Source organism: Xenopus tropicalis, chromosome 6 (genome assembly GCF_000004195.4).
Source record: "Xenopus tropicalis strain Nigerian chromosome 6, UCB_Xtro_10.0, whole genome shotgun sequence".
Lineage (NCBI taxonomy): Eukaryota > Metazoa > Chordata > Amphibia > Anura > Pipidae > Xenopus > Xenopus tropicalis.
In genome coordinates this window covers 3089913-3232199 of record NC_030682.2, presented here as the reverse complement: position 1 = coordinate 3232199, position 142287 = coordinate 3089913, and the positions used below count along the sequence as shown (strand labels likewise).

Below are 142287 nucleotides of genomic sequence, written 5' to 3'. Positions count from 1 at the left end.
CGGCCCCTACAGTCAGAGGATGGAATGACAACACTCCCCATGGGAAGAGGCCCGGGCAGGTTCTCCCCTGTAACACTTACTCCCTGCAGGCTCCAGGCCAATCAGTAACAGCGGCACTAACCTCCCTCCTTGTGCAGACACAGCGCCCCCAGCGGCCTCCGCTCCCCAAGCGCCTCTCCTACTGGCCTCAAGCGGGGATCTGAAGCCCCGCCCACCGCGCCGCCCAATCAGCTCGCTGCCCGCTCAGCCGGGAACTCCCTCAGGGAGATGAAAATGACTTGGGAGCGGCAGGTCTGTCCTATTACTGATATCTGGGTTAGAAAGGGGTGGGCCCAGTGGTTCCGCAGCGTTTGAAGCCCCGCCCCCAGCCCCGCCCCTGACAGGTGGGACATCTCATCATTTGCTTTTAGTGTTAGGTAGAAGTACAAGGGCACGCCCACTCCTTGGTGCCCCGCCCCCAGATTCTACACATGGTCTGTAAGGGTTCAGTTTATGGGCAGCTTAAAAAATTGCAGTTAGTCTTTATTTTTTTATTTGGATTTTTGGAATAATTTTACTTCATAATACGTCAGCCCTGTGATTGGGCGGATCGGCAGCCCTGTGATTGGGCAGATTGGCAGCTCTGTGGCCCCAGGATGTCAGTGCCCAGTCCCATGGTTTGTGCCATGTTGCCCCCCACTCTAGCCCCGCCCATCTGTTCCACTTCCTGCTGCCTCCTTTCCCAGGCTGTGCAGGGGGGCGGCGGCACTGTAGGATAGGAACCAATCAGCAGCTAGGCTGACCTGTGATTGGCTCTCCCCCTCCTACTGTGCTTCTGGCAGGGACCATTAGGACACGCCCACCCCTCATGTGAAACCCAGACAGGGACCTGAGAGGATCTATAGGGAGCTCCAATAAAGGGGCCATTGTTACAGATAGGGTTAATGTTTAGTATAAAGCCCATTCCCTTTATATTTAGATGAGTAAAATTCAGTAAAATTCATATTGTTTTTCACACAATACGTCCCCTGGATCCAACGTTATGTTACCGAGTGTGTTCTACCCGGATACAGAGGAGTTTATTATACAGCGGGGGATTATACAGGGGTCCCCCCCCATTATACAACGAGACTCACTGAGCCCCCAGTCTGAGCGCTGAGCTTGGGCGAGTAAGGGGGCAACTGGGCTGGAGAATTTCCTGCAGAAGCTTTTGCCCTTATTCCCAATGGCCTGACTAAGCACTTGTTTTCCTGATCTTCTTACTGATTAAATGATAGGGATAATGAGTCATGTGATCATTAGTTCCCTATTGGGGAGTGTTGGGTGCAGCAGCTGGAGCACTTTGTATATAGGAAAAGGGGCCCCTATTGTCTCTGCTGGGTGGAGGGTCCTGTTCAGACTACTTCTCCCTGTGGATCCTCAGCTTCTCTGGTTGCCCAGCGAGATGTCGGAATAGAACCCACAATGCACCAGGGGGAGAGAAAATCAACAGTATATAACAAACCCCTTGTAAGTCTTTCTGGCTGGCTGAGGGCCACCGGGGCCACAGGGTGGAGCTGCTGAGTGAGGCCTCTGAGAAGAAGAAAGAGAAACTGAGGAAAGTTCTGGAGAAACTGAGCCTAGAGAGAGAGGAGACTGAGAGAGGAGCCCAGAGGCTGCAGGAGCGCAGGAGAGAAGGGGCAGAAGCGGCAGCCGGTGAGACAGAGAGAGTCACTGCCCTGTTTAGGGGCATCAGGGAAGAGCTGGAAGCCCTAGAGAAGCGACTCCTGAGTGACATCTCCAGGCAGAAAGAGGAGCTCTCACTCACACTCACTGAGCTGATCCAACAGCTGGAAATAAAGAAGGACGAGCTGTCCAGGAAGATCCGGCACATTGAGGAGCTGTGCAACATGGCAGCTTTGAGGTTGCACTCCCCAAACGTGAATAACATAATCATGGGGTCACCCCGAACGAAACTGCAACATTTGTGGGAGGAGCCAACCACAGCCAATAACATTTCCCCTGTTCCTTATCCAGGAAATATTCTGTGTGTAGAGAGTGTGAGTATGTTTATTTACTGAAATGACTGAAACATAAGGATCTGAAACCATTCAGCAGATTTTTATATTTTACAAAACTCCAGTAATAACTCAATGGTCAGACTGAAACCACAGAATGTGTATTGTGCTCTATGGTACAAATCCTTTATAAAGTGACATAGGCCCCCAAAAGCAAGGGACCCCGAATCAGTGCAGCACCAAAGCATAGGAGAATACTTACCCCTGTAAGCTATAGGTGCTGCTATGCCATAATATCACTCTGTATGTACTTGGAAACAGATCTGCTGAAATAAACCCTTGTCACTGCTGCCACCGGCCCCCATGAGGGTCAAACCCAGATACCCCCTGCCCCCTCAGTATTTAGGCCACTGCATCTTCCTACACAACCTTTATATACAGGTGGTACAGGAATCACCAGCACCTTATGTGTTGAATGAAGCTTAGTATCGGGGGCCCTCCTGAAGACACTCCCATGATGCCCACCATATGCCCCCACTGGATGTGTCACTTATTCCGAGGCAATTACAGCTCTTTGCAGTCTGTTATAGGAGCCCCAAGAGCTGAGCCCTGGGGTGCATGAAAAGTGGACTCTAGTCTATTTGCCTATATCAATATATAGTCTAGATCCAAACTGCAGAGAGACGGAACATCATAATATGGAACCTTCCTGCCTCGGTCATCACTGAGCCTTTGTTATGTTTTGTAATATAGATGGGTTCCCTGCCTTATTATCTGCTAATGGGTCGGCCTTGTACAAAGGCTCTCTATTGGGGCACAAGGCAACACAAAGGGGCGACATTTATATAAAGTAGGGCTGTACCACAAGTCCCAGATACCCTTCAGCTTTCCAGAAGAAGACTATTCAGCACAACAAGCTTCCCAGCAGCGAACCCACCGGCCTCTTGCCCCACAATTCCCCGTATGATAAGATGCCTTTATTGCACTCTGTAGGGCAAGCGTGATAAATGGCTCTAATTGGGCTCGAAACGTCGCTGAATTGCGGTGCAAAATTGATATCCTTCAGCTTTTTGGACTCGGGACAGAACATTCTTATTTGTCCAACATTTGTCAAACTTTCCTCTCGCAGAGTAGAAAACGTAATTCTATCGTGTATGAGTGAGAGGATGAGTTTTGAGATCTTTCTTTCCAGCCGTTGCCCCACTCGGTACAAACAGACTTCCCTACTCTGATGTGAGTCTGAAGCCTTGAGCCTACGTGCCCCCTGGTACCTTTTCCCACACTCAGTACAGATAAATGGTTTCTCCCCTGTGTGGCCCCGAACATGTGCTCCAAGTTCACCACTAGACCTAAAGCCTTTCCCACACTCACTACACTCATACGGCCGCTCCCCGGTGTGACCTAACTGGTGATATTGAAGTGCTTGTTTCCATCTGAACTGTTGGCCGCACTCCAAACACACAAAAGGTTTCACCCCAGAATGAATGAGTCGATGTAACTCCATTTTTCTTTTTTCCCGGAAGCGTTTCCCGCACTCTGTGCACTCAAATGGTTTCTCCCCCGTGTGGATCATTTGGTGCCTTTTTAGGTTTATCTTTTGTCTAAAGGATTTATCACACTCCGTGCAAGGGAAAGTCTCACCTGTGTGATATCTAAGATGAATAGTGAGTGAAGACTTACAGCTAAGGATTTTCCCACACTCACTGCAGACATAAGGCTTCACTCGAGTGTGACTGCGACAATGGGCATTTAGTCCTCCTCTGTATTTGTATGTTTTCCCACACTCAGTACAGACATGGGGTCGCAGATCTTTGTGGGCCCCAAGGTGCTCTTCCAGGGTTGCCTTGTGTCTGAAGCCCCTCCCACACTCAGTACAGACAAAGGGTTTCTCCCCTGTATGAATGCGAGATGGACATTGAGTTTACCCCTATGGCTGAAGCTTTCCCCACACTCAGTACAGACAAAGGGTTTCTCCCCCGTATGAATGCGAGATGGACATTGAGTTTACCCCTATGGCTGAAGCTTTCCCCACACTCAGTACAGACAAAGGGTTTCTCCCCTGCATGAATGCGAAGATGGACACTGAGTTTACCCCTATGGCTGAAGCCCCTCCCACACTCAGTACAGACAAAGGGTTTCTCCCCCGTATGAATGCGAGATGGACATTGAGTTTACCCCTATGGCTGAAGCTTTCCCCACACTCAGTACAGACAAAGGGTTTCTCCCCTGCATGAATGCGAAGATGGACACTGAGTTTACCCCTATGGCTGAAGCTTTCCCCACACTCAGTGCAGACAAATGGTTTCTCCCCCGTATGAATTTGAAGATGGACACTGAGTTTACCCCTATGGCTGAAGCCCCTCCCACACTCAGTACAGACAAAGGGTTTCTCCCCCGTATGAATGCGAAGATGGACACTGAGTTTACCCCTATGGCTGAAGCTTTCCCCACACTCAGTGCAGACAAATGGTTTCTCCCCCGTATGAATGTGAAGATGGACACTGAGTTTACCCCTATGGCTGAAGCTTTCCCCACACTCAGTACAGACAAAGGGTTTCTCCCCCGTATGAATGCGAGATGGACATTGAGTTTACCCCTATGGCTGAAGCTTTCCCCACACTCAGTACAGACAAAGGGTTTCTCCCCTGCATGAATGCGAAGATGGACACTGAGTTTACCCCTATGGCTGAAGCCCCTCCCACACTCAGTACAGACAAAGGGTTTCTCCCCCGTATGAATGCGAGATGGACATTGAGTTTACCCCTATGGCTGAAGCTTTCCCCACACTCAGTACAGACAAAGGGTTTCTCCCCTGCATGAATGCGAAGATGGACACTGAGTTTACCCCTATGGCTGAAGCTTTCCCCACACTCAGTGCAGACAAATGGTTTCTCCCCCGTATGAATTTGAAGATGGACACTGAGTTTACCCCTATGGCTGAAGCCCCTCCCACACTCAGTACAGACAAAGGGTTTCTCCCCCGTATGAATGCGAAGATGGACACTGAGTTTACCCCTATGGCTGAAGCTTTCCCCACACTCAGTGCAGACAAATGGTTTCTCCCCCGTATGAATTTGAAGATGGACACTGAGTTTACCCCTATGGCTGAAGCCCCTCCCACACTCAGTACAGACAAAGGGTTTCTCCCCCGTATGAATGCGAGATGAACATTGAGTTTACCCCTATGGCTGAAGCTTTCCCCACACTCAGTACAGATAAAAGTTTTGTCTGAGTAGCTAAAGGGGCTAGTAGTCACACTGCAGGTCTGTAGGTGCCGGACTCACCTGCAGGGGGAGCCCATCTGAGTAGCTAAAGGGGCTAGTAGTCTCACTGCATGTCTGTAGGTGCCGGACTCGCCTGCAGGGGGAGCCCATCTGAGTAGCTAAAGGGGCTGGTAGTCGCACTGCATGTCTGTAGGTGCCGGACTCACCTGCAGGGGGAGCCCATCTGAGTAGCTAAAGGGGCTGGTAGTCGCACTGCATGTCTGTAGGTGCCGGACTCACCTGCAGGGGGAGCCCATCTGAGTAGCTAAAAGGGCTAGTAGTCTCACTGCATGTCTGTAGGTGCCGGACTCACCTGCAGGGGGAGCCCATCTGAGTAGCTAAAGGGGCTAGTAGTCTCACTGCATGTCTGTAGGTGCCGGACTCGCCTGCAGGGGGAGCCCATCTGAGTAGCTAAAGGGGCTGGTAGTCGCACTGCATGTCTGTAGGTGCCGGACTCACCTGCAGGGGGAGCCCATCTGAGTAGCTAAAGGGGCTAGTAGTCTCACTGCATGTCTGTAGGTGCCGGACTCACCTGCAGGGGGAGCCCATCTGAGTAGCTAAAGGGGCTGGTAGTCTCACTGCGTGTCTGTAGGTGCCGGACTCACCTGCAGGGGGAGCCCATCTGAGTAGCTAAAGGGGCTGGTAGTCACACTGCGTGTCTGTAGGTGCCGGACTCACCTGCAGGGGGAGCCCATCTGAGTAGCTAAAGGGGCTAGTAGTCGCACTGCATGTCTGTAGGTGCCGGACTCGCCTGCAGGGGGAGCCCATCTGAGTAGCTAAAGGGGCTAGTAGTCTCACTGCATGTCTGTAGGTGCCGGACTTGCCTGCAGGGGGAGCCCATCTGAGTAGCTAAAGGGGCTAGTAGTCTCACTGCATGTCTGTAGGTGCCGGACTCACCTGCAGGGAGAGCCCATCTGAGTAGCTAAAGGGGCTAGTAGTCGCACTGCGTGTCTGTAGGTGCTGGACTCACCTGCAGGGGGAGCCCATCTGAGTAGCTAAAGGGGCTAGTAGTTGCACTGCGTGTCTGTAGGTGCCGGACTCGCCTGCAGGGGGAGCCCATCTGAGTAGCTAAAGGGGCTAGTAGTCTCACTGCATGTCTGTAGGTGCCGGACTCGCCTGCAGGGGGAGCCCATCTGAGTAGCTAAAGGGGCTGGTAATCACACTGCATGTCTGTAGGTGCTGGACTCACCTGCAGGGGGAGCCCATCTGAGTAGCTAAAGGGGCTAGTAGTCTCACTGCATGTCTGTAGGTGCTGGACTCGCCTGAAGGTTCTGTGTGAATCACCCATAGAGATCCCTGGAGTGAGTATAATTAAAGTGACAGTAATAAAGGAGCGCTGGAAGAGTTACAGTATATAGACTGTTCCCTTTGGACTGAGCTAAAGGACGTTACACAGTGAGTGAGACAGCTTGCGCGGGCAGGGGCAGTTAGTAAGGCCCTTATTGCCACTCTGATAGGAGCGTTATGTGTATTAGTTTGCCCTTTATTTCAAGTACTGTGTGTGCATTATTATTGTTCCTAGTGGGGCCCCCGTAGGTGCACTCCCGGATCCCACTAGGTGGCGCTGCGCTAATAATTACCAGGTACCCAGTCTCTCTCAATACCACTGCCGAGTGATACAGGTTTGTCCCGTGCCCTCAGGTAAGCGCCACTCGGGGAGTGTAACACTGTCAGTGCCAGAAGCGGTGAGGATAGGGTTACACTAACTTTGAATCTTTTTCTTTATTTCCAGCCAAACGCAAACTTCTACGGAGAACTGCGCCCACAATTCTGCATGTAGGAAAGCAAGAATGGCGCTGCTGAATAGCTACAGGGGGGCACTTTCAGAAAACATATAGTTTGTGGGGGTATTTCACAGGTAAGGGGGTGTTTAGACTGAAAAACTGCAAGGTGTGCACTTAGAGCGCAGCCCCAAACTGTCCAGCTGAAATTGCCCTTATGTATTGCCCCTGTTTTGGGCTGTTTGGGGGCCGTGGCTTTAGGCGCACCCATGCATGTGGGGTATCGTTTTACTCGGGGTAACTTGTTCTTTCATATTCTGCCTTCATTTGAAAATTTTCATTGGTGTTTTATTCTCAAATTTACTTTGGACTTTGTGACTGTGATAGTGTTTCAGAAAAAAAAAAAAATTTAAAAATTTGGTATCTGTTTGTACAGTATCTGTATGACAGGAGCTACATTTATAGCAAAAACTACACCACAACTAAAAATCTAGAGGTGGGCAGTTTCTAAAAATGTGTGACTTATGGGGGTATTCCATTTCTGTCACAAGGTATGCCATGTTAAAATAGAGACGGCCTTTTCACTTTCGTTTCAATGTAAAATTGCACAAAATGCTGTTTTATTATTGGGGTGTCTTCTGGGCAAGAAAAGTGGGTTACCCATACATATTTGGTATTGTTGGATTCAGCAGAATCAGGGCTTTTACAGACAGTAAAATTTTTGAATGTTAATGTAATCATTCTTGGGAAAAAAACACAAAATAAAAATACTTTTTTCTTTATTTCACTTTTTTTTAAACATATTTCACTCAAAAAGTGTGTTAAATCTCCAGAAAAAGTACAACATGTTATTATAATGTTCAAGCCCAATTTGTTCCGGAAAAAAACAATATCTAACATGCTTTATTTCATGTAGGTTTTCTTGTAAAGAAACCGAAGCAAATGTACTGAGTGCAAAATGTCTAAAAACGGATTGGCAGTAGATGGTCACTTTTGGGACAAACCGGCTGGCTGTGAAAGGGTTAAATGACATGTAAATCCTACCTTGTATAATTAGGCACCTCTCCCCCACCCCAATGGCACCATATGTGCTGCATTTATACCCCCTCTTCGCCAGCTTGGTCATAAAAATACCCCTTTGTAATTCTCAAGTTTGACACTTGCCCCCCTGGAGCCCAAAGATGCCTCCTGACCCAACAGCCCCACTTGCCAATAAACCATCTAAAGACCAGGTCTTACGGCACAAATCCAACAAACCTTTATCCAAATAAGATAAAAGGATTTTGTTTAAGCACAGACAGACCCGGGGCAGAAGTTCTGTCTCTATGAGCACTAAAGGTCCCCATACACGGGCCGATTCTAGCTGCAGATATCATCATCATCATCAGCTAATTGGCTCATGTAGGGGCACTAACGACGTGCCTGCCTGACTGATATGTGGCCTGAAATTGGCCAGATATCAATCGGGCAGGGTAAAAAATGTAGTCGGATCAGGGACCGTATCGGCTCGTTGCTGCGGTCCCCGAACCGACTTCACCTATATCCGTCGTTGGCCCTAGGTCCAAATGACCGAATAAGCCTGGATTCGCCCGATGTCACCCACCCGTAGGTGGGGATATCGGGAGAAGATCCACTCGCTTGGCGACCTCGCCAAGTGAGCGCATCTGAACGTGTATGGCCCCCTAAAGGGGGGTGCTCTTGCACTTCTGTCGGGGTCTCAGTAAATTACCCCTATAGTGTGTTTGGCCCAACTTCCACAAATGGGCAAATCTCACTCTAACCTGTGGGACTAGAGACAATATTCCATGTCCCTCCTCAGGATGAAGCCCAGGCAGAGCGCTCTGCTCTAACATGTGGACTTTCTAAGGCTCTCCGTGCCTGTCTCACATTTGACAAGGGCCCCAGGGTTCCTTTTAGCCCCTCTCTCCCTAACCAATTTGGTTCTTTTGCTCTATTCTAGGAGAGACACGCTGCACCTTAGGCTTCAACATGCAGGATCATGTGCGAAGGATCATTTGCACCCGTTCATTAATAAAAGAGGCCTAAGATACATATTGCAATGCTTTGTTAGATTTTTGCTGAATTTACCAATCTGTCCCCTTGGCTTTTCACGGCAGTCGGTATTATGGGCAATGACCCCGAGTGCAGAGAGTGCCGCCGGCCCATGGATGGCAAATCCCAGGCAGAAATTCAAAGATGGAAAACCTGTCTTTATAAATCTTTCTTCCCTTGGTCATCGTGGCACTTTCTGTATATTTTGGCCTGTAGGTGGGGTTTCCCTGCCTTGTCATCTGCTAATGGGTAGGTCTCACTCCTGACTCAGAACTGAGTCCTCCAAAGGAACATGGGGCTCTTCCAGGTCTCTTCCTGATTCAGAGCTGCTTCTCCCAATCAGGTGACTGCCCCATCACCTCCTCCTCCTCTGAGCAGAGGGCGCCTGATAACAATACAACAGGGGAGCGCTCCACATTGAGTATTAAAGAAACAGTTCAATAGGAAATACACTCACAATGTATCCAAAGATCAAACACTCATAATAAAACCATATCCCCTTCAGCCCCAACATGTGTATAAAGTAGAACTGCCCAACTTACTCCCCTGTGTGAGTGAGAAGATGAGTATTTAAACCCTTCTTTGTATTGTAACATTTTCCACACATTTTGCACTCAAAACTCTTTCCTCTGATGTGAGTCTGAAGATGAGCCTTTAGCCTACGTGCCACCTGGTACCTTTTCCCACACTCGACACAAACAAATGGTTTCTCCCCTGTGTGACTGGGAAGGTGATAAATAAGGCCAGACTGTTCCCTAAAGCTTTTCCCACACTCATTACAGATAAATGGTTTCTCCCCTGTGTGACTCCGGACATGTACTTCAAGTTCACCACTAGACCTAAAGCCTTTCCCACACTCACTACACTCATACGGCCGCTCCCCGGTGTGACCTAACTGGTGATATTGAAGTGCTTGTTTCCATCTGAACTGTTGGCCGCACTCCAAACACACAAAAGGTTTCACCCCAGAATGAATGAGTCGATGTAACTCCATTTTTCTTTTTTCCCGGAAGCATTTCCCGCACTCTGTGCACTCAAATGGTTTCTCCCCCGTGTGGATCATTTGGTGCCTTTTTAGGTTTTTCTTTTGTCTAAAGGATTTATCACACTCCGTGCAAGGGAAAGTCTCACCTGTGTGATATCTAAGATGAATAGTGAGTGAAGACTTACAGCTAAGGATTTTCCCACACTCACTGCAGACATAAGGCTTCACTCCAGTGTGACTGTGACGATGGGCATTTAGTCCTCTTTTGTTCTTGTATGTTTTCCCACACTCAGTACAGAAATGGGGTCGCAGATCTTTGTGGGCCCCAAGGTGCTCTTCCAGGGTTGCCTTGTGTCTGAAGCCCCTCCCACACTCAGTACAGACAAAGGGTTTCTCCCCTGTATGAATGCGAAGATGAACATTGAGTTTACCCCTATGGCTGAAGCTTTCCCCACACTCAGTACAGACAAAGGGTTTCTCCCCCGTATGAATGCGAAGATGGACATTGAGTTTACCCCTATGGCTGAAGCTTTCCCCACACTCAGTACAGACAAAGGGTTTCTCCCCCGTATGAATGCGAAGATGAACATTGAGTTTACCCCTATGGCTGAAGCTTTCCCCACACTCAGTACAGACAAAGGGTTTCTCCCCCGTATGAATGCGAAGATGGACATTGAGTTTACCCCTATGGCTGAAGCTTTCCCCACACTCAGTACAGACAAAGGGTTTCTCCCCCGTATGAATGCGAAGATGGACATTGAGTTTACCCCTATGGCTGAAGCTTTCCCCACACTCAGTACAGACAAAGGGTTTCTCCCCCGTATGAATGCGAAGATGGACATTGAGTTTACCCCTATGGCTGAAGCTTTCCCCACACTCAGTACAGACAAAGGGTTTCTCCCCCGTATGAATGCGAAGATGGACCCTGAGTTTACCCCTATGGCTGAAGCTTTCCCCACACTCAGTACAGATATAAGTTTTGTCTTTTCTGCGAGTCTTAAACTGAGTTTTAGAGATGCTCCTATTTGGGCAGCTTGCCCTGTTCTCAGTGTAAACGTAAGGATTTCCTTCTGAGCGAGGCCCAGGATGACTGATGTCCATTTTCACCTTCTCATGCTGCTTCTTATGTCCCTGAAGGTCCCTGTTCCATAAGAAGCCCTTTTTACATTCAGTGCAGGTGAATGGTTTCCTCCCAGTATGAACCCATTTATGAGCAATGAGGATCTTCCTGTGAGAGAAACATTTCCCACATTTAGAGCAGACAAAGCTCCTCCCCGTGTGTATTCTCTGGTGGGTGAGAAGGTCCCTATTGCTATAAAATCTCCTCCCACATTTTGGGCAGATAAAAGGTTTCATAGTATTGCTCATTTTAGAGACCCTGTTTAGTTTTCTGCTGGGCGGAGTCATCTTACTAATGAGAGAGTTTAATCCTGAATTTATGATTTTAAGATTCTGTGAATTGTTTCTCTTCCCCAAAACGTTTAGACATTTCTTGTTAGTGCTGTGTTTTATGGTCTCATTGAGGAGAGCAGAAGACCTCTTGTCGTTGGAATATTTCTGGTTGGATGACCCACCGCATTCATTGTACAGCAGCCTGCCTGTTTGACTTTGGATTTGGCTGGGGTTTTCTGAAATATCTTGATTTGAATTAAACCCAGCTGTTCTGATTCTGTTCCTACTGGAGATCTCTGATCCGAATGGGACCAATCGATATCCCGCAGCAAGGAGGCTCTGGTTCTTCCCTCTATCAGGCCAGTTCTCTGAAAACAAAATAAAGACTTTAAATGATATTAAAGACCTTATTGGGTGAACTGATCATTGTGCACTAGGGAAGGTATTTATTAGACACAGGATCCTGGGAAACCTTGGGGAGAGTTGGGTGGATTTCATGGAGGAGAATATAGAAAGATAAAGAGACAAGACTAATCAATACAGATACCAATTCAAATACCCACTATGTGTTTTAACAAACACCAGACACACTATGACCACAGGGTCTTCTGTATAGTTTTATCTGGTACCCACTAGTCCTGCTCCTATTCCTGTGCTGTTTCCACCAAAAGTAGGCAGAGCTTACAAAACAGGGGGAGGGGCAGTGGCTTGCAGTTGTGACCAGGAGTGCAGATCATCATAGTTTTAGGAAAAGGATTCTGTGAGGGAATAGGTAGAGGGTGACAGAGGAGATGGGAAAAGTGAGTCTTTAAGGCAGGGGCAGATAACGCAAAGGGTGACAGGAACAGGGTGACAAGGGCAAAGATAGGAGTGCAGGGTGGAGAGAATGCAGACTGGAGACAATATGGAGGATGGAGCAGCTGAAGACTGGGATAGGATGGGATCGAGGGGAAAAAGAGTGACAGGACAGTATGGATCGGTTAAAGACCAGGACAGGATGGACGGGGGAAAGAGTGACAAGATAGGATGGAGCGGTTGAAGACCAGGATGGGACAGAGTGGGGAAAGAGTGACAGGATGGGATGGAGCGGTTGAAGACCAGGATGGGACAGAGTGGGGAAAGAGTGACAGGATGGGATGGAGCGGTTGAAGACCAGGATGGGATGGAGTGGGGAAAGAGTGACAGGACGGGATGGAGCGGTTGAAGACCAGGATGGGATGGAGTGGGGAAAGAGTGACAGGATGGGATGGAGCGGTTGAAGACCAGGATGGGATGGAGTGGGGAAAGAGTGACAGGACGGGATGGAGCGGTTGAAGACCAGGATGGGACAGAGTGGGGAAAGAGTGACAGGATGGGATGGAGCGGTTGAAGACCAGGATGGGACAGAGTGGGGAAAGAGTGACAGGATGGGATGGAGCGGTTGAAGACCAGGATGGGACGGAGTGGGGAAAGAGTGACAGGATGGGATGGAGCGGTTGAAGACCAGGATGGGATGGAGTGGGGAAAGAGTGACAGGACGGGATGGAGCGGTTGAAGACCAGGATGGGATGGAGTGGGGAAAGAGTGACAGGATGGGATGGAGCGGTTGAAGACCAGGATGGGACAGAGTGGGGAAAGAGTGACAGGATGGGATGGAGCGGTTGAAGACCAGGATGGGATGGAGTGGGGAAAGAGTGACAGGACGGGATGGAGCGGTTGAAGACCAGGATGGGATGGAGTGGGGAAAGAGTGACAGGATGGGATGGAGCGGTTGAAGACCAGGATGGGATGGAGTGGGGAAAGAGTGACAGGACGGGATGGAGCGGTTGAAGACCAGGATGGGATGGAGTGGGGAAAGAGTGACAGGATGGGATGGAGCGGTTGAAGACCAGGATGGGATGGAGTGGGGAAAGAGTGACAGGACGGGATGGAGCGGTTGAAGACCAGGATGGGATGGAGTGGGGAAAGAGTGACAGGATGGGATGGAGCGGTTGAAGACCAGGATGGGATGGAGCGGTTGAAGACCAGGATGGGATGGAGTGGGGAAAGAGTGACAGTACGGGATGGAGCGGTTGAAGACCAGGATGGGACAGAGTGGGGGAAGAGTGACAGGACAGGCCAGGACAGAGCAAAAGCCAGAACCAGAGCAGGCATAAGAATCAAGAACAGGAGCCAGAGCAGGGAACAAGAGCTACAGTGCTCAAAGTTTGGCCAATGCTCAGGCAAGGAATGTGAGGAGGGCAGAATCAGCCCTGATTGTCTGACCCCACCTAACCAATAAGGCTGCTGGGGTAATGTAACAATGCACATGAATAGAAGAATAAATGGGCAATGAGTCCCCGCCGGCTGCTCTCCTGGCTCAATGGTTAGAAAGAGCAACCAACGAGCAGGAGGTCCTGAGATCAAACCCCAGCAGAGGGGTTTCACAAAATGTAAAATACCAACGGTTCTGACATCACAACCTCTGTCACCGCCCCCTCTCCAAAATTAACTCATACTTATCCGATTAAAAACAATGTGACTTCTACTTTGTTTCTTTTAGTTAAATAGGCAGTTTCCATTACATTAAAATACTTATACAAACCTGCTTTTAAAGGAGACATATTGGATAAAGGAAACCCCTAACCCTGTAGGCAATTATGAATAATATCCGGTGCTGGTTTCCCTTTGGGCTAAACATTAACCCTATCTGTAACAATGGCCCCTTTATTGGAGCTCCCTATAGATCCTCTCAGGTCCCTGTCTGGGTTTCACATGAGGGGTGGGCGTGTCCTAACGGTCCCTGCCAGAAGCACAGTAGGAGGTGGAGAGCCAATCACAGCCCTGCACTCACACAAGCACAGACAGGCTTCAGTTCCCTATCAGGTCAGCCTAGCTGCTGATTGGTTCCTATCCTACTGTGCCGCCGCCCCCTGCACAGCCTGGGAAAGGAGGCAGCAGGAAGTGGAACAGATGGGCGGGGCTAGTGGGGATTTGGGGGAATTTCTCAATAAATCAGAAACACAACTTTAAGCACAATCCTTCTATATCTAGAGGAGTATAATTCCCTGGTACATTCATCATTTTTATAGGATATGTCTCCTTTAATCAAATTTCTCTATTACTTATTAAATTAATAGATATTTGAAAGCCTTAATTGCTTATTAATTCAATTTACTTAGTTAAATAGTTTCTAATTTATAATCATGTTTAGTAATTGAAACTTTTAGAGCCGATCATTTGTACATTTTAATATATCCTCAACCCAACTCATTAATCTAACATCAACCGTAGCTGTGTCCTGATCCCAACAGTATCTGCAACATCAAACCTGATAAATAATAACCCTTTGTTAGCCAACAGCCTTAGTGTAGTTGGGGTACAGATACTGCTTTCAATAATATACTGGGAGTGGCTTAGAATAAGACTAAGCTGCCCCTCTCTATCAGCCCCTGCAGCGGGATTAACCCCCAGTCCCACAGCCGCCCCTCTCTATCAGCCCCTGCAGCGGGATTAACCCCCAGTCCCACAGCCGCCCCTCTCTATCAGCCCCTGCAGCGGGATTAACCCCCAGTCCCACAGCCGCCCCTCTCTATCAGCCCCTGCAGCGGGATTAACCCCCAGTCCCACAGCCTCCCCTCTCTATCAGCCCCTGCAGCGGGATTAACCCCCAGTCCCACAGCCGCCCCTCTCTATCAGCCCCTGCGGCGGGATTAACCCCCAGTCCCACAGCCGCCCCTCTCTATCAGCCCCTGCGGCGGGATTAACCCCCAGTCCCACAGCCGCCCCTCTCTATCGGCCCCTGCAGCGGGATTAACCCCCAGTCCCACAGCCCCCCCTCTCGGCCCCTGCAGCGGGATTAACCCCCAGTCCCACAGCCGCCCCTCTCTATCAGCCCCTGCAGCGGGATTAACCCCCCAGTCCCACAGCCGCCCCTCTCTATCAGCCCCTGCAGCGGGATTAACCCCCAGTCCCACAGCCTCCCCTCTCTATCAGCCCCTGCAGCGGGATTAACCCCCAGTCCCACAGCCGCCCCTCTCTATCAGCCCCTGCGGCGGGATTAACCCCCAGTCCCACAGCCGCCCCTCTCTATCAGCCCCTGCAGCGGGATTAACCCCCAGTCCCACAGCTGCCCCTCTCTATCAGCCCCTGCAGCGGGATTAACCCCCAGTCCCACAGCCGCCCCTCTCTATCAGCCCCTGCAGCGGGATTAACCCCCAGTCCCACAGCCGCCCCTCTCTATCAGCCCCTGCAGCGGGATTAACCCCCAGTCCCACAGCCGCCCCTCTCTATCAGCCCCCTGCAGCGGGATTAACCCCCAGTCCCACAGCCGCCCCTCTCTATCATCAGCCCCTGCAGCGGGATTAACCCCCAGTCCCACAGCCGCCCCTCTCTATCAGCCCCTGCAGCGGGATTAACCCCCAGTCCCACAGCCGCCCCTCTCTATCAGCCCCTGCAGCGGGATTAACCCCCAGTCCCACAGCCGCCCCTCTCTATCAGCCCCTGCAGCGGGATTAACCCCCAGTCCCACAGCCGCCCTCTCTATCGCCCCTGCCAGCGGGATTAACCCCCAGTCCCACAGCCGCCCCTCTCTATCAGCCCCTGCAGCGGGATTAACCCCCAGTCCCACAGCCGCCCCTCTCCTATCAGCCCCTGCAGCGGGATTAACCCCCAGTCCCACAGCCGCCCCTCTCTATCATCAGCCCCTGCAGCAGGATTAACCCCCAGTCCCACAAGCCGCCCCTCTCTATCAGCCCTGCAGCGGGATTAACCCCCAGTCCCACAGCCGCCCCTCTCTATCAGCCCCTGCAGCGGGATTAACCCCCAGTCCCACAGCCGCCCCTCTCTATCAGCCCCCTGCAGCGGGATTAACCCCCAGTCCCACAGCCGCCCCTCTCTATCGGCCCCTGCAGCGGGATTAACCCCCAGTCCCACAGCCGCCCCTCTCTATCGGCCCCTGCAAGCGGGATTAACCCCCAGTCCCACAGCCGCCCCTCTCTATCAGCCCCTGCAGCGGGATTAACCCCCAGTCCCCACAGCCGCCCCTCTCTATCAGCCCCTGCAGCGGGATTAACCCCCAGTCCCACAGCCGCCCCTCTCTATCAGCCCCTGCAGCGGGATTAACCCCCAGTCCCACAGCCGCCCCTCTCTATCAGCCCCTGCAGCGGGATTAACCCCCAGTCCCACAGCCGCCCCTCTCTATCAGCCCCTGCAGCGGGATTAACCCCCAGTCCCACAGCCGCCCCTCTCTATCGGCCCCCTGCAGCGGGATTAACCCCCAGTCCCACAGCCGCCCCTCTCTATCGGCCCCTGCAGCGGGATTAACCCCCAGTCCCACAGCCGCCCCTCTCTATCAGCCCCTGCAGCGGGATTAACCCCCAGTCCCACAGCCGCCCCTCTCTATCGGCCCCTGCAGCGGGATTAACCCCCAGTCCCACAGCCGCCCCTCTCTATCAGCCCCTGCAGCGGGATTAACCCCCAGTCCCACAGCCGCCCCTCTCTATCAGCCCCTGCAGCGGGATTAACCCCCAGTCCCACAGCCGCCCCTCTCTATCAGCCCCTGCAGCGGGATTAACCCCCAGTCCCACAGCCGCCCCTCTCTATCAGCCCCTGCAGCGGGATTAACCCCCAGTCCCACAGCCGCCCCTCTCTATCAGCCCCTGCAGCGGGATTAACCCCCAGTCCCACAGCCGCCCCTCTCTATCAGCCCCTGCAGCGGGATTAACCCCCAGTCCCACAGCCGCCCCTCTCTATCATCAGCCACATCACAGGTGGTGCCAGATAAAGGCTTAATGGGGATAAAAACCCAACCATAACGCTGCCCCACTGTGCCCCCTAGTTTTGATATAGAAGTTGTTGAAAAACATAATTATAGATGGAAGAAAATAGACCAATGAGAATTCTACTGAGCAAAAATCTCATTATAGATGCAAGAGAAGTGACCAATGAGAATGCTGATTCCCTGTGTCAGGCCCCTTGCTGGTACCTTACATATAGAGATAATGATGGCATTTTCCCGTCATTATATGGCACAGGAATCAGACATGGGGATAAAGGGACAGACTTGTTCAGTGCTGGGAAACTGTGCTTATTGCTCCCAACTCCAATTGCAGGAACAGAGAACAGGGAGCCGGATTTACTCACATCAGCTGGGATTCTCATTGGGGGATTTCTTGCATTTTAATGCAGTTTTATTGGGCAATATTGCTTTAAGAATACAGCCCTGATGTTGCTGGACTACAGCTCCCAGCATGCCTCACCCTTCATTATATGTTACATTATTCTGGGATTTGTAGTCCGGCAACAGCTGAGTGACGTTCGGTTGAGCCGCGCTGTGCCGCAGGGTTTAGTTTCCCTTTATGACTAAACAACATTAGGCACCAGCAGACATTACTTTGGGGCATATTTTCTGCTGGTTTGGGGGTGACCAGACTACATACAGCACTGGGCACATTAGGGGCCCCTGGGTACTTACTGATATAGAGATCCATTCTTCCCACGTGGCTTGAGTCCTGCTTGCCGTGACCTTCCTCCTCCTCCTCCTCCTCCTCCTGTGGGACTATTATTAGCTGCCAGCTGGGTAACTAGATCCCCCCTTTCTCAGTGAGTGGGAATGGAGGGGGGTGTAACTGGATCTTCCATTTCTGTTCCATTTTGTTGAATGTAAAATACTTAGATAGTTGGGAATATTATTCATTACCCCCCTTGGGGTCACGGCGCATCCATTTCTATTATTGCCCAAACCCCCGGGTGCTGCTCGTGTCAGTTGGGTGCCTGGGTGCAATGGGGAGACATTCGGCCTGATAACCCCCAGCAAGGCAGCAGCTGCCGCCTTATTTCCCACTAAAAGCCTGAGGCTTCAGTTTGCAGGGGGCAAAATCATATAAACCCTCCCTTAAAGGGCAAGTCAACCCAAAACAACTATTCATAACAGCTGCTGAGTGGGGGTGCAGATATAAACTTACCCTCCCGATTGCGGGTTCTGCCCTCTGATACAGAGAGGGGCAATAATAATAATTATATGTTACATTACTCTGGGATTTGTAGTCCGGCTACGCTGAGTAACGTTTGGTTGAGCCGCGCTGTGCCGCAGGGTTTAGTTTCCCTTTAATAAGTACTAGGGTGTGAGTACAATGAAGCTCTAAAGGAATCAATGGAAGCCTATTGGTTACCAGCATTAGAAACACGGGCTCTGACATTGAGCTGCACAACAGACCCAGCATTCCCGGGAATCAGCTCGGTGGGTCTTTACTCTATTTCCCTCGGACTAACTGCCAACCTTCTCATGGCGACTGCAAAGTCCTCCCTCCATGCAGGTAACACTACAGCTCAGTCCCATCCAACATAACGATGGATATTTCCCAATATGGCAAAAGCCACGGTCTGGTTCTGAACATCTCAAACCCAAAGAGATGATTATAGACCTCGGGAGGAACCCAAGTCAACCTGAGACTTAGATGACTGAGTGTCTCGGCCGGCTGCCTCTTCTCCCAGCAGGAACTGTTTGTGCCAATGTGCAAGTTGGCCAACTACGTCCCAGTCACCCCTGGTCTGGGCACCATAGGGATCACCTGACAGAAGCAGGGAATAATGGGAGATACAAGAAGAAGCTGCTATAGAGATTGCACCCCTCAGGGTTCCCAAGAGCTGAGAATGATAGGAAGCAGGGCCACCGTCAGTAATCACGGGGCCCCGTACTATTGTTAACCTCCCCCCATGGGGCCCCAGGTCTAACCTCAATAAAAATGGCCATTATGCAAAAACAGAGCCCCCCCATCTGCCTATAATCCCCTCTAATGTACTTGTACTCACTGTTACTACCCCCATACTCACTGTTACTACCCCCCCATACTCACTGTCACGGCCCCCCTACTCACTGTCACGGCCCCCCCATACTCACTGTCACTGCCCCCCCATACTCACTGTCACTGCCCCCCCATACTCACTGTCACTGCCCCCCCCATACTCACTGTCACTGCCCCCCCCATACTCACTGTCACTGCCCCCCCATACTCACTGTCACTGCCCCCCCATACTCACTGTCACGGCCCCCTACTCACTGTCACGGCCCCCCCATACTCACTGTCACTGCCCCCCCATACTCACTGTCACTGCCCCCCCCATACTCACTGTCACTGCCCCCCCCCATACTCACTGTCACTGCCCCCCCATACTCACTGTCACTGCCCCCCCATACTCACTGTCACTGCCCCCCCATACTCACTGTCACTGCCCCCCTACTCACTGTCACTGCCCCCCCATACTCACTGTCACTGCCCCCCATATCTACACTGTCACTGCCCCCCATACTCACTGTCACTGCCCCCCATACTCACTGTTACTGCCCCCCCCATACTCACTGTTACTGCCCCCCCCCCATACTCACTGTTTACTTGCCCCCCCCATACTCACTGTTACTGCCCCCCCCATACTCACTGTTACTGCCCCCAATACTCACTGTTACTGCCCCCATACTCACTGTTACTGCCCCCCCATACTCACTGTCACTGCCCCCATACTCACTGTCACTGCCCCCCATACTCACTGTCACTGCCCCCCCATACTCACTGTCACTGCCCCCCATACTCACTGTCACGGCCCCCCATACTCACTGTTACTGCCCCCATACTCACTGTCACTGCCCCCCATACTCACTGTTACTAGCCCCCCATACTCACTGTTACTGGCCCCATACTCACTGTAACTGCCCCCCATACTCACTGTAACTGCCCCCCATACTCACTGTTACTGCCCCCCATACTCAGGGTGAGGCCTTACCAGGGACCTCAACATTTTATTGAGATTTTGCAATAAACACACAAAATGAATAATGACAAATTATTTAAATGTTGGTTATAGTTACAAAAATCACATTTGACAGTTTGTCCAACAAAAAGACAAGATAAGAAGAAAACAGAATTCTTACAGAGAAACAAAATAAGTGATTGAAAGTAGGGATGCACCGAATCCAGAATCTGAAAAATCACGTGACTTTTTGTCATGTAAACACGGAATGTAACCCTTCCCGTAACCTAATACGCATTTACCGCTTCCGTAATCGGATTAGCATATGGATTGGGTTCGGTATTGGGCGGAATAAATAAAGTGGATTCGGTGCATCACTAACTCAAAGTAACTGCCCCCCATACTCACTGTTACTGCCCCCCATACTCACTGTAACTGCCCCCCCATACTCCACTGTTACTGCCCCCCATACTCACTGTTACTGCCCACTCACTGTAACTGCCCCCCATACTCACTGTACTGCCCCCCATACTCACTGTCACTGCCCCCCATACTCACTGTACTGCCCCCCATACTCACTGTAACTGCCCCCCATACTCACTGTTACTGCCCCCCATACTCACTGTTACTGCCCGCATACTCACTGTAACTGCCCCCCATACTCACTGTTACTGCCCCCCATACTCACTGTAACTGCCCCCGCATACTCACTGTTACTGCCCCCCATACTCACTGTTACTGCCCGCATACTCACTGTAACTGCCCCCCATACTCACTGTTACTGCCCCCCATACTCACTGTAACTGCCCCCCATACTCACTGTTACTGCCCCCCATACTCACTGTAACTGTAAGCATATGGATTGGGTTCGGTATTGGGCGGAATAAATAAAGGGGATTCGGTGCATCACTAACTCAAAGTAACTGCCCCCCATACTCACTGTAACTGCCCCCCATACTCACTGTAACTGCCCCCCATACTCACTGTAACTGCCCCCCATACTCACTGTTACTGCCCGCATACTCACTGTAACTGCCCCCCATACTCACTGTAACTGCCCCCCATACTCACTGTAACTGTAAGCATATGGATTGGGTTCGGTATTGGGCGGAATAAATAAAGTGGATTCGGTGCATCACTAACTCAAAGTAACTGCCCCCCATACTCACTGTTACTGCCCCCCATACTCACTGTCACTGCCCCCCATACTCACTGTCACTGCCCCCCATACTCACTGTTACTGCCCCCCATACTCACTGTTACTGCCCCCCATACTCACTGTCACTGCCCCCCATACTCACTGTCACTGCCCCCCATACTCACTGTCACTGCCCCCCATACTCACTGTTACTGCCCCCCATACTCACTGTAACTGCCCCCCATACTCACTGTCACTGCCCCCATACTCACTGTAACTGCCCCCCATACTCACTGTCACTGCCCCCCATACTCACTGTAACTGCCCCCATACTCACTGTTACTGCCCGCATACTCACTGTAACTGCCCCCATACTCACTGTCACTGCCCCCCATACTCACTGTAACTGCCCCCCATACTCACTGTTACTGCCCGCATACTCACTGTAACTGCCCCCCATACTCACTGTAACTGTAAGCATATGGATTGGGTTCGGTATTGGGCGGAATAAATAAAGTGGATTCGGTGCATCACTAACTCAAAGTAACTGCCCAGTGGACAAACAATGGGAAGAAACGTTTCCCAGAGAGAATAATCAGGGTTCATTTTGCTTCAAAATGATTTGTTCATAGATTAGTGAAATCTATATTTGCAGCATTTTATAAATCTGATCCAAGGTTGGACTGGGGGTGCAGGGCCCACCGAGTCTGCTGCCCAAGGGCCCCACACCCCCCAAAGGTGCCCCCCAACATCTTCCTCGGGTCTGCGCCACTGGGGCCCACTGGGTTTTCCCTGGTATCCGGGCAGCCCAGTCCGACCCTGATCTGATCCTTATTTCTTGTATCTATAGCATTAAAGAATAATGCCCATAGGGGATCCTGGATTTAGTTTCACTTGTTTTGGCTCCGATGGCCCCTTGTCAGCTAAACTGATTAAGATAAGAAATAATTCCTGTTATAGGAGGGGTTTCCTCTTTTAACCAATAATAAAATAAAGCTTTTTAGAGGCCGCCATAAACAAAAATAATCATTTAGCAATTTTTTTGTGCTAAGGAGACCGGTAACAATGCTTGATAACCTCCTCTTTGTTACTGTGTAATAGAGCGAAACTAGGAGAGAGCTTTATATTCAACCTGTGGTTCAAGGATCTTTCCACCATGTTCCAGAAGTTCCCAATCAAGACAATAGGTAATGGAGTAAATCAACACCAGTTACATTTGGGGCAAAAAGAGTAGTAATATTAATAATGATGTCACGGGGCGTGACTCCGCAGGATGGGGACGAGGCAGTGCTGTGATGTAATGGGGGTGGGGATATGCCGCTGATTGCAGAGTCAATGTTAGCGAGTCCTGACCAGTTTTCCTAATTTGGGAGGAGGTTTTGACTAGGTTGTCGCCAAGCAAGCAGATCTTCTCCCCATATCCCCGCGATATCGGGAGAATCCAGGCTAATTCAATCATTTGGCCCTGGGGCCAAACGATTGAGTTATAATGATGGGCATAGGCAAAGTCGGTCCGGGGACCACATCAACGAGCCAATGCGGACCCCAATTTTCTAACCTGCCTGATCGAGATCTGGGCGATTTCAGGCCAGATATCGGTCGGGCAGTCCCGTCGGTAGTGCCCATACACGGCGGGCCAATTAGCCGCATCGGTCTATGAGACCCATGTCAGCAGCTAGATTCGGCCCGTGTATGGGGACCTTAAGGGTAAATTGATTAAAGAATAAATCAGCTTAGGAAAGATTAAAGTTTTGAAAAAGATCAACCTTCCTTTTAAATTGAATGAGCAGAAGATTGTGTTAAGGTCAGGTGCAATCTCTGTAATCGAGTGGGACACATGCATAGGAGATGCCCTGAGGCCTACCATAATATGGTTAAGCTCTTCCCAGAGATTGACAAGGAGATAAGGGAGGGAATGAGAACACCAGAAAGAGAGGCAGAAAGTCAGGAAAGTGAACCGGAGGTTAGGGACTCACAGAGCAGTGTTGTTCAAAGAAGCCCATGACCAAACCCATGAGAGAAAACAGAAAGAAGGATGAGAAACCAAGGAGAGAGTGGGACTGCAGTGAGAGACAAAGCTAGCAAGAAAGGTAAGAAGGATGAGAAAGGTTGGCAGACAATGCAAAGAAAAAACAGAAGCAGAAAGCAGGCCGACTTGTTAGACCCAGGGGAAGGTCCTTCTAGTCCCTTCTTACTCACCACCAAAAATAAATTTGAGGTTTTGGACGAGGAGTCTGAGACCTGGGGAGACAGGGCTGAGAGAGAGAAGAAGGAAGAACTAGGGAGAATTCCGAGTGAAGAAGAGAAAGAAAAGCTAGAGCAGGAGAACCCTGAGGAAATGGAGATCCAACTCCCTTTACAGAAGAGGGGAAGGGAAGGGAGTGACCAGCCTGTCAGGAAGAAAGGTGTAGGCGGAGTCATTAGGCTTTCCAGTGATCAGGAAGGAGAGGGTGTGTGTCTTGGGGATGGAACACCATCTGACTGTGGTCCTCAAGCCAAACGTTATGGGGGGGAAGCTGTAGGTCTGGCTAAGAAAAAAAATCCATCTAAACATTCATGATGGTGCAGCCTACAATCAATCAACCTCCAATGTTTGTAGCATAAGAACTCAGCGGGCGAGATTCTTGGCATTAGAGAGTTTAGCTAACTCAGATTCTGAGGTGTTTTTCCTTCAGGAGACCCGACTCACTACCCTGGCGGATCTGAGAAAGGCAAGGGCTGACTGGCGACATGGGCCTTCCTTCTGGTCCATAGCAGAGGAGCCATTTGGAGGAGTAGCAATACTATTAAGGGGTGGCCTCAATATTAGAGTGCATCGTCTCCTTGAGATCCAAGTAGGCCGATGTCTCTTGCTAGATGTTACAATAAGCGGAAGGCGATTACGACTTATCAACATCTATGGGCCACAGTCTATGGCAGGCAGGAGGGCTCTGCTAGTGGAAATTAGGCCTTTCCTGCACACATCCCTTCCGGTTATCCTGGCCGGTGATTTCAACCAGGTTCTTAGACCAGAAGATCGGTCTGGTAAAATAGGGAAATCTGAAAGTTATTACTTAAACATGCTTATTCAGCAAGCTGGTCTGGTTGATGTCGCAACCTGTGGTGGCCGGAGGGCATCACATACCTACAGATGTGCAGAAAGGAGCAGTCGCCTGGATATGGGCTTTGTTGGGGCAGGTGAGGAGTTTACTGATGTGAGGGAGGTTGGTGTAGAATACTCTGATCACCTGACTCTCTCTTTTATGGTGGGAGCTTCTTCTGTTCCAGAAAAGGGCAGGAGTCTGTGGCGGCTGAGTGTGGACTCCCTGGAGGGTGAGTTGGTTCAGCAGTCTTTTGAGGCTCTGCTTAGGCACTAGCTCAATAGAGTTGACTTTTACAATTCTGTACCATCATGGTGGGAGGATGCCAAATACTCTTTCCGGACTTTCTTCCGTAAGCTATCTGTATGTAGGGAGGGTAAGCGGTATAAGAAGTACCTGACTCTTTTAAAGAAGTTGGAGTCCTCATTTTCAGATGGGGGGGAGGGGTCAAACATCACCCAGCTGAAAGCCCAGATCAGAGAATGCCAGTACAGCCGCTACAAATCTCTTGTGCAGGAAAGGGATTATGGGAATTTTCACTCCCCGGATCCCTTTTTAAACTGCTGAGAGAATGTTGGGCGGAAGCTTATCACCGGTCTGATCGACCCCAAGGGTGAGTTACAGACATCCAGGGAGGGCATCCTTGGGGTTGTGAAAGACATATACACTTTTCTGTTCCGGGCCAAGGCTTTGGATAAGGGGAGGACTTCACCCTTCCTGGAGGCAACCCCAGGGCCTTATGTAACCAATTTGGACTTTGAGCCTTTGACACCTGAGATCACGGAGGATGAGGTCAAAGCTGCCATCTACTGCCTTGCTAAAAAGAAGGCTCCAGGACCGGACGGCCTTACAGCCGAATTTTATAAGAAATTTAAAGACCAGCTGGCTCCGGTTCTCGTAGAGGTCTTTAGAGACTGCCTGGAAGGGGGTATATTGCCCCCCTCTATGAGAGAATCGTCCTTGATCTTGCTGTCTAAAGGTAAGGATCCACAGCGGGTTGAGAACTGGAGGCCAATTGCCCTTCCTGATAGGAAGCTTCTCACATGGATACTTTTTACCAGACTGATTTTGTTTTCAGGCACTTTATTATCTCCTGTCCAGTCCTGCACGGTGAAAGGGCGGAGCATCTCCGGGGCGATCCTTACTATAAGGGAAGCCTTAGAACTAAGTCCAAAACATTGGGTGCTACTGTCTGTCTCTGGACCAGGCTAAGGCCATTAGCCAGGAGGATGTTACCCTTGGCCAAATAGTGAAGTCTGTGGTGGCTGATTTGGGTTTCCTGAAGGAAAGGGAGGTTAAGCAATGCTGCCAGAATGCATCTAAATGGAGGGGTGTGAGCCTGTGACCTACAGTTTGGGTGTATTTGTGTTGGGAATGATCCTGATGTCTGAACCTCTTTTCTTTTCACCCTTTAAGATGATTCAGGATAAAAGAGCACAGAGGGAGAAAGAGGCAGACAAAGCTACACCACCAGCCCATGCAGTTGGCGAGTCCTACAAGCTCTCATTCGTTTGGCAATATATATGTCCTTGGTTGGGGGAGTGGCGGGATGTGTGGGCGGGGAAAGGGAAGGGGGTGGGGTTATGGCCCACCAATACGAAGCCGGACTGTGGACTTTGTGGCCGGGTTTGTGGAGGTGAAGGTGTTGGGTGGGGAGGGAGGGAGGGAACCCCCTTTTCATGGACAAAGGAAGGACTTTGCTGAGATTGGGTTTTATTGGGAGGGAATTATGGACAGAGGAAGGACATGGTGGTGGGAAAAAGTTCTGAACAGAGCCAAAGACTATTGGTGGTAAATAGTCTGAATTGGTTTTATTTGTTTTGAACTGTTGAGTTTTATTGTAAATTGATAAGTTTTTACTGAATAAAAAGAAAAGAAATTCCTATCTGATCCTCATTGGTGCTTAGGGCGATGGGTATTTATTGCATATGCGCCAATGATTATGCCAAGAAGCCTATGGGATTATTCATAGGAAATGTCGTTTTAATCGGGAGACTGCTTTTGTTATTTTTTCTGTGATTCGGTATCACCTCTGGGCTATGAGATGCATGAAATCTCTGGGGAAGGAGAACGATCCAATAGACCAGATGACATGGAAAGTTTTAAGGGAGTTTATATTTATTAAAACAAATGACGCACGGAAGCAGAGTGAGAGTGAAAAGTACTGGGGGAATTTAGATTTTTCTTGGTCTTCAACTTTTTCGTGCTGAATAATTTATATATTTAATATATTTTTACTTTGATATGTTATGTTTTTGTTTTGCTTTGTAAATGTTTTTAATTTTAAATAAAAATCCCTATCTGATCCCCCTAGTGAGCAGACGTGTGGTGGATTTCTCCCCTTGTCCTGTTATTGGTCTGGGGGGCTGCTTTTTCCCTGTTTTGGGGGAGATTATATTTTCTTTGTATTTTTTGTAAAACGGAAAGAAGAGTTTCCACTTGTTCGAGTAGAGGAAAAAAGGCAATTGCTGTTGCAGAGAAATGTTTGAAACAGAAAATGGCGGAGGAGGAAGGTGCAAGCAAAGCCAAGTCTGGGAGGAGGAAGGTGGAAGCAAAGCCAAGTCTGGGAGGAGGAAGGTGGAAGCAAAGCCAAGTCTGGGAGGAGGAAGGTGCAAGCAAAGCCAAGTCTGGGAGGAGGAAGGTGCAAGCAAAGCCAAGTCTGGGAGGAGGAAGGTGCAAGCAAAGCCAAGTCTGGGAGGAGGAAGGTGGAAGCAAAGCCAAGTCTGGGAGGAGGAAGGTGGAAGCAAAGCCAAGTCTGGGAGGAGGAAGGTGCAAGCAAAGCCAAGTCTGGGAGGAGGAAGGTGGAAGCAAAGCCAAGTCTGGGAGGAGGAAGGTGCAAGCAAAGCCAAATTCCTTCTATATAGGGAAGGAAAGGGGTGTCTGTTTTTACCCAGGACAGCCCAAGCAGTGCTTCAAATGTGGCTCTAAACGGCATTTAGCCAATGACTGTACTATTATTGTACAGCGTTGCGGAATATGTTGGCGCTTTATAAATAAATGTTAATAATAATAATACTATTAAAGTATGTGCTTTGTGTGTGGTCCAGGGGCATGTCGGCAAAGAGTGCAATATAGTGCAATAAATGGCGGTGCAAGGGAGTGTCAGAAAGCCTGGCACAATATTCTCAAAAAATGTCCTAGGATTGAAAAGGAGTTTTTTCAGGAGGAGGTATCAAGGGTTGGGATGAGGTATCAAGGGTGGAGGGGGTGGTAGTATCAAGGGTGGAGGCGGAGGAGGTATCAAGGGTGGAGGTGGGTGTTTCAGGTGGGGAAGTACGGTCCTAGAATACTGAGAAGGAGGGCAGTGAGGGAAGGGGGAATGGGTGCAGACTGGGAAAGAAGAATGGAGGGTGGTTGGTAGTTAATTAGGAATGGAGGTAGAAAAATGGTTTCAAAAGAGCATATTAAAACATATTGAACTTCCTGATGGGAAATCATGGGGAGAACTGGCAGAGGAAGAAGAAGAGTTAAGGAGGTTGGAGGACGAAGGGCAGGATGAGGAGACTGGGAAGGAAGGAAGGAAAAAAGAAGTCTAAGGGTTCTCTGCCATCTGTGGTAAAGACAGTGGATGGTGGAGCTGAGGAACTGACTCCCAGTCAAGTAGAAAAGGAGAAAGTGGAGGATCAGGGGAAGAAAAGGGAGTGTTCGGATGGGAATGAATTCCTTAGGCAGGAAGAAGGGGGTATTTTAGGCGGAATGGGGAAGCCTCAGTTTAAGCGATTTGGGGAAGGAAAAGAGGCTTGCTAAACTCCCTAGATGCCAGAACAGGTAATCAGTTTTGGTACTATTAATGTTTGTAGTATCAAGAATAATAAAACAAGGGCTGTGGTATATTATTTTGTGGGGAAATCGGTGTTTGATATTCTTTTTCTGCAAGAGACAAGGCTAAACAATAAGACTGAAATCTTTAATGCTAAAAGGGAATGGCAGTTTGGGCCGTCTTTCTGGTCTATTGAGGAAGAATCTGCAGCACGTGCGGGAATTGTATTTAAGGGTCATTTTGATCTCAAAATTAAGCGGTTTTTGGAGATTGGGGCGGTGTTTGCTTTTGGAGATTTCTTCTCAGGGTGAGGATTTTAGGTTAATCAATATTTATGCACCACATACAACAGCAGAAAGGAAGGAACTGTTGGGTGAAATAAGACCTTTCTTGTGTATTTCTTGTCCCGTCATTCTGGCTGGGGATTTTATTGAGGCCCTGAAGCCGGGGGACAGGACGGGTAAATATAATAAGTATGAAGGGGCCTTTTTGACGGATGTTGTCACACAGGCGGGGCTGGTGAATGTGGCCACATGGAATAGGAGGAAGAGTGTTCACACCTACTTTTGTGCCAATCGCAGTAGTCGGATAGATTTAATTTTTGTCAAAGAGAGGGATGTCTTTTTGGAAATCAGAGAAACTCTGGTAGATTTCGCAGACCATTTAATGGTCTCTTTTAAGTTTGGGATGTCAGAACTCCCGAGAAGGGTAAGGGTTTGTGGAGACTTGGAATTGAGTCTTTAAAGGAAGCGGCGAACAATGGTTCCTTTAAGAGGTTTTTTGAGGCCCAGTGGTCAAAGCTGGACTTTTTTGATTCATTTCAATAGTGGTGGGAGGGTACGAAAAAAGAAATCCAAACCTTCTTCACAAAGCTATCTGTTAGAGGGTATAAGGTCTAGAACATAGCAGTCTCTGAGGAAGAAGTTGGGAACCTTAATTTTGACCGGGGTGGTGGGGGAGGAAATTGCCCAGTTGAAAACTCTGATGAAGCAGCATTAGTACAGTCACCAGGACTCTATGGTTCTGGAAAGGGATTTTGGGGCAAAGAACTCGCCAGACCCTTTCCAGAATAGGAGAGAGACAGAAACGCAGATGACTGGCCTTATTGACTCAGAGGGAAGTTTGCAGAAATCCAGAGGCATCCTTGGGGTTGTGAAAGACTTCTATGCTTCTCTGTTCCAGGCCAAGGCTTTGGATAAGGGGAGGACTTTACCCTTCCTGGAGGCAACCCCAGGGCCTGATGTAACCAATTTGGACTTTGAGCCTTTGACAGCTGAGATCACGGATGAGGTCAAAGCTGCTATCGACTGCCTTGCTAAAAAGAAGGCTCCAGGACCGGACAGCCTTACAGCCGAATTTTATAAGAAATTTAAAGACCAGCTGGCTCCGGTTCTTGTAGAGGTCTTTAGTGACCTGGAAGGGGGTATATTGCCCCCCTCTATGAGAGAATCCTCCTTGATCTTGCTGTCTAAAGGTAAGGATCCAAAGCGGGTTGAGAACTGGAGGCCAATTGCCCTTCTCAACACTGATAGGAAGCTTCTCGCATGGATACTTTTTACCACTTTATTATCTCCTGTCCAGTCCTGCATGGTGAAAGGGCGGAGCATATTCGAGGCAATCCTTACTATAAGGGAAGCCTTGGAACTATGCAAAGTCCAAAACATTGGTTGCTACTTTCTGTCTCTGGACCAGGCTAAGGCCTTTGATCGAGAGGACCATGAGTATCTGTGGGCCGTTTTGGCAAAGTTCGGCATCCCGGGAACATTCATTAGGTGGCTATCAGCTTTGTACAAAGGGGCCGTAAGCTTTCCACTTATCAGTGGGTGGCGAGGTGAGAACTTTGATGTTGGGGCCGGGGTGAGTCAGGGCCTTTAAGCCCTTTGCTGTATGTTTTTGCAATTGATCCTTTTTCAAGGCGTTTGCAGGCGGGTGGAATAAAGGGTCTTTTGAATGGGGGTCGAAACGCGTTGGGTTTTTTTGATATATAAAATAAAGTTGTAACTTTTTATCATTTGGATGTGCCCTGCTCCTCTCTTATGATTAAATGAGGAGCTGGCTTTTCCGCTCTGGGAATTTTCAGTTGCCCCAATCTTGGGAATCAAATTTGGGAAGGGAGATGACGGTAGGCAAAACTGGGAAGAGAAGTTGGATGCTGGGAATGCTAAAGTACAGCGATGGAAGCAGTGGAGGCTGTCCTACAGTGAAAGGGTAAAGCTTGTGAAGACTTATTACATGAAAAGGGGAATGGGGAAAGAAGAAATTCTCTTATCCAATAAATTTTCTCCGAAACTAGTGTTTTCTTGGGGGTATAAAATTTGAAGTATTAGTTGAAGAAGAAAAAGATTGCCCCTTAATTAGAAAACACTTATAACAATAACTTCCCACTGTTTGATTCAGCTCCACATACCAATCAGGGGTTCATTAATTGATTCAATAAAGTGATTTGTGGTAAGAAAAGTGCATTAGAAGGTGCTGGCTTTTGCAATACTATAAAAACAATTCAATTTAACAAAGTGCGAGTGCTATAGTTTAATATTCTCACAATTTCTCTCCAAACCCATCTGACTGAATAAATTAGATAAAAATGTGCAGGTTTTTTTAAAGTGCCAATTTTTTTATAATCTCACTTAAAAAGACCTTTAGAAATCATCCAATCAAATGCAAGTGCTATTCCTTCCAAACCATTCATTACAAAAGTGCTGGTGCCACAGATTCAGATATCACCAGATATATGTGTTGTTTTCTTATTAAAAAGTCAAAAATGAATAAAATACTATTGAATCAATGAATTAAACTACCAGCCCAATGATTGATTGGTAATTCACCTTATTAGGGTATTATAGAGAGAAAAGGAAGATTCAGGAGGGGCGGAGATATCCCAATTGTATGTATCTCAGTATTGGCTGACTGATTAAAGGGATACCACAAAGCAAAGATAAGGCCGTATTGATGAGCAAATTTTTTGGCCAGGCATGGATTCGCAATGAATTTCCGAGTTTTGCAAAACTTCCATGAAAATTTGCCGCGGAAAAATCTGTCAAGTTTTTTGTTGTGCGGAAGATTGGGTGCAGTTGCGTCAAAATGGGCGCGGCCACGTACAAAAAGCACGGGTGACAAAAAAAATAGCCGCGGCGACAAAAAAATCGCACGACAAATGCATTTTGCAAATTTTCTTGCTGTTTCGCGAATTTCATGGTGAAGCGAAACGGGACAGGTTCGCTCATTACTATAAGGCAGATACCGAGTGGCTGCGGTCTCAGTGTTTACCTTGCCTAGAAGTAGCACCTACACTTCTCTCCCATTAGTGCCTCAATGCAGCCGCGATTAGTCTCCCCACCCCTCTGCATTCTATCTTCAAGGCAAACGGGCAGCGTTTCTACGTAGGGATTGCCTAGCAACCACATAACTCCTACTCTCCTACTGCAAAGCAGGCTATTTTCTCAAAGCAATGGTCTAAAAGGACCATCACTGAGGGGACAAGGGAACAGGATTCTATCACTGCAGGAGGGATAACGAGAGGGAAAGTGGAGGGGGAGGGACTGGGGTTTGAGGGGATTACAGGAATGAAACCTAGAGACAGAGGAGCTCATTTATTTAACGCTTATTTATATAAATACTGTAAATAAATGGTTTTCATTAATCCCATATGGATACACTGTATTTGAATATCCAATAACGCTCCCTCCCTTTAATAGTTCTGTCTCTATATCACCTCTCCTGATTCCCGGGTCTATTTTCTCAGTTGCCCAGAATGGTAACACCGAGCGATGATACTAACATGTTGTGCTACTGTCGATAACTTCTTCCCCGTTTCCCTGTGAGTATCAGCCTTCCTGCCGGTGCTACAGAGCTGCTGTATGTGTTGTTTCAGCTTTTGCGCAGTGATACCCGACAAGGACATTCCAGACAAGAGATCACTCCCTGGGTTTTACACTTTATATCATTGCTGATTTTTCATACTTTGCCAAATCTGTCTGTATAAGAGGTTTTCCTGATCATTTGGTTGCGCACAGTACAATCCCCACATGGAAAGCGCCATTAAGCTCCTTTCTTTGGGGGCCATTAGAAAAATGGCTATGACATAAAGGGGTTGATTCACTAAAGGTCGATAACGCTTATCGCATGCCTTTTTTAGTTAAAAAGCATGCGATTATTAAGTCCCGATTCATCAAAGTCATTTTGCACGCATTAAGACGCATATCGCATGCGCAAAAAACGCAATGCGTTATTTACTTCGCATTTCGTTAATTCTCGCATAGATATAATACTAACACATGATTCACAAACACATATGAAGCATTAAAAGCGCTAAATATCGCATTGGTCTGTGCGAATATTAACCCCTACTTGGGGCAGGCAGTATGTAAAGTAAATTGGGGTTTGTGAGCTTTTGGCAACACAATACGGACTTTGCAGTGGGATTTATTCAAGTCTGTGTTGGCCCCAGAGTGATGCAGCCGCCAGTTTTCGGCGAAATGGTCATTTTCAGAAAAGTAGTTTTCCGAAAGTAATGGTTACGTGCGTAATATCATGCGCTAATATAGCACACGGCAAAATATATTGCGCGCAGCAGAAAATAACGCACACGGCAGGAATTAATGCAGGAAAAATGCTCAGCGTGAGTTAAATAACGCAGAGAACATCACGTCTTAATTATGACGCCTGTCCTTTTAGTGAATCGAGCGTTAAGTCGCAAAAAATACGCGATAACGTTTTTACCGCATGCTATAAATAGCACTCGTTTTATCGACCTTTAGTGAATCAACTCCAAAATGTCTTTCAAATGGGGACTTCTCCTGTAACGCACCCCGACTTGTTTTGGTAATTCTAAACGTAAACGTTCATCCCCCAGTAGGATGTTCCAATGTGCGTTGATAATGTTACGCACTTCCTCGCTATTGGTACTGCAGGTACTAATGAACCTTGGGCCACCTACATCATTATCTTTACTTTTCTTTTCCAAGAGGGTCTACCTGTTTGTGCAGAGAGCTCTGTTAGAACATCCTCGATCTCTTAATCTCAATTTAAGGTTTTGGGCATGTGCTTTAAAAATCTCAGGAGATGAACAGTTTCTTTTTAATCTTAAAAATTCCCCATATAGTAGGGCTTTTTTTTTTGACAGAGAATGGATGGAAACTTGAATATGTCAATAAGGAATTAGTGGCTGTTTCTTTTCAGTAATTTTCAGTGGAAAGATTCCCTATTATATCTCTTGTGATTGTGAGATCTGAAATATATGAACACTCATTCAACACAGTCTCCCATCTCTCTTTGAAGTTACAAAGTTCTTTATCCAAGAACAAATATTATGTTCTAGGCCAATATTCCTCAATTTGATCATTACTGTATCAAAGTCCAAGTAGATCCCATCCACTGCCATTCCAGCATCAAGGTTTCTGCTCACCTCCTCATAAAAGACAATTAAATTAGATAAAACCATGCTGGCACAAACTTATAGCATTGTGAACTGCAATGTATTCAAGTACCCTATCCCTTATTACCCCTTCCAAAAGCTTTCCTACTACTGATGTCAGACTAACAGGCCTATAGTTTTCAGGCTGAGAACGGGATCCCTTTTTGAATAACGGCACCACATTAGCAATCCGCCAGTCTCTCGGCACCATGCCAGACCTCAACGAATACTGAAAAATTAAGTGAAGAGGCTTGGCAATCACAGTGTTAACCTTGTTTAGTACCCTGGGATAAGTGACCCATGCATCAATAGTTATGTTACTAGGATCGGGTCTATTAAAATGGGAGCCTTCATTAGCTTCTCCTCATTTGTGTAGACAGATGAAAAATAAGGCTCTATATGCCCCATACTATGGGAAAAGAATGAAAAAAACCCTCTGTGTGCCAGGAACCTTCTGCCCTTAACCCCTCGGTTGCTGAAACAATAAAGTGAAAGAGAGAAAAGTGAAGAAACAGCTCAGTAGTTTTACACTCTGTCATTTTATAACATTTGTATCATTTGCATTTGAAAAAAAGTGAAGTTTGCAAAAAATGGTCACTAAAAAGGGGATATTATGGGATGAGAGAACCCCTTTAAATAATAGCAACTTCCATTACCACTGGTTGGTGTTTTCCATTGCATTCTAGGGAAGTGGAAAAACTATTTTTGGTTAAGACTTATACACCCCCAGTGGCCCTTATCCTAGGAGGCCCCAGTTATTATCCCATTTGTCACTTGGCTCCCTGGGCAGAGGGCTTGGCCAACAAATAGTACCTGTGTGCCCATGGCAACGCCCCTGAGTTACCCCAATCATGCTCCATTTTGCAAATAAACCTGCCCATGATTCCCATGGCATCTTCTCAAGGGGAAATGCTTCCCTTCTATTAAAAAACTTATGCCTTATATCAGTTACTCACCACCAATAAAACCATTATGTTACCCAAATTTACTAAGAAGTGGGAGAGGGAGCTGCAGATGCAACTTACAGGAGATCAATGGGGAAATTGCTTTTATCTTACGCACAAATTTTCTATAGCTTGCAAAGAGACAAATTATAAAATAATCTCAAGGTGGTATAAATGCCCCGAAATCTTACATAAAATTTACCCCACGGTCACGGAGCAGTGCTGGAGATGTGGAACTGAGATAGGGACCCCTTTGCACATCTGGTGGAAATGCCACTGATCCCATTCTGGGAACAAATATTCAAGGTTATTAACTCCTGCACAGGTCTAGATCTAAAACCAGATCCCTTGATAGGTATCCTCTCAATCCTCCCAGGCTCAGTCTTTAAATATAAAAGGTCTCTGTTAGGTTTCTGCCTGGGGGCAGCCAGGACAGTGATACCACGCCACTGGAAATCCATTACCCCCCCTACTATAAGTGAATGGGTTAAAGAGATGGGAAATGTTATGCGAATGGAGGAACTACTTAGCAACGTCCAAGGGACACCAGACAAGTTTGTCCTGACATGGTCCCCATGGGTTATGTTTTTAGAATCATATAGAGATGAATGAATGACACCGGACTAGGGGCACTACTAGAAAGCAGATATACACAAAAAGGTCAAATGTTACTTGTTGAAGATGACAGGTAGTTAATAACAGAGCGACTGAGCGACTGGGCACCTCCAAGTTCTGCTTCCCCATTATGGATACTCTCTTTTTCCCTTTTCTATCCTGGTTTAAAGAATTACTTTTACCTTTTTTGTTCTTCCTTGTTACTTTCCCCCCTCTCCTTTTCTCACCATGTTCTTCTCCCTCAGTACTATATCAGACAATAACATTGCAATAAGGGCAGCAATAGGAGACACCACCGCTACAGCTTAACTAAGCATAATAAATATCAAAGCTATCTTAGACAACTTTGTCAGAGCAGAATGTTACGAAAACTATCATTGCATTTTGCATGGCTGCAAAAAATCTATAAGTATACCTGTAAGTATCTATAAGTCTATAAGTATACCCGATACATGAAGCGTTCATTATGCCTACTGTATAAAGCTGTCTGGTTCTGATATGTACTGTACGCATATAAAACTGAAAATAAAGAATATACAAAAAAAAACAACTTATGCCTCATTCTACGCAAGTGAAAGTTTTTGGATCATCTGGTTTAGGCAAAGGGAGCTGTTACGAGAGAATGTGTTCACTTTTGGGCATGGGAAGATGTTCTCCTCGTGTGGATTATCTGATTCCATTGAAGGATGCCCTTGTTAGAGAAAGATTTGCCACATTCTGTACATGGGAACTATTCCCTTTTTATGTGAATTTTCTGGTGTTTCCGTAGGTATTCCTTTACAGAGAAGCCTTTGCCACATTCCGTACATGGGAACTATTCCGTTTTTATGTGAATTTTCTGGTGTTTCCGAAGGTATTCCTTTACAGAGAAGCCTTTGCCACATTCTGTACATGGGAAAGGTTTCTCTCCTGAGTGAATTTCCTGGTGTTTCCTAAGGTACTCCTTTACAAGGAAACATTTGCCACATTCTGTGCACGTGAAAGATTTCTCCCCTGAGTGAATCATGTAATGCCGCTGAAGGTAATACTTTGAAGAGAAATTTTTGCCACATTCTGTACAAGAGAAAGTTTCCCTTGGATGAATTTCCAGGTGTTCGGTCAGGTATTACTTTTCAAGGAAACATTTGCCACATTGTGTACATGGGAAAGTTTCCCTTTTTATGTGAATTTTCTGGTGTTTCCGAAGGTATTCCTTTACAGAGAAGCCTTTGCCACATTCCGTACATGGGAACTATTCCCTTTTTATGTGAATTTTCTGGTGTTTCTGAAGGTATTTCTTTACAGAGAAGCCTTTGCCACATTCCGTACATGGGAACTATTCCCTTTTTATGTGAATTTTCTGGTGTTTCCGTAGGTATTCCTTTACAGAGAAGCCTTTGCCACATTCCGTACATGGGAACTATTCCCTTTTTATGTGAATTTTCTGGTGTTTCCGTAGGTATTCCTTTACAGAGAAGCCTTTGCCATATTCTGTACATGGGAACTATTCCCTTTTTATGTGAGTTTTCTTGTGTTTCCGAAGATATTCCTTTACAGAGAAGGCTTTGCCACATTCTGTACATGGGAAAGGTTTCTCTCCTGAGTGAATTTCCTGGTGTTTCCTAAGGTACTCCTTTACAAGGAAACATTTGCCGCATTCTGCGCACGTGAAAGGTTTCTCCCCTGAGTGAATCATGTAATGCCGCTGAAGGTAACTCTTTGAAGAGAAATTTTTGCCACATTCTGTACAAGAGAAAGTTTCCCTTGGATGAATTTCCAGGTGTTCGGTCAGGTATTCCTTTTCAAGGAAACATTTTCCACATTGTGTACATGGGAAAGTTTCCCTTTTTATGTGAATTTTCTGGTGTTTCCGTAGGTATTCCTTTGCAGAGAAGCCTTTGCCATATTCCGTACATGGGAACTATTCCCTTTTTATGTGAGTTTTCTTGTGTTTCCGTAGGTATTCCTTTGCAGAGAAGCCTTTGCCATATTCCGTACATGGGAACTATTCCCTTTTTATGTGAATTTTCTGGTGTTTCTGAAGATATTCCTTTACAGAGAAACCTTTGCCATATTCCGTACATGGGAACTATTCCCTTTATATGTGAATTTTCTTGTGTTTCCGTAGGTATTCCTTTGCAGAGAAGGCTTTGCCATATTCCGTACATGGGAACTATTCCCTTTTTATGTGAGTTTTCTTGTGTTTCCGTAGGTATTCCTTTACAGAGAAGGCTTTGCCACATTCTGTACATGGGAAAGGTTTCTCTCCTGAGTGAATTTCCTGGTGTTTCCTAAGGTACTCCTTTACAAGGAAACATTTGCCGCATTCTGCGCACGTGAAAGGTTTCTCCCCTGAGTGAATCATGTAATGCCGCTGAAGGTAATACTTTGAAGAGAAATTTTTGCCACATTCTGTACAAGAGAAAGTTTCCCTTGGGTGAATTTCCTGGTGTTTGGTCAGGTATTCCTTTTCAAGGAAACATTTTCCACATTGTGTACATGGGAAAGTTTCCCTTTTTATGTGAATTTTCTGGTGTATGCTAAGGCTATCGTTTGTAGAGAAACATTTGCCGCATTCTGTGCATGGGAAAGGCTTCTCCTCCAAGTGAATCGCATAATGCCGCTGAAGGTGGCTCTTTGAAGAGAATCTTTCACCGCATTCTGCACATGGGAAATCTTTCCTTCTTGCGTGAATTGCCTGGTGTTTCCCAAGGTATTCCTTTTTAAGGAACTGTTTGCCACATTCTGTGCAAGAAAAGGAAATAACGGGGGTCATATTCTTACAATCTGTGCATATGAATGGTTTCTCCCCAGTGTGAGTTGTGCAGGGGTAGAGAAGGTTTCTCACACTGGGAAAGGTTTTCCCACATACAGTACATGTAAATATTCTCTCTGTGTGTACGTGTTGTAGGTGTCTGTCAAGGTTTGTCTTACGAGAGAATTGTTTTCCACATTCCGAACACATGAAAGGTTTCTCTCCTGTGTGAACAATTAAGTGAGAAGAAAGGATGGACTTTGCAGAGAAGCTTTTGCCACATTCTGTACAAGTAAAAGGTTTCTCCCCTGTGTGAGTCGCCTGATGACTGGTAAGGGAGCTTTTTACATAGAAACTTTTCCCACATTCCTCACAAGAAAATGGTTTAGTCTCTCTGTGAAGTTTAAGGTGGTTCTGAAGGTGGCAGTCATGGGAGAAACTTTTCCCACATTCTATACATGGAAACAGATCTATTCGTATGTGAATATTCTGGTGGCTGAGTAGTTGAGAGCGCCGCCTAAATGTTTTCCCACATTCGCTACATGCATACGGTTCTTCCTTTGTGTGAACTCTCTCGTGGTCTCTAAGAGCCACCTTGAACCTGAAACTGCGCCCACATTCTGTGCACACATATGGTTTCTCCCCCGTGTGAACTCTCTGGTGACCTTTAAGGATTGACTTTCGAGTGAAACTTTTCCCACATTCCATACACGTGAAAGGCCTCTCCCCCGTGTGAAGTCTTTGGTGAACTCTAAGGGTGCTGAGCGCATTAAAGCATTGTCCACATTCTGTGCACTTATATGGTTTCACTCCTGTGTGTATTTTCATGTGGTTTTTAAGGATATGATGTAGCCTAAAGCGTTTCCCACACTTTGTACACTTGAATGGTTTTTCTCCTGTGTGAATCCGCAAGTGAGTATTGAGGCAATTTTCTGTCGCAAATTTTTTCCCGCATTCTGTACATGTGAAAGGTTTCTCCCCTGTGTGAGTAAGAAGATCACCTTTGTTTGCAATTCTTTGCCCACATTCCTTCTGGGAGTTGGGAATGCTCATTGCACTAAAGCTTTTTCTCAGTCTGTGCAGATTTCCTGGTGTTGGAGAAGTTGCACAGTCGAATGGCCTCTTGTCTTTATGCAAAGAATCAGAGAATTGTTGGCTTCTGGGGCTTCTCTAAATCTTCTTTCCAAGATAATATGCTAACAGGAAGAAAAACAAAAATTAAAATCAAATCAATATTAAAATTTTTATCTAGAAAGCAGCAGTCCTGCCCTGCTTTATGGCTGAGATTCTAGCTATCTGTATAACAGAGCATTCTGTCACAGTGGCACAGATCCTATCTGATCCTCCCCATTGTAAGCAGCAGTCCTGCCCTGCTTTATGGCTGAGATTCTAGCTATCTGTATAACAGAGCATTCTGTCACAGTGGCACAGATCCTATCTGATCCCCCCATTGTAAGCAGCAGTCCTGCCCGGCTTTATGGCTGAGATTCTAGCTATCTGTATAACAGAGCATTCTGTCACAGTGGCACAGATCCTATCCCCCCCATTGTAAGCAGCAGTCCTGCCCTGCTTTATGGCTGAGATTCTAGCTATCTGTATAACAGAGCATTCTGTCACAGTGGCACAGATCCTATCCCCCCCATTGTAAGCAGCAGTCCTGCCCTGCTTTATGGCTGAGATTCTAGCTATCTGTATAACAGAGCATTCTGTCACAGTGGCACAGATCCTATCTGATCCCCCCCATTGTAAGCAGCAGTCCTGCCCTGCTTTATGGCTGAGATTCTAGCTATCTGTATAACAGAGCATTCTGTCACAGTGGCACAGATCCTATCCCCCCCATTGTAAGCAGCAGTCCTGCCCTGCTTTATGGCTGAGATTCTAGCTATCTGTATAACAGAGCATTCTGTCACAGTGGCACAGATCCTATCTGAAACCCCCCCATTGTAAGCAGCAGTCCTGCCCTGCTTTATGGCTGAGATTCTATCTATCTGGAGGCCCATTGAGGAACTAACCAATAAGTCATTAGGATGCCCTATAATGATTTTGCAGGGATGACATTGCACACACTGACACACAGAAGTAAACAGACAGCACATGCAGGTTAAACTCAGTTTCTGATAAATACCCCCATGGGGCAGATATTGACTAGTTATTAATAGTGATCAATAGGAGTACTGGGAACTCAGAGCTGGGATATAGAAACCCAATTGCAGATCCTTTTAATACAGATCCCTTAGCTACACCCTGCTCATTCACTACAACTCCCAGCATGCCCAGAGAGCACAAGCCTGTAGCTCAGGGGAGCCATTTTGGTGCAGTACGTCTCTGCCTAAACACTATGGCTGATTATTCCATCTAGATTGGATCAGTACCTCGGTACCATTGGGTCAGTACTCTGGGTCTGATCCCTGTCCCTCCAGCAAAGTAACAACTTCACATCCAATCACTTTCTCCTCACTTCCGGATCTGCAGGTTCTTCTCACAATCCTCAGATCAGCTTCCCAGGGTCCTAGTGCCCCTGCCCAGGGGAATCAGTTTGGAGCCAACTAATCAAGGGGTCAGTGTGTAGAGAATCTCCCAGGGCCACTGGGATTCACAAGGGGAGGCTTAAAGCAAACAAGTCAATTCACTGACTCCCACAAACAGCTGCCCTGGCCCCGCCCCCCAGGGAGACAGGAGCTGCAGGGTCCTAGTGCCGGGCTTTCCCAGGCATTTCACTGGCTTGCTATGGACCCAGGCAAACTATGGGTTAAAGTAGGTAAATACCCAATGGCTGTGGCGCTGGGGGCTTATTCCCTGCTGATATCATTCAGTGCCAGGAACCAGCTCTGCTCTGTCACATTCACCTAAATGGGAACCAAGTTCATGTCACTATTGCTCTCCTCCTCCTCTTATTAAGATATAGTTGGGGGGGGTTGTTACAAAGTGATTCATTTATAGGGACCTGCCCCGCCTGCTGCCCCCACTGTCTGACTCACAGAACCGCCAGATCCCTGATAGAGATCAACAAAGTATTTCTACTGCTTCTGTGTACAGTGTTCCCTTAGTGTCTGTCTCCTCTTAGGGCTCTGGTACACGGGGAGATTAGTCGCCCGCGGCAAAACTCCCTGCTCGCGGGCGACTAATCTCCCCGAGTTGCCTTCCCCCTGCCATCCCACCGGCGAACATGTAAGTCGCCGGTGGGATGGCACACGCGGCGGCGCGATTTCGCACAAATCGCCGAAAAAGACTCGCGAGGCTTTTTCGGCGATTTCCCGAAATCGCCCCGCCGCATCTGCCATCCCGCCGGCGACTTACATGTTCGCCGGTGGGATGGCAGGGGGAAGGCAACTCGGGGAGATTAGTCGCCCGCGAGCAGGGAGTTTTGCCGCGGGCGACTAATCTCCCCGTGTACCAGAGCCCTTATACCTTCCTCCCATCCCCATACTCCCGCCCTTATACCCCGTGTAACTACCCCCTCTCATCCCCATACTCCTGCTCTTTTACATTGTGTAACTACCCCCTCCCATCCCCATACTCCTGCCCTTATACCCCGTGTAACTACCCCCTCCCATCCCCATACTCCTGCTCTTATACACCGTGTAACTATCCCCTACCATCCCCATACTCCTGCCCTTATATACCGTGTAACTATCCCCTCCCAACCCCATACTCCTGCCCTTATACACTGTGTAACTATCCCCTCCCAACCCCATACTCCTGCTCTTATACACCGTGTAACTACCCCCTCCCATCCCCATACTCCTGCTCTTATACATTGTGTAACTACCCCCTCCCATCCCCATACTCCTGCTCTTATACACTGTGTAACTACCCCCTCCCATCCCCATACTCCTGCTCTTATACATTGTGTAACTACCCCCTCCCATCCCCATACTCCTGCCCTTATACATTGTGTAACTACCCCCTCCCATCCCCATACTCCTGCTCTTATACATTGTGTAACTACCCCCTCCCATCCCCATACTCCTGCTCTTATACACTGTGTAACTACCCCCTCCCATCCCCATACTCCTGCTCTTATACATTGTGTAACTACCCCCTCCCATCCCCATACTCCTGCCCTTATACATTGTGTAACTACCCCCTCCCATCCCCATACTCCTGCTCTTATACACTGTGTAACTACCCCCTCCCATCCCCATACTCCTGCTCTTATACATTGTGTAACTACCCCCTCCCATCCCCATACTCCTGCCCTTATACACCGTGTAACTATCCCCTCCCATCCCCATACTCCTGCTCTTATACACCGTGTAACTACCCCCTCCAAACCCCATACTCCTGCTCTTATACACTGTGTAACTACCCCCTCCCATCCCCATACTCCTGCTCCTATTGTCCTGTTAACTCTCCCTTGTCACAGGCTTAATAGGAGTATTACAGTACCAAACAGGAGTATTACAGTACCAAATAGGAGTATTACAATACCCTTATAAACAATAACAAATCCAACCCTCGACGCCTGTTTTCTATATCCAGCCCCATTCTGCCTCCCTCATTAACTCAATCACTCACCCCCATGCACTTTGCTGATTTATTCATCCGTCATTTATAAATCCATTTGCCTGACGCATTTCGTGCGCATGTGTAACGAATTATAGGGAATCACAGGCTGCGGATGAATAAAGTCAATCTAACGGTGTTTCCGGGGTGTGGTTGAAGCTGTATTTTTGCCAATTATAACTTGATCTAAAAAGTACCCAAAAAGTATAGTTAACAGTTTGTGTTCTGTAATCCAATAGAAAATGAAATAAAATCTCTGCACAGACTCGCCCCTTCACAGTATCCAGGGAAAAGGCTGCAGACGCGCTGCTCATTTACAGGCACCGCTGTTATGACACTATTAAACGGAAAAAAAACTGCACTCCTTGTGCTAAAAAAGTCCTTTATTGCATTAAATATAAACACATGTGGCTACTGTGAAACCAACAGCCTGACGCGTTTCTGCCTATGATTAAGGGTTCTTCCCGAAACGCGTCAGGCTGTTAGTTTCAGAGTAGCCACATGTGTTTATATTTAATGCCATAAAGGACTTTTTTACCACAAGGAGTGCAGTTTTTTTTCTGTTTAATAGTGTTCTGTAATCCAACGACCAATCATATCGCTGATGCCAATCTATGCTTATGTTGCAGAAACTGGTTATGAAACGTTTGGCTCTCTCACATATAAGTCAATAAACATCATATCCAACAAAATCATCAGCTGTTCACAACTCCGCCTACTTTTGGGCATCTAACAATCATCGTATTTTCATTCAGTCTGAGCCCATGACTGTGTGATTCAAGTTTGGGGGGTGTGGCCTCAAAGCTGTAAGACTGGCAGCAGTTTCAATTTCCCCATTAAAGTCAATGGGTGAAATTTCATTGGCTGTTGTTGGTCCCTCCCACTTTGGGATCTTTTTCCCATTAAAAAAGCACAAAGAACCAGAGCCCCCTTTAGACATGATGAAAAGAAGTTTCACTTCTGTCGATTAATTTGTCCATTAAATAAACCCAATAGGGCTGTTCTGCCCCCAATAAGGGGTAATTATATCTTAGTTGGGATCAAGTACAGGTACTGTTTTATTATTACAGAGAAAAGGGAATCATTTAACCATTAAATAAACCCAATAGGGCTGTTCTGCCCCAATAAGGGGTAATTATATCTTAGTTGGGATCAAGTACAGGTACTGTTTTATTATTACAGAGAAAAGGGAATCATTTAACCATGAAATAAACCCAATAGGGCTGTTCTGCCCCCAATAAGGGGTAATTATATCTTAGTTGGGATCAAGTACAGGTCCTGTTTTATTATTACAGAGAAAAGGGAATCATTTAACCATTAAATAAACCCAATAGGGCTGTTCTGCCCCCAATAAAGGGTAATTATATCTTAGTTGGGATCAATACAATAAATTGTTTTATTATTACAGAGAAAAAAGGAAAACATTTTTAAAAATTAGAATCATTTTGTTATAATGGAGTCTATGGGAGATGGCCTTTCCTTACTTCAGAGCTTTCTGGATAACAGGTTTCCGGATCCCATACCTGTAGTATTAGTAGATAATGTGATCAGTAAAGGTGGCCATACACGGGCCGATTCTAGCTGGCGACATGGGTCCCTTAGACCAATTCGGCAGCTAATCGGCCCGACCGATATCTGGCCTGAAATTGGGCAGATCTTGATCGGGCAGGTTAAAAAATGTACTCAGATCGGGGACCGCATTGGCTTGTTGATGCGGTCCCTGAACTGACTGCGCCCATTACCATTGTTATAATTCCATCGTTTGGCCCCAGGCCTAAATTCACCCGATATCACCCACCCGTAAGTGGGGATATCAGGAGAAGATCCACTCGCTTGAGGACCTCGCCAAGCGAGCGGATCTTAACGTGTATAGCCACCTTTACAGCCCAAGGCAGAGACAGCAATCTGACACCCTGAGAGACAGCTCCCTATCACCCGTTAAACAGACAGACAATCTACATTCACACTCTACTTTATTGTAATAATTGTTGCTAATTGGTAGAAAACAGGGAACGGATGGAAAAGCTTGTGACATGATATTTTTCTAAAAACAGTAAATAACTAAAGATCTACGAGATTCAGACACACAAGCCCCCATGTACGTTGGTAAGTGGTCAAACATCTCTCCCAGGGGAGGGGCAGGAAGGCTCGACTTTGCAGAGGAATGGTTGTCCCATTACAAAGGTTTCTCCCCTGTGCGAGTCATTTGATGCCTGGTAGGTTGCTCTTTGGACCAAAACGTTTCCCACATTCTGCTCATGTCGAACATCCCTCCCAGGGGAGGGGCAGGAAGGCTGTAGTTTGTACAGAAACGGTTGCCCCATTACAAAGGTTTCTCCCCTGTGCGAGTCATTTGATGCCTGGTAGGTTGCTCTTTGGACCAAAACGTTTCCCACATTCTGCTCATGTCGAACATCCCTCCCAGGGGAGGGGCAGGAAGGCTGTAGTTTGTAGAGGAACTGTTGCCCCATTACAAAGGTTTCTCCCCTGTGTGAGTCATGTGATGCCGGGTAGGGTTGATCTTTAGAGAAAATAGTTTCCCACATTCTGTTCATATCGAACATCTCTCCCAAGGGTGGGGCAGGAAGGCTGTAGTTTTTAGAGGAACTGCTGCCCAATTTCAAAGGTTTCTCCCTTGTGTGAATCACGTAGTGCCTGGTAAGGTTGGTCTTTAGACAGAAACGTTTCCCACACTCAGTGCAGGCAAATGGTTTCTCCCCTGTGTGAATCCTACTGTGCCCGATATAGTCGCTCCTTGAAATGAAACTCTTCCCACAAACTGTGCAAGGAAATGGTTTTTCCCCTGCGTGGATCAAGCGATGACTATTAAGGCCGGAGACATTCGGGAAACATTTCCCACACTCTGTGCAAGTGAAAGGTTTCTCCCCTGTGTGAGTCGTGTGGTGGTACTGCAGGCCTCCCTTACTGCTGAACCGCTTCCCACATTCTACACAAGAAAATGGTTTCTCCCCTGTGTGAACCCTTGAGTGCGCCTGAAGTTGGTCTTTCTCGGAGAAGGTTTTACCGCATTCCATACACATGAACGGTTTCGCTCCTGTGTGAGTTTTAAAGTGCTTGACTAGATGATACTTTACAGAGAAACTCTTCCCACATTCTGTGCAGGTGTGGGGTTTCTCCCCGGTGTGGATTCTCTGGTGAGTGTACAAGTTGCTTAATGACGATAACGTCTTCCCACATTCTGTGCATCCGTAACGTTTTGCCACGGAGGGAAGCTGGGAAGTTTGCCACTGAGGGAAGTTGGGAATGCTCATTGCACCAAAGCTTTTTCTCAGTCGGATACAGATTATTCTCTCCAATGTGTGGGTTTCCTGGTGTTGGACGGTCTAATGGGCAAAAACCAAACCAATGGATCGTTGGCTTCTGGGGCTTCTCTGCGTCTTCTTTCTTTCAAGCAAATATGTAAAAAAAAAAAAAAAAATGTGAATGTAATTAAGAGTAAAAACTCAATTAATGGGCTTGGTAGATAAGTGTTGCTCTTATATCTCATCTTTATTCCATGTCCAGCAATCATGTATATTCCTCAACTGCTATGACTTTTGGGCTATTAAAGGACATATAAACCCCAAAAAATCATGTTTTTGCCTAATAAAAGAAAACATAATTCCGAGCAGCTTTCCGTTGAGCAGTTTTATGCTTTAGAAGTTCTGTGTAAATGTAATTGTTATTGAAAGCAGCATTTTCTGAACTCCCGGTCGTTACTTTTTAAACCATGTCTCCTCCAGCGAGTCGGGTCTGTCAGGCTGCTGCCTTGTGTTACATTGTTTCAGCCAGAGCCCCCAGGGCAGGGAATAGAAACGGACCCCCCTAAAGGATCTGGTTAAACAAGTTACAAACAAACAACTATGGGCGGGGCCTTTGTTTGGGGGAAAAGGTTCCTCCCACAATATGGAAAGGAAGGCTGATGGGTTCCTGTACTCTAACGCCCTTCATTAGCATAGTCACATGTTTATCAAAGGCAGGTAATTAGCATGGGATAACGAGAGGGTGGAGCCTTAATTTGCCCCCTGGGGGGTAACTATGGAACATAAACAGGTGCCTGAGGGAGTAAAGTTGGCCATAATATTCGGTGCGTTTATGGCAAGTCGGCGAGGAGATATCACAGGAGGCTGCTGATATCGGACGACTTGCCGATCGGGCACGTTAGAAAATTTTGATCGGGCGCCATTGAAGGCGTCCGAGCAAAATCTATGTTCAGGGCTGAATCGGCAGGAGGAGGTAGAAATCTTATTGTTTCTACCTCCATATCTGACGATTCAGCCCTGAACGTCAGTGGGGGGCTGTGTTGCCACCTTAACGGAGACATATTGGATAAATGGAAAAACTCTAACCCTGTAGGCAATTATGAATAATATCCGGTGCTGGTTTCCCTTTGGGCTAAACATTAACCCTATCTGTAACAATGGCCCCTTTATTGGAGCTCCCTATAGATCCTCTCAGGTCCCTGTCTGGGTTTCACATGAGGGGTGGGCGTGTCCTAACGGTCCCTGCCAGAAGCACAGTAGGAGGGGGAGAGCCAATCACAGCCCTGGAGTCACACAAGCACAGACAGGCTTCAGTTCCCTATCAGGTCAGCCTAGCTGCTGATTGGTTCCTATCCTACAGTGCCGCCGCCCCCCCTGCACAGCCTGGGAAAGGAGGCAGCAGGAAGTGGCACAGATGGGCGGGGCTAGTGGGGTTTGGGGGAATTTCTCAATAAATCAGTCAGAAACACAACTTTAAGCCCAATCCTTCTATATCTAGAGGAGTATAATTCCCTGGTACATTCATCATGTTTATAGGATGTGTCTCCTTTAATATAGAGCATAAAGGAGAAACAAGAGTTACATCACATTTACACATGAAGGAGAAACATACGAGTTGCTCAATTAAAGGGGATATAAACCCAACTGTAAATGCAAAAGAACTGACCAATGAGTGTTATTCTACTTTAAGCATCCAACACTGATGTTGCTGGACTACAGCTCCCAGCATGCCTCACCCTTCATTATATGTTACATTATTGTGGGAGTTGTAGTCCGGCAACAGCGGAGTTTACATCCCCTTTAATACATTTTGCCGGAGTTCCCCTATAAAGGAGCAGGCACTGCAGCGGGCAAAGGGTTACAGTCCATTCCAACAGCAGGAATTACTGAGGGTTAATATGGAGCATGAAGGAGAAACAAGAGTTAAATCCCATTTGCACATAACCCTGAGGGACATGACACACAGAATTAACCCTGAATTGACCCTGCCCCCCCATGAGCATTTGCCCCCCCAGAGGTCACTTGCAGACTTTAGTTATAAAATAAAGCGGAAGTTGCTGTGTATAATAAGGCTGAGAGGGAGGGTCCCTTCCCTGTGAGTGACCCCTGAGCCCCTGACGCACCCCCACAGAACAACAAACCGGCTCGTTTCTCCCGCTAATCCCGTACCCTGTGTTGTTTGGCGTATTCGCTTGCCAGTCACCCTAAGGGGGTTGTTTATTTGTTGTATCACACGCCAATCAGTGTACTAGCCCCGCCCTTGATCTCCTATTTGCCAAAGCGATCCCTTGTCGCAGAGCTGGGCGGGGAAGATTCCGTCATACAGATACAGTGGGGGCGCACTGGCTGCTGGGTAATTGCGTTGTAGTTTCAGTCAGTTGTGCGGGCAGTGCTTATTGGTAAGCCGGGCGCTTGGGCAACGCTGATAGGCAGAGAGTTCTGTCTCAGCCAGTCCCCCAGCAGGTTTCCATGGTAGCATGAGAGGCCCACTATACTATATAGGGCAGGGGCCCCCAACCTTTCCTACTCGGGAGCCACAGACAAATGTAAAAAGACTTGGAGAGCAACACAAGCACCATAAAACTTTATGGAGGAGCCAAATAAGGGCTGTGATTGGCTATTAGGGGCCTCTATGCACCCTATCAGCTTACAGGGGCTTTATTTGGTAGTAAATCTTGTTTTTATTCAACCAAAACTTGCCCCCAAGTCAGGAATTCAAAAATAACTCCCTGGTTTGGGGGCACTGAGAGCAACACCCAAGGGGTTGGGGAGCAACATGTTGCCCCTGAGTCACTGGTTGGGGATCACTGATATATGGGAACCACTTAGCGATATTATACCTGTCCGGCAATGTGAGCACTTTCTACCCATGATGCACTGGGCTTCCCAGGAGTCTGTGCTGTGTTACTATAAGCGAGTCCATGTTGCACTGAGCTCTATCGCCTGTGGCCCTTTACTTGTCATTAAAGGAACAGTAACACCAAAAAATGAAAGTGTTTTAAAGTAATTAAAATATAATGTACAGTTGCCCTGCGCTGGTAAAACTGGTAAGTTTGCAACAGAAACGCTACTATAGTTTATATAAATGAGCTGCTATGTCAACACGGGGGCAGCCATTGAAGCTGGGAAAAAGGAGAAAAGGCACAGGCACATAGCAGATAACAGATAAGCTTTGTAGAATATAATGGGGGTTTATCTGTTATCTGCTAAGTAACCTGTGCCTTTTCTCCTGTAAATGGCTGCCCCCATGGCTACACAGAAGCTTTATTATATAAACTATAGTAGTCTTTCTAAGGAAAACACACCAGTTGTACCAGTACAGGGCAGCATTACATTATATTGTAATTACTTTTATACACTTTCATTTTTTAGTGTTACTGTCCCTTTAAACCATAACTCCCAGCACAGCACAAGCAGCTAACTGGGAGTTGTAGTTCAACTTTGAGCCGTGCTGGTATCATGGTTGCCAACATTTTCAAAATGGGACCCAGCAATGTTCTCTCCCCATGGCCCATATGTACTGGTACTGTCCAAACCTGCCCCGTATGTACGGTACTCAGCCTGCAGCCTTGTGCCTTTATATAGGGGGCACAGAACCCCTCAGTGACTGCTAATATCCTTATCATTTACAGTAGGGGGTACATTATCCCTTATAATACATGAGTGATACTCAGAGTTCCCTGTATAACTCAGCCTGCAGCCTTGTGCCTTTATATAGGGGGCACAGAACCCCTCAGTGACTGCTAATATCCTTATCATTTACAGTAGGGGGTACATTATCCCTTATAATACATGAGTGATACTCAGAGTTCCCTGTATAACTCAGCCTGCAGCCTTGTGCCTTTATATGGGGGGCACAGAACCCCTCAGTGACTGCTAATATCCTTATCATTTACAGTAGGGGGTACATTATCCCTTATAATACATGAGTGATACTCAGAGTTCCCTGTATAACTCAGCCTGCAGCCTTGTGCCTTTATGGGAATGGGATAGGGACCTTAGATTGTAAGCTCACTGGGCAGGGACTAATGTGAATGGGATAGGGACCTTAGATTGTAAGCTCACTGGGGCAGGGACTGATGGGAATGGGATAGGGGCCTTAGTTTGTAAGCTCACTGGGGCAGGGGCTGATGGGAATGGGATAGGGCCCTTAGAGTGTAAGCTCACTGGGGCAGGGACTGATGGGAATGGGATAGGGACCTTAGATTGTAAGCTCACTGGGGCAGGGACTGATGGGAATGGGATAGGGACCTTAGATTGTAAGCTCACTGGGGCAGGGGCTGATGGGAATGGGATAGGGACCTTAGATTGTAAGCTCACTGGGGCAGGGGCTGATGGGAATGGGATAGGGACCTTAGATTGTAAGCTCACTGGGGCAGGGGCTGATGGGAATGGGATAGGGACCTTAGATTGTAAGCTCACTGGGGCAGGGGCTGATGGGAATGGGATAGGGACCTTAGATTGTGAGCTCACTGGGGCAGGGGCTGATGGGAATGTGATAGGGCCCTTAGAGTGTAAGCTCACTGGTTTCCACAGCCGCCAGTTTAGCAGCACCGGCTCAGCCTCGGGAAACAATAATGTGTTTAAGTTTCACTTGAAACTCGGGGAAACCGAAAACAATGAGGGGATTAACTTCCCCTTTAGAAACAATGAGGGGATTAGCGTCTCTGTGAGTACGTGCCTGGCGCCGACTATTCTATCCCTGCTCTTCTACAGCTCCGCAGGGTACAATGGGACGCGACAGATCCAACCTGCAGTGTTTTTTTATAACAAAAAAGTTTAACTAAACCTGAATAAATCTCAAATCATGGGAGGAATTTCCGATTTTTTTGAAAAAACTTACTAAATATTGTGGGTTATTACAGAGCATGAGGGGAAACACAGAGTTAAAGGGGAAATAAACCCAACTGTAACAGAATTCACTTCTTTATAGATGCAAGAGAAGTGACCAATGAGAATGCTTGATCCCTGTATCAGGCCCCTTGCTGGTACCTTAGATATAACATCGCTTTATACAGCCCTGATGTGGCTGGACTACAACTCCCAGCATGCCTCAGCCTTCATTATACGTTACATTATTGTGGGAGTTGTAGTCCGGCAACATCAGGGCTGTTACATCCCCTTTACAGGAGCAGGCACTGCAGCAGGCAAAGGGTTACGGTCCATTCCAACAGCAGGTATTACTGAGGGTTAATATGGAGGATGAAACAAGAGTTAAATCACATTTACACATAAATCCCTGTACAGTCACTTACTTTGTTTTATTTCTTCTCCCTACAGAGCCCGCACATTGGATGCTGGGAGTTGTAGTCCGACAGCCCCTGACGCGCCCCACACGCCGCCACAGAACAACACGGAACCCGCTCTCCCACTAATCCCGCACCCTGGGCTGTTTCACTCATATACTTGCCAGTCACAAGCTCGGCCGGCCCTAAGGAGGGCGTTTATTTGTTGTATCACACGCCAATCAGTGTACTAGCCCCGCCCTTGATCTCCTATTTGTCGAAGCGCTCCCTTGTCGCAGAGCTGGGCGGGGAAGATTCCCTCACACAGATACAGTGGGGGCGCACTGGCTGCTGGGTAATTGCGCCGTAGATTCAACCAATTGTGCGGCAGTGCTTATTAATAAGTCAAGCCGCTTGGGCAACGCTGATAGGTTGAGAGGCTTGTTCTGTCTGAGCCAGTCCCCCCCGCAGGTTTCCATGGTAACGTGAGCGGCCCGCTATATTATTTATGTGCCCCACTTAGCGATATTATACCTGCCCGGCAATGTGAGCACTTTGTACCCATGATGCACTGGGCTTCCCAGGAGTCTGTGCGGTGTTAGTATAAGCGGAATGAGGCGAGTCCATGTTGCGCCGAGGCTGCCGGGGTTGGAGGTTTTCCCGCCAAATTGGGCCGCTAATTTAACCCCAGGTGGGTTTCCCAAGTACAAACCCGCCAAGGTACAGGTTTGGGCTATTTTTATTGAGCCTTGGCGGGTTTGTAGTTTGGAAACTAGTCGAAGTTCCCACACTAGTTTCCCTAGTGTGCCTGTCCCACTGCATGCTGGGTAATATAGTTTGTATCTAACAATTAGCCTACAGATAGGATTAATATAAAACTACAATACCCAGCATGCAATTGGGCAGTACAGACAGAGGCTCCCATTTCTATTCTATATAGGCTCAGCCTGTCTGCCCTACAACAGCCAATCAGAGGAGAGGCATGGGAATAAAGAGACAGGGAGCAGCCATGGGCAGTAGCTTTAGCAGCTCCCAATACCAGTGCATTAGCGGCCGGGGGAGCACAGGGATCGGTCTGGGTTTTTTCCCGGTGCCCCGGTTGCCCAGTCCGACCCTAGGGGTCCCCACTTACTCCTGCCCTGCAATGAAACGCTGTCTGCAGAGGTAGTTTTCTCTAAAACAAAAGACAAATTTGCCCCTCACTCTATATAATACCCTGGGGTCTCAGCCACAACTGCCCCTCACTCTATATAATACCCTGGGGTCCCAACTGCCCCTCACTCTATATAATACCCTGGGGTCCCAACTGCCCCTCACTCTATATAATACCCTGGGGTCCCAACTGCCCCTCACTCTATATAATACCCTGGGGTGCCAACTGCCCCTCACTCTATATAATACCCTGGGGTCCCAACTGCCCCTCACTCTATATAATACCCTGGGGTCCCAACTGCCCCTCACTCTATATAATACCCTGGGGTCCCAACTGCCACTCACTCTATATAATACCCCGGGGTGCCAGTCCCAACTGCCCCTCACTCTATATAATACCCTGGGTGCCAACTGCCCCTCACTCTATATAATACCCTGGGGTCCCAACTGCCCCTCACTCTATATAATACCCTGGGGTCCCAACTGCCCCTCACTCTATATAATACCCTGGGGTCCCAACTGCCACTCACTCTATATAATACCCCGGGGTGCCAGTCCCAACTGCCCCTCACTCTATATAATACCCTGGGGTGCCAACTGCCCCTCACTCTATATAATACCCTGGGGTCCCAACTGCCCCTCACTCTATATAATACCCTGGGGTCCCAACTGCCCCTCACTCTATATAATACCCTGGGGTCCCAACTGCCCCTCACTCTATATAATACCCTGGGGTCCCAACTGCCACTCACTCTATATAATACCCCGGGGTGCCAGTCCCAACTGCCACTCACTCTATATAATACCCCGGGGTGCCAGTCCCAACTGCCACTCACTCTATATAATACCCCGGGGTGCCAGTCCCAACTGCCCCTCACTCTATATTATACCCTGGGGTGCCAGTCCCAACTGCCCCTCACTCTATATAATACCCTGGGGTCCCAACTGCCACTCACTCTATTTAATACCCTGGGGTCCCAACTGCCCCTCACTCTATATAATACCCTGGGGTCCCAACTGCCCCTCACTCTATATAATACCCTGGGGTCCCAACTGCCCCTCACTCTATATAATACCCTGGGGTCCCAACTGCCCCTCACTCTATATAATACCCTGGGGTCCCAACTGCCCCTCACTCTATATAATACCCTGGGGTCCCAACTGCCCCTCACTCTATATAATACCCTGGGGTCCCAGTCCCAACTGCCACTCACTCTATTTAATACCCTGGGGTCCCAACTGCCCCTCACTCTATATAATACCCTGGGGTCCCAACTGCCCCTCACTCTATATAATACCCTGGGGTCCCAACTGCCCCTCACTCTATATAATACCCTGGGGTCCCAACTGCCCCTCACTCTATATAATACCCTGGGGTCCCAACTGCCCCTCACTCTATATAATACCCTGGGGTCCCAACTGCCCCTCACTCTATATAATACCCTGGGGTCCCAGTCCCAACTGCCACTCACTCTATATAATACCCTGGGGTGCCAGTCCCAGCTGCCACTCACTCTATATAATACCCTGGGGTGCCAGTCCCAGCTGCCACTCACTCTATATAATACCCTGGGGTGCCAGTCCCAGCTGCCACTCACTCTATATAATACCCTGGGGCCCCAGTCCCAGCTGCCACTCACTCTATATAATACCCTGGGGTGCCAGTCCCAGCTGCCCCTCACTCTATATAATACCCTGGGGTCCCAACTGCCCCTCACTCTATATAATACCCTGGGGTCCCAGCTGCCACTCACTCTATATAATACCCTGGGGTGCCAGTCCCTGGGGAGGTTGGGGCCCAAGGAGAATGTTTACCCCCCATCATTAGAGTGGGAAACCCCTCTGTGTGCAGTTGAATTCATAATTCAGTGTCTGTCCCTTCCTCACGTCTCCTTTGCGCCAGTAGCCCTGCTGCCCAGAGAGGGGGCAGTCTCCCCAGGGGTCCCACAGCCGCGTCTGTTTGGGGGGTGAGTCAGACATTCTTATTCGCTCTCCTCAGATACGTTCTCATAAATATATAGATATGTTTGTTTGTTATACTGTATATACATATAGTGCCGACACATCCCCCGGCGCTGTACAGTCATTGTACTTAATTCCCCCAGTGAGCTTACAGTCTAATGCCCCAGTACTAGAAGCTGGGAACTGGTTACTAGAACTAATCTTGGTACCTTCATTTCCTTGAATCTTTATCTTTCCCAAACAGGAAGTGCTCCAGCAGCCATTTTAGGTGCATCAGCGCTCGTCCTTGGGAGACAATAATGTGTTTGAATGTCACTTGAAACTGGGTGGAACAGAAAACAATGGGAGGATTAACTTTCCCTTTGAAACCAGATGAAACTGGAAACAATGAGGGGATTAATTTTGGCTGGAAACTGTGTGAAGCTGAAAACAACGGGGGATTAATTTTCTCTTTGAAATTTGGTGGAACAGAAAACAATGAGAGGATTAATTTTCCATTTGAAACTGGGTGAAACTGAAAACCATGAAGGGGTTGAATTCTGTTTGGAAATGTCACTGACTATTCTATACCTGCTATTCTAAGGCTCCGTAGGGTACAATGGGAAGCGACAGATCAAACCTGCCCTATTGTCTCATACTCACTTGGGGGGTGGCAGGAACCATTAACCCTACACAACCATTGCCTCCAGAGATGGCCGTTGAAGAGTTAACGTGCCCTGTTTGTATGATCTATCCCCCCCCCCATCCCCGTATAACAGAAGGCATTACTACCCAGTGCCAGGAAGCAGCTGGATTTGTAGCAGCAGACACCCCCCCCCCCCCTGGCTGCAGATGCAGCTGAGCGTTCCTAGCAGGGGGCACTGACGGAGGCAGAAATGAGTGTGAGCCCAGCAGCACCAGTCCCTGCCCCGTAGCCAAGCCGGGATCTCTGCATGGGGACAGGGTTGCTGGATTTCTTTTCCCAAACCAAGTCCGTTCAAACACCTGCCCAACACTAGCAACATCCGAATTGCTAAATACAAACTACATTACCCAGCATGCACTAGGAGAGGCGTATCAGGTACACTTTGCTCTGTTACTGAACTACAAACCCTCTACCCAATTGCCCCAGCACTGGAACTCACTGACCTGGGCTCACTGGTACCTCACACTGGCCAACCGGGCAATAACAATAAGTAACAATAAGGTTCTAATCTTTTTCTGGCTGAGTAAATAAGCATTTATTGTGGGGCACATTGGGAGGGGCCCCCTATTCCCCCCTAGCCCATAACAAGGTTACAGATATATAGAAACATTGGGGTAACAGTCACCCTGCTATAGTTCCAGGGGTACCCAGGGCACAAGCACTCACCCCAAATCCCCCCCTAACTGGCCTTCAGGCTGGGCCCCCTTAGCCCATAACAAGGTTACAGATATATAGAAACATTGGGGTAACAGTCACCCTGCTATAGTTCCAGGGGTACCCAGGGCACAAATAAGCACTCACCCCAAATCCCCCCCTAACTGGCCTTCAGGCTGGGCCCCCTTAGCCCATAACAAGGTTACAGATATATAGAAACATTGGGGTAACAGTCACCCCGCTATAGTTCCAGGGGTACCCAGGGCACAAATAAGCACTCACCCCAAATCCCCCCCTAACTGGCCTTCAGGCTGGGCCCCCTTAGCCCATAACAAGGTTACAGATATATAGAAACATTGGGGTAACAGTCACCCCGCTATAGTTCCAGGGGTACCCAGGGCACAAATAAGCACTCACCCCAAATCCCCCCCTAACTGGCCTTCAGGCTGGGCCCCCTTAGCCCATAACAAGGTTACAGATATATAGAAACATTGGGGTAACAGTCACCCTGCTATAGTTCCAGGGGTACCCAGGGCACAAATAAGCACTCACCCCAAATCCCCCCCTAACTGGCCTTCAGGCTGGGCCCCCTTAGCCCATAACAAGGTTACAGATATATAGAAACATTGGGGTAACAGTCACCCCGCTATAGTTCCAGGGGTACCCAGGGCACAAATAAGCACTCACCCCAAATCCCCCCTAACTGGCCTTCAGGCTGGGCCCCCTTAGCCCATAACAAGGTTACAGATATATAGAAACATTGGGGTAACAGTCACCCTGCTATAGTTCCAGGGGTACCCAGGGCACAAATAAGCACTCACCCCAAATCCCCCCCTAACTGGCCTTCAGGCTGGGCCCCCTTAGCCCATAACAAGGTTACAGATATATAGAAACATTGGGGTAACAGTCACCCCGCTATAGTTCCAGGGGTACCCAGGGCACAAATAAGCACTCACCCCAAATCCCCCCTAACTGGCCTTCAGGCTGGGCCCCCTTAGCCCATAACAAGGTTACAGATATATAGAAACATTGGGGTAACAGTCACCCTGCTATAGTTCCAGGGGTACCCAGGGCACAAATAAGCACTCACCCCAAATCCCCCCCTAACTGGCCTTCAGGCTGGGCCCCCTTAGCCCATAACAAGGTTACAGATATATAGAAACATTGGGGTAACAGTCACCCCGCTATATTTCCAGGGGTACCCAGGGCACAAATAAGCACTCACCCCAAATCCCCCCCTAACTGGCCTTCAGGCTGGGCCCCCTTAGCCCATAACAAGGTTACAGATATATAGAAACATTGGGGTAACAGTCACCCCGCTATAGTTCCAGGGGTACCCAGGGCACAAATAAGCACTCACCCCAAATCCCCCCCTAACTGGCCTTCAGGCTGGGCCCCCTTAGCCCATAACAAGGTTACAGATATATAGAAACATTGGGGTACAGTCACCCTATGATTAAGACCATACTGGTATGTATTTGCCATTTGATTATACAGGCCGGGGCATATATGGCTATATAAGTGCTAGTTAGTGTGCTGATGCAATATACAGGATATCAATAGGATAAACAGAGCTGCATTAACTATTAACTAGTACAGACAATAACAAATGTAACCCTTTCTTGGCAGAGGATCACACTCACTGTTCTTGGCTATTAGCAACCCAACAGACTCTGAAACCTCTTTGCTATGAAAGATACTGGGAGTTACAGCGCAGTGCCTCCATCTAGTGGACAGTAAGGAGTATACCTCAGCCCCCATGAGTGCATTAAATTACACACAAATTGCAGCAACAGAGATTAACTTTATATAAATAGTATTTATTATAAGCAGAAACCGTGCCCCGGGGAACCCGTGTGGTGTATCAGTCTCTCAGTGTGCCACAGGCCCACACTCCACTACACATGGCTGCTGCAGCAGGGGCCCCTTTATAGCCTCTCCTGGCCCACCCCACATTGTCTCTCTCTGGCTCCTCCTTCTTACCATAGAGGTACTGGGCCTTGCAGCCAATTGGGTTTCTCTCCAGTCTGTAACCGGGCTGGATGATGTCACAGACAGGGGAAAGGTACAATATGTGGATACAATTGGCCCAGAACTAAAGCCGTTTCCAGGCCTTCCACAAAAAGATCGTGAAACTATGGAAAAATTAGCGAAATGGTAAAAAATTGGCAAAATACCTTACATAGGCAAAACAAACAATTATAAAAAAAATAATAAATTGTCCTTTAGCAGCCAGAACTGGGGCCCCCCCCCCCACATGGAAAATACTGTATATGTGGCTCCAGTGCAAATGAATACAGCATCGCCGTTACCTTGGAGATGTATAAATGGAAGTTAGTCGTTGGGCAGGTAACGAGCCTCGTTACCGGGAATTAACTCTGTATTGTCGGGTGGTGATGATAGTGAGTGAATAATCAGTGATGAGTGGATTTCTCCCCAGGCACGGATTCGCTGTGAAATTTTACATTTCGCCATTGGCAATTTTTTTTTTTTGCAAAGTGGCCGCAAAAATTTGCTGCAAAAAAAAAACAAAAAATTCACAGAGTGAACAAAAAAAAGTAACGTTCGCATCCAATAAACTGTGGTTGCGTCCAAAAAAGTTGCAGTGACGTCCAAAAAAGATGCGAGAGTCGATCTACGCTGCGTTTAGCGAATTTCTCACCGTTTGACTCGTCACTACTAATAGTCACATGACTCCAAAGTTTTTCTCCGGTTTTTCCATTTTGCAATGTTACGTTAATAGGAGGGTTTGGATCCCGTCACAGATACAGTAGCACATAATTGCCCCACCCCCTCAGTGAATCACACACCCACTGTGACATCATAAGGGCAAAATGGCACCTTGTGGGGAGGCAATAACACGGAGATCACATGAGCATTAGGGGTAAGTAACAACACCCACCTGGTATTTATCTACGGCTGTCGCTGTGTAGTGGGAATTTATCCGTATTCTCTCAGCCCCAATTAAACCACTCCAAGCCCCTCCCATTGTGGCTCCGCCTTCCTCCCCACTCACACCCTCCCACAGAGGATTTGAAAAAGGATAGACTTTTAAAGGGGCAGTATCTGGTTACTAGGTCATTTTCTATAGCAACCACATCTACTCTATTTCAAGGGGCGGTTCATCATAAATTTGACATTTAGGGCCTGATTCACTAAAGGGCGATAAAAATTATCGCACGCTTTTTCGCGTTAAAAAATACAAAATAATTTGCGCACGATTCACCATAGTATTATCGCGTGCGAAAAATCGCCATTTTCGCATGGGTTATTTCTCGCACTAGTTTTACCGCATGCGTTAATTTCCGCGCTGAAAAGAATACGATCGCATGATTCACTATAACTTTTGCGCGCTAAATATCACATTCGGCTATGTGAAAATTAACCCCTACTACAGGCAGGCGAAAAATTATAGAAAAGTACAGTAAATGAGTTTTTGCAATAAAATATGGACTTACAGTGTTATTTATTCAGTCTGTGTTTCCCCCAGAGTGACGCAGCCGCCAGTTTGCAGCGAAATGTTCATTTTTAATACAGTAATTTTCCGCAAGTATTGGCGTGTATGGCTAACATGGCGTGCGTTCATTCGCGCGACTATTTCTATTTGGCTACAAGTGATGAAATGTTTCGCCAGGCATGGATTCGCAGCAAATTTTTGGACGTGCGTTGAATTTTTTTGCGGCGGATTTTTTCATACGTTTCGCAAAACAATCCGCCAATGGCAAAACGCATGAAAAAATTTGCCACGCAAAAATTCACCACACATCCAAAAATTTATACAAGCGTCAAAAAATAATAGTTACAGCAACAATTTTTTTGCCCGCACAACATTTTTGCCGTTTCGGGGATCTTTCGAAAGATTTGCTAATTTTTCACTAAAGAAACCAGAACACATTTGCTCATCACTAGCGGCTACTATTTATATGCTACTATTTATATGCTACTATTTATATGCTACTATTTATATACTACTATTTATATACTACTATTTATATACTACTATTTATATGCTACTATTTATATACTACTATTTATATACTACTATTTATATACTACTATTTATATGCTACTATTTATAAGCATCTACTATTTATATGCTACTATTTATATGCTACTATTTATATACTACTATTTATATACTACTATTTATATACTACTATTTATATGCTACTATTTATATACTACTATTTATATACTACTATTTATATACTACTATTTATATACTACTATTTATATGCTACTATTTATATACTACTATTTATATACTACTATTTATATACTACTATTTATATGCTACTATTTATAAGCATCTACTATTTATATGCTACTATTTATATGCTACTATTTATATACTACTATTTATATACTACTATTTATATACTACTATTTATATGCTACTATTTATAAGCATCTACTATTTATATGCTACTATTTATATACTACTATTTATATACTACTATTTATATGCTACTATTTATATACTACTATTTATATACTACTATTTATATACTACTATTTATATGCTACTATTTATAAGCATCTACTATTTATATGCTACTATTTATATGTGGCTAATATTCGTGTGCGTAATTTAGCACATGTACCAGCAAATACCGCATTGAAATAGTCTTCGCGAGTTAAATAACGCATGCAATATCGCGCGTAAAAAAGCGCAAGTATGCTTATAGTGAATCGTGCGAAAAATCGCCAAAATTAAGCCGCGGTAAAAATTTTAGCGCACAATAAAAATAGCGCACGTTTTATCGCCCTTTATTGAATCAGGCCCTTAGTACCTTATAGAAAGGCCAGTTCTAAGCAACTTTTCAATTCGTCTTCATTATTTATTTGTCATAGTTTTTAAATGTTTTTTTCTAAATCTTTGTAGCTTTCAGACAGGGGGGGTCACTGACCCCGGCAGCCATAAAACTATTGCTCTGTTAAGGGGGTGAATTATCAACGGACGCATTTGATTTTTGTTCGCGATTTGAGTTTTTTTGCGCGTAAAACCAGTTTTGGTTCGGAAACTCGAGTGTTTGGTCTTTATTAAGTGCAAAACAACAGAAAACTCGAATGTAAAAATTCGCCATCGAAAAGCCGATTCTATAGAAGAAAACGCTAATATTTTGAGATATAATATCTTTATTCGAACAGTTTTTCCTTATTAACAAATAAGTGACCGTTGGGTATGTGAGAAAAAAAAACCTCGAATTTACAAACTCGAAAATGAATAAATGAGCCCCCAATTGTTATTGTGGCTTTATTTTACTATTCAGGACCTCTCCTATTGAAAATATTGCAAAACTTCAAAAAAATAAAAAAAAATAAACTATTAACCCCATATTGGCCAATAGATCACAATCCTACTCCTAGGACGTTGCCGTTCTGCCCAATAAGGTAAATACGCACCTGAATATGTATAAATCATAATGTATAGGGGAGGCTGTTACTAAGGCGTCAGAGCAAATTGCTGGATTAGAGAAGGGATATGAAAAACTTCTAAAGGGGCAGTACCTAGTTACTATGTAATATCCATAGCAACCATGTCCATTTTGTGTTTGTGAATGCTATCAACAAATAGCCTTGTGTATTCACTTATTCCTATTATTATACATTGAAGCCACCATGACTGTTTCTTCCTTTGTTTATCTGAAACTCTTCATCCTGTGGATTATTTAGTGCCAATGAAGGCTCTCCATTGTCTGATTACAGGAGGCTGCTGAAGGTTGGCTGTTGTAGAGGAACATCTGCCACACTCTGTGCAAGTGAATGGTTTCCCCCCTGTGTATAATATAGGAGGTTGCTGAAGGCTGGCTGTTGTAGAGGAACATCTGCCACACTCTGTGCAAGTGAATGGTTTCCCCCCTGTGTATAATATAGGAGGTTGCTGAAGGCTGGCTGTTGTAGAGGAACATCTGCCACACTGTGCAAGTGAATGGTTTCCCCCCTGTGTATAATATAGGAGGTTGCTGAAGGCTGGCTGTTGTAGAGGAACATCTGCCACACTCTGTGCAAGTGAATGGTTTCCCCCCTGTGTATAATATAGGAGGTTGCTGAAGGCTGGCTGTTGCTGAAGGCTGGCTGTTGTAGAGGAACATCTGCCACACTGTGCAAGTGAATGGTTTCCCCCCTGTGTATAATATAGGAGGTTGCTGAAGGCTGGCTGTTGTAGAGGAACATCTGCCACACTCTGTACAAGTGAATGGTTTCCCCCCTGTGTATAATACAGGAGGCTGCTGAAGGTTGGCTGTTGTAGAGGAACATCTGCCACACTCTGTATATGGGAAAGCCTTGTCCTTGTGTGGATCATTTGATGCCGTTGAAGGCTGCACTTTTTATCTAAACATTTCTCACACTCAGTGCACGTGAATGGTTTCTCCCCTGTGTGAGTTGTGTGGTGGGAGTAAAGGGCTTCCTTACTGCAAAAGCTTTCCCCACATTCTGTACATGGGAAAGGATTTTCTTCTGTGCGACATCTTATGTGTTGTTCAAGCCTGTCCTTCCGATTGAATCGTTTCCCACATTCTGTACAAGCAAAAGGTTTTTCTTCTGTGTGACATCTTATGTGTTGTTCAAGCCTGTCCTTCCTATTGAATTTTTTCCCACACTCAGTGCACGTGAATCGTTTCTCCCCTGTGTGAGTTGCATGGTGGGAGTGAAGGCCTCCCTTACTGCGAAAGCTTTTCCCACATTCTGTACAAGCAAAAGGTTTTTCTTGTGTGTGACATCTTATATGTTCTTCAAGCCTGTCCTTCCGATAGAATTGTTTCCCACATTCTGTGCACGTGAATCGTTTCTCTCCTGTGTGGACTTTTAAGTGAGAAGAAAGTCTGTCCTTTGTAGGGAAATGTTTGCCACATTCTGCGCAGCAAAATGGTTTCTCCTCTGTGTGAATTTTATTGTGTATCTGAAGCTGAGCTTTATGGGAGAAGCTCTTTCCGCATTCTGTGCACACAAACGGTTTTATCCCTGTATGAATCTTCTGGTGCACGAGTAGCTGACTCTTCAAAGTGAAATGTTTCCCACATTCTGTACACGGATATGGTTTCTCCCCTGTGTGAATCCTCTGGTGTATTTTAAGTCCTTCCTTTACCCTGAAATTTTTCCCACATTCTGTACAGTTGTATGGCTTCTCCCCGGTGTGAATTCTCTGATGGTGTTTAAGAACTTGCTTTCGCTTGAAACTTTCCCCACATTCTGTACAGGTGTAAGGCTTCTCCCCGGTGTGAATTCTCTGGTGAATTTTAAAGTATTTTGCCAGTATGAAACCTTTCCCACATTCCGTGCACGTGAATGGTTTCTCCCCCGTGTGAATTAATTGGTGTTCTGTAAGGCATTGCTTTTGCCTGAATCTTTTCCCACATTCCGTGCACATGAATGGTTTCTCCCTAGTGTGGACTCTGAAATGAATAATAAGTTTGTTTTTTTCTGAGAATCTTTTCCCACATTCTGGGCATTCATGTTGTGCCACTGAGGGAAGTTCCATCTGGGAGTTGGGAATGCTCATTGCACTAAAGCTTTTTCTCAGTCGGATACAGATTTTTCTCTCCAATGTGTGGATTTCCTGGTGTTGGAGAAGTTGCACGGTCTAATGGCCTCTTGTCTTTATCCAAAGAATCAGAGAATTGTCAGCTTCTGGGGCTTCTGTGCCTTTTTTTCAATCAAATATGTAAAACACTGTAAGAATGTTATTGAGAGTTAAAATTTTATCCACATGAAAAGTAATTATTATTTATATTTTTTATATTTTATGTTTATTTCCTATATACCGTATATACTCGAGTATAAGCCGAGTTTTCCAGCACTCAAAATGTGCTAAAAAAGGAATCCTCAGCTTATACTCGAGTGCAAACGAACTGCATTACATCGCACCCCCTATCTGCACCTCCGTCGGCCCTAGGATGAACCATCCATGGTCGCGCGGTGCCCGCCCCCCTTCCGTGTGTGTGCAACAGTTTACTTGTCCTACCTGCACCGTATCCATACACATTTGCCTGAGCTAAGGTCGCGCTGCGCCTAGCTAACTGCAGATCCATACGAGGAATCCTCGTCCCCCGTGCTGTGCCCGGGTGCGGTACTTGTCCTACCTGCACATCCATACACATTCGCATAAGCCCCTCCCCGTGCGCGCAGCGTGACCTTCGCTCATGCGAATGTGTATGGATACGGTGCAGGTAGGACAAGTAAACTGTTGCACACACACGGAAGGGGGGCGGGCACCGCGCGACCATGGATGGTTCATCCTAGGGCCGACGGAGGTGCAGATAGGGGGTGCGATGTAATGCAGTTCGTTTGCACTCGAGTTTGGCTGACTCATATGGAAATTATGTGCTGTCTTTTTCTAGGCTTTTCTCTGTCCTTGAACTGCATTAATATATCAATTAAAGTATTTTGACTGGAAGCACTGGGGATTGCAAATGTTTCATGCAGCTGGGACAACTGCAACAACAGAAGCCTAACTTTAGACACACATCATTGGGCACCTTGGGTAAACAAATACATTCAGACATTTTAAAAAGCATCATAATGCTTCATATAGAAAATACATGTGAAAATGAATGCAGAATGATGTCCATTAATATTAATCCCATATTATTATTTAAATGTATTCATGCAGACTAAAATCCCCGGTAATATTTAATATGGTATATTATAAGGGGCCAATCATTTGCATGGGTGGCAAACAACCTATGTTTTTTTTTTCAATATGTTTCTTTCCCATTTTGTACAAAGAAACGTAGTGCAGACTTATCCTGCAAAATATTGCAGTGGAGACCAAAACATTGGTTATGTGCTGTTATGCATTCTGCAGCATTATTAATCCAGCGGGTATGGCATAACATACAGTTACGGCAACATATCCTAACAGGGCAAAACTGTGTAGGACTATCATTACCTAGGTCACTACAAAAATTAATTGAGATATTAACCTGTACAGCCTTGCATGTGGTTATCTTATGTTGGATGCGCCTCATTTTCCAGCCCATACCTTGTGTTTATTAATATGGTAGTCATGTAAGCACTTTTGAGTGTCCTTTTATTAAATAATTTGATTATTGAAACTTAGCAGTAGCGGCTGCATTTCCCACCCTGGGCTTATACTCGAGTCAATACGTTTTTCCAGTTTTCTTAGGTAAAATTAGGTACCTCGGCTTATATTCGGATCGGCTTATACTCGAGTATAAACGGTACTCCCGAATCACTGACATTCTAATCAATCCCGGGGCATTAACGTCAGCAAATATGTTAAAATCAATTATTCCCAATAAGAACTTTATCTTAAAGCTGCAGAGTGTGTGCCGTTAGTGTGTGTCAGTCTGTCTCCCACTTTATATATGTTGTATGTAAAATTGTATCAGCATTAATATAAGGGATCAATAATATTCTATCTATAAGAGGAGGTTTGGCAAAGTTATACAATATATATATAAAAGCATTATTCTACAGATTATAATTACTGAAATAATCACAGAAAAGGGCAAAACACCAGTTACAGAAACCACATAAATATCACAAAGACAAACCCACAATGACAAACGGAGAGCAGATCCCAGGGGCCCCAAGCCCCCCAGTAAGTGCAATACAGCATTAAACAAAGGGAGCCCGCGCCCCAATAAATCCCCCCAACATGAATAAATGAGCCATAAGCACAGTATGACATAAGGGCACAAAAGCAATAAGTGAGCAGTATGAGAGGCAAACAAATAGGCAAATCAGTAGCCACAAGCTGAGCCCAGTGGCACAGAATTCAGGGATCAGTGCCAAGGAAACACTGATATAGTTACCTGTCCTTGGGCAGAGTCTCCTCATTAGCCTGCAGAGCCCCTGTACCCTGTACCCACACGTCTCTTCCCCAAACTAACTCAGCTCTCATTCCCGCAGCTTTTTAGCCCATTTTGGATCCCACCCCCTATGGGCGGGGCCTTTGTTTGGGGGAAAAGGTTCCTCCCACAATATGGAAAGGAAGGCTGATGGGTTCCTGTACTCTAACGCCCTTCATTAGCATAGTCACATGTTTATCAAAGGCAGGTAATTAGCATGGGATAACGAGAGGGTGGAGCCTTAATTTGCCCCCAGGGGGGAAACTATGTAACACAATAAAGGTGCAGCCTCACTCCCTCAGGCACCTGTTTAACATGAATGTCCCACTGTCTGTGTGTGAGTTGGGCCTTTTCTCATTATTATTATTATCAGGTGAGAGTGCAAATGCAGTCTAATAATATTCTGGTAACTGTCTCGCCAAACATACGGCTGTGTAAGGCTGGGGGCACGTGGGGGATATTCGCCACCAATATCGGAGCTTATAGTGAGGGAGGCTTTATGGCTGCAGACAAAACAAAGCAAAGACAAAATGGAACCCGTTGGTTGTTGCTAACAGGCTTTGGGCAGCTGACCACATTGGTAAAGGCAGAACTGGAAACAGAGACGACTCTCAATACAATAAGTTTTTAATTTTTGGATGAGCTTTGCTTATTTAGGCAAAATGTGGGTGTTTAATAGCCCCCCAAACACAAGCTTATGGGGAGATTATTGTATTAATGCAACGGTGTTTCAGTGTTTTACAGAAACGTAAGCCTTTCAGATCAAGGAATGGAACTGGGAATTCCTTCCATGTAACCCCTTGTATCCCTGTTATAGACACAGAAAGGAGTCATTACAATGGCAATACCCACAGTAAGGTACCAAACAGAACCAGAGCCCAAAGCCAGGCCTGTAACAGGGATATGCAAACACAATCTCACTGTTATACCAAACATTGGCTTTTAAAGCCCTCGCCCTAGAAACTGCCCTAAAGACAGAGCACAGGAAACCCGTTCTGAGAGAAATCCAATTACAAAGCAAAATGAATTCTCTCAGAAATGGAATAAGTTCTTTACAGGCTCCAACTATTGCTTTGCAACAGGCCCCCAGCGCTCTACTATTGTCCCATATAGATGCAATTGGCAAATACAATACCTGCCATGCAGAAATGGTAACATGTATAAAGGAGTTAAACGATCTACGAGAAAAATATTTGTATTTTTCCATTAAAAGTAATGAAATCTACTGAAACTGAGCCCATTGGGGGAACAGTAACACAGTCTCTGCTTATTCTGATGTATTTGAAAAGCGGAAACACAGGAAAAATGAGAGACAAAATCCCGATACAGAAAGACATAGTTCTGCTGCACTAGATGAGCCAGATATATAGGGTTTAATAGCCTGTGTTACCGAGCCCATAATGCACAACTTACAGAAGGGAAAGATAATGGTTGGGCGCTGGGTACTTTGGGAAACAGGGAAAGTGTGAAGCACTATGGGAACTTTCCCACAATTAGTGACTGTGAAAATCACTGCACTTTTAATCCAGCTACTGTTAACCCTTTGGGTGCATAAATTTGTTTGAAAATCTCTAAAGAATTCCCTCTTTCCTGAAATTCAGGGTTTATTTCATGGTTAAATGATTCCCTTTTCTCTGTAATAATAAAACAGTACCTGTACTTGATCCCAACTAAGATATAATTACCCCTTATTGGGGGCAGAACAGTCCTATTGGGTTTATTTCATGGTTAAATGATTCCCTTTTCTCTGTAATAATAAAACAGTACCTGTACTTGATCCCAACTAAGATATAATTACCCCTTATTGGGGGCAGAACAGCCCTATTGGGTTTATTTCATGGTTAAATGATTCCCTTTTCTCTGTAATAATAAAACAGTACCTGTACTTGATCCCAACTAAGATATAATTACCCCTTATTGGGGCAGAACAGCCCTATTGGGTTTATTTAATGGTTAAATGATTCCCTTTTCTCTGTAATAATAAAACAGTACCTGTACTTGATCCCAACTAAGATATAATTACCCCTTATTGGGGCAGAACAGCCCTATTGGGTTTATTTAATGGTTAAATGATTCCCTTTTCTCTGTAATAATAAAACCGTACCTGTACTTGATCCCAACTAAGATATAATTACCCCTTATTGGGGCAGAACAGCCCTATTGGGTTTATTTAATGGTTAAATGATTCCCTTTTCTCTGTAATAATAAAACCGTACCTGTACTTGATCCCAACTAAGATATAATTACCCCTTATTGGGGCAGAACAGCCCTATTGGGTTTATTTAATGGTTAAATGATTCCCTTTTCTCTGTAATAATAAAACCGTACCTGTACTTGATCCCAACTAAGATATAATTACCCCTTATTGGGGCAGAACAGCCCTATTGGGTTTATTTAATGGTTAAATGATTCCCTTTTCTCTGTAATAATAAAACCGTACCTGTACTTGATCCCAACTAAGATATAATTACCCCTTATTGGGGCAGAACAGCCCTATTGGGTTTATTTAATGGTTAAATGATTCCCTTTTCTCTGTAATAATAAAACAGTACCTGTACTTGATCCCAACTAAGATATAATTACCCCTTATTGGGGCAGAACAGCCCTATTGGGTTTATTTCATGGTTAAATGATTCCCTTTTCTCTGTAATAATAAAACAGTACCTGTACTTGATCCCAACTAAGATACAGTGGAGGAAATAATTATTTGACCCCTCACTGATTTTGTAAGTTTGTCCAATGACAAAGAAATGAAAAGTCTCAGAATAGTATCATTTCAATGGTAGGTTTAACAGTGGCAGATAGCACATCAAAAGGAAAATCGAAAAAATAACTTGAAATAAAAGATAGCAACTGATTTGCATTTCATTGAGTGAAATAAGTTTTTGAACCCTCTAACAAAAAAAGACTTAATACTTAGTGGAAAAGCCCTTGTTTGCAAGCACAGAGGCCAAACGTTTCTTGTAATTGATGACCAAGTTTGCGCACATTTTAGGAGGAATGTTGGTCCACTCCTCTTTGCAGATCATCTCTAAATCCCTAAGGTTTCGAGGCTGTCTCTGTGCAACTCTGAGCTTGAGCTCCCTCCATAGGTTTTCTATTGGATTAAGGTCCGGAGACTGACTAGGCCACTCCATGACCTTAATGTGCTTCTTCTTGAGCCACTCCTTTGTTGCCTTTGCTGTATGTTTTGGGTCATTGTCGTGCTGGAACACCCATCCATGACCCATTTTCAGTTTCCTGGCAGAGGGAAGGAGGTTGTCGTTCAGGATTTCACGATACATGGCTCCGTCCATTTTCCCGTTAATGCGAATAAGTTGTCCTGTGCCCTTAGCAGAAAAACACCCCCAAAGCAAAATGTTTCCACCCCCATGCTTGACGGTGGGGACGGTGTTTTGGGGGTCATAGGCAGCATTTTTCTTCCTCCAAACACAGCGAGTTGAGTTAATGCCAAAGAGCTCTATTTTGGTCTCATCAGACCACAGCACCTTCTCCCAGTCACTCACAGAATCATTCAGGTGTTCATTGGCAAACTTCAGACGGGCCTGCACATGCGCCTTCTTGAGCAGGGGGGACCTTGCGAGCCCTGCAGGATTTTAATCCATTGCGGTGTAATGTGTTTCCAATGGTTTTGTTGGTGACTGTGGTCCCTGCTAATTTGAGGTCATTAACTAACTCCTCCCGTGTAGTTCTAGGATGCTTTTTCACCTTTCTCAGAATCATTGACACCCCACGAGGTGAGATCTTGCGTGGAGCCCCAGAGCGAGGTCGATTGATGGTCATTTTGTGCTCCTTCCATTTTCGAACAATCGCACCAACAGTTGTCACCTTCTCTCCCAGCTTCTTGCTAATGGTTTTGTAGCCCATTCCAGCCTTGTGCAGGTCTACAATTTTGTCTCTGACATCCTTGGACAGCTCTTTGGTCTTTCCCATGTTGGAGAGTTTGGAGTCTGCTTGATTGATTGATTCTGTGGACAGGTGTCTTTTATACAGGTGACTAGTTAAGACAGGTGTCCTTAATGAGGTTGACTAATTGAGTAGAAGTGTCTAACCACTCTGTGGGAGCCAGAACTCTTAATGGTTGGTAGGGGTTCAAAAACTTATTTCACTCAATGAAATGCAAATGAGTTGCTATCTTTTATTTAAAGTTATTTTTCGATTTTCCTTTTGATGTGCTATCTGCCACTGTTAAAATAAACCTACCATTGAAATGATACTGTTCTGAGACTTTTCATTTCTTTGTCATTGGACAAACTTACAAAATCAGTGAGGGGTCAAATAATTATTTCCTCCACTGTATAATTACCCCTTATTGGGGCAGAACAGCCCTATTGGGTTTATTTCATGGTTAAATGATTCCCTTTTCTCTGTAATAATAAAACAGTACCTGTACTTGATCCCAACTAAGATATAATTACCCCTTATTGGGGCAGAACAGCCCTATTGGGTTTATTTCATGGTTAAATGATTCCCTTTTCTCTGTAATAATAAAACAGTACCTGTACTTGATCCCAACTAAGATATAATTACCCCTTATTGGGGCAGAACAGCCCTATTGGGTTTGATTAATGTTTTATTCATTGTCTAGTAGACTTAGGGTATGGAGATACAAATTACGGAAAGACCCCTTATCTGGAATACCCTTGGCCCCGAGCATTCTGGATAACGGGTCCCATACCTTTATTATATTCTAAAGAAATCTCCACATGGTATTAGTGAGCTCACTATAAAACACGGGTTTGCAAACACATTTATATCTGTACATTTGTGCAGTATTATTGTATTATTGAATTATTATTGTTGTGTTTATTTTGCTTTATATGCCTGAGTGACTAAATCATTGTGTAGCCCAGCTGGTTTCCTTGACAGTAAGCCTATTTTCCTGCTTTATGTGGATTTTCACTGTTGATATAAGGACTGCAGCAGTATTTATAGTAATAGGAATGAAGGGACTACAGAGAATTTTAGGTGTTTATTTACTTTGTTGTTAGAACTTAACTGCTAGTGCGGTTTACATTACATTGCACTGTTATTGCTATTTCTGCCTGTTCATACTTTCTGCATTTAATTTTTCTAACTCATTTTCAGCCCAGTTCCTGTGTAATAAATCTGGGGTTACTTCCTGTTTGTGTTGGTATTTACTGGGAATCTTTGGGGTGTCACCACAGTCACAACTACAGTACATCAAGCCATACCCTAGGGTGGGCTACAATTGTTACACTTCTGGTTCCTATAAGGACACAAATGGCGCCACACAACAGATATTGCCAGACACGTTCCACTGATGGATGTGGGGCTCTTATTTTCCAGGAAATTTAAACATTTCACAGTTGAAACTTTAGGCTAAATGAATATGATAAGGATAGATTTTAGTAAAAGATATTTATTTTATGGGCCTAAAGAAATATTAGCTAAGAATCTGCCCTGAGACAGACCCCCCACTGTAGCACAGGGAGGGTAATTTAGTTCCCTTGTTGGTTCATTTGGCCCTGTCTGGCTCCTCCCACCTCCCAGCCCCCTAGCCAGACAGTCTGTCTTCAGTGTCCTTTAGGGGGTATTTGTGAATTACCCCCCTACTGTGAGGGGTTTCCCCCTAATGTGGATTCCAAACAGACTTTCTAAACTGAAAGCTTAACCCTTTCCTGCTCCAACATGAAAATATGTCTTTTGTCTGTCGTGTAACTATCGTGTATCTGTTTGGGTCTGGAACCCACAGAACTCTAATGTTTACTGAACCAGACCTATTCTAACTCCAAATCTACATGGAAAAGAAGAATAATTATAAAGACTGCAAATAACTGCCTCTACATGGTCCCTGTCTGTGTTTCACATGAGGGGTGGGCGTGTCCTAACGGTCCCTGCCAGAAGCACAGTAGGAGGGGGAGAGCCAATCACAGCCCTGCAGTCACACAAGCACAGACAGGCTTCAGTTCCCTATCAGGTCAGCCTAGCTGCTGATTGGCTCCTATCGTACAGTGCCGCTGCCCCCCTGCACAGCCTGGGAAGGGAGGCAGCAGGAAGTGGAACAGATGGGCGGGGCTAGTGGGGTTTTGCTGGAATTTATCAATAAATCAGTCTGAAACACAACATTTTTTAAGCACAATCCTTCCCTATTTAGATGAGTACAACTCATTGGCACAATATTGTTTTCCACATAATATTTCCCCTTTAAGTTGGCACTCAGCCCTAGATATTCCCAAGGCAATTTAGGAAATTTCCCATGGAAAAGGTGTAATTGCCCTTAAGCACATAGAGAATGCACCGAACTCTAAGAAGCACTAAAATAAACATAAAACGAGGAATAAACAAGTGAAATATTGCATTACATTTATTGAGGAATATATTTTACATACAAATAACCCCATAGTGTGTGGGTTGGTACCTACAGATATGATTGGCAGCTCCAATGGCCAATAGGCAATGTTGGAATGGGAGAATATGGAGGAGAAATCAGTGACTGTATCTCTTCCCCTGTATGAATGTTCTGGGGGAGTAGATGAAACCTTCTATTGGGGAAACCCCATTCTGTGCTAGTGAATGGCTTCTCCCCTGTGGGGATGATGGTGTTGCTGGTTGGACTTTGCAGTATAAGGTTTCCCGAATTCCCTACACATGAAAGTTGCTCTCGCACATGAGTTCTCTGGTGTTTGGTAAGGTTTCCCTTTAAAACGAAACTTCTCCCGCAAGCAAAGGGTTTCTCCCCTGTGTGAACAGTGTAATGGCTGCTAAGCTTGGCCTTTGTGGTAAAACGTTTCCCACATTCTGTGCAAGAAAATGGTTTCTCCCCTGTATGAAGTCTCTGGTGATCTGTTAGGATTTTCTTTACTCTAAAACTTTTCCCACATTCTGTGCACATGAATGGTTTTACCCCTGTATGAATCCTCTGGTGCTTGATAAGGTTACTCCTTATATTGAATTATCACATTCTGTACATGCATAGGGTTTCTCCCCTGTATGAAGTCTCTGGTGATCTGTTAGGAATTGCTTTAGTCTAAAACTTTTCCCACATTCCGTGCACATGAATGGTTTCTCCCCAGTGTGAACTCTCTGGTGAATAATAAGTTTGTTTTTTTCTGAGGGAAGTTCCATCTGGGAGTTGGGAATGCTCATTGCACTAAAGCTTTTTCTCAGTCGGATACAGATTTTTCTCTCCAATGTGTGGATTTCCTGGTGTTGGAGAAGTTGCACGGTCTAATGGCCTCTTGTCTTTATCCAAAGAATCAGAGAATTGTCAGCTTCTGGGGCTTCTGTGCTTCTTCTGTTTTTAAGTAAATAAGTGAAAGGGTGAGAAAAAAGAGAATTTTAGTCAATAATTACGTTTTATCAATTTGCATTTTAATCTCCTGCAGGCATTCAAAGCGCGCTTTGGAGAATTTTGTGAGCACACTCATCTTTTTAAGTTCATCACTTATCCACACGAGTGTGCAGTGGACAGCACCGACCTGAGTTACATCCCTGGTGTCTCCGTCAGAGATTTTGAGCTACAAGTTGCTGACCTGAAGGCCTCAGACATGTGGGTGAATAAGTTCAAGTCACTGAATGAAGATTTGGAAAGACTTGCACGACAGCAAGCAGAGTTGGCAAGCAAACACAAGTGGGGAGAAATGAAAAAAACTTCAACCCAGGGACCAGCTGATTGTCACAACTTGGAACACGCTTCCCGTCACATACCACACACTGCAGCGTGTGAGTATTGCTGTACTGACAATGTTTGGCTCTACATATGCATGGGAGCAGTCTTTCTCACATCTAACGAACATTAAGACCAACCTACGATCACGTTTAACGGATGGAAGTCTCAACACCTGCATGAAACTTAACCTCACCACGTATCAACCAGACTACAAAGCCATCAGCAGAACCATGCAACACCAGAGGTCTCATTAATGGTAAGTACTTTATTCATCCCTGGTTAGCAACAGCATAACAACATTATTAAAAAGAATTCAAAGGCTTATTGTACTTTAAAAGTGTTGGTCTTACATAAAATGCACACATTTACTTGTATTTAGTTTTAATAATATTGTATGTAATATTGTACGGAATTACATTTTAAATTATATGTCGTGTTTATGGCTCTCTCAGTCAAAAATGTTCCTGACCCCTGCTATAGATCCTCTCAGGACCCTGTCTGGGTTTCACATGAGGGGTGGGCGTGTCCTAACGGTCCCTGCCAGAAGCACAGTAGGAGGGGGAGAGCCAATCACAGCCCTGCACTCACACAAGCACAGACAGGCTTCAGTTCCCTATCAGGGCAGCCTAGCTGCTGATTGGTTCCTATCCTACAGTGCCGCCGCCCCCCTGCACCGCCTGGGAAAGGAGGCAGCAGGAAATGCAACAGATGGGCGGGGCTAGTGGGGTTTTGCTGGAATTTCTCAATAAATCGTCTGAAACAACATTTTTTAAGCACAATCCTTCTCTATTTAGATGAGTACAACTCATTGGCACAATATTGTTTTCCACATAATATTTCCCCTTTAAGTTGGCACTCAGCCCTAGATATTCCCACGGCATCAAAAACATTTTTCATTTAGGAAATTTCCCATGGAAAAGGTGTAATTGCCCTTAAGCACATAGAGAATGCACCGAACTCTAAGAAGCACTAAAATAAACATAAAACGAGGAATAAACAACTGAAATATTGCATTACATTTATTGAGGAATATATTTTACATACAAATAACCCCATAGTGTGTGGGTTGGTACCTACAGATATGATTGGCAGCTCCAATGGCCAATAGGCAATGTTGGAATGGGAGAATATGGAGGAGAAATCAGTGACTGTATCTCTTCCCCTGTATGAATGTTCTGGGGGAGGAGATGAAACCTTCTATTGGGGAAACCCCATTCTGTGCAAGTGAATGGTTTCTCCCCTGTGAGGATGACGGTGTTGCTATTTGGACTTTGCAGTATAAGGTTTCCCGAATTCCCTACACATAAAAGTTTCTCTCGCACATGAATTCCCTGGTGTCTGGTAAGGTTTCGCTTTAAAATGAAGCTTTTCTCACAATCTGCACAAGCAAAGGGTTTCTCCCTTGTGTGAATCTTGTAATGGCTGCTAAGCTGGCTCTTTGTAGTGAAACGTTTCCCACATTCTGTGCAAGAAAATGGTTTCTCCCCTGTGTGAACCTTGTAATAGCTGCTAAGCTGGCTCTTTGTGGTGAAATGTTTCCCACATTCTGTGTAAGAAAATGGTTTCTCCCCTGTGTGAATTCTCTTGTGCTTTTGAAAGGAGCTCTTGTCGGAGAAGCTTTTCCCACATTCCATGCAAACAAATGGTTTCACCCCTGTATGAATCCTCTGGTGCCTGAGAAGGTTACTCTTTATATTGAATTGTTTATCACATTCTGTACATGCATAGGGTTTCTCCCCTGTATGAAGTCTCTGGTGATCTGTTAGGATTTGCTTTTGCCTGAAAGTTTTCCCACATTCTATGCAGATGAATGGTTTCTCCCTCGTGTGAATAAATTGGTGTTCTGAAAGTTGTCGCTTTTTCCTGAAACTTTTCCCACATTCCATGCACATGAATGGTTTCTCTCCTGTGTGAATTAATTGGTGTTCTGTAAGGCATTGCTTTCGCCCAAAACATTTCCCACATTCTGTGCACATGAATGGTTTCTCCCCCGTGTGAATAGATTGGTGTTCTGTAAGGTGTTGCTTTTGCCTGAAACTTTTCCCACATTCTGTGCACATGAATGGTTTCTCCCCAGTGTGGACTCTGTAATGAATAATAAGTGTTTTTTCCCCGAGAATCTTTTCCCACATTCTGGGCATTCATGTTGTGCCACTGAGGGAAGTTCCATCTGGGAGTTGGGAATGCTCATTGCACTAAAGCTTTTTCTCAGTCGGATACAGATTTTTATTTCCAATGTGTGGATTTCCTGGTGTTGGAGAAGTTGCACGGTCTAATGGCCTCTTGTCTTTATCCAAAGAATCAGAGAATTGTCAGCTTCTGGGGCTTCTGTGCCTCTTCTGTTTTTAATTAAATAAGTAAAAAGAGAATTTTAGTCAATAATAATGTTTTATCATTTTGCATTTTAGCCACTCAAGTTTTTGTTACCCCAATGTTTCTATATATCTGTAACCTTGTTATGGGCTAAGGGGGCCCAGCCTGAAGGCCAGTTAGGGGGGGATTTGGGGTGAGTGCTTATTTGTGCCCTGGGTACCCCTGGAACTATAGCAGGGTGACTGTTACCCCAATGTTTCTATATATCTGTAACCTTGTTATGGGCTAAGGGGGCCCAGCCTGAAGGCCAGTTAGGGGGGGATTTGGGGTGAGTGCTTATTTGTGCCCTGGGTACCCCTGGAACTATAGCGGGGTGACTGTTACCCAATGTTTCTATATATCTGTAACCTTGTTATGGGCTAAGGGGGCCCAGCCTGAAGGCCAGTTAGGGGGGGATTTGGGGTGAGTGCTTATTTGTGCCCTGGGTACCCCTGGAACTATAGCGGGGTGACTGTTACCCCAATGTTTCTATATATCTGTAACCTTGTTATGGGCTAAGGGGGCCCAGCCTGAAGGCCAGTTAGGGGGGGATTTGGGGTGAGTGCTTATTTGTGCCCTGGGTACCCCTGGAACTATAGCAGGGTGACTGTTACCCCAATGTTTCTATATATCTGTAACCTTGTTATGGGCTAAGGGGGCCCAGCCTGAAGGCCAGTTAGGGGGGGATTTGGGGTGCTTATTTGTGCCCTGGGTACCCCTGGAACTATAGCAGGGTGACTGTTACCCCAATGTTTCTATATATCTGTTACCTTGTTATGGGCTAAGGGGGCCCAGCCTGAAGGCCAGTTAGGGGGGATTTGGGGTGAGTGCTTATTTGTGCCCTGGGTACCCCTGGAACTATAGCAGGGTGACTGTTACCCCAATGTTTCTATATATCTGTAACCTTGTTATGGGCTAAGGGGCCCAGCCTGAAGGCCAGTTAGGGGGGATTTGGGGTGAGTGCTTATTTGTGCCCTGGGTACCCCTGGAACTATAGCGGGGTGACTGTTACCCCAATGTTTCTATATATCTGTAACCTTGTTATGGGCTAAGGGGGCCCAGCCTGAAGGCCAGTTAGGGGGGGATTTGGGGTGAGTGCTTATTTGTGCCCTGGGTACCCCTGGAACTATAGCAGGGTGACTGTTACCCCAATGTTTCTATATATCTGTAACCTTGTTATGGGCTAAGGGGGCCCAGCCTGAAGGCCAGTTAGGGGGGGATTTGGGGTGCTTATTTGTGCCCTGGGTACCCCTGGAACTATAGCAGGGTGACTGTTACCCCAATGTTTCTATATATCTGTTACCTTGTTATGGGCTAAGGGGGCCCAGCCTGAAGGCCAGTTAGGGGGGATTTGGGGTGAGTGCTTATTTGTGCCCTGGGTACCCCTGGAACTATAGCGGGGTGACTGTTACCCCAATGTTTCTATATATCTGTAACCTTGTTATGGGCTAAGGGGGCCCAGCCTGAAGGCCAGTTAGGGGGGGATTTGGAGTGAGTGGGTATTTGTGCCCTGGGTACCCCTGAAACTATAACGGGGTGACTGTTACCCCAATGTTTCTACATATCTGTAACCTTGTTATGGGCTAAGGGGCCTGAAGGCCTGAAGGCCAGTTAGGGGGGGATTTGAGGAGAGTATTACAGATAATAATATACAATAAAATAATTACTGAAAGGGCAAAACAACAATTACAGTAACCATATACATATCATAAAGTCTAAGCTAAACCAACAAATAGCAGATCCCAGGGGCCCCAAGCCCCCCAGTAAGTGCAATACAGCATTAAACAAAGGGAGCCCGCGCCCCAATAAATCCCCCCAACATGAATAAATGAGCCATAAGCACAGTATGACATAAGGGCACAAAAGCAATAAGTGAGCAGTATGAGAGGCAAACAAATAGGCAAATCAGTAGCCACAAGCTGAGCCCAGTGGCACAGAATTCAGGGATCAGTGCCAAGGAAACACTGATATAGTTACCTGTCCTTGGGCAGAGTCTCCTCATTAGCCTGCAGAGCCCCTGTACCCTGTACCCACACGTCTCTTCCCCAAACTAACTCAGCTCTCATTCCCGCAGCTTTTTAGCCCATTTTGGATCCCACCCCCTATGGGCGGGGCCTTTGTTTGGGGGAAAAGGTTCCTCCCACAATATGGAAAGGAAGGCTGATGGGTTCCTGTACTCTAACGCCCTTCATTAGCATAGTCACATGTTTATCAAAGGCAGGTAATTAGCATGGGATAACGAGAGGGTGGAGCCTTAATTTGCCCCCTGGGGGAAACTATGTAACACAATAAAGGTGCAGCCTCACTCCCTCAGGCACCAGGGTGAAAGAACTGTGTGTGTTCAGCCACATAGACTCCTGTATGTTGGATTCACAGACACCTCTCTATGTCTCTCAGTCAGAGCTCCCCTGTAGGCTGACTGGCCAGGCTTTCAGGCTTCTTGATTGGCCAGCTGAGTCGAATCCCTCTGCTACAGCCAGTCCATGTTTTGTAACAAATATCCATATATTCTATTGATTCTGTTGCACATGTAGCCCACTTTAGAGAATGTGCTGCTACCTGCTGAGATCTTGTGGCGCTTACAGGGATCCTGAGCCCCGCTTACTTTGGGGAACAGATGTTGCTGTACTATTTGGCGTGCCTCCACCCAGGATAGGGATAGCTTGAACTATAACTCCCCTCCTGAGAACTTGATATTATACTTCTGCTTTGGGGACTCCCAGCACTCCTGGCACCTTGCCCCCTCCCTGGGGTAGTTGCTTACCCGGCAGTGTGGATCCTCCAGATAGTAAGACACTGCACTCTGGTATTATGCCGAACCAAGTGATTTCTTTATTTGCAGAATGGATGACAGATAGGCTTTGCAGGAGTTACAGAACATGTCAGGGAACACTCTTTTCCTTAGGGGACCCTCTCTCCTGGGATACCGTCAATACTCCAGCCAGATGACCCTCTTTTGGGATTCCCTCCGGTACTTCACGCCAAAAGCCCCTCTCTAGGGCACTTCCCGGTACTCCCGCCAAGCGGACACCCCCTTGAGACCTCACCCCGGAATATCACCCGGCTATCCCCCGGATTAGGCAAATCACCTATTACTACCACTTGGTTCCCTGACTCCAGCAATCAGTTCTGGTGGATCTTAATCTCATTAAATCTCCTGTAGGGGCCAAGCTGCCCAGCTAAATAGCCTATCTACCACTCCTAGAGCGGCCTATAACCTTTAGCTCACTAACTACTCCTGGCCTGTAGCTGGCCTCTTGCCAGAGGGTCCCAGGCAGGAAGACCTGGCTGCACAAGGCTGCAGAGCCTTATATACTGTGTGCACCACCCTGTGGCCATAACCCTGAACTGCAGGGATACTCCCTTTCTTAACACAAAAACAACTAGGACCACCCTTAGGTGTCCCATTCCCTAAGGCCACCCTCTAGTGCCTGTCAAAGAAGAACCCATCCTAGGGGCCCAGTTTTGGAGATCCCTACACACACATATAGAGAGGGAACGCAATGTTATTGCACAAACATTAACACAAGTTTATTTATAAGTTATACAAAAGGCAAATTGTAGCTTTATAGGAATAAAATGCCCTGAAGTTATTGTTTCACTACAACTCCCAGCATCCCCTGCAGCTCACTGGGCATGTATGTGTGTAATTGCTGGGCCTTTGTGCCAAATCACTCGGTCGCTGCTGCTCAGAAAGGCAACTGATATGCGGCTTCTGCCATGTTTTTCTCATAAATAACCAGGAAATAAAGTTCTAGGTGTTAGAGACTCGGGGAGAGGGAAAGCGCCAGACTTCTATCAGACAGTAAAGAGGGGCAGGTGGGGGTTGGACTTTAGCTGTCAGTCAAGAATGCTTGGCCCCTCCCACTCCTCTCTGCTCAGAACCCAAACTGCCCGTCAGTACTGAGCCAAGTTGGGCAGATTCCAAATCCTGATACTTCCCCTTTAACTTCTCAATTCCTGTTAACTCTTTATTTTTTTTATAGGTCTTAAATATTTGTATTCCTGTTCTACCACTTTCTAGCTGTTGGGAGGGGGTCACTGACCCCGGCAACCAATAACCATTGCTCTATGAAGCTACAATTTTTTCTTGTTGGTGTTACTTTTTATTCCTTATCTTTCTCTTCACACCATCTCCCATCCATCTTCCAGTCTCTCATATAAACCAGCGCTGAGTTGTTAGGGTGTACTGAGCCCTAGCAACCAGACAGCTGCCGACAATCAACTATATGGTATGGGAATCCCAGCAGAAATACATGCAGACCTGCCCAGCCTTAGCTACAATAATATAATCATCTTTTATCTAAGAGAATGTGACATGGTCAGAGCCAAGTTGGTATATTCCAAGGATGAGCCCACTTGGCAGGAAGTAACAACTCTTTGACTGCTGATATTAGAGACTATAAACTACTGGCCAACTACCACAGCATCCTAGGGCTCCAGCCCTGAGTTTTAAAGGGGAACTAAACTCTAAAAAACTTTCAGCATCTCAATAGCAGCAACGATCCTGGTATTTACAGTTGGTGCTGGTTTCCCTTTGGGCTAAACATTAACCCTATCTGTAACAATGGCCCCTTTATTGGAGCTCCCTATAGATCCTCTCAGGTCCCTGTCTGGGTTCCACATGAGGGGTGGGCGTGTCCTAACGGTCCCTGCCAGAAGCACAGTAGGAGGGGGAGAGCCAATCACAGTCCTGCACTCACACAAGCACAGACAGGCTTCAGTTCCCTATCAGGTCAGCCTAGCTGCTGATTGGTTCCTATCCTACAGTGCCGCCGGCCCCCTGCACAGCCTGGGAAGGGAGGCAGCAGGAAGTGGAACAGATGGGCGGAGCTAGTGGGGTTTGGGGGGAATTTCTCAATAAATCAGTCTGAAACACAACATTTTTTAAGCACAATCCTTCTCTATTTAGATGAGTACAACTCATTGGCACAATATTGTTTTCCACATAATATTTCCCCTTTAAGTTGGCACTCAGCCCTAGATATTCCCACGGCATCAAAAACATTTTTCATTTAGGAAATTTCCCATGGAAAAGGTGTAATTGCCCTTAAGCACATAGAGAATGCACCGAACTCTAAGAAGCACTAAAATAAACATAAAACGAGGAATAAACAACTGAAATATTGCATTACATTTATTGAGGAATATATTTTACATACAAATAACCCCATAGTGTGTGGGTTGGTACCTACAGATATGATTGGCAGCTCCAATGGCCAATAGGCAATGTTGGAATGGGAGAATATGGAGGAGAAATCAGTGACTGTATCTCTTCCCCTGTATGAATGTTCTGGGGGAGGCGATGAAACCTTCTATTGGGGAAACCCCATTCTGTGCAAGTGAATGGTTTCTCCCCTGTGGGGATGATGGTGTTGCTGGTTGGACTTTGCAGTATAAGGTTTCCCAAATTCTCTACACATGAAAGTTGCTCTCGCACATGAATTCCCTGGTGTCTGGTAAGGGTTCCCTTTAAAGCAAAACTTTTCCCACAATCTGCACAAGCAAAGGGTTTCTCCCCTGTGTGAACCTTGTAATGGCTGCTAAGCTGGCTCTTTGTGGTAAAACGTTTCCCACATTCTGTGCAAGCAAAGGGTTTCTCCCCTGTGTGAACCTTGTAATGACTGCTAAGCTTGGTCTTTGTGGTGAAACATTTCCCACATTCTGTGCAAGAAAATGGTTTCTCCCCTGTGTGAACCATGTAATGACTGCTAAGCTGGCTCTTTCTGGTGAAACATTTCCCACATTCTGTGCAAGAATATGGTTTCTCCCCTGTGTGAATTCTCTGGTGTCTCTGAAAGGTGCTCTTGTCGGAGAAGCTTTTCCCACATTCCATGCACACAAATGGTTTTACCCCTGTATGAACCCTCTGGTGGCTGAGAAGGTTACACCTTTTATTGAATTGTTTATCACATTCTGTACATGCATAGGGTTTCTCCCCTGTATGAAGTCTCTGGTGATCTGTAAGGTTTTGCTTTTGCCTGAAACTTTTCCCACATTCCGTGCATATGAGTGGTTTCTCCCCTGTGTGAATTAATTGGTGTTCTGTAAGGTGTTGCTTTCGCCAGAAACTTTTCCCACATTCCGTGCACATGAATGGTTTCTCCCCCGTGTGAATTAATTGGTGTTCTGTAAGGCTTTGCTTTTGCCTGAAACTTTTCCCACATTCCGTGCACATGAATGGTTTCTCCCCCGTGTGAATTAATTGGTGTTTTGTAAGGTGTTGCTTTCGCCTGAAACTTTTCCCACATTCCGTGCACATGAATGGTTTCTCCCCAGTGTGGACTCTGAAATGAATAATAAGTTTGTTTTTTTCTGAGAATCTTTTCCCACATTCTGGGCATTCATGTTGTGCCACTGAGGGAAGTTCCATCTGGGAGTTGGGAATGCTCATTGCACTAAAGCTTTTTCTCAGTCGGATACAGATTTTTCTCTCCAATGTGTGGATTTCCTGGTGTTGGAGAAGTTGCACGGTCTAATGGCCTCTTGTCTTTATCCAAAGAATCAGAGAAGTGGAGCTTCTTTTTTTCAAGCAAATATGTTAAAGAGAAGAAGTAATGACATTCAGATTGGAATCAACAGTAAAAACAAACTGTCAATAATAAAACAAGAACTTTTATATTGTTTTTGTACTTTTGTCAATTGAGTTTCTGCTCGTATTTGCTTTGTTGTTAATTGGCACTTTCACTAAAACAACTGTAATTATGATTAAAGCAGCAGCCCTGCCCTGCTTTATGGCATCAACTATTAACTTACCTAGAACTATAGCCAAGTGACCGCAGCCAAGTGATCTATAAACCTGCTAAGGGCTAAAGTGTCCCATCCTGATAGTCAGGCAACTTGAGGGCACGACAGAGCGTCCCAATCGATCTCCATTTTTTATTTTCAAAATCAACTAAATTTGTTTTCCCGAACGTCTAATATCTACTAGAAAAAAGTCCGAAGAAAAAGTCTTTTTTGAGTTGTCACCATGAAAATCTAGACTTTATCAGTCGCTGCGAGAATTTTAGAGGTTGAGTTTTCAGACAAAGCCCAGTGACATCTCTAAAGTCTTGAAGAAAGAACTTCAAGGGAAGGGAAAGGACCTTCCCCACTGACTTCTACACTTGGTAAGTTTAAACTGGCAAATTTGGATGTTTAGACACATAGTAAATCTCGCAAAGGTTGCAGTGTTTTTTTTCTCTGCAACTTCTAAATAAAAATCTGATTTGACTTTAAAATTAAAAATTGGTGGTTAGTAAATGAGCCCCTAAGTCATGTAATAAACAAAGCATTATTCTTGGAAATAATATATACTGAAATAAGCACTGAAAAGAGCAAAGCAATCACATAAGGGCACAAAAGCAATAAGTGAGCAGTATGAGAGGCAAACAAATAGGCAAATCAGTAGCCACAAGCTGAGCCCAGTGGCACAGAATTCAGGGATCAGTGCCAAGGAAACACTGATATAGTTACCTGTCCTTGGGCAGAGTCTCCTCATTAGCCTGCAGAGCCCCTGTACCCTGTACCCACACGTCTCTTCCCCAAACTAACTCAGCTCTCATTCCCGCAGCTTTTTAGCCCATTTTGGATCCCACCCCCTATGGGCGGGGCCTTTGTTTGGGGGAAAAGGTTCCTCCCACAATATGGAAAGGAAGGCTGATGGGTTCCTGTACTCTAACGCCCTTCATTAGCATAGTCACATGTTTATCAAAGGCAGGTAATTAGCATGGGATAACGAGAGGGTGGAGCCTTAATTTGCCCCCTGGGGGGAAACTATGTAACACAATAAAGGTGCAGCCTCACTCCCTCAGGCACCTGTTTAACATGAATGTCCCACTGTCTGTGTGTGAGTTGGGCCTTTTCTCATTATTATTATTATTATTATCAGGTGAGAGTGCAAGTGCAGTCTAATAATATTCTGGTAACTGTCTCGCCAAAGAGATCAAGAAATGGAACTGGGAATTCCTTCCATGTAACCCCTTGTATCCCTGTTATAAATACAGAATACAGGAGTCATTACAATGGCAATACCCACAGTAAGGTACCAAACAGAACCAGAGCCCAAAGCCAGGCCTGTAACAGGGATATGCAAACACAATCTCACTGTTATACCAAACATTGGCTTTTAAAGCCCTCGCCCTAGTAACTGCCCTAAAGACAGAGCACAGGAAACCCGTTCTGAGAGAAATCCAATTACAAAGCAAAATGAATTCTCTCAGAAATGGAATAAGTTCTTTACTGGCTCCAACTATTGCTTTGCAACAGGCCCCCAGCGCTCTACTATTGTCCCATATAGATGCAATTGGCAAATACAATACCTGCCATGCAGAAATGGTAACATGTATAAGGGAGTTAAACGATCTACGAGAAAAATATTTGTATCTTTCTAACATTCCATTAAAAGTAATGAAATCTACTGAAACTGAGCCCATTGGGGGAACAGTAACACAGTCTCTGCTTATTCTGATGTATTTGAAAAGCATAAACACAGGAAAAATGAGAGACAAAATCCCGATACAGAAAGACATAGTTCTGCTGCACTAGATGAGCCAGATATATAGGGTTTAATAGCCTGTGTTACCGAGCCCATAATGCACAACTTACAGAAGGGAAAGATAATGGTTGGGCGCTGGGTACTTTGGGAAACAGGGAAAGTGTGAAGCACTATGGGAACTTTCCCACAATTAGTGGCTGTGAAAATCACTGCACTTTAAAATTCAGGAATTGTTAAAAAACTCAGTGGAAAACTCCGACTTACAGAAAAACTGTCTCCCATAGACTCCATTTTAATGAAATAATTCAGGTCACGAACCCTATAATAATAAAACAATACCTGTACTTGATCCCAACTAAGATATAATTACCCCTTATTGGGGCAGAACAGTCCTATTGGGTTTATTTCATGGTTAAATGATTCCCTTTTCTCTGTAATAATAAAACAGTACCTGTACTTGATCCCAACTAAGATATAATTACCCCTTATTGGGGCAGAACAGCCCTATTGGGTTTATTTCATGGTTAAATGATTCCCTTTTCTCTGTAATAATAAAACAGTACCTGTACTTGATCCCAACTAAGATATAATTACCCCTTATTGGGGCAGAACAGCCCTATTGGGTTTATTTAATGGTTAAATGATTCCCTTTTCTCTGTAATAATAAAACAGTACCTGTACTTGATCCCAACTAAGATATAATTGGGGGCAGAACAATCCTATTGGGTTTGATTAATGTTTTATTCATTGTCTAGTAGACTTAGGGTATGGAGATACAAATTACGGAAAGACCCCTTATCTGGAATTCACTTGGTCCCGAGCATTCTGGATAACGGGTCCCATACCTTTATTATATTCTAAAGAAATCTCCACATGGTATTAGTGAGCTCACTATAAAACACGGGTTTGCAAACACATTTATATCTGTACATTTGTGCACAAGTGACAATCGTCAAAGTATTATTTAATTATTATTATTGTGTTTATTTTGCTTTATATGCCTGAGTGACTAAATCATTGTGTAGCCCAGCTGGTTTCCTTGACAGTAAGCCTATTTTCCTGCTTTATGTGGATTTTCACTGTTGATATCAGGACTGCAGCAGTATTTATAGTAATAGGAATGAAGGGACTACAGAGAATTTTAGGTGTTTATTTACTTTGTTGTTAGAACTTAACTGCTAGTGCGGTTTACATTACATTGCACTGTTATTGCTATTTCTGCCTGTTCATACTTTCTGCATTTAATTTTTCTAACTCATTTTCAGCCCAGTTCCTGTGTAATAAATCTGGGGTTACTTCCTGTTTGTGTTGGTATTTACTGGGAATCTTTGGGGTGTCACCACAGTCACAACTACAGTACATCAAGCCATACCCTAGGGTGGGCTACAATTGTTACAGTTACACTTCTGGTTCCTATAAGGACACAAATGGCGCCACACAACAGATATTGCCAGACACGTTCCACTGATGGATGTGGGGCTCTTATTTTCCAGGAAATTTAAACATTTCACAGTTGAAACTTTAGGCTAAATGAATATGATAAGGATAGATTTTAGTAAAAGATATTTATTTTATGGGCCTAAAGAAATATTAGCTAAGAATCTGCCCTGAGACAGACCCCCCACTGTAGCACAGGGAGGGTAATTTAGTTCCCTTGTTGGTTCATTTGGCCCTGTCTGGCTCCTCCCACCTCCCAGCCCCCTAGCCAGACAGTCTGTCTTCAGTGTCCTTTAGGGGGTATTTGTGAATTACCCCCCTACTGTGAGGGGTTTCCCTCAAATGTGGATTCCAAACAGACTTTCTAAACTGAAAGCTTAACCCTTTCCTGCTCCAACATGACAATATGTCTTTTGTCTGTCGTGTAACTTATTATTATAGGATTTTAACACATAACTCTAATGTTTACTGAGCCAGACCTATTCTAACTCCAAATCTACACGGAAAAGAAGAATAATTATAAAGACTGCAAATAACTGCCTCTACATGGTCCCTGTCTGTGTTTCAAATGAGGGGTGGGCGTGTCCTAACGGTCCCTGCCAGAAGCACAGTAGGAGAGGGAGAGCCAATCACAGCCCTGCAGTCACACAAGCACAGACAGGCTTCAGTTCCCTATCAGGTCAGCCTAGCTGCTGATTGGCTCCTATCGTACAGTGCCGCTGCCCCCCTGCACAGCCTGGGAAGGGAGGCAGCAGGAAGTGGAACAGATGGGCGGGGCTAGTGGGGTTTTGCTGGAATTTATCAATAAATCAGTCTGAAACACAACATTTTTTAAGCACAATCCTTCCCTATTTAGATGAGTACAACTCATTGGCACAATATTGTTTTCCACATAATATTTCCCCTTTAAGTTGGCACTCAGCCCTAGATATTCCCAAGGCAATTTAGGAAATTTCCCATGGGAAAGGTGTAATTGCCCTTAAGCACATAGAGAATGCACCGAACTCTAAGAAGCACTAAAATAAACATAAAACGAGGAATAAACAACTGAAATATTGCATTACATTTATTGAGGAATATATTTTACATACAAATAACCCCATAGTGTGTGGGTTGGTACCTACAGATATGATTGGCAGCTCCAATGGCCAATAGGCAATGTTGGAATGGGAGAATATGGAGGAGAAATCAGTGACTGTATCTCTTCCCCTGTATGAATGTTCTGGGGGAGGAGATGAAACCTTCTATTGGGGAAACCCCATTCTGTGCGAGTGAATGGCTTCTCCCCTGTGGGGATGACGGTGTTGCTGGTTGGACTTTGCAGTATAAGGTTTCCCGAATTCCCTACACATGAAAGTTACTCTCGCACATGAGTTCTCTGGTGTTTGGTAAGGTTTCCCTTTAAAACGAAACTTCTCCCGCAAGCAAAGGGTTTCTCCCCTGTGTGAACAGTGTAATGGCTGCTAAGCTTATCCTTTGTGGTAAAACGTTTCCCACATTCTGTGCAAGAAAATGGTTTCTCCCCTGTATGAAGTCTCTGGTGATCTGTTAGGATTTTCTTTACTCTAAAACTTTTCCCACATTCTGTGCACATGAATGGTTTTACCCCTGTATGAATCCTCTGGTGCTTGATAAGGTTACTCCTTATATTGAATTATCACATTCTGTACATGCATAGGGTTTCTCCCCTGTATGAAGTCTCTGGTGATCTGTTAGGAATTGCTTTAGTCTAAAACTTTTCCCACATTCCGTGCACATGAATGGTTTCTCCCCAGTGTGAACTCTCTGGTGAATAATAAGTTTGTTTTTTTCTGAGGGAAGTTCCATCTGGGAGTTGGGAATGCTCATTGCACTAAAGCTTTTTCTCAGTCGGATACAGATTTTTCTCTCCAATGTGTGGATTTCCTGGTGTTGGAGAAGTTGCACGGTCTAATGGCCTCTTGTCTTTATCCAAATAATCAGAGAATTGTCAGCTTCTGGGGCTTCTGTGCTTCTTCTGTTTTTAAGTAAATAAGTGAAAGGGTGAGAAAAAAGAGAATTTTAGTCAATAATTACGTTTTATCAATTTGCATTTTAATCTCCTGCAGGCATTCAAAGCGCGCTTTGGAGAATTTTGTGAGCACACTCATCTTTTTAAGTTCATCACTTATCCACACGAGTGTGCAGTGGACAGCACCGACCTGAGTTACATCCCTGGTGTCTCCGTCAGAGATTTTGAGCTACAAGTTGCTGACCTGAAGGCCTCAGACATGTGGGTGAATAAGTTCAAGTCACTGAATGAAGATTTGGAAAGACTTGCACGACAGCAAGCAGAGTTGGCAAGCAAACACAAGTGGGGAGAAATGAAAAAACTTCAACCCAGGGACCAGCTGATTGTCACAACTTGGAACACGCTTCCCGTCACATACCACACACTGCAGCGTGTGAGTATTGCTGTACTGACAATGTTTGGCTCTACATATGCATGGGAGCAGTCTTTCTCACATCTAACGAACATTAAGACCAACCTACGATCACGTTTAACGGATGGAAGTCTCAACACCTGCATGAAACTTAACCTCACCACGTATCAACCAGACTACAAAGCCATCAGCAGAACCATGCAACACCAGAGGTCTCATTAATGGTAAGTACTTTATTCATCCCTGGTTAGCAACAGCATAACAACATTATTAAAAAGAATTCAAAGGCTTATTGTACTTTAAAAGTGTTGGTCTTACATAAAATGCACACATTTACTTGTATTTAGTTTTAATAATATTGTATGTAATATTGTACGGAATTACATTTTAAATTATATGTCGTGTTTATGGCTCTCTCAGTCAAAAATGTTCCTGACCCCTGCTATAGATCCTCTCAGGACCCTGTCTGGGTTTCACATGAGGGGTGGGCGTGTACTAACGGTCCCTGCCAGAAGCACAGTAGGAGGGGGAGAGCCAATCACAGCCCTGCACTCACACAAGCACAGACAGGCTTCAGTTCCCTATCAGGGCAGCCTAGCTGCTGATTGGTTCCTATCCTACAGTGCCGCTGCCCCCCTGCACCGCCTGGGAAAGGAGGCAGCAGGAAGTGCAACAGATGGGCGGGGCTAGTGGGGTTTTGCTGGAATTTCTCAATAAATCGTCTGAAACAACATTTTTTAAGCACAATCCTTCTCTATTTAGATGAGTACAACTCATTGGCACAATATTGTTTTCCACATAATATTTCCCCTTTAAGTTGGCACTCAGCCCTAGATATTCCCACGGCATCAAAAACATTTTTCATTTAGGAAATTTCCCATGGAAAAGGTGTAATTGCCCTTAAGCACATAGAGAATGCACCGAACTCTAAGAAGCACTAAAATAAACATAAAACGAGGAATAAACAACTGAAATATTGCATTACATTTATTGAGGAATATATTTTACATACAAATAACCCCATAGTGTGTGGGTTGGTACCTACAGATATGATTGGCAGCTCCAATGGCCAATAGGCAATGTTGGAATGGGAGAATATGGAGGAGAAATCAGTGACTGTATCTCTTCCCCTGTATGAATGTTCTGGGGGAGGAGATGAAACCTTCTATTGGGGAAACCCCATTCTGTGCAAGTGAATGGTTTCTCCCCTGTGAGGATGACGGTGTTGCTATTTGGACTTTGCAGTATAAGGTTTCCCGAATTCCCTACACATAAAAGTTTCTCTCGCACATGAATTCCCTGGTGTCTGGTAAGGTTTCGCTTTAAAATGAAGCTTTTCTCACAATCTGCACAAGCAAAGGGTTTCTCCCTTGTGTGAATCTTGTAATGGCTGCTAAGCTTGCTCTTTGTAGTGAAACATTTCCCACATTCTGTGCAAGAAAATGGTTTCTCCCCTGTGTGAACCTTGTAATAGCTGCTAAGCTGGCTCTTTGTGGTGAAATGTTTCCCACATTCTGTGTAAGAAAATGGTTTCTCCCCTGTGTGAATTCTCTTGTGCTTTTGAAAGGAGCTCTTGTCGGAGAAGCTTTTCCCACATTCCATGCAAACAAATGGTTTCACCCCAGTATGAATCCTCTGGTGCCTGAGAAGGTTACTCTTTATATTGAATTGTTTATCACATTCTGTACATGCATAGGGTTTCTCCCCTGTATGAAGTCTCTGGTGATCTGTTAGGATTTGCTTTTGCCTGAAAGTTTTCCCACATTCTATGCAGATGAATGGTTTCTCCCTCGTGTGAATAAATTGGTGTTCTGAAAGTTGTCGCTTTTTCCTGAAACTTTTCCCACATTCCATGCACATGAATGGTTTCTCTCCTGTGTGAATTAATTGGTGTTCTGTAAGGCATTGCTTTCGCCCAAAACATTTCCCACATTCTGTGCACATGAATGGTTTCTCCCCCGTGTGAATAGATTGGTGTTCTGTAAGGTGTTGCTTTTGCCTGAAACTTTTCCCACATTCTGTGCACATGAATGGTTTCTCCCCAGTGTGGACTCTGAAATGAATAATAAGTGTTTTTTCCCCGAGAATCTTTTCCCACATTCTGGGCATTCATGTTGTGCCACTGAGGGAAGTTCCATCTGGGAGTTGGGAATGCTCATTGCACTAAAGCTTTTTCTCAGTCGGATACAGATTATTCTCCCCAATGTGTGGATTTCCTGGTGTTGGAGAAGTTGCACGGTCTAATGGCCTCTTGTCTTTATCCAAAGAATCAGAGAATTGTCAGCTTCTGGGGCTTCTGTGCCTCTTCTGTTTTTAATTAAATAAGTAAAAAGAGAATTTTAGTCAATAATAATGTTTTATCATTTTGCATTTTAGCCACTCAAGTTTTTGTTACCCCAATGTTTCTATATATCTGTAACCTTGTTATGGGCTAAGGGGCCCAGCCTGAAGGCCAGTTAGGGGGGGATTTGGGGTGAGTGCTTATTTGTGCCCTGGGTACCCCTGGAACTATAGCAGGGTGACTGTTACCCCAATGTTTCTATATATCTGTAACCTTGTTATGGGCTAAGGGGGCCCAGCCTGAAGGCCAGTTAGGGGAGGATTTGGGGTGAGTGCTTATTTGTGCCCTGGGTACCCCTGGAACTATAGCAGGGTGACTGTTACCCCAATGTTTCTATATATCTGTAACCTTGTTATGGGCTAAGGGGGCCCAGCCTGAAGGCCAGTTAGGGGGGGATTTGGAGTGAGTGGGTATTTGTGCCCTGGGTACCCCTGAAACTATAACGGGGTGACTGTTACCCCAATGTTTCTACATATCTGTAACCTTGTTATGGGCTAAGGGGCCTGAAGGCCTGAAGGCCAGTTAGGGGGGGATTTGAGGAGAGTATTACAGATAATAATATACAATAAAATAATTACTGAAAGGGCAAAACAACAATTACAGTAACCATATACATATCATAAAGTCTAAGCTAAACCAACAAATAGCAGATCCCAGGGGCCCCAAGCCCCCCAGTAAGTGCAATACAGCATTAAACAAAGGGAGCCCGCGCCCCAATAAATCCCCCCAACATGAATAAATGAGCCATAAGCACAGTATGACATAAGAGCACAAAAGCAATAAGTGAGCAGTATGAGAGGCAAACAAATAGGCAAATCAGTAGCCACAAGCTGAGCCCAGTGGCACAGAATTCAGGGATCAGTGCCAAGGAAACACTGATATAGTTACCTGTCCTTGGGCAGAGTCTCCTCATTAGCCTGCAGAGCCCCTGTACCCTGTACCCACACGTCTCTTCCCCAAACTAACTCAGCTCTCATTCCCGCAGCTTTTTAGCCCATTTTGGATCCCACCCCCTATGGGCGGGGCCTTTGTTTGGGGGAAATGGTTCCTCCCACAATATGGAAAGGAAGGCTGATGGGTTCCTGTACTCTAACGCCCTTCATTAGCATAGTCACATGTTTATCAAAGGCAGGTAATTAGCATGGGATAACGAGAGGGTGGAGCCTTAATTTGCCCCCTGGGGGGAAACTATGTAACACAATAAAGGTGCAGCCTCACTCCCTCAGGCACCAGGGTGAAAGGGCTGCTTCACCTTCACCTTCATATTTAGTATGAGTGTATAACTCTGTACAACTGTGTGTGTTCAGCCACATAGACTCCTGTATGTTGGATTCACAGACACCTCTCTATGTCTCTCAGTCAGAGCTCCCCTGTAGGCTGACTGGCCAGGCTTTCAGGCTTCTTGATTGGCCAGCTCAGTCGAATCCCTCTGCTTCAGCCAGTCCATGTTTTGTAACAAATATCCATATATTCTATTGATTCTGTTGCACATGTAGCCCACTTTAGAGAATGTGCTGCTACCTGCTGAGATCTTGTGGCGCTTACAGGGATCCTGAGCCCCGCTTACTTTGGGGAACAGATGTTGCTGTACTATTTGGCGTGCCTCCACCCAGGATAGGGATAGCTTGAACTATAACTCCCCTCCTGAGAACTTGATATTATACTTCTGCTTTGGGGACTCCCAGCACTCCTGGCACCTTGCCCCCTCCCTGGGGTAGTTGCTTACCCGGCAGTGTGGATCCTCCAGATAGTAAGACACTGCACTCTGGTATTATGCCGAACCAAGTGATTTCTTTATTTGCAGAATGGATGACAGATAGGCTTTGCAGGAGTTACAGAACACGTCAGGGAACACTCTTTTCCTTAGGAGACCCTCTCTCCTGGGATACCGTCAATACTCCAGCCAGATGACCCTCTTTTGGGATTCCCTCCGGTACTTCACGCCAGAAGCCCCTCTCTAGGGCACTTCCCGGTACTCCCGCCAAGCGGACACCCCCTTGAGACCTCACCCCGGAATATCACCCGGCTATCCCCCGGATTAGGCAAATCACCTATTACTACCACTCAGTTCCCTGACTCCAGCAATCAGTGCTGGGAGATCTTAATCTCATTAAATCTCCTGTAGGGGCCAAGCTGCCCAGCTAAATAGCCTATCTACCACTCCTAGAGCGGCCTATAACCTTTAGCTCACTAACTACTCCTGGCCTGTAGCTGGCCTCTTGCCAGAGGGTCCCAGGCAGGAAGACCTGGCTGCACAAGGCTGCACAGCCTTATATACTGTGTGCACCACCCTGTGGCCATAACCCTGAACTGCAGGGATACTCCCTTTCTTAACACAAAAACAACTAGGACCACCCTTAGGTGTCCCATTCCCTAAGGCCACCCTCTAGTGCCTGTCAAAGAAGAACCCATCCTAGGGGCCCAGTTTTGGAGATCCCTACACACACATATAGAGAGGGAACGCAATGTTATTGCACAAACATTAACGCAAGTTTATTTATAAGTTATACAAAAGGCAAATTGTAGCTTTATAGGAATAAAATGCCCTGAAGTTATTGTTTCACTACAACTCCCAGCATCCCCTGCAGCTCACTGGGTATGTATGTGTGTAATTGCTGGGCCTTTGTGCCAAATCACTCGGTCGCTGCTGCTCAGAAAGGCAACTGATATGCGGCTTCTGCCATGTTTTTCTCATAAATAACCAGGAAATAAAGTTCTAGGTGTTAGAGACTCGGGGAGAGGGAAAGCGCCAGACTTCTATCAGACAGTAAAGAGGGGCAGGTGGGGGTTGGACTTTAGCTGTCAGTCAAGAATGCTTGGCCCCTCCCACTCCTCTCTGCTCAGAACCCAAACTGCCCGTCAGTACTGAGCCAAGTTGGGCAGATTCCAAATCCTGATACTTCCCCTTTAACTTCTCAATTCCTCTTAACTCTTTATTTTTTTTATAGGTCTTAAATATTTGTATTCCTGTTCTACCACTTTCTAGCTGTTGGGAGGGGGTCACTGACCCCGGCAACCAATAACCATTGCTCTATGAAGCTACAATCTTTTCTTGTTGTTGTTACTTTTTATTCCTTATCTTTCTCTTCACACCATCTCCCATCCATCTTCCAGTCTCTCATATAAACCAGCGCTGAGTTGTTAGGGTGTACTGAGCCCTAGCAACCAGACAGCTGCCGACAATCAACTATATGGTATGGGCATCCCAGCAGAAATACATGCAGACCTGCCCAGCCTTAGCTACAATAATATAATCCTCTTTTATCTAAGAGAATGTGACATGGTCAGAGCCAAGTTGGTATATTCCAAGGATGAGCCCACTTGGCAGGAAGTAACAACTCTTTGACTGCTGATATTAGAGACTATAAACTACTGGCCAACTACTACAGGATCCTAGGGCTCCAGCCCTGAGTTTTAAAGGGGAACTAAACTCTAAAAAACTTTCAGCATCTCAATAGCAGCAACGATCCTGGTATTTACAGTTGGTGCTGGTTTCCCTTTGGGCTAAACATTAACCCTATCTGTAACAATGGCCCCTTTATTGGAGCTCCCTATAGATCCTCTCAGGTCCCTGTCTGGGTTTCACATGAGGGGTGGGCGTGTCCTAACGGTCCCTGCCAGAAGCACAGTAGGAGGGGGAGAGCCAATCACAGTCCTGCACTCACACAAGCACAGACAGGCTTCTGTTCCCTATCAGGTCAGCCTAGCTGCTGATTGGTTCCTATCCTACAGTGCCGCCGGCCCCCTGCACAGCCTGGGAAGGGAGGCAGCAGGAAGTGGAACAGATGGGCGGAGCTAGTGGGGTTTGGGGGGAATTTCTCAATAAATCAGTCTGAAACACAACATTTTTTAAGCACAATCCTTCTCTATTTAGATGAGTACAACTCATTGGCACAATATTGTTTTCCACATAATATTTCCCCTTTAAGTTGGCACTCAGCCCTAGATATTCCCACGGCATCAAAAACATTTTTCATTTAGGAAATTTCCCATGGAAAAGGTGTAATTGCCCTTAAGCACATAGAGAATGCACCGAACTCTAAGAAGCACTAAAATAAACATAAAACAAGGAATAAACAACTGAAATATTGCATTACATTTATTGAGGAATATATTTTACATACAAATAACCCCATAGTGTGTGGGTTGGTACCTACAGATATGATTGGCAGCTCCAATGGCCAATAGGCAATGTTGGAATGGGAGAATATGGAGGAGAAATCAGTGACTGTATCTCTTCCCCTGTATGAATGTTCTGGGGGAGGAGATGAAACCTTCTATTGGGGAAACCCCATTCTGTGCAAGTGAATGGTTTCTCCCCTGTGGGGATGATGGTGTTGCTGGTTGGACTTTGCAGTATAAGGTTTCCCAAATTCTCTACACATGAAAGTTGCTCTCGCACATGAATTCCCTGGTGTCTAGTAAGGGTTCCCTTTAAAGCAAAACTTTTCCCACAATCTGCACAAGCAAAGGGTTTCTCCCCTGTGTGAACCTTGTAATGGCTGCTAAGCTGGCTCTTTGTGGTAAAATGTTTCCCACATTCTGTGCAAGCAAAGGGTTTCTCCCCTGTGTGAACCTTGTAATGACTGCTAAGCTTGGTCTTTGTGGTGAAACATTTCCCACATTCTGTGCAAGAAAATGGTTTCTCCCCTGTGTGAACCATGTAATGACTGCTAAGCTGGCTCTTTCTGGTGAAACATTTCCCACATTCTGTGCAGGAAAATGGTTTCTCCCCTGTGTGAATTCTCTGGTGTCTCTGAAAGGAGCTCTTGTCGGAGAAGCTTTTCCCACATTCCATGCACACAAATGGTTTTACCCCTGTATGAACCCTCTGGTGGCTGAGAAGGCTACTCCTTTTATTGAATTGTTTATCACATTCTGTACATGCATAGGGTTTCTCCCCTGTATGAAGTCTCTGGTGATCTGTAAGGTTTTGCTTTTGCCTGAAACTTTTCCCACATTCCGTGCATATGAGTGGTTTCTCCCCTGTGTGAATTAATTGGTGTTCTGTAAGGTGTTGCTTTCGCCAGAAACTTTTCCCACATTCCGTGCACATGAATGGTTTCTCCCCCGTGTGAATTAATTGGTGTTTTGTAAGGTGTTGCTTTCGCCTGAAACTTTTCCCACATTCCGTGCACATGAATGGTTTCTCCCCAGTGTGGACTCTGAAATGAATAATAAGTTTGTTTTTTTCTGAGAATCTTTTCCCACATTCTGGGCATTCATGTTGTGCCACTGAGGGAAGTTCCATCTGGGAGTTGGGAATGCTCATTGCACTAAAGCTTTTTCTCAGTCGGATACAGATTTTTCTCTCCAATGTGTGGATTTCCTGGTGTTGGAGAAGTTGCACGGTCTAATGGCCTCTTGTCTTTATCCAAAGAATCAGAGAAGTGGAGCTTCTTTTTTTCAAGCAAATATGTTAAAGAGAAGAAGTAATGACATTCAGATTGGAATCAACAGTAAAAACAAACTGTCAATAATAAACCAAGAACTTTTATATTGTTTTTGTACTTTTGTCAATTGAGTTTCTGCTCGTATTTGCTTTGTTGTTAATCGGCACTTTCACTAAAACAACTGTAATTATGATTAAAGAGGAAAGTGTAATAAATTAAAGCAGCAGCCCTGCCCTGCTTTATGGCATCAACTATTAACTTACCTAGAACTATAGCCAAGTGACCGCAGCCAAGTGATCTATAAACCTGCTAAGGGCTAAAGTGTCCCATCCTGATAGTCAGGCAACTTGAGGGCACGACAGAGCGTCCCAATCGATCTCCATTTTTTATTTTCAAAATCAACTAAATTTGTTTTCCCGAACGTCTAATATCTACTAGAAAAAAAGTCCGAAGAAAAAGTCACTGTAAGAAAAGTCGCAAAAAACTTGACTTTTTTGAGTTGTCACCATGAAAATCGAGACTTTATCAGTCGCTGCGAGAATTTTAGAGGTTGAGTTTTCAGACAAAGCCCAGTGACATCTCTAAAGTCTTGAAGAAAGAACTTCAAGGGAAGGGAAAGGACCTTCCCCACTGACTTCTACACTTGGTAAGTTTAAACTGGCAAATTTGGATGTTTAGACACATAGTAAATCTCGCAAAGGTTGCAGTGTTTTTTTTCTCTGCAACTTCTAAATAAAAATCTGATTCGACTTTAAAATTAAAAATTGGTGGTTAGTAAATGAGCCCCTAAGTCATGTAATAAACAAAGCATTATTCTTGGAAATAATATATACTGAAATAAGCACTGAAAAGAGCAAAGCAATCACATAAGGGCACAAAAGCAATAAGTGAGCAGTATGAGAGGCAAACAAATAGGCAAATCAGTAGCCACAAGCTGAGCCCAGTGGCACAGAATTCAGGGATCAGTGCCAAGGAAACACTGATATAGTTACCTGTCCTTGGGCAGAGTCTCCTCATTAGCCTGCAGAGCCCCTGTACCCTGTACCCACACGTCTCTTCCCCAAACTAACTCAGCTCTCATTCCCGCAGCTTTTTAGCCCATTTTGGATCCCACCCCCTATGGGCGGGGCCTTTGTTTGGGGGAAAAGGTTCCTCCCACAATATGGAAAGGAAGGCTGATGGGTTCCTGTACTCTAACGCCCTTCATTAGCATAGTCACATGTTTATCAAAGGCAGGTAATTAGCATGGGATAACGAGAGGGTGGAGCCTTAATTTGCCCCCTGGGGGGAAACTATGTAACACAATAAAGGTGCAGCCTCACTCCCTCAGGCACCTGTTTAACATGAATGTCCCACTGTCTGTGTGTGAGTTGGGCCTTTTCTCATTATTATTATTATTATTATTATTATTATCATTATTATTATTATCAGGTGAGAGTGCAAGTGCAGTCTAATAATATTCCATGGTTTATAAAGATATTCTAAAATACTTACCTTTTTATCGAGGCAAAACCCAATTGTTAGATTTGTAAATGTATTTGTACCAGTCGGCCAATCAGAAATACCTGAAAGAGCTGCCAGATTAAATAATCTAGGATCAGGAATGTTAAGGCCACCAAAACATTTAAGTTGCTTTAGTTTGTCCAATAACAGTTTTGCTTTTCTCCCTTTCCAGAAATGTGTTGGAAATAAGAGTCTGGTTCTTTAACATCTTTGTGTTTAAGTAATAACGGTAAGTGGAGAAGGCGAGAAATTATTTTGGGAAAAATGAGCTTTTTACAAAAGGCAAAGTCTTTATTATTATAGTAAAAGCATCAAAGAAACATAATGGGCTCAACCCCACAACATGCCCAGCTCGGCTTTATGCATTTCGTGGCCCTTAGCCACTTCCTCAGAAGCCGAGTAACCCTCCCACCCTAACCTGTTTGAATAGTCATACAAAATCCTCCCATAAAAACAATTAACCCTTGCCACCCAACAGTCATGTGTCTTATTCCAAGCAAGATCGCAAAACAGGAGGGAAAGGGGGGGGGAAAAAAACATTTTCTTTTTTTCCCCTCTCCCCATTCTTTCTTTTATTATTCCAGGTACTAAAATATATCAGATTCAATGATAGAAAGTTCTTTCACATCCCATTCATGATTCATCCCACCCTGTTTATTCATTGCCTTAAGGTGATAAACCCAAAACGCCTCTCTTCCCATTCGCTTCCTATCATAGTCGCCCCTCCTCACATTACATAGTAACATAGTAACATAGTAACATAGTAAGTTGGGTTGAAAAAAGACATACGTCCATCAAGTTCAACCATAATGCCTATATATAACCTGCCTAACTACTATTTGTCAATAATTCAGAAAGAGACGTCACTTGCAGACTTATGTACATCTTGCATACGTTTAGCTATTGCTGATTTAGTACCTCCCCTTTCTATTGCCGACAAATGTTCCGACATACGGGCACTGGCACTAACTGTTTTACCCACATATTGGGCACCCCAACCACAAGTTGCTAAGTACACGACTGCCTCAGATGTATGTAGTAATATGTTTGGGGACTGTGCATACTTACCTGCAAGTGTATGAAATTAGTATCATTTAATTATATGAATGTACATAGTGCACAAGATATCTGTACAGATTTAAACAATGAGTCAGTCAGATGGTAATTAAGTTGCTTAAGTTGGGAAGCTTTGAAGTGCCTGTGTGTTGGTTACCTTGGGATTTATTATAGGGGGGTGATCAACACCAAGATATCCCAGGAAGCCAACTGGAGGGTCTTTTGCATTTCAAAGTTGAATTGTGTGTACTGTTGTTTATGGTGAGACGGGCTCCTTATGGGAACTGCCCGACTGACTAACACAATAAGATTCTGATACCTGATTATCTTGTCAGCCAATCAGAACACATCCCTACTTTGGTCAGTGAGATTCTAAGAGTATAACTAAGGAAACTCTGATAGTCACATAGATGGACAGTAACGTAGAAACACACACAAAGATAGAGGAGTTAGGTTAGGGAGAAGTCCTGAAGGCTGATCCCTATAGAACAGATCCTGTGGGCATATTTAAAAGGAACTCTGTATCACTTGCTGTCTCTGGGCTGGATAATCAAAATAAATTAGCTTCATCTCTGGAAAAGAACCGTGGTTGTTTCCTTTTACCTGGTTGTGGTAAATATTGGAATATCCAGTATATTTGTAATATACTACATCTACACTATACACAACATTTTGGTGCCGTGACCCGGATTGATTTAATATATCGCAACATTTTGGTGCCGTGACTAGTGACCAGAAGAAGCGTGGAAGATTTGTGACCCAAGAGTCTGCAGTGAAGCCCTGGAAGGAAGTGTGGAACCCTAGGACGGTGGTCTGGAAATCTGTGACTGTGAACCTAAAAGGGTTGGTAAGAATATTGTTTTTTTTTTAATTATATATATAATTTATTTTAAGTTAGCACTCTTTTATATATACAATGGCTTTAGTCAGTGGTAATAGCACTAAGGGAGAAATGGTCAGCACCTGGTTGGTTAGTTATATTAAAAATCATGGGGGACCATATGAAATCCCTCAAGTATGTAAACATTCCTGGGATTTAATGAAAGATTTTATAGCTGACAGTGTTTTTGATAAAAAAAACTAAGGAAGCAAAACGCAAAGGACTTATCATACAGGGATTGGTCTCCTGCTGTTTAAAAATGGCAGAAATTATTAAACAAAAGGAGACTGATATTACAGAACAGGCAGATAAGTATACGACTTTACTGAGAGAGTCAAATGAAAAGATCTCAGAGTTAAGGTTACCTGCCATAACCACTGGGGGGCAGTGCTTGAGAGGCCAATCTATGTGACCACTTAACTGGGGTAAATGATGGTCAGTGAAAATACAGGATGTAGAAAAGGAGCTGGAGGAGCATAAACATGCAATAAATATTGCTTTTGATAAGGTTGGGAATAATTCTGACCAATCTTGTGAAAACAATATTTCTAAATTTAACACAGAAATTAAAGGACATAAACAACTGTACCCTTGGAATGAATTAGATCAAGCATGTAGTTTCCCAGCAGCCCCTGTTGTCACTACAACTGTATTAAATACTGACAATACAGGGGAGGTACAGCTCATCTCAAAACAATTAAAGCCCCAAGAGATGGATGCAATAGTTAGAGAGATTGGGCAGGTACCGAGATATGATATCAACAGATTCATGAAGTGGTTCTGTGAGTTACAAAGGGTCAGAGAGACGTATAATGTGAATCCTGAGGATGTAGATAGAGTGTTGCCGAGAGTAGTTGGAAATGGTTTATGGGTAAGGATTGTACAGAACTGTGGGCAGCAGCGCAGGGCAAGGGAAGGGTTAAAGGAAATACTTAGAGCTCTGTATGGTATCACATCAAATGTGTCTTTGTCCGGTAAATTAAAGCAAATGAAGCAGGAATGTCCTTATGAATTATCCCATAGAATAGCCACAGTAATGGAACAAATTCTAATTGATAATCCAGGATTTGAACATGGCGGTTTAATTCATAGGGTTATGTTACTAGAAGCTTTAGAGGAGGCTGTCAGGGAAGGAATATTATCTATCACTCCTGATCCTACGGATCTAAAAGACATTCTGTTGAGGGCAGATAATTTGTGGCGAAAGAGGAATAAGGAGGAAAGTTTTGTAGTGGATGCTGCTAGAATTTTTAGAATAGAGGGTCAACAAAGGAAAAAGTATGTTGGTTTTAAATGGCCTCAAAGAGGAAAGGGGGTTTACAATTCAGTCCGCCAGAAAGGAAAATATGAATCTAGATGGCAGAATAGAGAAAACAATCAAAATGATCGTAAATCTAGAACTTGGATACCCTTCCCCCAACTAAAAAGGGAACATGAAAAACTTAAATTTGAATATGATAAGATCAGGGCTGAAAGGGATCTTTTAAAACAACAAGTTTCTTTACTGGAAACAGAACTTTCCAAATTAAGGCGTGCCCCTCTTACACATTCTGGTGTTAAGGACCATGGGGGAGGAACTTTAATAGAATTCTAAACCCATACATGCCACTTAAATGTTCAATTGCACTTTCCTTTCATTTATCTCGAGACAATGTAATTTATGTAGAATATATAAATTAATATTTTTCTCTAAGTTTTATCTTCCAGGAAAAGATCTTCAAGCAGAAGGATAAATGTGTCTGAATTTTTTTTTTGGTCATGTTAAACTTTTTTTTTTTTTCATCTCACACTTAAGCAGCTTTTCAAATTTTTTTAATGACAGTAGAGCATTGATAGATGAGACCTAAAGTTTCCAAGTGGGGGTGTGAAGGAATTTGCATGACACAGAGGGAGAGGTGTTGGGTGGTGACACCACAGAAGTTTATTGACTGGATGCAGTCGTGCAATGGCCTGGATACTGTTTGATGTCAAAATATATTCTTCAGACTTCTTCTATAGCTAATGTTCTCCCACAAATATAATAGGTCAATGGGATTTTTAAAGGAAAAATTGAATGAACTGTTGTGATGTTTGTCAGTGTCTAAATCAGTCTTAAGTGGGAAGATGGAAATGCAATGAAAAGAACTCATTAACATACACACAGGACATTATTTACAAAGTTTCAGGACTTGAATGTCTACTTTTAACTAAAGGTGGCCATACACGAGGCGATTTCGCTCGTTGTGCGATGAACGATTATATCGACAAACAATCGTATGGCGATCGAGTTCCCATACGATATGCCATCCACGGGCAACGATAATTCGGGAAAGATTTTGTCGCATCATTATCGTAAAATACCTACGATCGTACATCTACGTACAATCGATGTCGTTGCTGGCAATCGTAACATGCGCAGAGAACAATCGTTGAAAGACAAATGTCTGACACTCTGGCAGATTTTATCGTTAAACGACCAAAATTTTTAAACCTGGCCGATCGATTTTGGCGACGATAATGTCGGCTCGTTTAGTGGGCCGACGATCGTTCGTACACCACCAACTATACGATAACTTAACGATAGCATCGGATCGTTCGGGAATCGGTCGTTTGTAAGTAAAAAATCGGTCCGTGTATGGCCACCTTAAGTAACATCCACCTTGGTTTTATTCAGTGTTTTGTTTTATTCAGTGTCTTTCTGTATATGTTTATACTTTACAATGTAAAAGAAAAAAATCCAGAGAAAGTGCAAATATTTTAGTGTTGCTATACATATCTGTCTAGAGATGCTAAACAAGGGCTCATATTTAGCATATAGTCTATGAAGGGTGTTGGAAGCTAAATGTGCAGACATGGGTGGATTTATAAAGAACACATATACTCAGAATATTGATGTTTTGGCTGCATGTTTGCATGGATATATCCGTTAATATTCTGACTAGATCAGGTAAGGGGTGATATTGTGTCCAAAGCTAGAGTTTGTGGCTAAATGTGGGTTTTCTGAGAAAGAAAAAAAAAAGATCTGACTGTAAGAAGACCACGAGCTACAGATCCACCCAACACCAGCACCAATACCAGATCCTGTGTATCAGTCACTGCTACATGGAACTAAAGAAAACCAAACGCTTGGAGGAAAAACCCCAGATGCTGCAAGAACTTAATGTGTTGTGTACTGGGTAGGGAAGTGGGGGAGTGATGGGAGTGGCAAGGAATCCTGCCTGGGTCACAAAGACCCCAACCCTGGAAAGAATGGAGTTTGTGGACAGAAATGTTTCACAGTCTGTTTAATGACTGGATTTAATTCTCTGCAAAGACTAAGTACAACTTAGTAAGTACAACTAAGTAAGCAGGTGAATATTTCTGACTGGTGACTAAAAATATCTACTGATGACTGGAAAGGAAATGATCGACTCATTCAGTGTTGCAACTAATCCTGTATATACCCACCAAAACCTGCCACTTGCAATAGATTTGGATACTTATTCATCCTAAATGGGAAAAAAGAGCTGGAGAAGTGATATGTAACCAGTTCTATTAGCATTTCTAGAAAATTCAAGAGCCTTGGTTTAGCATTCTCTATAACACAATTACAAACTATCATGTTATACAGTTATATAAAAAAAAAAAGAATGTTTTAATGTGTTGTGGATCAATTCTGAGCAGAACTGATCCAAGTGGGGGAGTGTAGTAATATGTTTGGGGACTGTGCATACTTACCTGCAAGTGTATGAAATTAGTATCATTTAATTATATGAATGTACATAGTGCACAAGATATCTGTATAGATTTAAACAATGAGTCAGTCAGATGGTAATTAAGTTGCTTAAGTTGGGATTGCTTTGAAGTGCCTGTGTGTTGGTTACCTTGGGATTTATTATAGGGGGGTGATCAACACCAAGATATCCCAGGAAGCCAACTGGAGGGTCTTTTGCATTTCAAAGTTGAATTGTGTGTACTGTTGTTTATGGTGAGACGGGCTCCTTATGGGAACTGCCCGACTGACTAACACAATAAGATTCTGATACCTGATTATCTTGTCAGCCAATCAGAACACATCCCTACTTTGGTCAGTGAGATTCTAAGAGTATAACTAAGGAAACTCTGATAGTCACATAGATGGACAGTAACGTAGAAACACACACAAAGATAGATGAGTTAGGTTAGGGAGAAGTCCTGAAGGCTGATCCCTATAGAACAGACCCTGTGGGCATTTTTAAAAGGAACTCTGTATCACTTGCTGTCTCTGGGCTGGATAATCGAAATAAATTAGCTTCATCTCTGGAAAAGAACCGTGGTTGTTTCCTTTTACCTGGTTGTGGTAAATCTTGGAATCTCCAGTATATTTGTAATATACTACATCTCCACTATACACAACATTTTGGTGCCGTGACCCGGATTGATTTAATATACACAACAATGTACAGTTATAATGTTGCTTAATACCATACTCCTCGCCTGTATTGGAACTTACAATTGCTTTAGAAATGTTAATAACAGAACATGTTTTACAACGATTTTTTCCGCAGCGGTAAGTACGTTTATACCTCAGCCAAGCGGAATTCATATCAATAGTAAAGGAATCATAAAGACTTTTTGATACCCAAGATGCTATATCTCTCCCCTTACGAAATACGACAGAGGGTTTATTTCTCAGGAGCCCCCCTAAAGTTGGATCCTGCAACAATATCTCCCAATGTCTACTTACTTCTCGTTCAATAAAGTGCACATTCCTACTATATGTAGTGCTTAAGCAATGGGAATCCTATCAATCCATACCTGTATTTATTATTATTCTACTAGTAGATCTATTTGCCCCCAACAAATCAGAGTGATTACATGCTACTGCTCTTTCATATGCCGTTCTCACATCCTGTTTGATGTCAAAATATATTCTTCAGGCTTCTTCTATAGCTAATGTTCTCCCACAAATATATTAGGTCAATGGGATTAAAAGAAAAAAGTATGAACTGTTCTGATGTTTAGTCCAGATGTTCTGATGTTTGGCCCAGAGAAAGTGCAAATATATTGGTGTTCATATACATATCTGTCTAGGGAAGCTAAACAAGGGCTCATAGTTAGTATATAGTCCATAGAGGGTGTTGGGCGCAAAACGTACAGACATGGGTGGATTTATAAAGAACATTCTGCAAAAGGAAATGGTTTCTCCCCTGTATGAGTTCGGTGATGCCTGGTAAGGTGGCCCTTTGTAATGAAACTTTTCCCACATTCTGCACAAGGAAATAGTTTCTCCCCTGTGTGAGTTCGGTGATGCCTGGAAAGGTCACTATTTGAAATGAAACTTTTTCCACATTCTGCACAAGGAAATGGTTTCTCTCCTGTATGAGTTCGGTGATGCCTGGTAAGGTGGCCCTTTGAAAAGAAACTTTTCTCACATTCTCCACAAGGAAATGGTTTCTCCCCTGTGTGAGTTTGGTGATGCCTGGTAAGGTCACTCTTTGAAATGAAACTTTTTCCACATTCTGCACAAGGAAATGGTTTCTCCCCTGTGTGAGTTTGTTGATGACTGGTAAGTTGGAACTTTGAAATGAAACTTTTTCCACATTCTGCACAAGGAAATGGTTTCTCCCCTGTGTGGGTTTGGTGATGCCTATTAAGGTTGCCCTTTGAAAAGAAACATTTGCCACATTCTACACAAGGAAATGGTTTCTCCCCTGTGTGAGTTTGGTGATGCCTTGTAAGGTCACCCTTTAAAAAGAAACATTTGCCACATTCTACACAAGGAAATGGTTTCTCCCCTGTGTGAGTTTGGTGATGCCTGGTAAGGTCACTCTTTGAAAAGAAACGTTTCCCACATTCTGCACAAGGAAACAGTTTCTCTCCTGTGTGAGTTTGTTGATGACTGGTAAGGTCACTCTTGTAAAAGAAACGTTTCCCACATTCTGCACAAGGAAACGGTTTCACCCCTGTGTGAGTTCGGTGATGCCTGGTAAGGTGGCTCTTTGAAAAGAAACTTTTCCCACATTCTGAACAAGGAAATAGCCTTTCCCCTGTGTGAAATCTGAAATGTTCCTGCAGGCTGCTTTTACGGGAGAAGCTTTTCCCACATTCTATACACACGAGTGGTTTTATCCCTGTATGAATCCTCTGGTGTCTGCGTAGATTACTCATTTGAGAGAAGTGTTTCCCACATTCTGTGCATGCATAGGGGTTTTCCCCTGTGTGAATTTTCTGGTGAATAATAAGTATCTTCTGTTTTGAAAATCTTTTCCCACATTCTGGGCATTCATGTTGTGCCACTGAGGGAAGTTCCATCTGGGAGTTGGGAATGCTCATTGCACTAAAGCTTTTTCTCAGTCGGATACAGGTTTTTCTCTCCAATGTGTGGATTTCCTGGTGTTGGAGAAGTTGCACGGTCTAATGGCCTCTTGTCTTTATCCAAAGAATCAGAGAAGTGGAGCTTCTTTTTTTCAAGCAAATATGTTAAAGAGAAGAAGTAATGACATTCAGATTGGAATCAACAGTAAAAACAAACTGTCAATAATAAACCAAGAACTTTTATATTGTTTTTGTACTTTTGTCAATTGAGTTTCTGCTCGTATTTGCTTTGTTGTTAATCGGCACTTTCACTAAAACAACTGTAATTATGATTAAAGCAGCAGCCCTGCCCTGCTTTATGGCATCAACTATTAACTTACCTAGAACTATAGCCAAGTGACCGCAGCCAAGTGATCTATAAACCTGCTAAGGGCTAAAGTGTCCCATCCTGATAGTCAGGCAACTTGAGGGCACGACAGAGCGTCCCAATCGATCTCCATTTTTTATTTTCAAAATCAACTAAATTTGTTTTCCCGAACGTCTAATATCTACTAAAAAAAAGTCCGAAGAAAAAGTCACTGTAAGAAAAGTCGCAAAAAACGTGACTTTTTTGAGTTGTCACCATGAAAATCTAGACTTTATCAGTCGCTGCGAGAATTTTAGAGGTTGAGTTTTCAGACAAAGCCCAGTGACGGATTGCACCTCAATGGAAGGGGGTCTGCTGTGCTAGGGGAGAGAATGGTTAAGAGGTTGGAGGAGTGTTTAAACTAGACATGGGGGGGGGTGGGTGAGCTAGAATTCCATGGGAAATTCCATAATAAATGTTTTGCAGTTAATCTGCTGGAGCTTTTTTTTTTTTTTCCTATTTTTGGATTTTTGCAATTCCATGGGAAAATCAGTGTAGACGGGGTAGGGGGACTAGCAAAGGGTTGTGGGGGAGGAGTGAGGGGGGCATATAGTTTATCAGATAAGGAGCTTCCGTTACAAGGAAAGCAGTCTCATATTTGCCTTAGCTCTAATTCTCCCTTAGCTAATGTAACATCAGAGGGAGAAGTAGTAATCTCTGCTGCATGCTGGGTAATGCGTGTAGCTTGTCGGGTAAATTAGGGGAGCTGCAAGCTATTGCATGTATTGGAAATTATGATTTAATAGGTATCACTGAGACCTGGTGGGATGATAAATGCGACTGGGCTGTGAATTTAAATGGTTATACACTTTTTAGGAGGGACAGAGAGATTAAAAAGGGTGGAGGGGTTTGTCTTTACGTAAAGTCAGACTTAAAGCCATGTAATAAAGACATTACCAATGAAAACATTGAATCTCTTTGGGTAGAAATGTCAGTAGGGCTGAAGGTCACAAAGAAAATGATCATTGGTGTATGCTATAAACCCCCCCGTATAGATGAGGGGGATGAGTCCCAGCTATTGTTGCAAATGGAGGAGGCTTCAAAACTGGGTCAAGTTGTTATTATGGGGGACTTTAATTATCCGGCACTGACTGGAGTAATGGGGTGGCTAAGTCAGAAAAAGCTAGTAGGTTTGTAAATATGCTAAATGACAACTTTTTATTTCAGGCAGTTCAAGAACCCACTAGGAATGACGCTATTTTGGACCTGGTGATTTCTAATAATAATGAACTCATCTCTAACATTTGTGTGGGGGGGGCATTTGGGGAACAGTGATCCCAACATGGTCTCCTTTGAGATAATGCTGCAGAGACAGCGCTATAAGGGAGTAACTAATACGCTTAATTTTAGATGTGCAGACTTTGCCAGTATAAGGGCATCTCTGCAATGTGTCAGCTGGGAAAGGCTTTTCATGGGGTTAGGCACAGAAGGAAAATCTTTAAAACATTGCTTTGTAGGTATACACAACAGTATATCCCCCTTGTAAGCAAGGAGAGGCATCACAAAGCAAAACCTTTATGGCTGAATAAAAGTGTTAGTGTCGAGGTTGGTAAGAAAAAACATGCTTTTAGGGCATTCAAGTTAGCTGGGGCAGCTGGGGCTTTCATCAGGTACAGGGGGGCAAATAAAGCATGCAAAAAAGCTATCAGGCAAGCTAAAATAGAAATGGAAAGGGATATTGCTGCTAGGAGTAAAAAGAATCCTAAATTATTTTTTAATTATGTGAATAGTAAAAAAAAGAAGCAAGAAGGGGTGGGAACTTTATTATCACGGGGGGGTAAGTTGGTTGATGAGAACGGGGAAAAAGCTGAAATTTTGAACTCTTATTTTTCATCTGTCTATACATCTGAGGAGCCAGATAATGAAGGCTTCCCTTGTAATATGCCCAGTTCTAGTAATTTAGCTACTGGCGCGTGGGTCACTCGGGAGGAAATTCAAAAGAGACTTGAACATGTAAAGGTAAACAAAGGTCCAGGGCCGGATGGGATTCATCCCAGGGTATTAAATGAGCTGAGCGCTGTGATTGCCAAACCTCTTCACTTAATTTTTCAGGATTCATTGAGGTCTGGCATGGTGCCAAGAGACTGGCGGATTGCTAATGTGGTGCCGTTATTTAAAAAGGGATCCCGTTCTCAGCCTGAAAACTATAGGCCTGTTAGTCTGACATCAGTAGTAGGAAAGCTTCTGGAAGGGGTAATAAGGGATAGGGTACTTGAATACATTGCAGTTCACAATACTATTAGTTTGTGCCAGCATGGTTTTATGCGTAACAGATCTTGCCAGACTAATTTAGTCGCCTTTTATGAGGAGGTGAGCAGGAACCTTGATGCTGGAATGGCAGTTGATGTCATCTACTTGGACTTTGCTAAAGCGTTTGATACAGTACCTCACAGAAGGTTAATGATCAAATTAAGGAATATTGGCCTAGAACATAATATTTGTAATTGGATAGAGAACTGGCTGAAGGATAGAGTACAAAGAGTGGTTGTAAATGGAACATTTTCTAATTGGACCAGTGTGGTTAGTGGAGTACTGCAGGGGTCAGTCCTTGGGCCTTTGCTTTTTAACTTGTTTATTAATGCCCTGGAGGGGGGCATAGACAGTACTGTTTCTATTTTTGCTGATGACACTAAATTGTGCAAAACTATAAGTTCCATGCAGGATGCTGCCGCTTTGCAGAGCGATTTGACAAAATTAGATAACTGGGCAGCAAACTGGAAAATGAGGTTCAATGTTGATAAGTGCAAAGTTATGCACTTTGGTAGAAATAATATAAACGCAAACTATCTACTGAATGGGAGTGAGTTGGGGGTATCCTTAATGGAGAAGGATCTGGGGGTTTTTGTTGATAACAAGTTGTCTAATGCCAGGCAGTGTCATTCTGTGGCTACTAAAGCAAATAAAGTGCTGTCTTGTATAAAAAAGGGCATTGACTCAAGGGATGAGAACATAATTTTGCCCCTTTATAGGTCCCTGGTAAGGCCTCACCTTGAGTATGGGGGCAGTAACAGTGAGTATGGGGGGCAGTTACAGTGAGTATGCGGTGCAGTTTTGGGCTCCAGTCCTTAAGAAGGATATTAATGAGCTGGAGAAAGTGCAAAGACGTGCAACTAAACTGGTTAAGGGGATGGAAGGGTTAAACTATGAGGTGAGACTGTCGAGGTTGGGGTTGTTTTCTCTGGAAAAGAGGCGCTTGCGAGGGGACATGATTACTCTGTACAAGTACATTAGAGGGGATTATAGGCAGTTGGGGGATGTTCTTTTTTCCCATAAAAACAATCAGCGCACCAGAGGTCACCCCTTTAGATTAGAGGAAAGGAGCTTCCATTTGAAGCAGCGTAGGGGGTTTTTCACGGGGAGGGCAGTGAGGGGGTTGGGGAATGCCCCTAGTGATGGGGTAATGGCAGATTCTGTTAATGCCTATAAGAGGGGCCTGGATGAGTTCTTGATCAATCAGAATACCCAAGGCTATTGTGATACTAATATCTACAGTTAGTACTAGTGGTTGTATTTATAGTTTATGTATGTGAGTGTATAGATTGGTTAGTATAGGTTGTGTGCTGGGTTTACTTGGATGGGTTGAACTTGATGGACTCTGGTCTTTTTTCAACCCTATGTAACTATGTAACTATGTAACTATGTAAAGTTTTGAAGAAAGAACTTCAAGGGAAGGGAAAGGACCTTCCCCACTGACTTCTACACTTGGTAAATTTAAACTGGCAAATTTGGATGTTTAGACACATAGTAAATCTCGCAAAAGTTGCAGTGTTTTTTTTCTCTGCAACTTCTAAATAAAAATCTGATTCGACTTTAAAATTAAAAATTGGTGGTTAGTAAATGAGCCCTCAGTCATGTAATAAACAAAGCATTATTCTTGGAAATAATATATACTGAAATAAGCACTGAAAAGAGCAAAGCAATCACATAAGGGCACAAAAGCAATACGTGAGCAGTATGAGAGGCAAACAAATAGGCAAATCAGTAGCCACAAGCTGAGCCCAGTGGCACAGAATTCAGGGATCAGTGCCAAGGAAACACTGATATAGTTACCTGTCCTTGGGCAGAGTCTCCTCATTAGCCTGCAGAGCCCCTGTACCCTGTACCCACACGTCTCTTCCCCAAACTAACTCAGCTCTCATTCCCGCAGCTTTTTAGCCCATTTTGGATCCCACCCCCTATGGGCGGGGCCTTTGTTTGGGGGAAAAGGTTCCTCCCACAATATGGAAAGGAAGGCTGATGGGTTCCTGTACTCTAACGCCCTTCATTAGCATAGTCACATGTTTATCAAAGGCAGGTAATTAGCATGGGATAACGAGAGGGTGGAGCCTTAATTTGCCCCCTGGGGGGAAACTATGTAACACAATAAAGGTGCAGCCTCACTCCCTCAGGCACCTGTTTAACATGAATGTCCCACTGTCTGTGTGTGAGTTGGGCCTTTTCTCATTATTATTATTATCAGGTGAGAGTGCAAGTGCAGTCTAAGTGCAGTCTAAGTGCAATGTCACACTGAGAATTACCTTGATAAAACACTCCAATTGCCTTTATCTTCTTTCTGTATTCCTGTAGCTGAGATTTGAGGGTGTATGTTTGAGGGTACAGTCCCACTCCGGTACAGATGAGTCTCTTTCTCCTCTTGCTTTATGAGTGTGAGTAGATGTTCTGGGATGTCTCCGTAGTGCCGCACTATTATTTAATTAATATTGAACATTTTATGATACAGCAGTTCTCCATAGTTGTCCCAAGTATTAGCAAAACTCTCATTTTCTTTGTTGAAGTGGAATTGGTTTTTTTTACAGAAATGTAGGTAATTTCCCCTCTCTCTGCAGCAGCAGCAGCAGATCCCCTGACTGACAGCACCTCAGCTCCTCCCACATCCCCACACAAACGCTCACCCCTACGCAAACGCTCACCCCCACGCAAACGCTCACCCCCACTCAAACGCTCACCCCTACGCAAACACGCTCACTCCCACGCAAACGCTCACCCCCACGCAAACGCTCACCCCCACGCAAACGCTCACCCCCACGCAAACGCTCACCCCCACGCAAACGCTCACCCCCACGCAAACGCTCACCCCCACGCAAACGCTCACCCCCACGCAAACGCTCACCCCCACGCAAACGCTCACCCCCACTCAAACGCTCACCCCCACGCAAACGCTCACCCCTACGCAAACGCTCACCCCCACGCAAACGCTCACCCCTACGCAAACGCTCACCCCCACGCAAACGCTCACCCCCACGCAAACGCTCACCCCCACGCAAACGCTCACCCCCACGCAAACGTTCACCCCTACGCAAACGCTCACCCCTACGCAAACGCTCACCCCTACGCAAACGCTCACCCCCACGCAAACGCTCACCCCCACGCAAACGCTCACCCCCACGCAAACGCTCACCCCCACGCAAACGCTCACCCCTACGCAAACACGCTCGCTCCCGAGCTTTCACATGTACCCGCTCCCAGCTCTCCTCTGTATGTCTCTCAGTGGGTTTCATATCTTTATTAGTACAACAATGCTTAATGTATACATGGGATCCTATGTGGTACCCACAACTATTCATTATTAGTTATTATGTTTTACTGGTTATTAGGCTGTAATTAAGGGACACAGAGTTTCTGACAGACCAGCTCACTTCTGTGTATAAATCACAGCCAAACACTGAGCAGAACCTTTGCCTTCAGCCCTTAATGGACTTTCCCAAACCCCCCTGTATGTATCACTTGGTCTGGCCCCCTCAGTGCATCAGCCCCACAGAAGAGCTAAGATGGCTGCCACTGCTCTAATCCCCTCACAAGTTCTATAGTTGCTTCTAAAGGTTATTTCTTTCCTGCAGCAGCCTGTTTGCCTTTAGCTGTAGCAATTCCCTGCTTCTAGCAGTTCCTGCAGTGTGTGTAACATATACCCAAACGTCTGTAATGGGGAGACAGGCAGAGCCCTTGTATCTAAAATGGCTGCTGTGGGGAAACTGATTTCATCCTCACACTGTCACCTGATTGTTGTGCCTCCCTATTGTACTGTGCTGGGATTGTTATATGGGAACGTGCCGTGTATTAGAGTATTAATATTAGCAGCCACTGAGGGGCTCTGTGCCCCCCATATACAGGCACAAGGCTGCAGGCTGAGTTATACAGGGAACTCTGAGTATCACTCATGTATTATAAGGGATAATGTACCCCCTACTGTAAATGATAAGGATATTAGCAGTCACTGAGGGGTTCTGTGCCCCCCATATAAAGGCACAAGGCTGCAGGCTGAGTTATACAGGGAACTCTGAGTATCACTCATGTATTATAAGGGATAATGTACCCCCTACTGTAAATGATAAGGATATTAGCAGTCACTGAGGGGTTCTGTGCCCCCCATATAAAGGCACAAGGCTGCAGGCTGAGTTATACAGGGAACTCTGAGTATCACTCATGTATTATAAGGGATAATGTACCCCCTACTGTAAATGATAAGGATATTAGCAGTCACTGAGGGGTTCTGTGCCCCCCATATAAAGGCACAAGGCTGCAGGCTGAGTTATACAGGGAACTCTGAGTATCACTCATGTATTATAAGGGATAATGTACCCCCTACTGTAAATGATAAGGATATTAGCAGTCACTGAGGGGTTCTGTGCCCCCCATATAAAGGCACAAGGCTGCAGGCTGAGTTATACAGGGAACTCTGAGTATAACTCATGTATTATAAGGGATAATGTACCCCCTACTGTAAATGATAAGGATATTAGCAGCCACTGAGGGGCTCTGTGCCCCCCATATACAGGCACAAGGCTGCAGGCTGAGTTATACAGGGAACTCTGAGTATCACTCATGTATTATAAGGGATAATGTACCCCCTACTGTAAATGATAAGGATATTAGCAGTCACTGAGGGGCTCTGTGCCCCCCATATAAAGGCACAAGGCTGCAGGCTGAGTTATACAGGGAACTCTGAGTATCACTCATGTATTATAAGGGATAATGTACCCCCTACTGTAAATGATAAGGATATTAGCAGTCACTGAGGGGCTCTGTGCCCCCCATATACACAGAAACCAGCACAGGAGCCAGACTAACACTGCACTCCCTCTCACAGGCTGCTTTACTGCCATTTATAGCTTACTGGTCCCAGTACCATATTAGACTAAAGGAGAACTAAACCCTGGATAAAAGCAATATGGCTAGAAATGCCACAGACATTTGCAATTGGTCTTAATTTTTGATTATTTCAGTTATTATTCGGCAGCCAATTGGTTGCTAGGATACAAATTACCTAAGCTTTTTAGCCCAAGGGATCTGGTTAAACAAGAACTATGGGCGGGGGGTCCCCAAACTGCAGCCCATGGGCCGGATACAGCCCCCCAAGGTCATTACCCCGCCCATGCCCGCTGGGGCCGAGGGTCTCACTGAGAGAGACAGGTAGCAGCCAGGGGGGAGATGCAGCGGGGGCCGGGGGGAGGGACTAAGAATAGTCGGACCCCCAAAAAGTTTGAGGAGCCCCAATATAAAAAGTCCTATTCCTATTAAAGGGGAACAATCAGGAAATATGTTTTCATAGTATTCAATATATAAAGTCCATACAAACACTTTGAGAATTTATAGTTATGGCTAATTATTAATGCAGCCCCCCATCCCCCTGACTCTCCGGCTCCCGGGGGGGGGCGTTAGTGACGCAGAAAAGTGTGAGTGACAGAGCAGAGGGAAAGCTGATTGGCTGCTGCGTCATCAGGCCACACCCCTCAACAGCAAACATGGGTAAAGGGGAAGTAAAGGAATGGAGCCGGGCTGGGGGCTGATGGAGCTGCATTTGTACATATAACAGTAACGCAACTTGTTGTTTATATCCTTTATATCCACATATATAGATATATATATATACACAGCACTTCAGGCCCAGCAGGCTTACACATGCAGATACAAATCTTACTTTAGCATCCAGATACAGGGGTAACAAACGAGTGTATAACTCTGTACAACTGTGTGTTCAGCCACATAGACTCCTGTATGTTGGATTCACAGACACCTCTCTATGCATGGGCGTCCACAGAAGGGGGCAAGAGGGGGCACTTGCCCCCCCCTGGAAAAGTAACAAAAAAAACAAAAAAAAAAACCTTACTCCGTTTCTGCACTGTCCCCTCAAGCCCGTTTTGCTGTGCTCCGATTGGATCTTTCTTCTTGTGGATTCTCCAATCAGAGCACAACTTCCTTGACAGACAGTAAAATTGACCAATCAGAGCACAGATGCACACAGGGATCGGGAGATTTTGCAAACTGGAAACAGAAATGAAGACTGAAAAGAAGAATCTGCAGCTGTAACTTTACCTAAGAACCAACTCTCAACTTTTGCTGCAGATTTCATCCCACAGGCACTATACACAGGCACTATACCCAGGCACTATACCCAGGCACTATACCCAGGCACTATACCCAGGCACTATACCCAGGCACTATACCCAGGCACTATACACAGGCACTATACACAGGCACTATACCCAGGCACTATACCCAGGCACTATACCCAGGCACTATACCCAGGCACTATACCCAGGCACTATACACAGGCACTATACCCAGGTACTATACCCAGGCACTATACCCAGGTACTATACCCAGGTACTATACCCAGGTACTATACACAGGTACTATACCCAGGTACTATACACAGGCACTATACCCAGGCACTATACACAGGCACTATACCCAGGCACTATACACAGGCACTATACCCAGGTACTATACCCAGGTACTATACCCAGGTACTATACCCAGGTACTATACCCAGGTACTATACACAGGTACTATACCCAGGCACTATACCCAGGTACTATACCCAGGCACTATACCCAGGTACTATACCCAGGCACTATACCCAGGTACTATACACAGGTACTATACACAGGTACTATACAGTTCTAAAGAATCACTAGCTGACATTAAATTGTTTTTTGCCTGACCTGACATCTATAATAATTTATAATCTATCCCCTACCCTAACAGATGGAGGGTAAGTTAACTCTTTCCCTCTGAAAAAGATCATTGTGTGTTTATATATTCGTTGTTGTTTTTTGCACTTACTATTTTTTTTTTTGTCATTGTTTTGTTCATTTATAGTAAGTTACAGTGGGGCCAATGCTGTGTATCAGTGCCAGTGTTATAGTGCCAGGGCCTGAATATCTGCCATCTGTACCCACTGTGTTTCACTGTATATAATGTGCTGGGTTTGTAAATACAGACTGCGTCTCACTGTATATAATGTGCTGGGTTTGTAAATACAGACTGCGTCTCACTGTATATAATGTGCTGGGTTTGTATATACGGACTGCTTCTCACTGTATATAATGTGCTGGGTTTGTAAATACGGACTGTGTCTCACTGTATATAATGTGCTGGGTTTGTAAATACGGACTGCGTCTCACTGTATATAATGTGCTGGGTTTGTAAATACGGACTGTGTCTCACTGTATATAATGGGGAGTCAGTACCCACTGCCTTTCTTGCTATAAAACTAACATTAACACATCTAAAGGGGTGGTTTACTTTTAAGTTAACCTTTAGTATGTTATAAAATGGCCTATTCCTAGCAACTTTGCAATTGGTCTTCCTAATTAATTTTTTTTGAATAATTTGCCTTTCTCTTCTGCCTCTATACAGATTTCAAATGGGGGCCAAAAATATTGCTCTGTGAGGCTACAATTTTATTATTATTATAATTTTGTATTACTTATTTTTCCAAGTAGGCCCCTTAACTATTCATATTCCCATCTCTTGTTTAAACCACTACCTGGTTGCTAGGGTAAATAAGACCCTAGCAACCAAATAGCTGCTGAAATACCAAATGGAGAGCTGCTGAACAAAAAGCTAAATAACTGAAAAACCATTAAAAATAAAAGTGAATTTGAATGCGAACTACCCCTTTAAGCTAACTGATCCCAAACACAAATGTTTGCAGATCCCCTAACAGAAGTGCGCGTATAAATACTTTTACATCCTAAACATTTTAGGGTAAAAAAAAAAAGCCCCCCCCCCGCACTTTTGTACAGTATCCCTGGGAGTCAGTGGGAACGGCAAGAGGTAGTTGGGAGGTTAATTTTTTACGCCAGCAGCGAATCCACTAAGTGTCACATTAGCTGTAGGTCAGTCTGTGTATGGGCCATCTTTACCCTCCCCTAGTATCATCCTGCAAAAAAAAAAATATATATATATATTTATATTTGTCTGTTGCAGGATGATGCTAGCTTACTTGCCCCCCCTTGGAAAATTTTCTGCGGACACCCATGTCTCTATATCTCTCAGTCAGAGCTCCCCTGTAGGCTGACTGGCCAGGCTTTCAGGCTTCTTGATTGGCCAGCTGAGTCGAATCCCTCTGCTACAGCCAGTCCATGTTTTGTAACAAATATCCGTATATTCTATTGATTCTGTTGCACACATATAGAGAGGGAGCACAATGTTATTGCACAAACAGTAACGCAAGTTTATTTATAAGTTATACAAAAGGCAAATTGTAGTTTTATAGGAATAAAATGCCCTGCACTGGCCACCTACCACAGCATCCTAGGGCTCCAGCCCTGAGTATTAAAGGGGAAATAAACTGTAAAAAACTTTCAGCATCTCAATAGCAGCAACGATCCTGGTTTTTACAGTTGGTGCTGGTTTCCCTTTGGGCTAAACATTAACCCTATCTGTAACAATGGCCCCTTTATTGGGGCTCCCTATAGATCCTCTCAGGTCCCTGTCTGGGTTTCAAATGAGGGGTGGGCGTGTCCTAACGGTCCCTGCCAGAAGCACAGTAAGAGGGGGAGAGCCAATCACAGCCCTGCAGTCACACAAGCACAGACAGGCTTCAGTTCCCTATCAGGCCAGCCTAGCTGCTGATTGGTTCCTATCCTACAGTGTCACCGCCCCCTGCACAGCCTGGGAAAGGAGGCAGCAGGAAGTGGAACAGATGGGCGGGGCTAGTGGGGTTTGAGGGGAAATTCTCAATAAATCAGCTAGAAAATCTACTGTCTAAAGCCCATTCCTTCACTATTTAGATGAGTACAAGTCATTGGCACAATATTGTTTTCCACATAATATTTCCCCTTTAAGTTGGCACTCAGCCCTAGATATTCCCACGGCATCAAAAACATTTTTCATTTAGGAAATTTCCCATGGAAAAGGTGTAATTGCCCTTAAGCACATAGAAAATGCACCGAACTCTAAGAAGCACTAAAATAAACATAAAACGAGGAATAAACAAGTGAAATATTGCATTACATTTATTGAGGAATATATTTTACATACAAATAACCCCATAGTGTGTGGGTTGGTACCTACAGATATGATTGGCAGCTCCAATGGCCAATAGGCAATGTTGGAATGGGAGAATATGGAGGAGAAATCAGTGACTGTATCTCTTCCCCTGTATGAATGTCCTGGGGGAGGAGATGAAACCTTCTATTGGGGAAACCCCATTCTGTGCAAGTGAATGGTTTCTCCCCGGTGGGGATGATGGTGCTGCTGGTTGGACTTTGCAGTATAAGGTTTTCCAAATTCCCTACACATGAAAGTTACTCTCGCACATGAGTTCTCTGGTGTTTGGTAAGGTTTCTCTTTGAAACAAAACTTTTCCCACAATCTGCACAAGCAAAGGGTTTCTCCCCTGTGTGAACCTTGTAATGGCTGCTAAGCTTGCTCTTTGTGGTGAAACGTTTCCCACATTCTGTGCAAGAAAATGGTTTCTCCCCTGTGTGAACCGTGTAATGGCCGGTAAGCTGGCTCTTTGTGGTGAAACGTTTCCCACATTCTGTGCAAGAAAATGGTTTCTCCCCTGTGTGAATTCTCTGGTGATTCTGAAAGGTGCTCTTGTTGGAGAAGCTTTTCCCACATTCCATGCACACAAACGGTTTTACCCCTGTATGAATCTTCTGGTGGCTGAGAAAGCTACACCTTTTATGGAATTGTTTATCACATTCTGTACATTCATAGGGTTTCTCCCCTGTATGAAGTCTCTGGTGATCTGTTAGGATATGCTTTACTCGAAAACTTTTCCCACATTCCGTGCACATGAATGGTTTCTCACCTGTGTGAATTGATTGGTGTTCTGTAAGGTAGTGCTTTTGCCTGAAACTTTTCCCACATTCCGTGCACATGAATGGTTTCTCCCCAGTGTGGACTCTGTAATGAATAATAAGTTCGTTTTTGTACGAGAATCTTTTCCCACATTCTGGGCATTCATGTTGTGCCACTGAGGGAAGTTCCATCTGGGAGTTGGGAATGCTCATTGCACTAAAGCTTTTTCTCATTCGGATACAGATTTTTCTCTCCAATGTGTGGATTTCCTGGTGTTGGAGAAGTTGCACGGTCTAATGGCCTCTTGTCTTTATCCAAAGAATCAGAGAATTGTCAGCTTCTGGGGCTTCTGTGCCTTTTCTGTTTTTAAGTAAAAGGGTAAGAAAAAAGAGAAATTTAGTCAATAATTAAGTTTTTTTTATTTTGCATTTAAGCCACTCAAGTTTTTGTTACCCTAATCTTTCTATACATCTGTAACCTTGTTATGGGCTAAGGGGGCCCAGCCTGAAGGCCAGTTAGGGCGGATTTGGGGTGAGTGTTTATTTGTGCCCTGGGTACCCCTGGAACTATAGCGGGGTGACTGTTACCCCAATGTTTCTATATATCTGTAACCTTGTTATGGGCTAAGGGGGCCCAGCCTGAAGGCCAGTTAGGGGGGATTTGGGGTGAGTGTTTATTTGTGCCCTGGGTACCCCTGGAACTATAGCGGGGTGACTGTTACCCCAATGTTTCTATATATCTGTAACCTTGTTATGGGCTAAGGGGGCCCAGCCTGAAGGCCAGTTAGGGGGGATTTGGGGTGAGTGCTTATTTGTGCCCTGGGTACCCCTGGAACTATAGCGGGGTGACTGTTACCCCAATGTTTCTATATATCTGTAACCTTGTTATGGGCTAAGGGGGCCCAGCCTGAAGGCCAGTTAGGGGGGATTTGGGGTGAGTGCTTATTTGTGCCCTGGGTACCCCTGGAACTATAGCGGGGTGACTGTTACCCCAATGTTTCTATATATCTGTAACCTTGTTATGGGCTAAGGGGGCCCAGCCTGAAGGCCAGTTAGGGGGAGTTTGGGGTGAATATTATAAATAATAATATACAATAAAATAATCAGGGAAAATTGCAAAACACTGGTTACAGAAACCACATAAATATCACAAAGACAAACCCACAATGACAAACGGAGAGCAGATCCCAGGGGCCCCAAGCCCCCCAGTAAGTGCAATACAGCATTAAACAAAGGGAGCCCGCGCCCCAATAAATCCCCCCAACATGAATAAATGAGCCATAAGCACAGTATGACATAAGGGCACAAAAGCAATAAGTGAGCAGTATGAGAGGCAAACAAATAGGCAAATCAGTAGCCACAAGCTGAGCCCAGTGGCACAGAATTCAGGGATCAGTGCCAAGGAAACACTGATATAGTTACCTGTCCTTGGGCAGAGTCTCCTCATTAGCCTGCAGAGCCCCTGTACCCTGTACCCACACGTCTCTTCCCCAAACTAACTCAGCTCTCATTCCCGCAGCTTTTTAGCCCATTTTGGATCCCACCCCCTATGGGCGGGGCCTTTGTTTGGGGGAAAAGGTTCCTCCCACAATATGGAAAGGAAGGCTGATGGGTTCCTGTACTCTAACGCCCTTCATTAGCATAGTCACATGTTTATCAAAGGCAGGTCATTAGCATGGGATAACGAGAGGGTGGAGCCTTAATTTGCCCCCTGGGGGGAAACTATGTAACACAATAAAGGTGCAGCCTCACTCCCTCAGGCACCTGTTTAACATGAATGTCCCACTGTCTGTGTGTGAGTTGGGCCTTTTCTCATTATTATTATAGTGAGGGAACCAAACTGCCCCTCCCATTAACCCCTGGGGGCAATGCACCAGACATGGTTCAGTCCAATAATTGAGAGTTTACACCATCGGCGCCACAACTGGTAAAACCAATTCAGAGGATTCATATTTTCCAGTCACATCTTGTGTTACAGTTTCGGTAGAATAAAAGTAGAATAACCTTCAACTTGAGCTTTTTAACCAACTAAAACTTTAATCAGGGATTAATAAATGTGCCGGGATTGGAATTGGGGGTGACCCCAGGGTCCCCAGTATCACAGTAATTATGATATAATATACGGTTGGGTCATTTCCCTATGGGACCAAACTGTAAATTATATCCTTATAAACGGTGCTTAGTGATGTCATCAGTTATAATCTGAGCTTAGTGATGTCATTTCTGTCACATGACCCACTGAACGTTGTATATTGTAATAAAATAAAGTTCCCCCTGGTGTAAAATATGAGAATATTAAAAGTCACCTCGGAGTTCAATATTTTGTATAAAAGCCCTCGCTCTTCAGCCCCATCCCTTTATATGGCCATGGGACTCCTCTGTGACTTATAATATCCTTATATTGTACAAAAGGGGGTATTTTATTCATTATATAATTCCCTTTTCTCTGTAGGACTTTTCAGCCAATCAGACCACACTCCCCACACTTGCCTGGGTCTATAGCTGGTACCATTCCCTGGATCCCTAGTAACTTCCCCATAGCAGTGACCCATAGCAACTGGAGCTGCTCACACAGATACGGCTGTTACTGCTCCACCTGTTTATTCAGCCGTTACTGTATCAGTGTCGGGGGGAGGCTCCGTCTCATGATGAAGGACAAAAGGACAAAACATTGACATGGTAATGGGTGAATAAATGAGTTGAGCAGCAACATCAATATTAATATGTACTTACTGTTCCCTTAGTAACTCCCTGTCAGCGCTCAGTGGGATGTACCAACCAACCCAAATGGGGGGGAAACAGCTTCTAAAGGAAACCTGGATCTCAGAACCTCATTCCAGAAGAACCCAAGAAGACTGAATGTATGTATAACTACACTAAGCCTACCATTCGTCCCCGTCCCACGGGGACTATGGGGGGCCATTTGTCCAAAGTACATTTTCTCTATATAAATACATCCTATATACAAAAAGCAATCCCCAGTAGACAGAATTAAAGTGTGGATATAAACACTGGTAAAAAATATACAAAAGATTCTCTAGTGAAGAATGAGAACAAAATCAATTTTATGCACAAAAGGATAATATATTACAAACTCCATTCTGTAAATTTTAACAAGCATTCTGTCTCACAAATGTTTAACATCCATACAAAAAACAATTATGTGTAAAGTTATTTACAGAATGAATAATGTAATACAAAACTTTAACAAAATATATGATGGTATAACTGAATAGCATATTCCAGCTAGATTTTCATGACAAAATAGATGTGTGTGACAGAAAGCAAGATTTTATAGCACAGAATTCATTCTACCAAACAAAATAAATACTCCGTTCCACCAAACTGATAAAATATCCATTCTGTGAAATTACTGAGCCAATAAGAAACAGGCATATTCATTATCCAATAATATGCAGGTTTTAACTGGAGTCAATTTACTGGTCTTCCTACTGTTTTAATTTGTCTATAAAGTGTTTGTACACACACACACACACACACACACAAGGATTTGTTTGACAATATGAAAAGCTGCCAGCTCTGCCCCACAAGGCTACATTATCCCTAGTGCTGAGGATACTGTCTGGCCTGCTATAGAGGGCGCCCTCTAATGGCTGTTCTGTTTTTTAACCAGATGGTTTTCCAAATGGATGGGGAATATAGTGCTGTACTGATGCTGCACCATAACACTGATGTAATGATGTTTCTAGGGATTTTGTTCCTGAGAATGAGCTTTAAAGAAAACAAAATATGATAACTTAACCCTTTCACTGCCAAGCCATTTTTTTTCTTGCACTCAGTACATTTGCTTCAGTTTGTTGACAAGAAAACCTACATGAAATAAAGCATGTTAGATATCGTTTTTTCCATAACGAATTGGGCTTGAACATTGTAACAAAATTTTGTACTTTTTCTGGAGATTTAACACATTTTTTAAGTGAAATATGTAAAAGAAATGTGAAATAAAGAAAAACGTATTTCTTTTCCAAGAATGATTACATTAACTTACAAAAAGTTTACTGTCTGTAAAAGCCCTGATTCTGCTGAATCCAACAATACCAAATATGTATGGGTAACCCACTTTTCTTGTCCAGAAGACACCCCAATAATAAAACAGCATTTTGTGCAATTTTACATTGAAACGAAAGTGAAAAGGCCGTCTCTATTTTAACATGGCATATCTTGTGACAGAAATGGAATACCCCCATAACTCACACATTTTTAGAAGACTGCCCACCTCTAGATTTTTAGTTGTGGTGTAGTTTTTGCTATAAATGTAGCTCCTGTCATACAGATACTGTACAAACAGATACCAAATTTTTTCTTTATTTTTTTTTCTGAAACACTATCACAGTCACAAAGTCCAAAGTAAACTTGAGAATTAAAAACCAACGAAAATTTTGAAAAGAAGGCAGGATATGAAAGAACAAGTTATGCCGAGTAAAACGATACCCCACATGCATGGGTGCGCCTAAAGCCACGGCCCCCAAACAGCCCAAAACAGGGGCAATATATAAGGGCAATTTCAGCTGGACAGTTTGGGGCTGCGCTCTAAGTGCACACCTTGCAGTTTTTCAGTCTAAACACCCCCTTACCTGTGAAATACCCCCACAAACTATATGTTTTCTGAAAGTGCCCCCCTGTAGCTATTCAGCAGCGCCATTCTTGCTTTCCTACATGCAGAATTGTGGGCGCAGTTCTCCATAGAAGTTTGCGTTTTGGCCTGAAATTAAAAAAAAGTTAGTTCTCTCCCCAAAATTGCCATAACAACTAAAGAACCTGCCCAATTTAGCCCCAAAATATATTCTATTTCCCTTTATCTGTTTAGTTGAACTTCTTTTGGCTTTATAGTTTCATCTGTATTCCTGCGAATCTTCGGGTGATGCTGCTTTTTCTTTGTTTCTTTTTTTTCTTGTTTTTTGTTTTTTTTATTATATAACACCAAACAGAAAATCTGCAGAATTATTTGGCACCAAATATTCACACTGTCAAAATAAGAAGCTTTATCCCAGAAATACAGGTAGCTTCTAATCCCACTGAAAGCAGAGTGTTTGAGATGCCAACAATAAATCTTGTGTCATTAGACGGGGCGGGCCAAGCCAACCGGGCACCCAAGGCAACCCGGTCGGCCACCTCGCCCCTGCCCCCAAGATGGTTTCTTTTTTTCATTAACACATTAATTAACACAGCATAACTACTGGGTGAGGGGCCCCTGGGTAAAGTACAATACAGCAGATATTTATAGCAGCAATGTAACTCAGTATATCTGAGATACGCACCCCGTGAGTACAGTATAACCCAGGGGTGGCCAGACTTTGTCCATCGGTGATCTACTATTGACTCCTCCCCCAACACGCAGCATACATACACATTCACGCATCCGCGCTGCACTTCCGCATTTATAGTTCAACTAGTACAGGCTGCTTGTATAGTATGATGTGTAGGCCTTATGAGCAGTATCCTAGTTAGCTGTAGTTCAACTTCAACATACATGAGTACTATGTGCAAACAAAAGGGATCAGTTACATATTGGTATATCAGGGGGATCAGCATTTATTTATATGATGTATTATGTGTCTACGGGGTGTTGGACTGGGGTGTCCAGGGTCCAGCAGGGCTGCCCCCCCAGGAGCCCCTCCCCTCACTTCCAACTTCTCCCGCTGCCAGCCTTCACCCCCACCCTGTGTGTAATGCACACTATGTACCCCCTTCTTCCTCCTTGCAGCCACTATTGGGGTTTGGGGGCACCACTGGGTTTTTCCCCTGTGGCTACATAATGTAGTAGTTGAACTATAGATGCGGAAGTGCAGCGCGGATGCGTGAATGCGTATATACGCTGCGTGTTGGGGGAGGAGTCAATAGTAGATCACCGATGGACAAAGTCTGGCCACCCCTGGGTTATACTGTACTCACGGGGTGCTTATCTCAGATATACTGAGTTACATTGCTGCTATAAATATCTGCTGTATTGTACTTTACCCAGGGGCCCCTCACCCAGTAGTTATGTTGCTAATATGATTAATGTGCTAATATGGTTGATATGATAGGATTAAGATATTGTGTTTTATTGACTTGTATGTTAATGGGGGGATATGAGGCATATAATAATGAGGGTTAGGCTGGGAGATAATAGGAATGGCCTTAAGTTATCATATTAATGTTTATTGTTTTGTTTTCTTTAAAGCTCATTCTCAGGAACAAAATCCCTAGAAACATCATTACATCAGTGTTATGGTGCAGCATCAGTACAGCACTATATTCCCCATCCATTTGGAAAAACTTTGGGTTAAAAACCTACAACACAGCAGCCATTAGAGGGCGCCCTCTATAGCAGGCCAGACAGTATCCTCAGCACTAGGGATAATGTAGCCTTGTGGGGCAGAGCTGGCAGCTTTTCATATTGTTAAACAAATCCTTGTGTGTGTGTGTGTTTATAGACAAATTAAAACAGTGGGAAGACCAGTAAATTGACTCCAGTTAAAACCTGCATATTATTGGATAATGAATATCCCTGTTTCTTATTGGCTCAGTAATTTGACTGACAGTGTTGTTTCACAGAATGGATATTTTATCAGTTTTGTGGAACTGAGTATTCCTTTTGTTGATAACAAAACAAAAACTGTAGTACCGTGTTAGCCAGTGTCAAAAATAATAATAAAAAAACAACAAAACACAAATACAAGAGTATTGTAGAAATGATACCTATATTGGCTAACAATAAAAATACATCACAAGCTTTCGGAGCTCTAAGGCCCCTTCATCAGGCAAAATACAAATGAGAACTGAAATGGCACAACATTTATACTGATAGATCAGAGAGAAGTGTTCTCGAGCAATAAATTAGGGAGTTACAGATAAATAGAGATAACTTGTGAAGATAGTGAAAGTAATTAAGGTTTATTAGGGGGGGTTGTAAATAGTCCCGGGGTCTGGATTCAGTCAGATCAGATAGTGTGACATGGAACCTGACCCCAAATTAAGGCCCTGTCTTACTGTGCTGAATAACTCCATACATTTGTATTCATAGATCTTCCTTTCTCGTTCAGATCCAAAGTTCCCTTTTAGAATTAAAAATAATAATTAAAAAAAAAAACAACAAAACACAAATACAAGAGTATTGTAGAAATGATACCTATATTGGCTAACAATAAAAATACATTGCAAGCTTTCAGAGCTCTAAGGCCCCTTCATCAGGCAAAATACAAATGAGAACTGAAATGGCACAACATTTATACTGATAGATCAGAGAGAAGTGTTTACAAGCAATAAATTAGGAAGTTACAGATAGATAGAGATGACTGTGAAGATCTTTGTTAAAAAGAAAATGTCACTGTCCAGTTGAGCCAGTTTCTTCAGGAGGGTTTTAAGTCTCATCTGTATGCGGTACATTGTGGTATCTTCCATGTTAATCACAAAACAAAAACTGTAGTACCGTGTTAGCCAGTGTCAAAAATAATAATAAAAAAAAAAAAAAAAAACAACAAAATACAAATACAAGAGTATTGTAGAAATGATACCTATATTGGCTAACAATAAAAATACATTGCAAGCTTTCAGAGCTCTAAGGCCCCTTCATCAGGCAAAATACAAATGAGAACTGAAATGGCACAACATTTTTGACACTGGCTAACACGGTACTACAGTTTTTGTTTTTTAGAATTAACACCTTCATGTCCTGAAGCCTGTGGCCCTGATTGCAGGAGGGCTGTCCCACTGGTGTATCACACGCTTTGGTCTTGATCTTATGTCTGTGATGGTTCATCCTTGTGCGCAGTTTTTGCCCCGTTTCCCCAATGTACATTCCTCCTGTAGGGCACTTAGTACATATGATCAAGTACACCCACAGCTGAACATTATAAGAAAAATAGCCAGGGACCTGCAGCCCATGCTCCATACAGATACCAGACTAAAGGAGATATTCCCTGAACTGCCCCTTCTGTCCTATAGACACCCCCCAGTCTGAGGAAAATGATTGTTAGAAGTCTCTGCCCCAAACAACTAAAGCAGCGACATTTCCCTGCAACAGCAAAAGATGTGAGACGTGCAAATACATCCTGTGCAAAGATCAAATTGCAATACCGAATACACAAAAAGTCTACACCATTCGGGGCTATTCATGTGCTTCCTCCAATGTGGTGTACTTGATCATATGTACTAAGTGCCCTACAGGAGGAATGTACATTGGGGGAAACAGGGCAAAAACTGCGCACAAGGATGAACCATCACAGACATAAGATCAAGACCAAAGCATGTGATACACCAGTGGGACAACACTTCTGCAGTCAGGGCCACAGGCTTCAGGACATGAAGGTGTTAATTCTAAAAGGGAACTTTGGATCTGAACGAGAAAGGAAGATCTATGAATACAAATGTATGGAGTTATTTAACACAGTAAGACAGGGCCTAAATTTGGGGTCAGGTTTCATGTCACACTATCTGATCTGACTGAATCCAGACCCCTGGACTATTTACAACCCCCCCTAATAAACCTTAATTACTTTCACTATCTTCACAAGTTATCTCTATCTATCTGTAACTTCCAAATTTATTGCTCGAGAACACTTCTCTCTGATCTATCAGTATAAATGTTGTGCCATTTCAGTTCTCATTTGTATTTTGCCTGATGAAGGGGCCTTAGAGCTCCGAAAGCTTGTGATGTATTTTTATTGTTAGCCAATATAGGTATCATTTCTACAATACTCTTGTATTTGTGTTTTGTTGTTTTTTTATTATTACCTTTTGTTGATAGAATGAATTCTGTGCTATAGAATCTTGCTTTCTGTCACACGCATCTATTTTGTCATGAAAATCTAGCTGGAATATGCTATTCTAGTTACACCATTATATATTTTGTTGAAGTTTTGTATTAAATTATTCATTCTGTAAGTAACTTTACACATAATTGTTTTTTGTATGGATGTTAAACATTTGTGAGACAAAATTTACAGAATGGAGTTTGTAATATAATAATATCCTTTTCTGTATAAAATTGATTTTGTTCTCATTCTTCACTAGAAATATATATTTTGGTTTTTTTTTTTACCAGTGTTTATATCCACACTTTAATTCTTTCTACTGGGGATTGCTTTTTGTATATAGAATATATTTATATAGACAAAATATACTTTGGACAAACGCCACCCCTTAGTCCCCGTGGGATGGGGACAAATGGTAGGCTATGGGGCACATTTACTAAGACACGAATTCGAATCCGAATTGGAAAAATCCGATTGGAAAACAAACATTTTACGACTTTTTCGGAATTTGTCGCAACTTTTTTGTTACCAATACGATTTGCACAAAAAAACGCAAGTTTTTCGTAGCCATTATGATGCGCTTGTATCTTGACGCGACTTTTTCGTATTGAGCGCTCGTAAGCGGCGGGCGAAACTTTCAGACTTTCAGCATGATTTTGGAAGCCTCCCATAGGGCTCAATGGCACCCTGCAGCTCCAACCTGGCCCAAGGAAAGCCTCCCATAGGGCTCAATGGCACTCTGCAGCTCCAACCCGGCCCAAGGAAAGCCTCCCATAGGGCTCAATGGCACTCTGCAGCTCCAACCTGGCCCAAGGAAAGCCTCCCATAGGGCTCAATGGCACTCTGCAGCTCCAACCCGGCCCAAGGGAAGTCTCCCATAGGGCTCAATGGCACTCTGCAGCTCCAACCCAGCCCAAGGAAAGTCTCCCATAGGGCTCAATGGCACCCTGCAGCTCCAACCCGGCCCAAGGAAAGTCTCCCATAGGGCTCAATGGCACTCTGCAGCTCCAACCCGGCCCAAGGAAAGTCTCCCATAGGGCTCAATGGCACTCTGCAGCTCCAACCCGGCCCAAGGAAAGTCTCCCATAGGGCTCAATGGCACTCTGCAGCTCCAACCCGGCCCAAGGAAAGTCTCCCATAGGGCTCAATGGCACTCTGCAGCTCCAACCCGGCCCAAGGAAAGTCTCCCATAGGGCTCAATGGCACTCTGCAGCTCCAACCTGGCCCAAGGAAAGCCTCCCATAGGGCTCAATGGCACTCTGAAGCTCCAACCCGGCCCAAGGAAAGCCTCCCATAGGGCTCAATGGCACTCTGCAGCTCCAACCTGGCCCAAGGAAAGCCTCCCATAGGGCTCAATGGCACTCTGAAGCTCCAACCCGGCCCAAGGAAAGCCTCCCATAGGGCTCAATGGCACTCTGCAGCTCCAACCCGGCCCAAGGGAAGTCTCCCATAGGGCTCAATGGCACTCTGCAGCTCCAACCTGGCCCAAGGAAAGTCTCCCATAGGGCTCAATGGCACTCTGCAGCTCCAACCCGGCCCAAGGGAAGTCTCCCATAGGGCTCAATGGCACTCTGCAGCTCCAACCTGGCCCAAGGAAAGTCTCCCATAGGGCTCAATGGCACTCTGCAGCTCCAACCTGGCCCAAGGAAAGCCTCCCATAGGGCTCAATGGCACTCTGCAGCTCCAACCCGGCCCAAGGAAAGTCTCCCATAGGGCTCAATGGCACTCTGCCGCTCCAACCCGGCCCAAGGAAAGTCTCCCATAGGGCTCAATGGCACTCTGCAGCTCCAACCCAGCCCAAGGAAAGTCTCCTATAGGGCTCAATGGCACTCTGCAGCTCCAACCCGGCCAAAGGAAAGTCTCCCATAGGGCTCAATGGCACTCTGCAGCTCCAACCCGGCCCAAGGAAAGTCTCCCATTGGGCTCAATGGCACTCTGCAGCTCCAACCCGGCCCAAGGAGTCTCCCATAGGGCTCAATGGCACTCTGCAGCTCCAACCCGGCCCAAGGAAAGTCTCCCATAGGGCTCAATGGCACTCTGCAGCTCCAACCCGGCCCAAGGAAAGTCTCCCATAGGGCTCAATGGCACTCTGCAGCTCCAACCCGGCCCAAGGAAAGTCTCCCATAGGGCTCAATGGCACTCTGCAGCTCCAACCCGGCCCAAGGAAAGTCTCCCATAGGGCTCAATGGCACTCTGCAGCTCCAACCCGGCCCAAGGAAAGTCTCCTATAGGGCTCAATGGCACTCTGCAGCTCCAACCCGGCCCAAGGAAAGTCTCCCATAGGGCTTAATGGCACTCTGCAGCTCCAACCCGGCCCAAGGAAAGTCTCCCATAGGGCTCAATGGCACTCTGCAGCTCCAACCCGGCCCAAGGAAAGTCTCCCATAGGGCTCAATGGCACTCTGCAGCTCCAACCCGGCCCAAGGAAAGTCTCCCATAGGGCTCAATGGCACTCTGCAGCTCCAACCCAGCCCAAGGAAAGCCTCCCATAGGGCTCAATGGCACTCTGCAGCTCCAACCCGGCCCAAGGAAAGTCTCCCATAGGGCTCAATGGCACTCTGCAGCTCCAACCCGGCCCAAGGAAAGTCTCCCATAGGGCTCAATGGCACTCTGCAGCTCCAACCTGGCCCAAGGAAAGCCTCCCATAGGGCTCAATGGCACTCTGCAGCTCCAACCCGGCCCAAGGGAAGTCTCCCATAGGGCTCAATGGCACTCTGCAGCTCCAACCTGGCCCAAGGAAAGTCTCCCATAGGGCTCAATGGCACTCTGCAGCTCCAACCTGGCCCAAGGAAAGCCTCCCATAGGGCTCAATGGCACTCTGCAGCTCCAACCCGGCCCAAGGAAAGTCTCCCATAGGGCTCAATGGCACTCTGCCGCTCCAACCCGGCCCAAGGAAAGTCTCCCATAGGGCTCAATGGCACTCTGCAGCTCCAACCCAGCCCAAGGAAAGTCTCCTATAGGGCTCAATGGCACTCTGCAGCTCCAACCCGGCCAAAGGAAAGTCTCCCATAGGGCTCAATGGCACTCTGCAGCTCCAACCCGGCCCAAGGAAAGTCTCCCATTGGGCTCAATGGCACTCTGCAGCTCCAACCCGGCCCAAGGAGTCTCCCATAGGGCTCAATGGCACTCTGCAGCTCCAACCCGGCCCAAGGAAAGTCTCCCATAGGGCTCAATGGCACTCTGCAGCTCCAACCCGGCCCAAGGAAAGTCTCCCATAGGGCTCAATGGCACTCTGCAGCTCCAACCCGGCCCAAGGAAAGTCTCCCATAGGGCTCAATGGCACTCTGCAGCTCCAACCCGGCCCAAGGAAAGTCTCCCATAGGGCTCAATGGCACTCTGCAGCTCCAACCCGGCCCAAGGAAAGTCTCCTATAGGGCTCAATGGCACTCTGCAGCTCCAACCCGGCCCAAGGAAAGTCTCCCATAGGGCTTAATGGCACTCTGCAGCTCCAACCCGGCCCAAGGAAAGTCTCCCATAGGGCTCAATGGCACTCTGCAGCTCCAACCCGGCCCAAGGAAAGTCTCCCATAGGGCTCAATGGCACTCTGCAGCTCCAACCCGGCCCAAGGAAAGTCTCCCATAGGGCTCAATGGCACTCTGCAGCTCCAACCCAGCCCAAGGAAAGCCTCCCATAGGGCTCAATGGCACTCTGCAGCTCCAACCCGGCCCAAGGAAAGTCACCATACTGAAGCTTGAATGAATCCGAATCTTTCGTACTTGGCACGAAGGCTACGGAAAAGTCGCGACAAAATACGAGCGCATCGTAACGGCTACGAAAAACTCGCGTTTTTTCGCGCAAATCGTATTGGTAACGAGACAATTTTCCGCGACAATTTTCCGAAAAAATCGCCAAATACCGATCATTACGAAAAAAACACAATTGGGCGCATTCGGCCCGTTCGTGAGTAAGTAAATGGGCCCCTTAGTGTAATTCTACATTCATTCTTCTTGGGTTCTTCTGGAATGAGGTTCTGAGATCCAGGTTTCCTTTAGAAGCTGTTCCCCTCCCATTTGGGTTGGTTGGTACATCCCACTGAGCGCTGACAGGGAGTTACTAAGGGAACAGTAAGTACATATTAATATTGATGTTGCTGCTCAACTCATTTATTCACCCATTACCATGTCAACGTTTTGTCCTTCATCATGTGACGGAGCCTCCCCCCTGATACAGTAACGGCTGAATAAACAGGTGGAGCAGTAACAGCCGTATTTGTGTGGGCAGCTCCAGTTGCTATGGGTCACTGCTACGGAGACCTTACTAGGGATCCAGGGAATGGTACCAGCTATAGACCCAGGCAAGTGTGGGGAGTGTGGTCTGATTGGCTGAAAAATCCTACAGAGAAATGGGCATTATATAGTAAATAAAGTACCCCCTGTTGTAAAATATAAGGATATTATAAGTCACCAAGGAGTCCCATGGCCATATAAAGGGATGGGGCTGTAGGGTGAGTGCTTTTATACAAAAAAATTGAACTCTGAGGTGACTTCTGATATGCTCATATTTTACACCAGGAGTTAGTATATTTATTATATTATACAAGTTTCAGTGAGTCATGTGACAGAAATGACATCACTAAGCACCGTTTATAAGGATATAATTTACAGTTTGGTCCCATAGGGAAATGACTCAACTGTATATTATATCATAATAACTGTGATTCTGGGGACCCTGGGGTTACCCCCAATTCCAACCCCGGCACATTTATTAATCCCTGATTAAAGTTTTAGTTGGTTAAAAAGCTCAAGTTGAAGGTTATTCTACTTTTATTCTACCAAAACTGTAACACAAGATGTGACTGGAAAATATGAATCCTCTGAATTGGTTTTACCAGTTGTGGCGCCGATGGTGTAAACTCTCAATTATTGGGCTGAACCAGGTCTGGTGCATTGCCCCCAGGGGTTAATGGGAGGGGCAGTTTGGTTCCCTCACTATAATAATAATGAGAAAAGGCCCAACTCACACACAGACAGTGGGACATTCATGTTAAACAGGTGCCTGAGGGAGTGAGGCTGCACCTTTATTGTGTTACATAGTTTCCCCCCAGGGGGCAAATTAAGGCTCCACCCTCTCGTTATCCCATGCTAATTACCTGCCTTTGATAAACATGTGACTATGCTAATGAAGGGCGTTAGAGTACAGGAACCCATCAGCCTTCCTTTCCATATTGTGGGAGGAACCTTTTCCCCCAAACAAAGGCCCCGCCCATAGGGGGTGGGATCCAAAATGGGCTAAAAAGCTGCGGGAATGAGAGCTGAGTTAGTTTGGGGAAGAGACGTGTGGGTACAGGGTACAGGGGCTCTGCAGGCTAATGAGGAGACTCTGCCCAAGGACAGGTAACTATATCAGTGTTTCCTTGGCACTGATCCCTGAATTCTGTGCCACTGGGCTCAGCTTGTGGCTACTGATTTGCCTATTTGTTTGCCTCTCATACTGCTCACTTATTGCTTTTGTGCCCTTATGTCATACTGTGCTTATGGCTCATTTATTCATGTTGGGGGGATTTATTGGGGCGCGGGCTCCCTTTGTTTAATTCTGCATTCAGGGACAGAATTAGGGGTGGGCATCTGCCTAAGGTGCTTGTTGCAGGGTGGCACTAGGCATCTGCCTCTTCTGTTTACCTAGTCCTGGCCAATGAGTCCTGTGCATGTCACCCCACCACCTGTTGGTCGGGCAAGTTGCCTAGGGCACTCATCTGACTTGACTGGTCACTGGCTGCATTGCACTTACTAGTGGGGTTGGGTTTCCTGGAATTTGATGTAAAACGTAATTATTGATTAAAATGGTCTTTTTTCTTACCCCTTTACTTACTTACTTAAAAAGCCCCAGAAGCTGACGATTCTCGGATTCTTTGGATAAAGACAAGAGGCCATTAGACCGTGCAACTTCCAGAAAATCCACACATTGGAGAGAAAACTCTTTATCAGACTGAGAAAAAGCTTTAGTGCAATGAGCATTCCCAACTCCCAGATGGAACTTCCCTCAGTGGCACAACATGAATGCCCAGAATGTGGGAAAAGATTCTCAGAAAAAAACAAACTTATTATTCATTTCAGAGTCCACACAGGGGAGAAACCATTCATGTGCATGGAATGTGGGAAAAGTTTCAGGCGAAAGCAATACCTTACAGAACACCAATTAATTCACACGGGGGAGAAACCATTCATGTGCACGGAATGTGGGAAAAGTTTCAGGCAAAAGCAAAGCCTTACAGCCCACCTATTAATTCACACAAGGGAAAAACCATTCATGTGCACGGAATGTGGGAAAAGTTTTAGACTAAAGCAAATCCTAACACATCACCAGAGACTTCACACAGGGGAGAAACCCTATGCATGTACAGAATGTGATAAACAATTCCATCAAAGTAGTAACCTTCTCAGCCACCAGAGGATTCATACAGGGGTTAAATTTTTGTGCATGGAATGTGGAAAAAGCTTCTTCAACAAGAGCTACTTTCAGAATCACCAAAGAATTCACACTGGGGAGAAACCATTTTCTTGCACAGAATGTGGGAAACGTTTCACCATAAAGAGCCAGCTTAGTGACCATTACACGGTTCACACAGGGGAGAAACCCTTTGCTTGTGCAGATTGTGGGAAAAGCTTCTCCAACAAGAGCTACTTTCAGAATCACCAAAGAATTCACACAGGGGAGAAACCATTTTCTTGCACAGAATGTGGGAAACATTTCACTGTAAAGAGCCAGCTTAGCAGCCATTACACGGTTCACACAGGGGAGAAACCCTTTGCTTGTGCAGATTGTGGGAAAAGTTTTGCTTTAAAGGGAACTCTTACCAGACACCAGAGAATTCATGTGTGAGAGCAACTTTCATGTGTAGGGAATTTGGAAAACTTTATACTGCAAAGTCCAACCAGCAACACCATCATCCCCACAAGGGAGAAACCATTCACTTGCACAGAATGGGGTTTCCCCAATAGAAGGTTTCATCGCCTCCCCCAGAACATTCATACAGGGGAAGAGATACGTCACTGATTTCTCCTCCATATTCTCCCATTCCAACATTGCCTATTGGCCATTGGAGCTGCCAATCATATCTGTAGGTACCAACCCACACACTATGGGGTTATTTGTATGTAAAATATATTCCTCAATAAATGTAATGCAATATTTCAGTTGTTTATTCCTCGTTTTATGTTTATTTTAGTGCTTCTTAGAGTTCGGTGCATTCTCTATGTGCTTAAGGGCAATTACACCTTTTCCATGGGAAATTTCCTAAATGAAAAATGTTTTTGATGCCTTGGGAATATCTAGGGCTGAGTGCCAACTTAAAGGGGAAATAATATGTGGAAAACAATTTTGTGCTAATGAGTTGTACTCATCTAAATAGAGAAGGAATGGGCTTAAAAAATGTTGTGTTTCAGACTGATTTATTGAGAAATTCCACCAAACCCCACTAGTCCCGCCCATCTGTTCCACTTCCTGCTGCCTCCTTTCCCAGGCTATGCAGGGGGGCGGCGGCACTGTAGGATAGGAACCAATCAGCAGCTAGGCTGACCTGATAGGGAACTGAAGCCTGTCTGTGCTTGTGTGAGTGCAGGGCTGTGATTGGCTCTCCCCCTCCTACTGTGCTTCTGGCAGGGACCGTTAGGACACGCCCACCCCTCATTTTAAACACAGACAGGGACCATGTAGAGGCAGTTATTTGCAGTCTTTCTAATTATTCTTCTTTTCCGTGTAGATACTGGATTTTGTTAAAATCCTATAATAATAAGTTACACAACAGACAAAAGACATATTGTCATGTTGGAGCAGTAAAGGGTTACCATTTCAATTTAGAAAGTCTGTTTGGAATCCACATTTGAGGGAAACCCCTCACAGTAGGGGGGTAATTCACAAATACCCCCTAAAGGACACTGAAGACAGACTGTCTGGCTAGGGGGCTGGGAGGTGGGAGGAGCCAGACAGGGCCAAATGAACCAACAAGGGAACTAAATTACCCTCCCTGTGCTACAGTGGGGGGTCTGTCTCAGGGCAGATTCTTAGCTAATATTTCTTTAGGCCCATAAAATAAATATCTTTTACTAAAATCTATCCTTATCATATTCATTTAGCCTAAAGTTTCAACTGTGAAATGTTTAAATTTCCTGGAAAATAAGGGCCCCACATCCATCAGTGGAACGTGTCTGGCAATATCTGTTGTGTGGCGCCATTTGTGTCCTTATAGGAACCAGAAGTGTAACTGTAACAATGATTTAGTCACTCAGGCATATAAAGCAAAATAAACACAATAATAATAATTCAATAATACTTTGACGATTGTCACTTGTGCACAAATGTACAGATATAAATGTGTTTGCAAACCCGCGTTTTATAGTGAGCTCACTAATACCATGTGGAGATTTCTTTAGAATATAATAAAGGTATGGGACCCGTTATCCAGAATGCTCGGGGCCAAGGGTATTCCGGATAAGTCTGTAATTTGGATCTCCATACCTTAAGTCTACTAGCAATCAATAAAACATTAATTGAACCCAATAGGATTCTCCTGCCCCCAATAAGGGGTAATTATATCTTAGTTGGGATCAAGTACAGGTACTGTTTTATTATTACAGAGAAAAGGGAATCATTTAACCATTAAATAAACCCAATAGGGCTGTTCTGCCCCAATAAGGGGTAATGATATCTTAGTTGGGATCAAGTACAGGTACTGTTTTATTATTACAGAGAAAAGGGAATCATTTAACCATTAAATAAACCCAATAGGGCTGTTCTGCCCCAATAAGGGGTAATTATATCTTAGTTGGGATCAAGTACAGGTACTGTTTTATTATTACAGAGAAAAGGGAATCATTTAACCATTAAATAAACCCAATAGGGCTGTTCTGCCCCCAATAAGGGGTAATTATATCTTAGTTGGGATCAAGTACAGGTACTGTTTTATTATTACAGAGAAAAGGGGATCATTTAACCATGAAATAAACCCAATAGGGCTGTTCTGCCCCCAATAAGGGGTAATTATATCTTAGTTGGGATCAAGTACAGGTACTGTTTTATTATTACAGAGAAAAGGGAATCATTTAACCATGAAATAAACCCAATAGGGCTGTTCTGCCCCAATAAGGGGTAATTATATCTTTATTTTGTAACTTAAATTTTTTATTAAGAAAATATAGAGGATAGAAAAGACAAAAAATATATATAAACATTGCATGTGGGTTACCGCAACATAAAATGGTGGGAACTGTCTATAGTAGTGTCTCTTTGGGTGTTCCATGGAGGTATGGGTGCGGTGTTGGATGATTCGGATTCCAAGTTTCTGGGGGATTAGTTGTATGGTCATAGTTGTAGATGTGTGGTTGTGCTTTGGCAGGCTTGATAGAGTGTTGATCGGTGGGAGGTGGTTGGTCCGGTTGGGTTTTCCTGAGTTGCATAAGATTCTGGGTTGGATTTCCCTTATGTTCGTCATTTTGGGTTGACTAGTTCCCATATGGCCCATGTTTCCATGAATTGGGTATGTTTGTTCTGTAGGTAGGCTATTCTGGATTCGAACTCTTTGTTACTATTTACTCTCTTTGTGACTTTGGCTAGTGAGGGTGGGGTTGCTGATTTCCATTTGCTCGTTAAGGCTAACTTGGCCGCTGTTAGTACTTGGTTCATCAACGCTTGAGAGGTTTTATGTAATCCGGGGAATGGCTTTCCCAATATGAATGTGAGGAGGTCCTTCTGGATGATGCGGGCCGTGAGTCGAGATAGTAGTTCTCTAATGCTATCCCAGTAGGGCTGTATTATGGGACATGTCCATAGTATGTGTTCTAATGTGCCTATGGTTTGGCAGCCTCTCCAGCAATATGGAGAGTGGTTAGGAAAAAAGGTGTTGAGTCTCTCCGGGGTGTTGTACCAATGCATTATGATTTTGTATATGTTTTCTCTTTGTCTTATGCAGGTCACCATTTTTTTGGCATTCGCCCAGATGTGGGCCCATTCTTCATCCGTAATGGGTTACATAGTTACATAGTTACATAGGGTTGAAAAAAGACCAGTGTCCATCAAGTTCAACCCATCCAAGTAACCAGCACACCTAACCCACACCTACCAATCTATACACTCACATACATAAACTATAAATACATCCACTAGTACTAACTGTAGGTATTAGTATCACAATAGCCTTGGATATTCTGATTGATCAAGAACTCATCCAGGCCCCTCTTATAGGCATTAACAGAATCTGCCATTACCACATCACTAGGAAGGGCATTCCATAACCTCACTGCCCTCACCGTGAAAAACCCCCTACGCTGCTTCAAATGGAAGCTCCTTTCCTCTAATCTAAAGGGGTGACCTCTGGTGCGTTGATTGTTTTTATGGGAAAAAAGAACATCCCCCAACTGCCTATAATCCCCTCTAATGTACTTGTACAGAGTAATCATGTCCCCTCGCAAGCGCCTCTTTTCCAGAGAAAACAACCCCAACCTCGACAGTCTCACCTCATAGTTTAAATCTTCCATCCCCTTAACCAGTTTAGTTGCAGTCTCTGCACTCTCTCCAGCTCATTAATATCCTTCTTAAGGACTGGAGCCCAAAACTGCACTGCATACTCACTGTAACTGCCCCCCATACTCACTGTTACTGCCCCCCATACTCACTGTTACTGCCCCCCATACTCACTGTTACTGCCCCCCATACTCACTGTAACTGCCCCCCATACTCACTGTTACTGCCCCCCCATACTCACTGTTACTGCCCCCCATACTCACTGTTACTGCCCCCCATACTCACTGTTACTGCCCCCATACTCAAGGTGAGGCCTTACCAGGGACCTATAAAGGGGCAAAATTATGTTCTCATCCCTTGAGTCAATGCCCTGTTTATACAAGACAGCACTTTATTTGCTTTAGTAGCCACAGAATGACACTGCCTGGCATTAGACAACTTGTTTTCAACAAAAACCCCTAGATCCTTCTCCATTAAGGAAACCCCCAACACACTCCCATTCAGTAGATAGTTTGCGTTTATATTATTTCTACCAAAATGCATAACTTTGCACTTATCAACATTGAACCTCATTTTCCAGTTTGCTGCCCAGTTATCTAATTTTGTCAAATCGCTCTGCAAAGCGGCACATCCTGCATGGAACTTATAGTTTTGCACAATTTTGTGTCATCAGCAAAAATAGAAACAGTACTGTCTATGCCCCCCCCAGGGCATTAATAAACAAGTTAAAAAGCAAAGGCCCAAGGACTGACCCCTGCGGTACTCCACTAACCACACTGGTCCAATTAGAAAATGTTCCATTTACCCCCACTCTTTGTACTCTATCCTTCAGCCAGTTCTCTATCCAATTACAAATATTATGTTCTAGGCCAATATTCCTTAATTTGATCATTAACCTTCTGTGAGGTACTGTATCAAACGCTTTAGCAAAGTCCAAGTAGATCCCATCCACTGCCATTCCAGCATCGAGGTTCCTACTCACCTCCTCATAAAAGGCGACTAAATTAGTCTGGCAAGATCTGTTACGCATAAAACCATGCTGGCACAAACTAATAGTATTGTGAACTGCAATGTATTCAAGTACCCTATCCCTTATTACCCCTTCCAGAAGCTTTCCTACTACTGATGTCAGACTAACAGGCCTATAGTTTTCAGGCTGAGAACGGGATCCCTTTTTAAATAACGGCACCACATTAGCAATCCGCCAGTCTCTTGGCACCATGCCAAACCTCAATGAATCCTGGGAAATTAAGTGAAGAGGTTTGGCAATCACAGCGCTCAGCTCATATAATACCCTGGGATGAATCCCATCCGGCCCTGGACCTTTGTTTCCCTTTACATGTTCAAGTCTCTTTTGAATTCCCTCCCGAGTGACCCATGCGTCAGTAGCTAAATTACTAGAACTGGGCATATTACAAGGGAAGCCTTCATTATCTGGCTCCTCAGATGTATAGACAGATGAAAAATAAGAGTTCAAAATTTCAGCTTTTTCCCCGTTCTCATCAACCAACGTACCCCCCCGTGATAATAAAGTTCCCACCCCTTCTTGCTTCATTTTTTTACTATTCACATAATTAAAAAATAATTTTGGATTCTTTTTACTCCTAGCTGCAATATCCCTTTCCATTTCTATTTTAGCTGCCTGATAGCTTTTTTGCTGCTTTATTTGCCCCCCTGTACCTGATGAAAGCCCCAGCTGCCCCAGCTAACTTGAATGCCCCAAAAGCACGTTTTTTCTTACCAACCTCGACACTAACACTTTTATTCAGCCATAAAGTTTTTGCTTTGCGATGCCTCTCCTTGCTTACAAGGGGGTTGTGCTCTGTTTTTGTTCCATTTGGCCATGTATGTATGAGAGGGTGTTTGCTCTGGGGGGGTGCAATAAGAAGCTGGTATATCTTGGAGATCAGTCCTTTTTGAGGTAGGCCTTGTTTGGCTATGAGCTCGAACCCTATGCTAGATTTGGCTTTTTTGTGAAGGATGAATGGCCGCATGAAGTCTCTTAGTTGTAGATATTCAAAAAATTTGAGATTGGCTTGTGGTGCTTTTTCTTGTAGGTTTGGAAATGATAGCATTGCGGGGTAATTCTATCTTAGTTGGGATCAAGTACAGGTACTGTTTTATTATTACAGAGAAAAGGGAATCATTTAACCATTAAATAAACCCAATAGGGCTGTTCTGCCCCAATAAGGGGTAATTATATCTTAGTTGGGATCAAGTACAGGTACTGTTTTATTATTACAGAGAAAAGGGAATCATTTAACCATTAAATAAACCCAATAGGGCTGTTCTGCCCCCAATAAAGGGTAATTATATCTTAGTTGGGATCAAGTACAGGTACTGTTTTATTATTACAGAGAAAAGGGAATCATTTAACCATTAAATAAACCCAATAGGGCTGTTCTGCCCCAATAAGGGGTAATTATATCTTAGTTGGGATCAAGTACAGGTACTGTTTTATTATTACAGAGAAAAGGGAATCATTTAACCATTAAATAAACCCAATAGGGCTGTTCTGCCCCAATAAGGGGTAATTATATCTTAGTTGGGATCAAGTACAGGTACTGTTTTATTATTACAAAGAAAAGGGAATCATTTAACCATGAAATAAACCCAATAGGGCTGTTCTACCCCAATCAGGGGTAATTATATCTTAGTTGGGATCAAGTACAGGTACTGTTTTATTATTATAGGGTTCGTGATCTGAATTATTTCATTAAAATGGAGTCTATGGGAGACGGGCTTTCTGTAAGTCGGAGCTTTCAACTGAGTTTTTTAACAGTAGCTGAATTAAAAGTGCAGTGATTTTCACAGTCACTAATTGTGGGAAAGTTCCCATAGTGCTTCATACTTTCCCTGTTTCCCAAAGTACCCAGCGCCCAACCATTATCTTTCCCTTCTGTAAGTTGTGCATTATGGGCTCGGTAACACAGGCTATTAAACCCTATATATCTGGCTCATCTAGTGCAGCAGAACTATGTCTTTCTGTATCGGGATTTTGTCTCTCATTTTTCCTGTGTTTCTGCTTTTCAAATACATCAGAATAAGCAGAGACTGTGTTACTGTTCCCCAATGGGCTCAGTTTCAGTAGATTTCATTACTTTTAATGGAAAAATACAAATATTTTTCTCGTAGATCGTTTAACTCCTTTATACATGTTTCCATTTCTGCATGGCAGGTATTGTATTTGCCAATTGCATCTATATGGGACAATAGTAGAGCGCTGGGGGCCTGTTGCAAAGCAATAGTTGGAGCCTGTAAAGAACTTATTCCATTTCTGAGAGAATTCATTTTGCTTTGTAATTGGATTTCTCTCAGAACGGGTTTCCTGTGCTCTGTCTTTAGGGCAGTTTCTAGGGCGAGGGCTTTAAAAGCCAATGTTTGGTATAACAGTGAGATTGTGTTTGCATATCCCTGTTACAGGCCTGGCTTTGGGCTCTGGTTCTGTTTGGTACCTTACTGTGGGTATTGTCATTGTAATGACTCCTTTCTGTGTTTATAACAGGGATACAAGGGGTTACATGGAAGGAATTCCCAGTTCCATTTCTTGATCTGTTTGGCGAGACAGTTACCAGAATATTATTAGACTGCATTTGCACTCTCACCTGATAATAATAATAATAATGAGAAAAGGCCCAACTCACACACAGACAGTGGGACATTCATGTTAAACAGGTGCCTGAGGGAGTGAGGCTGCACCTTTATTGTGTTACATAGTTTCCCCCCAGGGGGCAAATTAAGGCTCCACCCTCTCATTATCCCATGCTAATTACCTGCCTTTGATAAACATGTGACTATGCTAATGAAGGGCGTTAGAGTACAGGAACCCATCAGCCTTCCTTTCCATATTGTGGGAGGAACCTTTTCCCCCAAACAAAGGCCCCGCCCATAGGGGGTGGGATCCAAAATGGGCTAAAAAGCTGCGGGAATGAGAGCTGAGTTAGTTTGGGGAAGAGACGTGTGGGTACAGGGTACAGGGGCTCTGCAGGCTAATGAGGAGACTCTGCCCAAGGACAGGTAACTATATCAGTGTTTCCTTGGCACTGATCCCTGAATTCTGTGCCACTGGGCTCAGCTTGTGGCTACTGATTTGCCTATTTGTTTGCCTCTCATACTGCTCACTTATTGCTTTTGTGTCCTTATATCATACTGTGCTTATGGCTCATTTATTCATGTTGGGGGGATTTATTGGGGCGCGGGCTCCCTTTGTTTAATGCTGTATTGCACTTACTGGGGGGCTTGGGGCCCCTGGGATCTGCACTCCGTTTGTCATTGTGGGTTTGTCTTTATGATATTTATGTGGTTTCTGTAACCAGTGTTTTGCAATTTTCCATGATTATTTTATTGTATATTATTATTTGTAATATTCACCCCAAACTCCCCTAACTGGCCTTCAGGCTGGGCCCCCTTAGCCCATAACAAGGTTACAGATATATAGAAACATTGGGGTAACAGTCACCCCGCTATAGTTCCAGGGGTACCCAGGGCACAAATAAGCACTCACCCCAAATCCCCCCCTAACTGGCCTTCAGGCTGGGCCCCCTTAGCCCATAACAAGGTTACAGATATATAGAAACATTGGGGTAACAGAAACGGGAGTGGCTAAAATGCAAAATGAAAAAAACGTAATTATTGACTAAAATTCTCTTTTTTCTTACTCTTTTACTTATTTACTTAAAAACAGAAGAGGCACAGAAGCCCCAGAAGCTGACAATTCTCTGATTCTTTGGATAAAGACAAGAGGCCATTAGACCGTGCAACTTCTCCAACACCAGGAAATCCACACATTGGAAATAAAAATCTGTATCCGACTGAGAAAAAGCTTTAGTGCAATGAGCATTCCCAACTCCCAGATGGAACTTCCCTCAGTGGCACAACATGAATGCCCAGAATGTGGGAAAAGATTCTCGGGAAAAAAACCACTTATTATTCACCAAAGAGTTCACACAGGGGAGAAACCATTCATATGCACGGAATGTGGGAAAAGTTTTAGAGTAAAGAAAATCCTAACAGATCACCAGAGACTCCATACAGGGGAGAAACCCTATGCATGTACAGAATGTGATAAACAATTCAATATAAGGAGTAACCTTATCAAGCACCAGAGGATTCATACAGGGGTAAAACCATTCATGTGCACAGAATGTGGGAAAAGTTTTAGAGTAAAGAAAATCCTAACAGATCACCAGAGACTTCATACAGGGGAGAAACCATTTTTTTGCACAGAATGTGGGAAACGTTTTACCACAAAGAGACAGCTTAGCAACCATTACAAGGTTCACACAGGGGAGAAACCATTTTCATGCACAGAATGTGGGAAATGTTTCACCACAAAGACTAAGCTTAGTGCCCATTACACGGTTCACACAGGGGAGAAACCATTTTCTTGCACAGAATGTGGGAAATGTTTCACCACAAAGAGCCAGCTTAGCGGTCATTACAAGGTTCACACAGGGGAGAAACCATTTTCTTGCACAGAATGCGGGAAACGTTTCACCAAAAAGAGCCAGCTTAGCAACCATTACACTGTTCACACAGGGGAGAAACCCTTTGCTTGTGCAGATTGTGGGAAAAGTTTTGCTTTAAAGGGAACCCTTACCAGGCACCAGAGAATTCATGTGTGAGAGTAACTTTCATGTGTAGGGAATCTGGGAAACCTTATACTGCAAAGTCCAACCAGCAACACCATCAAAAAATTATAGGATTAAAAAAATGTAGCAATTAAATTGAGATATTAACCTGTACAACCTTGCACGTGGTTATCTTATGTTAGATGCGCCTCATTTTCCTGCCCATTCCTTGTGTTTATTAATATGGTAGTCATGTAAGCACTTGTGAGTGTCCTTTTATTAAATAATTTGATTATT

General features: G+C 44.7%; 12 protein-coding genes and 1 pseudogene across 22 annotated transcripts in view; 2 read left to right on the top strand and 11 right to left on the bottom strand.

Moving 5' to 3' along the window:
* Positions 1-272, bottom strand: part of LOC108644827 (oocyte zinc finger protein XlCOF6-like) — a 28778-nt gene extending 28506 nt beyond the window's left edge. The window contains exon 1 of the mRNA XM_018089688.2: positions 122-272. The gene's annotated coding sequence lies outside the window, so the exon portion shown is untranslated. The remainder of the gene's footprint in view (positions 1-121) is intronic.
* A 2608-nt stretch (positions 273-2880) lies between these two features.
* LOC108644826 (gastrula zinc finger protein XlCGF57.1-like) lies at positions 2881-8813 on the bottom strand. Its single transcript, XM_031903948.1, has 4 exons — positions 8742-8813; positions 4719-5119; positions 4320-4552; positions 2881-3869 (listed from the first exon to the last, which is right to left on the bottom strand). Exons 1-4 carry the CDS (start codon positions 8811-8813, stop codon positions 2881-2883), a joined length of 1695 nt encoding a protein of 564 aa, XP_031759808.1.
* Positions 8636-19124, bottom strand: LOC100494203 (oocyte zinc finger protein XlCOF6-like). Its single transcript, XM_018089687.2, has 2 exons — positions 17823-19124; positions 8636-11757 (listed from the first exon to the last, which is right to left on the bottom strand). Exons 1-2 carry the CDS (start codon positions 17836-17838, stop codon positions 9551-9553), a joined length of 2223 nt encoding a protein of 740 aa, XP_017945176.1. The 5' UTR covers positions 17839-19124; the 3' UTR covers positions 8636-9550.
* A 14738-nt stretch (positions 19125-33862) lies between these two features.
* Positions 33863-50939, bottom strand: znf519 (zinc finger protein 519). Of its 3 annotated transcripts, none has more exons than XR_004223076.1 (3): positions 42295-42679; positions 35488-38972; positions 33863-35457 (listed from the first exon to the last, which is right to left on the bottom strand). XR_004223076.1 is itself a non-coding variant. In NM_001102709.1 (2 exons), exon 2 carries the CDS (start codon positions 38827-38829, stop codon positions 37195-37197), a length of 1635 nt encoding a protein of 544 aa, NP_001096179.1. In that variant the 5' UTR covers positions 38830-38972; positions 50801-50939; the 3' UTR covers positions 34004-37194. The 3 variants fall into 3 exon arrangements, 1 of the variants encoding a protein (NP_001096179.1); XR_004223075.1 differs by lacking the exon at positions 42295-42679 and adding an exon at positions 40149-40850; NM_001102709.1 differs by lacking the exon at positions 42295-42679 and adding an exon at positions 50801-50939 and having other exon boundaries at positions 34004-38972.
* On the bottom strand, positions 44239-50944 carry znf84 (zinc finger protein 84). Its single transcript, NM_001016873.2, is given in 2 exon segments — positions 44239-45687; positions 50801-50944. A coding segment is annotated over 1 exon segment (1158 nt). The 5' UTR covers positions 45555-45687; positions 50801-50944; the 3' UTR covers positions 44239-44396.
* A 9150-nt stretch (positions 50945-60094) lies between these two features.
* Positions 60095-65289, bottom strand: LOC101731727 (gastrula zinc finger protein XlCGF26.1-like). 2 transcript variants are annotated; one of them, XM_018089690.2, is made up of 2 exons: positions 65006-65289; positions 60095-62897 (listed from the first exon to the last, which is right to left on the bottom strand). In XM_018089690.2, the coding sequence occupies exon 2, from the start codon at positions 62725-62727 to the stop codon at positions 60892-60894; it is 1836 nt and encodes a 611-aa protein (XP_017945179.1). In that variant the 5' UTR covers positions 62728-62897; positions 65006-65289; the 3' UTR covers positions 60095-60891. The 2 variants fall into 2 exon arrangements, with proteins under 2 accessions (XP_017945179.1, XP_017945178.1); XM_018089689.2 differs by having other exon boundaries at positions 60095-62861.
* An 8383-nt stretch (positions 65290-73672) lies between these two features.
* LOC105947724 (gastrula zinc finger protein XlCGF8.2DB-like) lies at positions 73673-77304 on the bottom strand. The gene is made up of 2 exons (XM_031904306.1): positions 77004-77304; positions 73673-75013 (listed from the first exon to the last, which is right to left on the bottom strand). Exon 2 carries the CDS (start codon positions 74813-74815, stop codon positions 73748-73750), a length of 1068 nt encoding a protein of 355 aa, XP_031760166.1. The 5' UTR covers positions 74816-75013; positions 77004-77304; the 3' UTR covers positions 73673-73747.
* A 2838-nt stretch (positions 77305-80142) lies between these two features.
* LOC116411622 (gastrula zinc finger protein XlCGF26.1-like) lies at positions 80143-90929 on the bottom strand. 4 transcript variants are annotated; one of them, XM_031904289.1, is made up of 3 exons: positions 90571-90929; positions 86767-86935; positions 80143-81399 (listed from the first exon to the last, which is right to left on the bottom strand). In XM_031904289.1, the coding sequence occupies exons 2-3, from the start codon at positions 86785-86787 to the stop codon at positions 80218-80220; spliced, it is 1203 nt and encodes a 400-aa protein (XP_031760149.1). In that variant the 5' UTR covers positions 86788-86935; positions 90571-90929; the 3' UTR covers positions 80143-80217. The 4 variants fall into 4 exon arrangements, with proteins under 4 accessions (XP_031760149.1, XP_031760146.1, XP_031760148.1 ...); XM_031904286.1 differs by lacking the exons at positions 86767-86935; positions 90571-90929 and adding an exon at positions 82482-82874 and having other exon boundaries at positions 80143-81547; XM_031904288.1 differs by lacking the exons at positions 86767-86935; positions 90571-90929 and adding an exon at positions 82482-82874 and having other exon boundaries at positions 80143-81544.
* LOC116411639 (gastrula zinc finger protein XlCGF26.1-like) lies at positions 88308-96459 on the bottom strand. Its single transcript, XM_031904333.1, has 3 exons — positions 96068-96459; positions 94094-95081; positions 88308-89396 (listed from the first exon to the last, which is right to left on the bottom strand). Exons 2-3 carry the CDS (start codon positions 94952-94954, stop codon positions 88383-88385), a joined length of 1875 nt encoding a protein of 624 aa, XP_031760193.1. The 5' UTR covers positions 94955-95081; positions 96068-96459; the 3' UTR covers positions 88308-88382.
* A 1473-nt stretch (positions 96460-97932) lies between these two features.
* On the top strand, positions 97933-100548 carry LOC101734376 (annotated as a pseudogene).
* Positions 100549-102869: 2321 nt separating this feature from the next.
* LOC100337650 (zinc finger protein) lies at positions 102870-109621 on the bottom strand. Of its 4 annotated transcripts, NM_001172294.1 has the most exon segments (3): positions 102924-103708; positions 103877-104914; positions 109226-109284. In NM_001172294.1, coding segments are annotated over 2 exon segments (996 nt in total). In that variant the 5' UTR covers positions 104788-104914; positions 109226-109284; the 3' UTR covers positions 102924-103623.
* Positions 109622-116400: 6779 nt separating this feature from the next.
* On the bottom strand, positions 116401-119079 carry LOC105947722 (gastrula zinc finger protein XlCGF49.1-like). Of its 2 annotated transcripts, none has more exons than XM_031904310.1 (2): positions 118633-119079; positions 116401-117571 (listed from the first exon to the last, which is right to left on the bottom strand). In XM_031904310.1, the coding sequence occupies exon 2, from the start codon at positions 117442-117444 to the stop codon at positions 116710-116712; it is 735 nt and encodes a 244-aa protein (XP_031760170.1). In that variant the 5' UTR covers positions 117445-117571; positions 118633-119079; the 3' UTR covers positions 116401-116709. The 2 variants fall into 2 exon arrangements, with proteins under 2 accessions (XP_031760170.1, XP_017945194.1); XM_018089705.2 differs by having other exon boundaries at positions 116401-117557.
* Positions 119080-131246: 12167 nt separating this feature from the next.
* Positions 131247-133093, top strand: znf33a (zinc finger protein 33A). Its single transcript, NM_001017282.2, is given in 2 exon segments — positions 131247-131298; positions 131786-133093. A coding segment is annotated over 1 exon segment (873 nt). The 5' UTR covers positions 131247-131298; positions 131786-131911; the 3' UTR covers positions 132785-133093.
* The last annotated feature ends 9194 nt before the right edge of the window (positions 133094-142287 follow it).

Coding starts and splice junctions, on each gene's coding strand:
- LOC108644826 (XM_031903948.1), bottom strand. CDS start 8,813: ATGTTAGAGCAGAGCGCTCTGCCTGGGCTTCATCCTGAGGAGGGACAT. Junction 5,120..8,741: donor TATTGTCTCTAGTCCCACAG/GTTAGAGTGAGA, acceptor CATACGGGGGAG/AAACCCTTTGTCTGTACTGA. Junction 3,870..4,319: donor GAGGGGCTTCAGCCATAGGG/GTAAACTCAGTG, acceptor GCATTCATACAG/GGGAGAAACCCTTTGTCTGT.
- znf519 (NM_001102709.1), bottom strand. CDS start 38,829: ATGAGCATTCCCAACTCCCAGAAGGAATGTGGGCAAAGAATTGCAAAC.
- LOC101731727 (XM_018089690.2), bottom strand. CDS start 62,727: ATGAGCATTCCCAACTCCCAGATGGAACTTCCCTCAGTGGCACAACAT.
- LOC105947724 (XM_031904306.1), bottom strand. CDS start 74,815: ATGCCCAGAATGTGGGAAAAGATTCTCGGGGAAAAAACACTTATTATT.
- LOC116411622 (XM_031904289.1), bottom strand. CDS start 86,787: ATGAGCATTCCCAACTCCCAG. Junction 81,400..86,766: donor TGAGCATTCCCAACTCCCAG/ATGGAACTTCCC, acceptor CCCAACTCCCAG/ATGGAACTTCCCTCAGTGGC.
- LOC116411639 (XM_031904333.1), bottom strand. CDS start 94,954: ATGAGCATTCCCAACTCCCAGATGGAACTTCCCTCAGTGGCACAACAT. Junction 89,397..94,093: donor GAACCCTTACTAGACACCAG/GGAATTCATGTG, acceptor ATTATTCATTTC/AGAGTCCACACTGGGGAGAA.
- LOC100337650 (XM_031903272.1), bottom strand. CDS start 104,787: ATGAGCATTCCCAACTCCCAGATGGAACTTCCCTCAGTGGCACAACAT.
- LOC105947722 (XM_031904310.1), bottom strand. CDS start 117,444: ATGAGAAAAAGCTTTAGTGCAATGAGCATTCCCAACTCCCAGATGGAA.